Source organism: Piliocolobus tephrosceles, chromosome 14 (genome assembly GCF_002776525.5).
Source record: "Piliocolobus tephrosceles isolate RC106 chromosome 14, ASM277652v3, whole genome shotgun sequence".
NCBI classification, from domain to species: domain Eukaryota; kingdom Metazoa; phylum Chordata; class Mammalia; order Primates; family Cercopithecidae; genus Piliocolobus; species Piliocolobus tephrosceles.
In genome coordinates this window covers 77,511,436-77,655,614 of record NC_045447.1, presented here as the reverse complement: position 1 = coordinate 77,655,614, position 144,179 = coordinate 77,511,436, and the positions used below count along the sequence as shown (strand labels likewise).

Genomic DNA, 144,179 nt, shown 5'->3' with positions numbered 1-144,179 from the left:
GTAGCCAAGATGAGTGGATCACTTAAGGTCAGGAGTTTGAGACCAGCCTGGCCAACATGGTGAAACCCCCGACTCTACTAAAAATACAAAAATTAGCTGGGCGGGATGGCGTGTGCCTGTAGTCCCAGCTACTTGGGAGGCTGAGGCACGAGAATTGTTTGAACACTTGAACCCGGGAGGCAGAGGTTGCAGTGAACCAAGATCATGCCATTGCACTCCAGCCAGGGTGACAGAGTGAGACTCTGTCTCAAAAATAAATAAATACACAAACAAACAAACAAACAAAAATTAGCTGGTCGTGGTGGTGCGCACCTGTAATCCCAACTACTTAAGAGGCTGTGTCAGGAAAATCGCTTGAACCCGGGAAATGGAGGTTGCAGTGAGCCGAGATCGCACCATTGCACTCCAGCCTGGGCGACAGAGTGATATTCTGTCTCCAAAATAAAAAATAAAATAAATAAATATCTGGGGGAAGAATGTTCTAGAGAGAAAAGAACAAACGCAAAGGCCCTGAGGGAGGAGTGTGCTGGAGTTTCCAAAGAAGCCATTCTGCCTGGAACAGAGAGAGCAAGAAATGAAAGTTATTCAACAAGAAAGCTCAGGGAGGTAGTGAGGGTCCAGACCTTACACGGCCTAACAAACCACTGTGGCAAATGATATTGTCCGAAGACAGCCACGACGCCCACTCCCAGTCCATAAGCTTATCTTTGACACTTCTCCAATCAAGAGGTGAGGTCCCTGTCCCCTCCACCTTTAACCGAACAGAATTCTGTGACTGTTTTGACCAATTGAGTATGGTGGAAGTGATATTATGTGACTTCTAAGGCTAAGACATAAAAGACAAAGCAGCTTCTGATTTGTACATTAGGACACTCATTTTGGAAGCCTACAGCTGCCACATGGGGAATCTGACTGCCCCAAGGCCAAGAGGCTGTAAGGAAGTCCACATTAACCCACATGGAGAAACCACTTAGGGACTTCCTGAGATGACAAGGAGAGAGTAGTGCTTTATTCCCTGGGTGTCCCAACTCTAGCCATCTGACTGCACTTGCATGAGATACCTCAAGCCAAAACTATCCAGCTGAGCCCTTCCGAAGTTCCTGAGCCACAGAAGCCATGGGAGAAAATAAAGTGATCGTGGTGGTTTCAAGTAATAATGCAAGTGAGAGAGGATGATAACTTGGGCTTGCATGGTATAGGTGATGAGAGCTAGTTGGATTCTGAATACAAATATTCATAATCTCAAACTTATAGAAAAGTTGCAAATACAGTACAAAGATTCTTTTTTTCTGAGCCATTTGAGATGCCCCATCATTCTTGAATATTTTCATGTATGTTTCCTACAATGACATATTTGCATAACCACAATATAACTTTTAAAATAAGAAAAAAATCACATGACTAACATTTAATCAGATCTTATTCAATTTTCCCCAAATGTTCCACTAATGTTCTTTATAACAGAAGTTATGAAATCATACAGTAAATTTTAGTTATGTGATTTTCAAAATCACACATTGCATTCAGTTTCCATGTCTTTATTCTCTTTCAGTTCTCTTTCAAGCTGGAGTAATTCCTTAGTCTTTCCTTGACTTTTATAACCTTGACACTCTTTGTTCATTGCTTGTTTTTTATTTTTTTTAACTTCCCATATTATACCGATGTAATGACCTTCACACTCTTGAAGATTATGGGAAGGTTATGTTGTAGAACACCGTCTCTTTATCTGATGTTTTCTCATGATTATATTCAGCTTATTCATCTTTGGTAGAGAATATTACAGAAGTAGTGCTGTGATTTTGCTATGTTCCATCAGAAGGCGTATGATTTTAATGTGTTGTATTATTGATGATGCTAACTTTGATCACCTAGTTAAGGTGGTGTCTGCAGGATCTCTCCACTGTAAAGTTACTCTTCTTCCATTTGTAATTAACAAGAATTCTAGGCCCAGCACAGTGGCTCACGCCCATAATCCCAGCACTTTGGGGGACTGAGGAGGGAGGATTGCTTGAGCTCAGGAGCTTAAGACCAGCTGGGTAACAATTCAAAAAGATTAGCTGGGCATGGTGGCCCAGCCTATATTGTTAGCCTCACAGGGAGTGGGTTGAGCAGGGTGCTGAGGTGGGAAGATCGCTTGAGCCCAGGAGGTCGAGGCTGCAGTGAGCTGTGATCGTACCACTGCATTACAGCCTGGGCAATGGAGTAAGACCCTGTCTTTAAAAAAAAAAAAAAAAAAGTATTCTGTGAGAGGGTAGTTGAAGTTCAGACTTTGTAAATACCTCGTCTTTCATCAAACTTCTAATTTACTCACTATCTTACATTTATTTATATGGTTTCCTATTTTATTAAACAGGTTGTAAGCCCTTGTCATTATTACTTATTTTGATGTTCAAATCATTTAAGATTTGGCTAATGGAATCTCCTTCATGTCAGCTAGCATCTGTGTCCTTTTGGCATGTCCCCATTACTCTTCATGCACTTCTTTACTTTCTAGCATAAGAAGGTCCAGGTTCATCTTGTACTTCCTAGACCCAGCAACACATTGGAATGGCTGAGATCAACCATTTCTCCAAGAATCCCTGGTTCCCTTTAGTGGAATATGGAATTTAGAAACTCAGGCCTGTGCATTCAGTGTGCTCATTACTATTAATGTGTTGCTGCTTTAAGGTCCTCTCAGAGGACAGAGCTAAGGAATATGTAAATATGTTTGTATTCATTTACACACACGTTTACATCTACATTTATTTCTATGTTTTTCTATGTATTATTGAAGCCATGAGTTTACACTGATACCTTGAATTCTGATCTAATATTCTAGGATTTATTTTCATTTTTTCCCTTCCATCCTTCACTACAGTCCTAGTCTGGTCTTCTCCTCATACATTGAAGCCACCAATTTTTATTTTATTTTATTTTATTTTTTCTTTTTCTTTTTCTTTTTTTTTTTTTTTTTTTTTTTTTTTTTTTTTTTTTTTTTTTTTTTTGAGACGGAGTCTTGCTCTGTCGCCCAGGCTGGAGTGCAGTGGCCGGATCTCAGCTCACTGCAAGCTCCGCCTCCCGGGTTCACGCCATTCTCCTGCCTCAGCCTCCCGAGTAGCTGGGACTACAGGTGCCCGCCACCTCGCCTGGCTAGTTTTTTTGTATTTTTTAGTAGAGACGGGGTTTCACTGTGTTAGCCAGGATGGTCTCGATCTCCTGACCTCATGATCCAACCGTCTGGGCCTCCCAAAGTGCTGGGATTACAGGCTTGAGCCACCGCGCCCGGCCTTTATTTTATTTTTTGAGAGACAAGAGTCTTACTCTGTCAAGCAGGCTGGAGAGCAGTGGCGTGATTATACCTCACTGGAGCCTCGACCTCCTGGGCTCACCTGATCCTCCTGCTTCCGCCTCCCAAGTAGCTGGAACTACAGGCACATGACATCACTCCCAAATAATATTTATTTATTTATTTATTTATTTATTTATTTATTTATTTATTATTTTTAGTAGAGATAGGGTCTTGCTATGTTGCCCGAGTTGGTCTCAAATACCTGGGCTTGAGGGATCCTCCCACCTCAGCTTCTCAAATATTGGGATTACAGGTGTGAACCACTACATTCAGTTGTCTTTTATTCTTATCTACCTAACACACAGTCACACATTGCTTCTGGATTTTGAGTTAGTGTCTCTAACAGACTCTCATGTCCTTCATGTATCCACATTTATGATCAGTCACCCTGTGTATACCCAACCTTCCATCACCACTGCCTACCCTTTCTCCATGCAGATGTCCTCCTCACCCCACTTGGGTTACAGAATTCCCTGCCAACCACTTATCAGCCCGATATGTGGACACTCTTATCTGGCTGGGGCTCTGACACTCTGCTGGACCAGACTAACCCCTCCACAGACATCCTTCTCACCACTTCTGAGCTCTGATCACAGGCCAGGCTGCTTATCGCTATGAGCATTCTACTCACCCTGTGCAGACTCCAAAACCCTGAGCCACACTGTACTGCCCTCTACATGGAGACATCTTCCTCACTCCAGTCAGACTCTGGTACTTGTGCCGGGTGGCTCTCCTCTGCAGATGCCCTCTTCTTGCATATATTTTAAATGTAGACCATACAGGAGTCCCTGGTAGATTCGATGGATTAAAGTGAAGGAAAAAAAGAGATTTCTCCTGAGCTACTGGGAGAATAGAATTGTCATTAACTGAGATTGGGAAGACTATAAGAAAAACAGGTTTGGGTGAAAGTATTAGAGTTGTTTTGGAATAGGTCAACTTCGAGATGCCTGTTGGACATCCAGGCAGAGAAAATAAGGAAGCAGGCAGATGTATAAATTTTGACCACAGGGTAGAGGTCCAGACTGGAGATACAAATTTGAGAGTTGTCAATATGTTTAAATTTATGAGATGGTACAGTCTCACTAGGGAGCAACTTTAGATAGAGAGGCGAAGTCTGAAATCTGAGTTCTAAGGTTCTCCAATATTTTGAGGTTGGAAGATATGGAAGAAACATTGAAAAAGCTTGAAAGAGAGGGAGAGGCCAATTAAGAAGAAAATTGGGTGAGTATGATGTCATGGAAGTCAACTGAAGAAAGTGTTTCAAGAAGAATATGATTAAATGAGTCAAATTCTGCTGATAGGTAGGACTGAGAACTGATTGAAAATTACTTCTAGGCTGGGCACAGTGGCTCATGCCTGTAACCCCAGTACTTTGGGAGGCCGAGGTGGGCAGATCACGAGGTCAGGAGATTGAGACCAGCCTGGCCAGTATGGTGAAAACCCGTCTCCACTAAAAATACAAAAAATTAGCCAGGCTTGGTGGCGCCTGCCTGTAGTACCAGCTACTCGGGAGGCTGAGGCAGGAGAATCACTTGAACCCAGCAGATGGAGGTTGCAGTGAGCCGAGATCGTGCCACTGCACTCCAACCTGGGTGACAGAACGAGACTCCATCTCAAAAAAAAAAAGAAAATTACTTCTAGTTGTCAAAAAACCCCTTATGAAATAAATTACATTTCATTTACAATTTATAGATTTAAAAAATGAGGATAATTTTGCCGCAAATTCCATAACTATGCAGAAGCTAAATTAGTGATTTCAAAATGTACTGGATGCATACAGGAAATGCTTTCTCTGAGGAGAAACTTCTGGGAGTAGAATTCAAATTATCCAGACAAGGGTGTTAGAGAAAAAAGAAAGATAAGGTCTAGACAAAAGTCAAGGAACAGAACAGAGAAAGTCGAACTCAGATAGTACAATGTCATATCTGTTAACACTTTGTAAAAGAAACAGAAGAGGGAGCCTTAGAGCTAAGACAATTGTATTAGGACGTTCACTTGGAAGGATAAATAAGAATATCTGAGAAAGCCCTAAGAAAGACGGACAATGAGGAAGCCTGTACAATAAGAAGATAATATTGACACATATCTTAGTCTATTCTGTGCTAGTATAACAAAATATTGAGACTGGATACTTTATAATGAAAAAGAAACATATTGGCTCACAGTTCTGGAGGCTGAGAAGTCCAAGATCCAAGTGCTAGCATCTGGTGGGAGAGAAAGAGAAAAGGACCATGCCCGAAAGCCCCTTCATTAAGGCACTAAACCCACTCAGAAGGGTGGAGCCCCATGGCCCAAATACTTCCCAAAGATCCCACCTCCCAACACTGTCTCAATGGCATAAATTTCAACATAAGTTTTGATGGGGATAAATGTTCAAACCTATGGCAGCACATGAATAAAACAGAATAGAAAAGCCAAAAATTTTTAAAAAATAAGAAAACTGAAAAATAAACTTAATGGCATCTGGAAGTCTATTAAGTGGTAAAGATGCCATCTCAAATCAACAGAGAAAAAGACCTTCTTAATAAATAGTCCTATGATAAATGGGTAGCCAGTGGAAGAAGATACAACCTGTCTTAGTCTCTTTTCTGTTGCTGTAACAGAATACCTCAGACTGGGTAATTTATAAAGAAAATAAGTTTATTTAGCTCATGATTCTGGGGATGGGAAGTCTAAGAGCAGGGTGCCAGCATCTAGTAAGGGCCTTCCTACTACATCATAATATGACAGAGGGCATCACATGGGAAGAGAGGAACAGCATGTCAACCTCTCAGGTCTCTCTTTTTCTTATAAAGCCACCAGTCCCATTATGGAGGCCCTACCCTGATGACTTTATCTAATCCTAATTACCTCCCAAAAGCCCCACATGCAAATGCCACCAATCTATAAATTTGGGAGTTACATTTCCAACACATGAAATTAGAAGGGCGTGTTCAAACCGGAGCACCACCATATCTGTTTTTCCACTGTAAGATAAATTCCAATGGATCAGATATCTAATTTTTTGAAAGAAGTAAAGCTATATAAATGCTAGAAGAAAATATGATGAAATTTTTCTATAATCAAGAAATTGGGAAAACTTTTCTAACTCTTAATTCAATATCCAGATGCAATAAAGGAAAAGACCAAAATTTGAAGTATACAAAACAACATTTTCACATAGCAAAATACATCATTAGCAAAATGAAAAGATAAATGAGAAACCGGGATATGATTTCCAATGTATGTCATAGGCAATGGGTGAATGTCCAGTGATGTGTTCTTCCCAGCAGTGGAGGTCAGGAGGGTGTTATCGCATTTGCCAATTTCCATGGAGTAAATACTCCCACCATAGCCAATGATAACTTGCCAATGTAACATCAGCTGCATTAATGCTACATCAGCGGGATTGCAAAATTCCTAAAAATTTAGCGGTCAGCACTTGCAAGCTGGCACCAGCCACTGCTGCAAATATTCCTAATATATGATGAGCTTCTAAAGATGGAGAAGGGAAGGAAACCCATCCTATGGAAGATAGGCAAGAGATCCAAACACTTGGCAGTTCACACACACACACACAAAATGAAAATGAAGGACCTTTAAATATATGAAAAGATGTCAAATCTTACTACCTGTAAAATAAATGCAAATTAAAACTAAAATGAGATACCATTTTTCAACTATCAGATTGGGAAAAATCTCAAAGGTCAACAATATAATGTGTTTACAAGGCGGTGAGGAACAAGGCACTCATATTTTGCTGGTGGGAATGCAAAAAATGGTACCATCCATAAGGAGGGTGTCAGCCTTAAGAATGAAACCGAGGTAAAATTAGTATAAATGAAAAGTTTATTTGGGCCAAATTCGAGTACTTTAATCTGGGAAATATATGTTCAAGTTGCCCTGAAATATATGCTCCAATTAGCAGCAGTTACAAGTGGGTTTCCAAAGGCAAAAATGGGGTGGTTCCTAAATTGAACATGAACTATTGGTTGGCTATACATTGTTTTTTGTATCACTAATCCCAAGAACATGAATATAATGGGTGAGGGTCACATAGTGCAATTTATGATAGCATTTTAGGTAATTTATCAGCTAGTCTGGAAACTACAAGGAAGGAAAGGAAAAACTAAATGCCTTTAAGCAGGCCGGGTGCAGTGGCTCGTGCCTGTAATCCCAGTACTTGGGGAGGCTGAGGCAGATGGATCACTTGAAGGCAGGAGTTTGAGACTAGCCCGGCCCACAAGGTGAAACCCCATCTCTACTAAAAAATACAAAAATTAACCAGGTGTGGTGGTGTGCACCTGTAATTCCAGCTACTTGAGAGTCTGAGGCACAAGAATTGCTTAAACCCAGAAGGCAAAGGTTACAGTGAGCTGAGATAGTGTCACTGCACTCCAGTCTGGGTGACAGAGCAAGACTCCGTATCTAAAAAAAAAGAAAGAGAAAAAAAGAAAAAGAGAGAGAGAGAGAAAGAGAGAGAGAAAAAAAGAAAGAAAGAAAGAGAGAGAAAGAAAAAGGAGGGAGGGAGGGAGGGAGGAAGGAAGGAAGGAAGGGAGGGAGGGAAGGAGGGAGGGAGGGGGAAAAATTGCCTTTAAGCAGCTACCCTGGGAGAGGATGACACCTGGGAAGGGGGCAGGCCTGTGATTGAAGACTCGCTCTTTTTTTTTTTTTTTCTTTTCAAGTCAGAGTCTCACTGTGTCACCCAGGCTGGAGTGCACAGGTGCGATCTTGGCTCACTGTAACCTCCACCACCTGGGTTCAAGCGATTCTCCCACCTCAGCCTCCAGAGTAGCTGGGATTACAGGCACCTACCATCACACCCGGCTAATTTTTGTATTTTTAGCGAAGACAGGGGTTTCACCATGTTGGCCAGGCTAGTCTTGAACTCCTGACCTCAGGTGATCCACCTGCCTTGGCCTCCCAAAGTGCTGGGATTACAGGCATAAGCCACCATGCCCGGCCTGGTGCAATGGCACGATCTCGGCTCACTGCAACCTCCGCCTCCTGGCCTAATAAATTTTGCATACTTCACATTCTTCAGACTGCTCCGAGCTACTTTTCTTTCTCAAGGGAAATTTGGCAATATCTAGCAAAATTTTATATACCATTTGTCAATTGATCCATCTATCTCAAAAATACAAAAAGACATATATAGAAAGTTATTCAGTGAGCACTACTTTTAATAGTAAGAGACCAGAAACATCCCCAAAGTTCATTCAGCACAGAATGATTGAATAAACTAAGATTTACTAACATAGTAAAATATTATGCATTTGTAGAACCCATAAGAAGTATCTCTGTGGCATGATAGCCACTGAAAAAAGTAGGGTGGCAAAAAATGAAGGTAATATCCTACCATTTAACTAAAGGGAGAAGAGGATATGAATATATCCTTATATTCACATTTTTTAAAACAGAAGAACAAGCCAGGCAAGGTGTCTCATACCTATAATTCCAGCATTCTTGAAGGCTGAGGTAGGTGGATCACCTGAGCTCACGAGTTGGAGACCAGCCTGGGCAGCATGGTGAAACCCCATCTCTACCAAAAATACAAAAATTAGCTGGGCACGGTGGTGTGCAACTGTAGTCCCAGCTACTCAGGAGTGCGAAGTGGGAGGATGGTTTGAGCCCAGGAGGCAGAGAAATAGAAAAATAAAAGAAAATGAACAGCAAAAAACCTTGATTACCAGGCCGGGCGCAGTGGCTCACGCCTGTAATCCCAGCACTTTGGGAGGCTGAGGCAGGCGGATCACCTGAGGTTGAGAGTTTGAGACCAGCTTGACCAACATGGAGAAACCCCATCTCTACTAAAAATACAAAAGTAGCCGGGCGTGGTGGTGCATACCTGTAATCCCAGTTACTCAGGAGGCTGAGGCAGGAGAATCGCCTAAACCCAGGAGGCGGAGGTAGCAGTGAACCAAGATCGCACCATTGCTCTCCAACCTGGGCAACAAGAGCAAAACTCTATCTCAAAAAACCAAAAACAAACAAACAAACAAAAACCCTGATTACCTCTAGGAGGAGAAGGGAATAGAGCTGAGGCACAGGGATGGAGGCCATGTGTCTCTGAAGATTTCACTTTGTTAATTGTGCAACAAGGTTTCCTCCCTCCCTCCTCCTTCCTTCCTTCCTTCCTTTCTTCCTTCCTTCCTCTCTCTCTTGCTTGCTTGCTTTCATCTCTCTTTCTCTTTTTCTTTTTCTCTTTCTCTTTCTTTCCCTTCCTCTCTCCCTTCCTTTCTTTTTCTTTCTTTCTTTCTTTTTTTTTTTGAGACAGGGTCTCATTCTGTCACCCAGGCTGGAGTGCAGTAGTGCAATCTTGGCTCACTACAGCTTCCACTTCCTGGGCTCAAGTGATCCTCCCACCTCAGCCTCCTGAGTAGCTAGGATTATAGGCACGCACCACCATGCCTGGCTAATTTTTATATATTTTGTAGAGAGGGAGTCTCACTATGTTGCCTAGGCTAGTCCCAAACTCCTGAGGTCAAGCAATCCACCCCCTGTGGCCTCCCAAAGTGCTGGGATTACAGGTATGAGCCACCTCGTCCGGCCCATTTTCTAAAACATTTAAAAAAGCAACTCCTGAAAGTCAAAGACAAAATAAGACAAATGAACCTGGTTGTGTAATGACTGGTTCTATTTTTATAAATTGTGACTGCTCTCTGATTAGCTCATAGAAATCTAAGTACAGGTAGTGGCTTCCTTTGGAATGGAGGTAACTCATGTTCTGAAGTTTTTTCTCTGGGAATTTTCTACAAATCTCACATATCTATTTTTGCCTTTCCTGACAGATGTCAAATACCGTAACGTTGGCCATACAGCATACTTCCTTGGTTAGTTTCTCTTAGCCTGAGGCATTGCTTGTCCTCTGATATAAAACATCCCCCACCATAGCACTGACTTCCCTCCAGAAATGAGACATCACTTTATCCTAATAATGTCCCTTTAATTCTGAGGCTGTGGCCCATCCAGGGCATTTCTATCCCAGATCCCAGGTATAATGTGTTAACAGAAAAAAAAAAAAAAAGCTGTAAAATATTTTAAAGAGGTTTAATCTGAGCCAATATGTGTGACCATGGCCCCTGGAAACACAGTCTCAAAGCAGTCCTGAGGAACTGAGCCCAAGGTAGTCAGTTATAGTTTGGTTTTAGACATTTCAAGGAGACAGGGGTTACAGGCAAAGACAGACCAATACACGGAAGATACATATTGGTTTGGCTGGAAAAGGTGAGATATCTTGAAGCAGGAGCTTACAGGTCATAGGCGGACTCAGATATTCTTTAATTGGCAATTGGGCTGGGCACAGTGGCTCATGCCTATAATCCCAGCTCTTTGGAAGGCCAAAGCAGGAGGATGGCTTGAGCCCAGGAGTTCAAGACCAGTCTGGGCAATCTAGTGAGACTCCATCTCTACAAAAAATTTAAAAATTAGATTAGTGTGGTGACATGTGCCTGTAGTCCTAGCTACTTGGGAGGCTGAAATGGGAGGATCACTTGAGCCTAGGAGGTCAAGGCTGCAGTGATCACACCACTGCACTCTAGTCTAGGTAATGAAGTGACCCCTGTCTCAAAAAGAAAAAAAAGAAAGAAAGAAAGAAAGAAAAAGAAAAAGAAAAATCGGAATTGGTTAAAGGAGTAAAGGTTTGTCTAAAAATGTGAAGTCCACAGAAAGGAACATTTAAGTCAAGAAAGTCTGGGTCACAGTGACCTGCAGGGGTTTGTGACTTAACGTCAGGCATAGCCTCAGGTCCTGTTTATAATTTGGTATCTTATTCTCACAGAGTCCCTCTTGTTAAGTCTCATGATCTCTATTTTAAGACAAATGCTGAGCATTTGTTTTGTCTAAACTGCAAAAGCAAGGGAGTATAATGAGGTGTGCCTGACCTCCCATCCTGTCGTGGCCAGGAACTCAGTTTTTCAGATTTCTCTTGGCCAAGAAAGGGTCCAGTCCATCACTTGGGGAGCTTAGGATTTTATTTTCAGTTTACAAAGGTAATCATTTACTCCCATGAGGGTAATCATCCTCCTTGAAATTCAAGAGTTTCCTGGATCACAGGATCTACACTTACACACAGCTGAATTTGACTTTCACAGACTGAGTGACCTTGAGCAAAATAATTAACCTCTTTTAGCTTCACCGGCCTGTCTTTATGAAACAGGGGAAGGATAATACCTACTCTATGGGGTTGTTGCAAGATTTAAATAAGATTATATACGTGTCAAAGGACAAAATTACAGCAAATTTAAAGATCGCAGCTGGTTTTATTTGTGATTCTAAAGTTGGACAACACTTCATTCTATAAAATAGAATAAGTGTTCCCAGGATCTGAGAAGGGGCTGGCTTATAGACAGGGTAAGGTGAAGAAAGCAGAGGCAAAGAATGGTGTGTACCAGGCATTGCAAAGCTACTTTCCTGTGGGGTGGAGATAGAACAATAGAAAAAGAACTGATTAGTTAACATCAGGTTACTGCAGGCTACTTCTTTTAGGTAGGAATTAAAGCAGAAGGCACTTCATTATCCTGCTAATTGAAGACTGGCCTATTTGGAAAATCAGCTGTTATCACTTCGGATTTCTAGGAAAGTCAGATAACTTAGTTTGGGTTTGGTGACATGGATGTGGAACTTTAGCATTTGGTTTTTAGTCTGGTCTGCTGGGGCCTAGTGCAGAAACAGTCTAAAACAATGACCTCTTATATTTTTTATTTAGCATGTGTAAAATGCTAGGTACATATTGGTTGCTCCCTCTCTTTTTTTTGCTCTGCTTATCCTTTCTTCTCTCCTTTCTTCCCACCTTCTTTTCAATGTAGTAACAAGTGTTATTAAAAAAAAAAAAGCAAAGGATAATGTAAATCTGCAGACATTTTTTAAAAATTTGAGTATCTCTTTTCAGTCAATATTTGCAACTTCCACCTCATTAAATATTCTGTCACAGCAGAATAAGGTGGCAAAGAAATGAAGTGCAAATTAGCCTAAGGTAGCTGAGTCCTCATCCTGGTTTCATCACTAATTAGCTCTAAGGACCCAGGCAAGCACTTGACCTTTCTGATCCACGCTTTTCTCAACAGCACAATGAAGATCATGCCTGTCACAGAGGGCAGTGAGGTTCCTGTTGCTGGCATGCCTATCATTATGTCAGTAGAGGGCCTCGTCTACAAATAATCTCTTCAGGCAAATTGCGTAATTTGACATTGAAGTTATCCTTCTCTTTACCTCTCTCCCCCATCTTCGGCTCCAGGTTTTAAAGACTGCTATTAAAAGACAAATACGTTAGCACATTAAGATATTATCACCTAGCAATAACTTTTTTAAAGTTAATTAATCAAATTAGTCATAGCAGACAGCAGAGTCACTATGCTTTGGGCACAGGGAGGTTGGGATTTGGATGGGATTGTAAAGGAATCCGGAATACTCTGGCTCTCGGCTCATGATGCTCTCAAAGGAAACTCCTGTATAGAAAGTGGGGGTTTCATTGATTTTTTGGAGGGTTTTTTGTGTCTCTATCTCCTTCAGTTCCGCTCTGATCTTAGTTATTTCTTGCCTTCTGCTAGCTTTTGAATGTGTTTGCTCTTGCTTCTCTAGTTCTTTTAATTGTGATGTTAGGGTGTCAATTTTAGATCTTTCCAGCTTTCTCTTGTGGGCATTTAGTGCTATAAATTTCCCTCTACACACTGCTTTAAATGTGTCCGAGAGATTCTGGTATGTTGTATCTTTGTTCTCATTGGTTTCAAAGAACATCTTTATTTCTGCCTTCATTTCGTTATGTACCCAGTAGTCATTCAGGAGCAGGTTATTCAGTTTCCATGTAGTTGAGCGGTTTTGATCCAGTTTCTTAGTCCTGAGTTCTAGTTTGATTGCACTGTGGTCTGAGAGACAGTTTGTTATAATTTCTGTTCTTGTACATTTGCTGAGGAGTGCTTTACTTCCAATTATGTGGTCAATTTTGGAATAAGTTCGATGTGGTGCTGAGAAGAATGTATATTCTGTTGATTTGGGGTGGAGAGTTCTGTAGATGTCTATTAGGTCTGCTTGCTGCAGAGATGAGTTCAATTCCTGGATATCCTTGTTAACTTTCTGTCTCGTTGATCTGTCTAATGTTGACAGTGGGGTGTTGAAGTCTCCCATTATTATTGTATGTGAGTCTAAGTCTCTTTGTAAGTCTCTAAGGACTTGCTTTATGAATCTGGGTGCTCCTGTATTGGGTGCATATATATTTGGGATAGTTAGCTCTTCCTGTTGACTTGATCCCTTTACCATTATGTAATGGCCTCCTTTGTCTCTTTTGATCTTTGATGGTTTGCAACCCCTGCTTTTTTTTTGTTCTCCACTTGCTTGGTAGATCTTCCTCCATCCCTTTATTTTGAACCTATGTATGTCTCTGCATGTGAGATGGGTCTCCTGAATACAGCAGACTGATGGGTCTTGACTCTTTATCCAGTTTGCCAGTCTGTGTCTTTTAATTGGACCATTTAGTCCATTTACATTTAAGGTTAATATTGTTATGCGTGAACTTGATCCTGCCATTATGATATTAACTGGTTATTTTGCTCGTTAGTTGATGCAGTTTCTTCCTAGCCTCCATGGTCTTTACATTTTGGCATGTTTTTGCAATGGCTGGTACCGGTTGTTCCTTTCCATGTTTAGTGCTTCCTTCAGGGTCTCTTGTAAGGCAGGCCTGGTGGTGACAACATCTCTAAGCATTTGCTTATCTGTAAAGGATTTTATTTCTCCTTCACTTACGAGTCAGAAAAAAAAAAAAAAAAAGAAAGTGGAGGAAGGAGCCTCCAGACAAACCCTGCCCTCTTTGCAGTTTTGCTTCAGGCTTGTAATTCACCTTTCTTGAGAATGTCACAGAATTTGTGGATAAGCAGGTGAAAAACCATTCTTACCAAGTGTGGAGGGAAAAGAAAAGGTTTTGTTTGTTTGTTTGTTTTGAGACAGTCTTGCTCTGTCACCCAGGTCAGTGCAAACACAGGTCACTGTAGCCTCAACCCCCTGGGCTCAAGTGATTGATCCTCTCACCTCAGTCTCTCCAGTACCTGGGACCACAGGTCATGATACCACACCTAGCTAATTTCTCATTTTGTGGCAGTGGGGTCTTGACGTGTTGCCCAGGCTGGTCTCGAACTCCTGAGTTCAAACAATCTGCCTGCCTTGGGCTCCCAAAGCGTTGGGATTACAGGTGAGAGCCACTGAAAAAAGATACATTTTTTATCAGAGAAATCTGAACCCCTTTACATTATCAGGCCCAGAGAGGCACTGGGATGTAACTGTAGTCACATCTCACTCCTTCTCAAGCTAAATAATGATCTCTTGAAGTCTCTTGCTATGCAGACTCTAGACTAACTGATGCCAATTAGCCATAAAATGCCATACACCCTATAGTTCAACAAAGTCTAGCCAATCACAAACCACTGTCATTTCTGTAAACCAATGAGAATTCCTAATGATCAACTTTGTAATTGCCCCCTCTCCTGATTCGTCTTATATTCTTTTTTTTTTGAGACGGAGTCTTGCTCTGTCGCCCAGGCTGGAGTGCAGTGGCCGGATCTCAGCTCACTGCAAGCTCCGCCACCCGGGTTTACGCTGTTCTCCTGCCCCAGCCTCCGGAGTAGCTGGGACTACAGGCGCCCGCCACCTCGCCCGGCTAGTTTTTTGTACTTTTTTAGTAGAGACGGGGTTTCACCGTGTTAGCCAGGATGGTCTCAATCTCCTGACCTCGTGATCCACCCGTCTCAGCCTCCCAAAGTGCTGGGATTACAGGCTTGAGCCACCGCGCCCAGCCGTCTTATATTCTTTAAAAATTTGAGGCTCTCTTTTTGTTCTTGGGAATACTCCCCAAGGCAACTTGAAAGTGTGTCCCAGACTGCAGTTCTCAACCTTGACCCCAATAAACTCGCTATAGTAATTTTGCCTCAGCTTCTTCCTTTCAGGTCGACACAAGCATTAATTGGCAGGCAGGAAGGAAGGACGGAAAGAAGGAGGGAGGGAGGGAGGGGAGAAAGAGAGAGAGAGAAAGAGAGAGAAAGAAAAGTGACTCTGTTAGAAGCTAGGCTGGGTGCAGTGGTTCACGCCTCTAATCCCAGCACTTTGGGAGGCCGAGGCAGGTGGACCACCTGAGGTCAGGAGTTCGAGACCAGCCTGTCCAACATGGTAAAACCCCATCTCTACTAAAAACACAAAAATTAGCTGGGCATGGTGGTGGACACGTGTAATCCCAGCTACTTGGGAGGCTGAGGAAGGAGAATCACTTGAACTCAGGAGGTGGAGGTGGTAGTGAACCAAGATCACGCCATTGCACTCCAGCCTGGGCAACAAGAGTGAAACTGAAAAAAAAAAAAATAATAAAGGCTCATCTAGCCTAAATATCTCAGCTGGAGTCTCCTGCAGGAAAGACCCACTGTGACTAATGGAGCCCTGAAGTGGGGATAGAAGGTCGTAGGTGGTTGAGAATTCTAAGTTGCTGTGAAGATGCCAGGCCCAGTTGGAGATCAAATTGAGGGGAGGGTGGTACAAATAGAACCAGGAGGAAAGTCATAAAACGACGGAAAGGGAGGGGACCTGTAATAGGAGTTAAGCCTGGTGATGCCTGAGTCTTGGACCCCACCCTGGATGAAGGCTGCCTGCAGCGTGTGTTGCAGTTCCTGAGCTGCACAGAAGGGGGCGCCATTCCTGCATTATTTCTCCGGACCTAAATCCGGTAATGCAGCTCCTAGTTGTACCTATCTTACATTCTTTTTACAGTGTTTTGTTTTTTCTTTTTTCTTTTTTTTTTTTTTTTTTTGAGACAGAGTCTCACTCTGTCACCCAGGCGGGAGTGCAGTGGCACGATCTGGGCTCACTGCCTTAGCCTCCCAAGTAGATGGGATTACAGGTGCGTGCCACCACGCTCGGCTAATTTTTGCATTTTTAGTAGGGACAGGGTTTCAACATGTTGGCCAGGCTGGTCTTGAACTCCTGACCTCAGGTGATCCACTCGCCACCGCCTTCCAAAGTGCTGGGATTACAGGCGTGAGCCACCGCACCCGACACATTTTACAGTTTTGAGAGCACTATCTCATTTCATCCTTGGACCAACCAAGCAATGATTAGGGGCAGGCCCTATTATCCCTGTTCTACAGATAAAAAACTGAGAGACAGCCAGCTTAAGCGACAGTGTCAGACAATTCGGTAATTCGTTTGGTTCCTGACCAGTGCTTTTCCCACTCTGCTGTCCAGCATAAAACAGGGTTGTCAAGGACAACTGGGAAGTGAACATAGACCCCAGAACTCCCTGACAAAAGGAAAGAAGACACACTTCCTTATCCACTCCACACGATAGATGGCCTTGGGTACGCTGCTGCTCTCGGGAGGTTTGGAGATCAAATTGAGTCTGCTCCTAGATTCCAAACGCAATTAAATTTAGCTTTGTTGGGTCATTCTGTGGTCAGGCTGTAAGTTCAGCTTGGTCAAGGGGAAGGAAGGGAATAAGCAGAAGCTGTGGGTTGGGCACCTGTCCTTTTGCCTGCTCAGTGCCTCTGTTCTTGTGGACGTAAAGACACCCATGTAAGCCCTCATGGCTACAAGCTGGGAAAACTCTAAAATGATTGCCTTTTCAAAATTTTTTAATTGACAAATAAAAATTGTATATATTTATGGTGTCCCACATGATATTTGATATACGTCTACATTGTGGAATGGCTAAATCAATCTAATTAACACATACATTACCTCACATTTCTTTTTTTGTGTGGTGAGAACACCACTTAAAATCCACTCTTAGCAATGCTCTAGTATACAATACATTGTTACTAACTACAGTCTCCTCTCTTGAACTTCTTCCTCCTGTGACATGAGCCACTATGCCTGGCCTCCTCTTTCCCTTTGTGTCTCTTGTTTTTTTCTTTTTTTGAGACAGAGTCTCGCCGTGTTGCCCAGGCTGGAGTGCAGTGGTGTGATCTCAGCTCTCTGCAACCTCCACCTCCCAGGTTCAAGAGATTCTAATGCCTCAGCCTCCCAGGTAGCTGGGATTAGGGGTAAGCCACCACGCCCAGCCTCCCTTTTGTGTCTCTTTTACTTCTCCTTGACCCCCTGCCTCCAACCCTGTCCTTCCCTTAGAAAATGACATCTGATCACCCAAGCCGGATGTCCTGCACCCTCAGCATTGCTGCCAAGAGAGATCTTCCTAAAATGCAGATATGCTCAAGTCATTCTCCTGCTTAAAAGTTTCTGCATTCCCTGGATCTTTGGGGAGAAAGATAGCTTGGCATTCCAGGCCCTTTGTTTTCCCTTTTTTTTTTTTTTTTTTTTTTTGACGGAGTGTTTCTCTGTCTCCCAGGCTGGAGCACAGTGGTGCAATCTCCGCTCACTCAACCTCTGCCTCCTGGATTCAAGCGATTCTCCTGCCTCAGCCTCCTGAGTAGCTGGGATTACAGGTGCCCGCCACCACACCTGGCTAATTTTTGTATTTCTACTAGAGACAGGATTTCGCCATATGGGTCAGGCTGGTCTCGAAACTCCTGACCTCAAGGTAATCCTCCTGCCTTGGCCTCCCAAAGTGTTGGGATAACAGATGTGAGCCACTGTCCCCAGCCCCAGGCCCTTCATTTTCTGATGCTCTGCCACATTCTCCTTCCTTCCAGGCTCCCGCACTGCTCACAGGGCCCATGGAGTTTCATGCCCTCTTACCTTCCATAGTTTATGCCCTATGTCTGATTCTCCTGCTCCCCTTCTTCATCTCACCAACTTTTATTCATCTAGAGTCTCACCGTCTGGGAAGCTTGCTCTATTCTTTTCCTTAATCTGATTAGGCATCCCTTCTCTGTGTCCCTAGCGGACCCTGTTCGTACTTTGTGGCATTTGCCAAATTACATTGCAATAACAATTCCAGACTGCAAATTCCAGTCTGCTTCTCCATCTTTAGTTCCTTTCAACATGTGATTTGTGAACTCCTTGTTTCAGAATCACCTGGGGAGTTTAAACACAAGCTCCTGGGACATACCCCAGACCCACTAACTCCGAATCTTTGCAGGGCAGAGCCTAGGAGTCTGCATTTTAAAACTTTCTCAGTCAGGGCAATGGTTCATGCCTGCAATCCCAGCACTTTGGGAGGCCAATACGGGCAGATTGTTGAGCCCAGTGGTTCAACACCAATGTGGGCAACATGACGAAACCCTGTCTCTACAAAACAAAAATTAGGCGTGGTGGCTCCTACCTGTGGTCCCAGCTACCTGGGAGGCTGAGGCAGGAGGACTACCTGAGCCCACGAGGTCAAGGCTGCAGTGAACCAAGATTGCACCACTGCACTCCAGCCTAAGCAAGGTCAAGTTTAAGAACCACCACACTAGACATGAAGTGGCTATATTTTCTTAGACCTTTATAGCATCTACCATAAGCACACAGAGAATGGATTCTGAATGAAAGAGTCTAGAGCTTGAAAGGGAACTGAAATTTTAAAATAAAAAGTGTGAAGTGATGGCTGGGCACGGTGTCTTATGCTTGTAATCTCAGCACTTTGGGAGGCTGAGGCGGGCGGATCACGAGGTCAGGAAATCGAAACCACCCTGGCCAACACGGTGAAACTCCGCCTCTACTAAAAATACAAAAAATTAGCCGGGCGTGGTGGCACGCGCCTGTAATCCCAGATACTCAGGAGGCTGAGGCAAGAGAATCGCTTGAATCCGGGAGGCGGTGATTGCAGTGAGCCAAGATCGCGCCACTGCACTCCAGCCTGAGCGAGAGAGCAAAACTCCGTCCCAAAAAAAAAAAAAAAAAAAAAAAAAGCGTGAAATGAGCAGCATAACGTTGGAATGTAAGGTGACTATTTCCTGCTAAGATTCCAGTTGCCATCAGGCGGCGCTGTGTCAACACAAATGCTTTTACCTGAAGGGAGGAGGAAGAAGTTTGGTTGATTTACTGGAATTCAAGCCTCAAATACTGCATAATTGAATTTATTTTTTCTTACTCAGTTTGTCTGCAATTGTCCCACTTGTGTGAATACATTGATTTTTTTTTCCTTTTTCACCTAGCCCAGAACAAAGTTGAATAAATTGATTTATTAAGGTATGAAGCTTTAGACAAGAAAAGCCGTGGAAGGAGGCTGGTGGCAGCAGAGAGCTGGGCAGGTAATGAAGGAGAGGGGAAGGAAATTAGCAATGACCCTTATTTCCATCTTCAGTGAGGAAAAGCTGCTCCCTGCCAGCACTGCCTGTTGTGAAATTACCCAAGCATTCAAATTAATATGTCATTTCAGTGAGAGGGTGGAGCCATCCTGTAATTTCTGTTAGTCATCCAGTTTCCTTTACAGGTTGTTAAGTGCCTCATGAGTAACCTTTGAATGTCGTTTCTCTAACAAACCAGTCTGAAAGCCTGAATCTTTCTTCTGGGCTGAGTACTTTATTCTTCTGAGGTGTGGGAAATGAGGCACAGCAAAGGCCTGGGGCCCTGCAGACAACTCCTTCTCCTCCTCCTCCTCCCTCCCCCTCCCTACAGGGCATCCCTCTGCACAGAACTGATAGAGCTGGCCTGGCCACTGGGCAGACTATCAGGCCAGGCCAGAACTGGAGGCTGAGTTGGTTTCCTCCTGGCAGGACAGAGCTTTCAGCCAGAGACCTTCTAGGAGGGAGGCAGGGGGAGGGTTTGCAGCCTTCCCAACTCTGGGTAAACAGAGAAGTGTGGTGGACAGGAAAAAGGACCTGTACTCCCAGCATAGGCCCAATCTCACTGAAGAGGCGCTCTTTAAAGGCATCACACAATTTAAGAACAGTGCATAGTAGAAATAACTATTAATTTCTGAATGACCAAGTATAAGTGAAATGGAAGTGCTTAAAAGTAATGAGAGAGAAGTTATAGTTCCTCTTTTCCTTCCTTGAAAACTCAAGTGCAAAAGTCATCAGGGGCGGGGTCAAGCAAGATAGGCAGCTATGAGTGGGGTGGAGGTGAGCTGTGGTGGCCAGAACCTGACCAGGATCGGAAAGCATACATTCAGGGGCAAGTCCAGGCCAGGGTGTCAGAGCCCAAGTGCAGTGAGGGGTGCCCCAGCAGAGAGGCAGTCTGCCACGGGATGTTGGAGTCCCAGTGGGGAGAGAAAGGTATCTCCAAGGATGTGTATGTAAATATGTAATATTAAGGATGATGGGAGCAAAGTTTCTCGCTCTTGGAGAAGAGAGTTAACAAATCATTCCTGTAATCCCACCACATTAAGAGGCTGAGGTGGAAGGAATGTTTGAGACCAGGAATTTCAGACCAGCCTGGTCAACATAGTGAGATCCCATCTCTACAGAAACCAAAAAAAATTAGCCAGGTGTGGTGGCTTTCACCTGTATGCCATCTCAAGGAAACAGGCTGAGGTGTGAGGATCACTTGAGCCCAGGAGATTGAGGCTGCACTACAGCCTGGGCAACTGAGCAACAGCCCCTCTCAAAAAAGTAAACTATGGACAGAAAACTCAAATGAAATATGTGTTGGGTTGGAATGAGAAGTATTGGTATGAAGTCATGGTTTTCAATAAACAAACTAATAAGATCTATATTTTATTACATATGTAGAGAAATATAAGTGTAAATACATGTATGATTGTGTGTATGTGTATACATACATCCTTATATTCCCTACTTCTGTGCCCTGAGAGGGCCTGAGGTCAATGATGCCCAATACTGGTTTCTATTTATTTTATTTTTTTAAAATAGAGATTGAGTCAGGCTGGGCATGGTGGCTCACGTCTGTAATCCCAGCACTTTGGGAGGCCAAGGTGGGCAGATCATGAGGTTAGGAGTTTGAGACCAGCCTGGCTAACATGGTGAAACCCAGTCTCTACTAAAAATACAAAAAATTAGCTGGGAGTGCTGGCACGCGCTGTAATCCCAGCTACTTGGGAGGCTGAAGCAGGAGAATCACTTGAACCCAGGAGGCGGAGGTTGCAGTGAGTGAAGATCACGCCATTGCACTCCAGCCTGGGTGACAAAGCAAGACTCCGTCTCAAAAAAAAAAGAGATGGAGTCTTGCTATGTTGGCCAAGTTGGTCTTGAACTCCTGGCCTCAAGCGATCCTCCATCTCAGACTCCCAAAGTGCTGGGATTACAGGCATAAGCCACTGTGCCTGGTCCCAATTCTGGTTTCTGTTTCTATTTTGTTTGTATGTTTGTTTGCTTTTTGAGAAGGAGTCTCACTTTGTCGCCAGGCTGGAGTGCAGTGGCGCGATCTTGGCTCACTGCAAGCTCCACCTCCCAGATTCAAGCACGCACCACGAGGGCACGCACCACGACGCCCAGCTAATTTTTGTATTTGTAGTAAAGACGGGGTTTCACCCTGTTGGCCAGGATGGTCTTGATCCCTTGACCTCGTGATCTGCCTGCCTTGGCCTCCCAAAGTGCTGTGATTACAGGCATGAGCCACCGTGCCCAGCCAGGGTTTCTGCTTTTTGTGTGTGGGTTTTTTTGTTTTTTTTTTTTGCGACAGAGTCTCACTCTCCTGCCTCAGCCTCCCGAGTAGCTGGAATTACAAGTGTCCACCACCACGCCCAGCTAATTTTTGTATTTTTAGTAGAGACAGTGTTTCACCACGTTGGCCAGGCTGGTCTCGAACTCCTGACCTCAGGTGTTCCACCCACCTCCGCTTCCCGAAGTGCTGGGATTACAGGCATGAGCCACCATGCCTGGCCCCAATCCTGCTTTCTAAATATCATTCTTCACTTACAGGAACCAAGATCCCTTAACTGGTTGATTCTAGGAGTTAATAAATGAAAAGTAAAAGATGAGTCTGGGTTAGCTTCTGGTGTCAGAAAGTAAGAAAGTGCTCGAAGAAGGACACTGAAACCAGCCTGAAATTTCTTGCTGGCCAAATCTGAGACAATCTGAACATCAAACGTAATAATGATAGTAATATAACCCATTGATAGTAATATACCCATTGAATAATTTATAATTCATGAGTCCCTATTAATATAAAGTGATACAAAGATTAATTTTGAAGAGGAATGGAAAATTTACATATTCTCAAAGTTCTTCCTTACAAAACATCTATTTGTTACAAAGGAGAAAAGAGTAACTTTACAGCCAAGAAGCACAGTAGATGCCACCTTAATGAAATGATCAACGTTAACGTCATTAGTGATAGGACATATTGAAGTGTGAATCCAATGAGAAGAACACACAACTTCTTTTGTATTTCTGTCAAAGATACATAACCTAAATTTAATCATTAGAAAGCATGAGACAGACCCAAATTGAGAGATATTTTATAAAACAATTAGTCTGTAACTGCAAAAGAGTCAAGAAAGTCACAAGAGTCAAGAAAAAAACTGAGGAAATGTTCTCAGTTGAAGGAGACTAAAAGAGCTGCGACAAATAAATGTAATGCATGATTCTGAACTGCACTTATTTGCTATAAAGACACTACTGGGACAGTTAGTGAAACCTGAATGAGTTTGAGAATTATACTGTAACAGTGCATCAGTGTTAATTTCCTGATTTTGGTAGGAAGAATGTCCTTGTTTATAAGAGAATGCTAAAGTATTTAGGGGCCACGAACACCATGTTGGCAACTTATTCTCAAATAGATGAGGAGAAAAACGTCTTTTGTTCTATGGTTTCAAATTTTCTGTAAATTGGGTATTGTTTGGAATAAAAACACACTGTTAAGAAAATAAAGAGGAAGAAAGAGTAGGCCATTGGTTGGATGGGAATTGAAGAAGCATGGAGAGGTGAGACTTGAGTTTGTCAGAAAGGAGCAGAAGCATTTCCGGTGTCAGGGGAGCACCCTAGGAAGAAGCCCCAAAAGAGGAAGAAGAATGGCAGGAATTGGGAGGAAAGTTACCCCTGCTCACCTGGCACAAATGGCTTGTGTTAGAAAGAGGGTAACCATGTAATTTATCATGCAGACGAATGCACTTTTGATAATGAAAGAGAGCACTATTAATAATTACATTTGGCCTTCAGTGTGACCTCTTAAGAAAAAACAATATATAAAGAGAAAATAAAATAAATAAAACTACTTTTAAAAATTACATTTTGACATGAGCACATGACTATTTGGAGAACTGCCCTTAGTAAACTGGGATGTGTGACTCCAGCTAGAATTCAAAAAGAGATCAGGTCATTTAGGGGAAATGGAACCAAACTGTAGAAGTTTGAAAATGGTCTTGCCTTCTGATCAGTAGTGAATAAATACATAAATAAAATAAAATAAAAATGGTCAAACAGCATCAGCTTTTGTATGTTCTCCTCTTTACTTGACCTCATAGTGGTATTTGGTACAATCATTTTCAATGTACTCTTTTCTCATCTTCAGTGACCCCATATTCTCCTAGTTTTTCTCCCTTTACCCTGGCATTTCTCAGTTTTCTTCACCTATCTATATCCATCTTCCCCTATTCAATCTCAGATGGTTTAGTTCTCCAGGGATCCATTCTGGACCCTCTTCTCTCTCGTCTCTATAATCTTTACCTATTGGTTTAAAAAAATTATTTATTTATTTTTGTGTTATGTTTACTGGTTTTTTTTAATAGAGAACTAGCTCTAATGGTTTGCTCAATTAATTAATTAACTAATTAATTTATAGAGAACGGGCTTCACCATCTTGCTCAGGCTGGTCTTGAACTCCTGAGCTCAAGCAATCCCCCTGTCTTGGCCTCCCAAAGTGCTGGGATTACAGATGCGAGCCACCACACTTGGCCCTACTACCCTTTGATTTAATGTTCTAAGCTGATTCCCAAATATGTGTCTCAAACCTCTCTCTCATCTGATTGCCTAGCTCCAACATTTTACTGCCTACTTGACAGTGACATTTGGAGGACTCATAGGTTTCTCAAAGTTAGCATATCAAAACTAGAGCTAGTGAGTTATTGGGGTGATTGGGGTAGGGCATTGCCCACTATCTAATCCCTCTGCGGTTCTGCGGTGGGTCTAATGTATTTCACTTTAGACTCTTTCCTCTTGGGCCCTAATATACCCTCATCTCAGAGGGTGTTGAGGTAGTTAGTCTGCATCCTCAGGTATGATGGTTAATTTTATGTGTCAACTTGACTGGGCAACAGGGTGCCCATATAGTTGGTCAAATATTATCCTGAATGTTTTGGAGAGGGTGTTTTTGGATGAGGTTACTATTTACATTGGGTGTACTGAATAAAACAGATTGCTCATTCTAACATGGGTGGGTCTCATCCAATCAGTTGAAGGCATGAATAGAACCAAAGGCTGACCTTCTCCCAAGTAAGGGGATTCCTTTTTCTGACTACCTTCCAACTAGAACATTAGCTTTTTTCTGCCTTTGACTCAAACTGAAGCGTTTGTTCTTCCTGGTAAGTGAGTCTGCCAGCCTTTGAACAGGCACTACGCCATCACTTCTCCTGGTTCTCAGGCCTTAGGACTCACACTGGAATTAAACGATTTGCTCTTCTGGATCTCCAGCTTGTTGACTCAGCCTCCAGATATTGGGACTTGCCAGCCTCTAGATATTGGGAATTGCATGAGCCAATTTCTTATGATACATCATATATATATAATATATTTATTATAATTACACACACACACATCCTGTTGGTTCTTTTTCTGATGGACCCTGACTGATACACTCAGGTCTCTGGTCATAGCAGGGAGCATGGTCTTGTCGGAGTCTTGTTGGGGACACACAGGTCACTGATGAAGGCTGATTCGCTTTCTCAGTACAGGAGACCTACTCTGGAAGGTGCTGGTCAGGCAGTGGATAGTCAAGTCCCAGATCACCCCAGGAATCATTTTACACTTGGCAATAACTCTTTGATATCCACAGAATTGGCCCATGAGGTTGGGGTGACTCACAGGAGGTCAGGAAGTAAGCTGTCCTAGTGATGATTGAGGTAAGGAGTCCAAAGGCCAAAGTGTTCATCTTGGGTGGAGTTGGAAGTGTGGTTGCAACAAGAGTGGTGTTGGGTCTTGGTGACCTGCTCCCAGTCAGAGTAGCAGTCAAGAGCATTCTCCCAGGTACCTCCTGTGAGCAGCTTTGTTGCCCTCATGATGAAAGGTCAGACCATAGCTACCTCCGGATGGTGTCAATGACTAGGGTGGAAGGCACAAAGTAGGAGTGCCTCAGGTGGCAGATGTTCCTGTCTTTGTCCAACATCTCCTGTCCCAACCGAAGAGAAAGGGCTGCTCTGGACCTGAGGGAGCTGACTCTGTAAGCGGGGGAGCCAAGCTGTCTCTCCTAGCTCCAGATAGCTCTGATGTTCTCTGGCTGGACTGAGCACTTGGCCTCAGAGAATGAGTTTTGCCTGATCTGGGCAGCCCGAGTAATAATGGCAGCAGTGCAGGGAGTAATCTCTCTGTCCAGGAAGTTGAGGGCCTTGCCATGGTGCCTGAGGTGAGAGTAGCCAGCCTGGGACAGGTTCTAGGGGCCACACAACACGTCACAGTCAGGGAGGCAGATCTGCTTCAGCTTGTCCAGGGAGGGCCACCTAGGGGGGTGGGAGGAAAGTCATCTAGCCAGAAGCCCTATTCCCATGGGCAGGCCCTGGTAACAACACTAGACAGGACAGGGTGCTGGGACTCAGCCTCAATATGGCTGTGGACCAGGAGGGGCTGACTTTGCCTCTTTCTGCTCCTAGCAGGGAAAGCAACTCCTCCAGATGTGAGTCAGACCTACCTCTTCCTGTTCGACAGAGCACTGGATGGAGATGGAGATATGGCAATGCTTCCTTTTGGATGAAATTGCTTCCAAGGGACTTCTTAGATTCCCACCCTTAGAACCATGGAAGATGGGGGCTCCCCTCTTTCTATTCCACAGGCAGTCATAAGAGAGGGTGGCCCTGCTAAACTAGGGCATCTTCAGGAGAAATCCCCTTCTCCTGTCCCTCCTGCCCAATAATCTGGGGAGGTATTTTGGTCATACCTCTTTCTGCTCTGGAGGGTTGGAACCTCCTGTAAAGCAGTAGAAGACAAATTCAATAGGCCAAGGTCAAAGCTTCTCTAAACAGGGGCCCCAGCTGGGATAAGGATCAACCACTGGCTGCTCAGAGGGTTGGGTTCTCTCTGGGAGAGCTGGGCTTAAAGGGAGGGACCGCAGGAACACGCTTCCTTGTGGCCACTACTATCATTGTGATGCCAGAGCTGGTTCTGCTCCTTCTATAGTTGGTTATGTCCAAAAATGGAGCCCTTGATTTTATTTTGTTTTTTATTTTTTTGAGACGGAGTCTCACTCTGTCACCCATGCTGGAGTGCAGTGGCACAGTCTTGGCTCACTGCAACATCTGCCTCTAACCTCTGCCTCTGGCTGAGGCAGGAGAATCACTGAAGTCCAGATTCAAGTGATTCTCCTGCCTCAGCCTCCCAAGTAGCTGGGTCTACAGGCATGCACCACCACACCTGGCTAATTTTTGTATTTTTCGTAGAGACAGGGTTCACCATGTTGGCCAGGCTGGTCTCGAACTCCTAACCTCAGGGTGACCTACCTTGGCCTCCCAAAGTGCTGGGATTACAGGCATAAGCCACTGCACCCTGCGCGGCCCTTGATTATAATTCCCAAATCCCCTCTTCTATTATATTTCTCATCTCAGTAACTAGCACCACCATCTACCCAATTGTTCAAACCAGAAAGCAGGACATGGTCTTTGATTCAGCTTTTTTCTTTACTACCCTCTTGTATCAGATCCATGAGCCAGTTCTATCACTTCTACTTCTTAACTACATCTCTAACATGACCATGTCCCTTCCTCTCCATTACCATCACCATGATCCAGGCCATTGTCATCTGCTGCTCAGACACAGACTTGGTAGGGTTCTTTTTATTGTTCTTCCCATGTCCTCTTTCAACTCACTCCAATCTACACCTCACACAACAGCCAGAGTAGATAGACTGTCTCTGTGATTCTTGGGCACAGCGCTCTATTGATGTGCTTCAGAGCACTTGTCACAAGTTAAATATTTATTTTGCTGCTTTTGTTGTTGTTGTTCAATTTTTTTATCTGTCTCCCCCACTAGATTGTAGCACCATGACGCAGGGAATCTTGTCTGTTAAGGTCACTATTGTATCCTTCCTGCCCAGCACAGTGCCTGGCACAGAGTAGTTAAATCAACAGTTTTTGGGTGAATGGCATTAGGCCAAAGAGTTTTGATTTGAGTCACTAAGCAATTTGGAGCTAACACACATTGTAAAGAAAAAAAGGACTGAAAACATAAGGATACTTTAGAAAGAATAACGAAGGCAGCTGGATGAAGATTAATTCTGGTTCTCCTTTATTAATAGCTTCTCAGTTGATAGGGCCTAAGGTTGTGGCATGAAATTTCAAAGGGAGGGCTGGAATCCTATAGAGGGCTTAAAGGAAGAATCAACAGAATTGCTATCTTCTTTGGCCAAGTGCAGTGTCTCATGCCTATAATTCCAGCACTTTGGGAAGCTGAGGCGGGTGGATCACTTGCGGTCAGGAGTTTGAGACCATCCTGGCTAACATGGTGGAACCCCGTTCCTACTAAAAAGAAAATACAAAAAATTAGCCAGGCATGGTGGTGGGCGCCTATAGTCCCAGCTACTCAGGAGGCTGAGGCAGGAGAATAGCGTGAACCCAGGAGGCGGAGCTTGCAGTGAGCCGAGATCGCGCCACTACACTCCAGCCAGGGTGACAGAGCAAGACTCTGTCTCAAAAAAAAAAAAAACAAAAATTAGTTGGGCATGGTGTTGTATGCCTGTAGCCCCAGCTACTCAGGAGGCTGAGGCAAGAGAATCACTCGAACTAGGGAGACAGAAGTTGCAGTGAGCCGAGATCACACCATTGCACTCCAACCTGGGTGACAGAGCGAGACTCTGTCCGCCTCCCTCTCCAGAAAAAAAGAATTGCTATCTTCTTTAATATGACTTCTTTATTTATTTCAGAGACAAGGTCTTGCTGTGCCACCCAGGTTGGAGTGCAATGGCACGATCATAACTTACTACTACCTCCAACTACTGCACTCAAGTTATCCTCCTGTCTCAGTCTCTCAAGTTCCTGGGACTATAGGTGCACACTGCCATTTCCTGCTAATTTGTAATTTTTTTTTTTTTGTAGAGATGGGGGTCTTGCTATGTTGCCCAGGCTGGTCTCCACCTCCTGGTTTCAAGTGATCCTCCTGCCTTGGCCTCCCAAAGTGCTGGGATTACAGGTATAAGCCACCACACCAGGCCCTTGAATATGTTGATAAGAAGAGAGAGAGGCAGGCATTGATGTTGTGAGTCTAGTGGGCCAGAAAAATAGCATTACCTGTCTCTTCCAAAAAATGGCATGACTGGGAAGAACCTCAAATTTGAGTGGAAGATGAACTCAGTTTTTAAACATGTTGAGTTTGAAATGACCATAAATATTTTCTATGGGTTGCTGAAAAAAGCCTAGCTGGAAACCGTTTTTGACATTTTGGTCAGCGATGAAACAATCATGGAGTTTATTATTCTTGATTTCTTTGTTTGTAAGTTCAAGAAATTAACATAGATTCTATAATTCTAGCAGGAAGAAGAGAGTTAAATTTCTAAGAATTCTAAATTCTGTTCAACAGAATTTAAGAACACAACCAAAGTAATTTTCAACCTAGTTTAAAAATTTTTTTATTTTTAGAAATGGGGCCCCACAGTGTTGCCCAGGCTGGATTGTAGTGGCTACTCACAGGTATGACTACAGGGCATTACAGCATTGAATTCCTGGGCTCAAGCAACCCTACTGCTCCTGCCTCCTGAGTAGCTGGTACTACAGGTTTGTGCCACTGCACCTGGCTCCATTATTATTATTATTTTTACATCAAACATGACAATTAATAAGTATACCATTATCTATTGGATAATACAAAGAATTTATTGTAAGAGTATTTGCCCTGATTTAATTTCTACTTTTGTATATTTTTCTGTATTTTCTAAACTTTCTATGGTAATGTATTTTTATAAATCGGGAAAAAAATAGGACACTTTTTTTTTTTAAGAAAGAGAAAAGACTCACTGTGTCAATTTCTGAGTATTTTCGGGTTAAGCTTTTGCCTTACATACACTAAACATATGTAAGCACTGAAGCTACAAAATGCTCCCAGAAATCCCTGGAAATTTCCCTCTAAGAAGTACACACATGTTGATATTTCCTGGAATTCATTGCAGCTGGTTTCCCTTTTCTGGTTTCACACAGCTTTGGTCCCAAAACTAATTCAGCTGGAATTAATAAGTCCATTGTTCCAATACTTCTCCCTGAAGGGAAAATTCAGGGAATTGTCCTTTTTTTGATTATTACAGTTCCAGACCTAAATATTAGCCACTCTTCTTGATGCGGCTTTGATTTCTTAGACAACTGTCACATGAAAGGTGTTTTTTATGGGTTTGCTTTACTGTGCTAGGGCTTCCATTTTACCAGCAACCAGTTTGGGACGTGGTGGAGTTGGGGGCAGGACAAGGAAGGGGAATAGAGAACAGCGCATGGCAAATGCAGAGACCTTTTTTTTTTTTTTTTTTGAGATGGAGTCTCACTCTGTCGCCCAGGCTGGAGTGCAGTGGCACAATCTCGGGCTAGGTGCAACCTACACCTCCCCGGCCCAAGCGATTCTCCTGCCTCAGCCTCCCGAATAGCTGGGTTTACAGGAACCTGCCACCACGCCTGGCTAATTTTTTTGTATTTTTAGTAGAGACGGGGTTTCACCGTGTTAGCCAGGATGGTCTCGATCTCCTGACCTCATGATCCATCCACCTCAGACTCCCAAAGTGCTGAGATTACAGGCATGATCCAACACGCCCGGCCTCGCAGAGTTTTTTTTTTTTTTTTTTTTATTCGACTGAAGAATGGTCTACCAGACTTACAGGTGGACCCCAGGTCAATGACTGGGAAAGACAATGATCTGGAATGACATTGAGGAATAGCATACAAAACTGGGTATATTTCACTAGGATGAGAAGGTGGCATATTAGGGCTTTATAGCATGAGGGGTTAAGTTTGCTCCCATAATCAATGCATTGCAATATGAGGAAGAAAGAAGTCAACTTGCTATACAGAAAAGCATATTTAAACAGAGATATCAGGAAATGGAGCACACTGCCTCATGTGCCATAAGCTGTCAATCCATGGGGGTTTACAATAAGACCCTAGAAGACCACGCTCTGGGTATGGTGTATAGGGGAGCTGTGTGTTGGATAGAGTACTGGGCTTGGCCATCTCCAAGATCCTTCAAGCCCTGAAAACCTATAATTTCATGAATAATTAACAACTTATTGACCTGTAAGCTATTAATTCCATAGATCATACATGTTTTTCTCTCAGTTACAGAGTAATAGTTTGGTACCTCTGTGTTGTTTCAAAGATAATACTTTTCCAATGTCTTCAATTGCATCAAAATCTGGGGTGTCCATAATATAGAGCCAAATTAAAGACTCTTCACTTTATTAGTCAAGATAGGCTAGGTCATATTACACTAACAAACCACCACCAAATTTCAGTAGCTTGAAACAACCTTGGTTCGTTTCTCACTCTGGCCGCTTGTCCTTGGGGAGTTGGTTGTTGCAACATAGTGGTTCCTACTCCAAGACCCAGGCTGATGGAGCAGCTAACTGGAAAAATACTGGTTGCCATGACAAAGGAAAAGAGGAGCTTCAGCATGAAAGTGACACAAGTAACTTCTGCTCACATTTCATTGGTCAAAGCAAAACACATAGTCACACCTAAAATCGGACAGGCAACGTAGTGCATAGGCCTTATTTAAAAGGGCAAATAAAAATACTTATATTATAAATAGCATATAATTTATAATTTTTAAAAATTTAGATGTGAGCCTGGTGCAGAGACTGAGGTGGGTGGATCACTTGAGGTCAGGAGTTTGAAACCAGCCTGGTCAACATGATGACACCCCATCTCTACTAAAAATACAAAAATTAGCCAGACATGGTGGCAGGCGCCTGTAATCCCAGTTACTTGGGAGGCTGAGGCAGGAGAATTACTTAAACCCAGGAGGCAGAGGTTGCAGTGTGCCGAGATTGCGCCACTACACTCCAGCCTGGGAAACAGAGCGACACTCCGTCTCAAATGAAAAAAAAAAGAGAGAGAGAGAGAAAAAAACTTAGATGTGAGTAGAACTTTTGAAATGCTTCATGGGGCTTGAAAATGATTTGGTCTCTGTCCTCTTAACCTGTTTCAGTATTACTGCAGTTAGAGGACAAAAGTCCCCAGAGGAAGATGTAGTCCTAACTCAATGTAAGGAAAAGGCATACTTCTGAGATGGACACTAACAAGAATCCATGTATCACGGACTGGGTTGGGTTTCTAATACAGAGATTTGCAACAGGTATGGATTCCAGATGTGTGGAAATATTAAAGCTCTTCTTTTTGGGGTGGTGAGGCAGAGTCATGGGGTGGTCAGACTCTTGAGCCTGCTGTCTTTGGTCATGAGCATCCTCACTCTTCTACCCCAGAGTGCTTACAAATATTATTATATTATCTGTGTGGTTGAGAAGCACTGGCCAGAGCAATGGTTTCTATATTCTTCAGACTGATGATGCTGATCTGTGAACAAGTCTTCACCAGCCTAGAGAAAAATAATAAAAATGTGAACATGTAGTGAGGTTTGCATAAATCTAAATGTATTCTATTCAAAGGGCTGTATTGTACTTTGAAATTATGTCCTTTTTCTTGAGAGAAAAAGTTTTCGGTCAATGAAAAATACACAGAAATCTTGTTTATCACCTGTCAGATTGGCAAACATATGAATGTTAAACAATATACTTTTTTAGTGAGATTGTGGAAAAAGAGGTAATTTCCTATGTTGCAGGTGAGAATGCAAAATGATTGGACCTGTATTGTGATGGTTTATTTTATGTGTCAGCTTGACTGGGTTAACGGGTGCCCAGATAACATTATTGGCCAGGCACGGTGGCTCACGCCAGGCATAGTGGCCAGTACTTCAGGATGCTGAGGCAGGCGGAGTGCTTGAGCTCAGGAGTTTGAGACCAGCCTGGACAACATGTTGAAACCTCGTCTCTACAAAAAATACAAAAAAAAAAAAAAAAAAAAATTATTGATAGCTGGGCATAGTGACACATGCCTGTAGACCCAGGAGGTCGAGGCAGCAGTGAGCTGAGATTGTGCCACTGCACTCCAGCATGGGCAACACAGCAAGACCCTGTCTCGACAACAGCAGCATTATTTATGTGTGTCTGTGAGAATGTTGCCAGAAGAGACTAACGTTTGAGTTAGTAGACTAAGTAAAGAACATCTCCCTCACCAATGTGGGTGGGCCTGATCCAATGTGCTGAGGACCCAAATAGAACAAAAGGTGACAGGAAAGACACATTTGATCTTTCACTCCTTGAGCTAGGATAACCATCTTCTCCTGCCCTCGGACCTTGGAGCCTACGGCTGTCAAACCTTCAGACTCGGACTAAATTACACCATTGGCTTTTCTGGGACTCTAGCCTGCAGATGGCTTATGGTGGAGGAAGCCATCTAACAAGGAAAGGAATGACCGACCTGAATTCAAAGCTCCCAGGCATGCCATGCCAAGCACATGTGTAAAGTTTTAAAAAATCTAAGAAGACATCCTTCTTGTCTCTCACCCACAGTGCAGTTGTTGAGTCCTCTGAACAGACATTTAATGTACCATGAGGTGGGGTACAGTGGCTCATGCCTGTAATCTCGGCTACTCGGGAGGCTGAGGCAGGAGGACTGCTTGAGGCCAGGACTTTGAGACCAGCCTGGGCAATATAACAAGATCCATCTCCAAAAAAATATAACAAGAATTAGCTATGCATGATGGCGTGTGCCTATAGTACAAGCTACTTGGGATCGCTTGAGCCCAGGAGTTTGAGGCTGCAGTGAGTTATCATTATGCCACTGCACTCCAGCCTGGGTGACAGAGCGAGACCCCAGCTCTAAATAAATAAATAAATAAAATTTAGCACAAGCTCAGAGAAGCAGTGGTCTTACTATATCTAGTCTCCCTAGGCAGCACGGAACAGAAAGGCACTAATAAAATACGCTCAGGACAAAATCTAATCTTATATACTTTATATAAGATTACTGACTTTTATCATCAGTATAACTAATTATCAATATGATACTCTTATTTTGAACATAGCTTTCTTTTGAACATTATTTTGAACTTTATTTTGAACATTCCGTCTTTATTTTCAACTTTCTTTTGAACTTTCTTTTTTTTTTGAACTTTACTTTCTTTTGATCTTTCTTTCTTTGAACACTTTTTCTTTCTTTATTTTGAACTTTCTTTCCTTCTCTATTTGCCTCAGACTCCCAGGTAGATTACAGGCACCTCCCACCACGCCCGGATAATTTTTGTATTTTTTGTAAGAGACGCGGTTTCGCTATGTTGGCCAGGCAGGTCTCGAACTCCTGACCTCAGGTATCTCCCAAAGTGTTGGGAATACAGCTGTGAGCCACCACACCTGGCCTAGCTTTCTTTAAATAGAGAAATATGTCTAAGCCCAGAGGATACTCAGAAGGGTCTTGAAATCCGAAACAAGAAAAGAAAAACACAACTTTCAGCCAGGCATGGTGGCTCACTCCTGTAATCCCAGCACTTTGGGAGGCCGAGGCAGGCAGATCACTTGAGGTCAGGAGTTCGAGACCAGCCTTGCCAACATGGTGAAACTCTGTCTCTACTAAAACAAAAACAAAAACAAAAATTAGCCAGGCATGGTGGCACTTCGCTATAAGCCCAACTACTCTGGAGACTGAGGCAGAAGAACTGCTTGAACCCGGGAAAGCAGAGGTTGCAGTGAGCTGAGATTGCACTGCTACACTCCAGCCTCAGTGATGGAGTGAGACTCTGCCTCAAAAAAAAAAAAAAAAAAAAAAAAAGGAAAGAAAAAGACATATCTGGCAAATCATCATGAGCATATGTGACAATGACGGTAGGACTTTTATTTTTTTATTTTTTATTTATTTATTTTTATTTTTTTCTTTTTTTTTTTTGAGACGGAGTCTGGCTCTGTCTCCCAGGCTGGAGTGCAGTGGCCGGATCTCAGCTCACTGCAAGCTCCGCCCCGCCAGTTTACGCCATTCTCCTGCCTCAGCCTCCGGAGTAGCTGGGACTACAGGCGCCCGCCACGTCGCCCGGCTAGATTTTTGTATTTTTAGTAGAGACGGGGTTTCACTGTGTTAGCCAGGATGGTCTCGATCTCCTGACCTCGTGATCCGCCCGTCTCGGCCTCCCAAAGTGCTGGGATTACAGGCTTGAGCCACCGCGCCCGGCTATTTTTTATTTTTTTTAGAGATGGAGTCTCCCTCTGTCGCCCAGGCTGCAGTGCAGTGGCAGGATCTTGGCTCACTGCAAGCTCCGCCTCCTGGGTTCACGCCCAGCTAATTTTTTCTATTTTTAAGTAGAGACGGGGTTTCACTGCGTTAGCCAGGATGGTCTCAATCTCCTGACCTCATGATCCGCCCGCCTCGGCCTCCCAAAGTGCTGGGATTACAGGCGTGAGCCACTGGGCCCGGCCAGGACTTTTATTTCTAAGGTTGCCAGCTGTGTGGAGGAACAAAAACAATTTCAAACATGTCAATGTTAAACAATATACTTTTTTCGTGAGATTGTGGAAAAAGAGGTAATTTCCTATGTTGTAGGTGAGAATGCAAAATGATTTGACCCGTATTGCGATGGTTTATTTTTTGTGTCAGCTTGACTGGGTTAATGGATGCCCAGATAACATTATTGGCCAGGCATGGTGGCTCATGCCTGTAATCCCAGCACTTTGGGACGCTGAGGCAGGCAGATTGCTTGAGCTCAGGAGTTTGAGACCAGCCTAGACAACATGGTGAAACCTCCTCTCTATAAAAAATAAAAAAAAAAAAATTATTAATAGCTGGGCATAGTGACACATGCCTGTAGTCCCAGGTACTCGGGAGGTTGAGGTGGGAGAATTGCTTGATCCTTGCTTGAAAAGGTAATCCTTTCTCTTTTCTTGAAAATAGGAACTTCTTGACGTAAAGTATATCTAGCATTTGTTCTTTCTTTTTTCCATTCTAGTCATGATAAAATATGTAATTTAATACCACATATGTATAAGTCAAATCCAGGATTTCTGTGGCAGTATCAAATGCAGCAAATTTTAAATATGGAAAGCAACCCCATAGTAATGATTTATATCATTAAAGTTTCATTTACTTATTCAATAAATATTTATGCAGCATTTCTTATGTTCCAGTATTAGGCTAGGTATTGTTTTTCTGATTTTATTTTTTAACCTTCAAATCACATTTTTTTTTAAATTGAGATAAAATTCACACAACAGGCTAAGTGCAGTGGCTCACACCTGTAATCCCAGCACTTTGGGAGGGCAAGATGGGCAGATTGCTTGAGGTCAGGAGTTTGACACCAGCCTAGCCAACATGGCAAGAAGCACATCTCTACTAAAAAAAATGTAAAACTTAGCCAGGCATGGTGGTGCATGCCTACAGTCCCACTACTCAGCAGGGTGAGACAGGAGAATCACTTGAACCAGGGAGGTGGAGGTTGCAGTGAGCCAAGATCCCCCTGCTGCGCTCCAGCTTGGGTGACCAAAAAAAAATTAAAAAAAAAAAAAAAAATTCACACAACATATAATTCACAATTTTAAACATTTCAAAGTATACAATGGAGTGGAGTTTGTTTTGTTTTTTTCCTAATCCTCAGATGCTGGGATTTTTTTTGTTTTTGTTTTTGTATAGTCACAATGTTGTGCAACAAGGATTACTTTCTTAATTCCAGAACATTTTTGTTACTCCAAAATGAAACTTTGTTGCTCCAATTTCCTCCACACCTACCCCCTGGAATCTTTATAGATATGCCTATTCTGTATTGTTCATATAAATACAATCATTTAATATGTGGCCTTTTGTGTCTGGCTTCTTTCAATTGGTATAATGTTTTCAAGGTCCATCTGTATTGTAGGTATATTAATACTTCATTGTTTTCATGACTGATCTCATTATATGTATATATTACATTTTATTTATCCATTCCTTAGTTTATGGGTATTTGGGTTGTTTCTGCTTTTTGAATGTTATAAATAAGGTTGCTATGAACATTATTGTGTAAGATTTTTTGAGAACGTATGTTTTTTCAAGCTTCTTGGTATACACCTTAGGAGCAGACTTGCTGGGTCATTTGAAAATTCTATTTTTTACCTTTTAAGAACTGCCATATTTTTTCCATGGGGCTACACCATTTTACATTTCCTCCAACGATGTATGAAGGTTCCAATTTCTCCATATCATCACCAATGCTGCTTGTTGTTGTTGTTTTTTCTTTTTTTGAGATGGAGTCTCTCTCTGTCATACAGGCTAGAGTGCAGTGGCACAATCTCAGCTCACTGCAATCTCCACCTCTCAGGTTCAAGCAATTCTCCTGTCTCAGCTCCCCAAGTAGCTGGGTCTACGTGGGTGTGCACTACCACACCTAGCTAATTTTTGTATTTTTAGTGGAGACAGGGTTTCTCCATGTTGACCAGGCTTGTCTCAAACTCCTGACCTCAGGGGATCCAGCCTCCTAAAGTGCTGGGTTTACAATGTGAGCCACCACCCCTGGCCTCGTTGTTTCTTAAGGTGGGTGGGAGGAGGTGGACCAAGATGGCTGAATAGAAGGCTCTACCAATCTTTTCCCTCCCCAACAAGGACACCAATTTAACAACTATCTACACAAAAGAAGCACCCTAGTAAGAACCAAAAATCAGGTGAGCACTCCCTGGATATGGTTTTAACTTTATATTGCTGAAAGAGGCACTCAGGAGGGTAGGAGAGAGAGCCTTGAATTGCTGATGTCACCTCTCCCCTATCCCCTGGCAGCAGCTGCCTGGTGCAGAGAATCTGTGCATTTGGGAGAGGGAGAGCACAGCACTGCAAGACATTAAATTGAATTTAGTGGTGTCCTGTCATCGCAGAAAGTCAAACTAGGCTGAACTCAGCTGACCTCTGCTCATGGTGGGAGCAAGAGGGGAATTGTCCTTCTGAGTGGTTGGAATGCAAGTTCCAGCAAGCCTCTCACCATGGGCTAAAGTGCTCTGGGGTCCTATGTAAACGTGATAGGCAGTCTAGACCACAAGGACTGCAACTCTTAGGCAATGCCTAGGGCTGAACTGGGCTCAAAGCCAGTGAACTGGAGGTGCTTGCAACCTGAGACACCAGCCAGGATGGGTAAGGGAGTGACTGTGCCACCCCTCCCCCAACCCCAGGGTGCACAGCTCACAGCTCCAAGACGCCCCTTCCTTCTACTTAAGGAGAAGAGACAGAAGAGTAAAGAGGACTTTGTCTTGCACCTTGGATACCAGCCCAGCCATAGAAGAGTAGGGCAACAGTCAAAGAGTTTTGAGTCCCCTTGGAATATGATATTTCTAGACATATTCTGGGTCAGAAGAGAACCTACTGCCTTGAAGGGTAGGACCCAGTTTTGGCAGGACCCATCGCATGCTAACTAAAGAGCCCTTGGGCCCTGATAACCAGCGGCAATACTTAGGTAGTACACCATGGGCCTTGGGTGAAACTTTGAGACTTGGTTTCAGGTGAGACTCAGCACATTCCCAGCTGTAGTGGCTATGGGAAGAAACTTCTTCTGCTTGAGAAAAGTAAAGGGGATTTTTTAAAATGTCCATATTCTTCTTCTTTTCCTTCTTCTTCATATATATATTTTTTTGTTCTGGTGGGGCCACCCCAAAGGGCAGACAGGTTTATTGGGAAGCAGCTTGAAATCAGTGGTTGCACTTGGCCACATGCTCTAGCTCATCCTTCTTGATGACATAGGAGTTGGAGGAGCCCTTGGTGGCATTGATGAGCTCATCTTCCAGGCACTCAGCAATGGTCTTGATGTTCTGGAAGGAAGCCTCATAAGTGCCTCTGCACAGCAGCCAGATGGCCTGATTCATGCCATGCAGTGGGGACATGTCCACAGCCTGTCATCTCATGGTCTTGGCTCACCCAATGCATGTGGGGTCCTCCCAGGGACCACTGTTGATGATGGCATTCACCAGGACTTGAAGAGTGCTCTCATGAGCAGGAGGATGATCTCAAAGGCATGCTTGACAATGTGCACGGTCATGGGTTTCTTGCCATTATTGTGGCCATGCATCATCATGGAGTTAGTGAGGTGCTCCAAGATGGGGCACTGTGTTTTGTGGAAATGCTTGGCGGCATACCGCCCTGCACTGTGAAGCAGGTACTTAGCATACTTCTCCTTCACTGCAATGGAATCCTGCAGGGAAATGTCATTGATCTGCACATCATCGGTGTTCCACTTCCCAAAGAGCTAGATGTTGGGGGTCTCTTCCATCTCTAGTGCTGCTGTCTCCCACTTGGTCATCTTAAGGGCATAGCCTGAGTATCTCTGTTGCATGGCATGGACCACATGCCACCCTGGCACAGACCACATGCCACCCTGGCACAGACAGGAAGAGCTTTTTAATATACTTCCAATTCACCAAGCACAAAAGGGAACTTTTTCTTACACCTTAGGTACCAGCTCAGCCACAAGGGGGTTACAGCACCAAACTGGCTCTTGAGATCCCTGATTCCATGACTGGTCTCTTGGATGACATTTCTGGGTCTGTCCTGAGCCATAGGGGAGCCCACTGCCCTGAAGGATGAGTCCCAGGCCAGGCAGGATTCACAACAAGCTGATTGAAGAGCCCTTGGGCCCTAAGGGAACATGGGTGGTAGCCTAGCAGTACTCCCATGGGCTTGTGGTAGCCACAGGGTGAGGTTACTCTGCCTGTGGAAAGTAGAGGGAAGAGTGGGAAGCAGTGCATCTTGAGGTTTGAGTGCCAGCTCAGCCACAGTATAATAGAAACCAGGTAGACTGCTAAGGTATTTAATTCTAGTCCCTGGTCCTGGGATGACACCAATGGACCCACCTGGGGCCTGGGGGAACTTACCACCTTGAAGTGAAGGACATACCCTGGTTGGCTTCACCACCTGCTGACTGTAGAAGCCCAGGCCCTTGAATGAACATAGGTGGTAAACAGGTAGTGGTTACAGTATGTCTTGGGTAAGACCCAGTGCTGTGCTGTCTTCAGGTCTGAACCAGCACAGTACCCATGGTGGGAGAAAGTAAGGGAAGAGAACAAGATTCTCAGCCTGGTAATCCAAAGAATTCTTCCAGATCTTATCCAAAATCATCAGGGTGGTACTTCACAAGTCTGCAAGAACCATAGCATTACTGGGCTTGGGGTGCCTTCTAATTCGGACATGGCTTAGATCACAACACCCAAGTCCTTTTGATTTTTTTTTTTTTTTTTTTTTTGAGATGGAGTCTTGCTCTGTCGCCCAGGCTGGAGTACAGTGGCATGATCTCAGCTCACTGCAACCTCTGCCTCCTGGGTTCAAGCAATTGAACTCAGCCTCTGGAGTAGCTGGGATTACAAGCATGTGCCACTGTGCCCAGCTAATTTTTGTAGTTTTAGTAGAGACAGAGTTTTGCCATGTTGGCCAGGCTGGTCTCAAACTCCTGACCTCAGGTTATCCACCCGCCTCGGCCTCCCAAAGTGTTGGGATTACAGGTGTGAGCCACCGCACCCAGCCCCAAGTCCTCTTGAATACCTGGAAAACCTTCCAAAGAAAGACAAGTACAGCCAGGCACAGTGGCTCATGCCTGTAATCCCAGCACTTTGGGAGGCTGAGGCGGGTGGATCACCTGAGGTCGGGAGTTCGAGACCAACCTGACCAACATGGAGAAACCCTGTCTTTACTAAAAATACAAAATTGGCTGGGCGTGGTGGCACATGCCTATAATCCCAGCTACTAGGGAGGCTGAGGCAGGATAATTGCTTGAACCTGGGAGGTGGAGGTTGCTGTGAGCCGAGATTGGGCCATTGCACTCCAGTCTGGGCAACAAGAGTGAAACTTCGTCTCAAACAAACAAACAAATAAAACAAGTACAAACAAGCCCAGACAATGAAGACTACAATAAACACTTAACTCCTCCATGCCCAGACACAGACGAGCATCCACTAGCAACAAGACCATCCAATAAAACATGACTTCACTAAGTGAGCTAAATAAGGTACCAGGGGCCAATCCTGGAGATACGGGATTCCTTTTCACACAGAGACTTCAAAATACCTATTTTGAGGAAACACAAAGAAATTCAAAATAACACAGAGAAGGAATTCAGAATTCTATCAGATGAATTTTAAAAAGAGATTGAAAATAATTAAAAAGTATCAAGCAGAAATTCTGGAGTTAAAAAAATGCACTTGACACACCATAAAATGCATCACTCTTTTTTCTCTTTTTTTTTTTTTTGGAGACAGAGCTTTACTCTGCTGCCCAGGCTGGAGTGCAGCGGCTGTGATCTCAGCTCATTGCAACCTCCACCTACTGGGTTCAAATGATTCTCCTGCCTCAGCCTCCTGAGTAGCTGGGATTATAGGCATGTGCCACTACCCCTGGCTAATTTTTGTATTTTTGGTAGAGATGGAGTTTCACTATGTTGGCCAGGGTGGTCTCCAACTCCTGACCTCAGGTGATCTACCTGCCTTTGCCTCCTAAAGTCCTGGGATTACAGGTGTGAGTCACTGTGCCCAGCCACATCAGACTTTTAATAGCAGAATAGATCAAGCAGAAAAAAGAATTAGTGAGCTTGAAGGCAGGCTATTCGAAAATACATAGAGAAGACAAAAGAAAAAAGAATAAAAAACAATGAGGCACGTCTACAGGATTAGAAAATAGCCTCAACAGGACAAATCTAAGAGTTATTGGCCTTAAAGAGGAGACAGAGAAAGAGATAGGGGTAGAAAGTTTATTCAAAAGGATAATAACAGAGAACTTCCCAAACCTACAGAAAGATATCGGTATCAAAGTACAAGAAGGTTATAGAACACCCAGCAGACTTAACTCAAAGAAGACTACCTCAAGTCATTTGATCACACTCTCAAAGGTCAAAGATAAAGAAAGGATCCTAAAAGCAGCAAGAGAAAATAAACAAATAACAAAGAATGGAGCTCCAATACATCTGGCAACAGACTTTTCAGTGGAAACTTTACAGGCCGGGAGACAATGGTATGACATATTTAAAGTGCTGAAGGAAAGAAACTTTCACCCTAGAAGAGTATATATCCAGTGAAAATATCCTTCAAACATGAAACAGAAATAAAGACTTTCCAGGAAAAACAAAAGCTGAGGATTACATCAACACCAGACCTGTCCTACAGAAGTGCTAAAGGGAGTTCTTCAATCTGAAAGAAAGAATGTTAATGACCAAGAAGAAATTATCTGAAGGTACAAAACTCACTAGTAATAGTAAGCACACAGAAAACCACAGAATATTATAGTGCTGTAATTGTGGTGTGCAAACTACTCTTAAGTAGAAAGAATGATTAACGAATCAAAAATTATAACTACAGCAACTTTTCAAGACATAGACAGCACGATAAGATATAAATAGAAACAACAAAAAGGTGAAAACTACAGAGATGAGGTTAAAGTATAGAATTCTTATTAGGTTTTTTTGCTTGTTTATGCAAAGTGTTAAGTTGTAATCAGCTTAAAATAATGGGTTATAAGACAGTATTTGAAAGCCTCATAGTAACCTCAAATCAAAAAACATACAACAAATATGCAAAAAATAAAAAGCAAGAAATTACATAATACCACCAGAGAAAATCACCTTCACTAAAATGAAGACAGGAAAGAAGGAAAGAAGGAGGAGAAGACCACAAAACAATCAGAAAATAACAAAATGGCAGGAGTAAGTCTACTTAATAATAATAACATTGAATGTAAATGGACTAAACTCTCCAATCAAAAGACATAGATTGGTTGAATGTATTTAAAAAAAAAAAAAGACCCAAGAATGTATTACCTATAAGAAACACACTTCTAGTCATAAAAAAGAATGTGTTCATGTCCTTTACAGGGACATGGATGAAGCTGGAAACCATCATTCTCAGCAAATTAACATAGGAACAGAAAACCAAATACCGCATGTTCTCACTCCTAAGGGGGAGTTGAACAATAAGAACACATGGACAAAGGGAGGGGAACATCACACATCGGGGCCTGTCATGGGGTGGGGGGCAAGGGAAGGGAGAGCATTAGGACAAATACCTAATGCATGTGGGGCTTAAAACCCAAATGATGGGTTGATGGATGCAGCAAACCACCACGCACATGTATACCTATGTAACAAACCTGCATGTTCTGCACATGTATCCCAGAACTTAAAGTTAAAAAAAAAAAAAAAAGAATCACACTTCACCTATAAAGACATACATGGACTGAAAATAAAGAGATGGAAAAAAAGATATTCCAAGCTAATGGAAACTGAAAAAAGAGCAGGAATACCTATACTTGTATCAGACATAATAGACTTCAAAACAAAAACTGTAAAAGAGACACAGAAGGTCACTATATAATGATAAAGGGGTAAATTCAGAAAAAGCATATAACAATTGTAAATATATATGCACCCAACACTGGTACACCCATATATATATATATATACCTAATAACATATATCTAATAATATATATATCTTTAATGTATATAATAATATATAACATATAATTCTATATATCTTTATAATAAGAACTAGAAAAGCAAGAGCAAACCAAACCCAAAATTAGTAGACAAAAAGAAACAATAAAGATCAGAGCAGAAGTAAATGAAATTGAAATGAAGAAGACAAAAAAAATACAAAAAAACAAAAAGTTGATGTTTTGAAAAGATAAACAAAATTGACAAACCTTCATCTAGACTAACTAAAAATGAGAGAAGACACAAATAAATAAAATTAGAGATTTAAAAAAGAGACATTACCACTGACACTGCAGAAATTCAAAGCATCATTACGGGCTGTGATGAGTAACGATATACCAACAAATTGAAAAATCTAAAAGAAATGGATAAATTCCTGGACACATACACTCTACCAAGACTGAACCATGAAGAAATGCATAACCTGAACAAATCAATAACAAGTAATGATATAGAAGTAATAAAAAGTCTCCCAGCAAAGTAAAGCCCAGGACCTGATGGTTTCACTGCTGAACAAATCAATAACGAGTAATAATATAGAAGTAATAAAAAGTCTAGCAGCAAAGTAAAGCCCAGGACCTGATGGTTTCACTGCTGAATTCTACATTTAAAGAAGAACTAATGCTAACTCTACTCACACTATTCCAAGAAATAGAGAAGCAGGGAATACTTCCAAACTCATTCTATGAGGTCAGTATTCCCCTGATACCAAAACCAGACAAAGACACATCAAATAAAGCAAACTTCAGGCCAATGTTTCTGATGAATACCGATGCAAAAATTCTCAATGAAACTGAATTCAACAATACATTAAAAACATCATTCATCATGACCAAGTGTGATTCATCCCAGGGATGCAAGGGTTGTTCAACATATGCAAATTAATTAATGTAATACATCATATCAAGAGAATGAAGGACAAAAATGATCAAATGATCATTTCAATTGATGCTGAAAAAGCATTTGATAAAATCCAATATCCCTTCCTCATAAAAGCCCTAACAAAATTGAGTATAGAAAGACATCCTTCAATATAATAAAAGCCATATATGACATACCCACAGCTAATATACTGAATGGGGAAAAACTGAAAGCCTTTCCTCTTTTTTTTTTTTTTCTTGATATAGAGTCTTGCTCTGTCACCTAGGCTGGAGTACAGTCGCGCGATCTCAGCTTGCTGCAACCTCTGCCTCCCAGATTCAAATGATTCTCATGTCTCAGCCTCACCAGTAGCTGGGATTACAGGTGCATGCTACCACACCCAAGTGAAGTTCCACCATGTTGGCCAGGCTGGTCTCAAACTCCTAGCCTTAGGTGATCTGCCCGCCTTGGTCTCCCAAATGCTAGGATTATAAGTGTTAGCCACCACACCGGCCGCTTTTCCCCTTAGATTAGAACATGACAAGGATTCCCACTTTCACCACTCTTACTCAACACAGTATTGGAAGTTTGTAGCTAGAGCAATCAGACAAGTGAAAGAAATAAAGGGGATTCAAATAGGAAATGAAGAAATCAAATTACCCTTGGGTGTGGGTGGCTCATGCCTATAATCTCAGAACTTTGGGAGGCCGAGGCAGGCAGACTGCTTTGAGACAAGCATGGGCAACATAGTGAAATCTCATCTCTACAAAAAATTAAACAATTAGCTGGGTGTGGTGGAGCATGCCTGGACATGCCTGTAGTCCCAGCTACTAAGGAGGCTGAAGTGGGAGGATCACTTGAGCCTGGGAGGTTGAGGCTTCAGTGAGCCATGATCATGCCACTGCACTCCAGCCTGGGTGACAGAGTAAAACTCTGTCTCAAAAAAAAAAAAAAAAAAAAAAAAAGGCAAGGGGAAAGAAGAAAAAGAAAGAAAGAAAGAAAAAGAGAAAGAAAGAAAGAACAAAAAATTGTCTTTGTTTTTAGATGATACAATTTTATATTTGGAAAAACCCAAAGTCCACCAAATAATTATTAGAACTAATAAATTCAGTAAATTTGCAGGATACGAAATAACATACAAAAATCAGTAGCATTTCTCTATGCCAACAATGAATAATCTGAAAAAGAAATCAGGAAAGTGATCCCATTTACAACAGCTAAAAAGAAAATAAAATACCTAGAAATGAACTTAACTAAAGAAGCTAAAGATCTCTACAATGATTAACTATAAAATATTGATGTAAGATTTTGAAGAGGTCACAAAAAAAAGTAAGATATTTTATGTTTATGGGTTGGAAGAATCAATATTAGTAAAATATCCATACTACCCAAAGCAATCTGTATTAAAATACCAATAATATTCTTCCCAGATATAGGAAAAAAATTCTAAAATTTATATAAAACCACAAAAGACCCAGAATAGCCAAAGCTGTCCTAAGCAAAAAACAAAACTGGAGGAATCATATTACCTGATTTCAAATTATACTATAGTAAGCTGGATGTGTTGGTGCATGCCTGTAATCTCAGCTACTCAGAAGGCTGAAACATGAGAATCACTTGAACCCAGGAGGTGGAGGATGCAGTGAGCTGAGATCATGTCCCCCTGGCCCCTCCAAAAAAGAAAAAATTTAAAAAAAATTATACTACAGAGCTATAGTAATCAAAATGGCATGGTATTTGCATAAAAACAGACAGATGGACCAATGGAACAGAATAGAGAACCCAGAAAAAAATCTATAACCCTACAGTGAACTCCTTTTCAATAAAGGTGCCAAGAACATACGTGGGGGAAAAGACAATCTCTTCAATAAATGGTGCTGGGAAACCTGGATATCCATATGCAGAAGAATAAAACTAGACCACTTTCTCTTGCCATATACAAAAACCAAATCAAAATGGATTAAAGACTTAAATCTAAGACCTCAAACTATGAAATGGCTACAGAAAATATTGGGGAAAATCTCCAGGACATTGGTTGGGCAAACTTTTTCTTGGTTAATAAACCACAAGCACAGGCAACCAAAGCAAAAATGGGATCACATCAAGTTAAAAAGCTTCTGCACAGCAAAGGAAACAATCAACAAAGTGAACAGACAACCCCAAAGAGTGAGAGAAAATACTTGCAAACTACCCATTTTGAGATATCATCTCACCCCAGTTAAAATAGCTTATTTCCAAAAGACAGGCAATAACAAATGCTGGTGAGGATGTGGAGAAAACTGAACCCTTGTACACTGTTGGAAGGAATGTAAATTAGTGAAACCACTATGGAGAACAGTTTGGAGGTGCCTCAAAAAACTAAAAACAGAGCTACCATATGATCCAGCAATCCCACTGCTGCATGTATACCCAAAAGAAAGGAAATCAGCATATCAAAGAAATATCTACACTCCCGTGTTTGTTGCAGCACTCTTCATAATAGCTAAAATTTGAAAACAATAGAAGTGTCTATCAACAGATCAATGGATAAAGAAAATGTGATACATATACACAATATAGTATTATTCAGCCATAAAAAAGAATGAAATCCTGTCATTTGCAACAACATGGATGAAACTGGAGATCATTATGTTAAGGGAAATAAGCTAGGCACAGAAAGACAAACATCACATGTTCTCACCTATTTGTGGGATCTAATAATGAAAACAATTTAATTCATGGAGGTAGAGAGTAGAAGGATGGTTACCAGAGACTGGAAAACATACAGGGGGTGGGGATGATGGGGGGCAGGTGGGGATAATAAATGTGTACAAAAAAATAGAAAGAATACGATCTACTATTTGATAGCACAACAAGGTGACTGTAGTCAATAATAATTTAATTTTACATTTTAAAATAACTAAAACAGTATAATTGTTTTGTTTATATAATAACACAAAAAATAAAATGCATGAGGGGATGACCCTATCCTTCATGATGTGATTATTACACATTGTATGCCTGTAGCAAAACTTCTTGTGTACCTCATATATACATGTACTCTCTACCTACAAAAATTAAAAATTAAAAAAATTATATGGAACCACAAAAGACCCAGAATAGCTAAACCTGTCCTAAGCAAAAAGAACAAAACTGGAGGAATCACATTACCTGACTTCAAATTATACTACAGAGCTATAGTAAACAAAATGGCATGGTACTGGCATAAAAGCAGACATATAGATCAGTAGAACAGAGCAGAGAACCCAAAGATAAATCCACACATCTACGGTAAACTCATTTTCGACAAAGTTGCCAAGAAGATACATCGGGGAAAGGACAGTATCTTCAATAAATGGTGCTGAGAAAATTGGATATTCATATGCAAAAGAATGAAACTAGATCTCTATCGCTTGCCATTTACAAAAATCAAAGAAAAATGGATTAAAGGCTGGGAGTGCTGGCTCATGCCTGTGAGGCTAAGGTGGGCCAATTGCTTGAACTCAAGAGTTTGAGACCAGCCTGAGTAACATGGCAAAAACTCATCTCTATAAAAAATACAAAAATTAGCTGAGCATGGTGGTGCACACTTGTAGTTCCAGCTAATGGGGAGGTTGAGGTTGGAGGATTGCTAGAACTCAGGAAGTTGAGGCTGCAGTGAGTCATGAGCATGCCATTACACTCCACTTCATAACACACAGTTTTCTACATAAGGCTAGCCACATTCTTAATCTTATTTAAGCTCCCACCTCTTTCAGACACTATCATACCCAGCCCCCCTTCCCACCCCCATGCATTCTGGAACTCATGGTCTGGTGAGTGTTGTCCAAGAATGGCTACAAACCCACATTACTATGATATTGGACACCTACTTTTGTAGTCATTTGTTAGTTAACTGTAAATTTTGGAAGGTTTTTGAGTAGAGAAGTGAAATAATCCAACGTTTGGGAAGATTTTCTTGTGCAGGACTGGAGGAGGACGGGAAGGAAAAAGCATTGCATGTGTGTGCGTGGGAAGTTATTACAACTATCTATCTCGAGGCATGCGAAGTAGGAGGGCCTGAATTGCCATGAAACGCAGTGACGATAAACGAAGGGACCCGTGAGAAAGGGGCAAAGAGGTGTCTCTTAATAAAATAAGCAACGGCCTGCTGTGAGAGGATTCGGGTCTCAGCACAGGCTGCTACTGTCAGCTTTGCAATATTCCTCGAACCTTTCTTCGTAAGACAGGATGACTCTACCTTGCAGGGTTACAGCATGGAGCTGGGGGACTGCGCCGGCAGTGCGCTGAGCAGCATCGTTGCGATAGGGTGAGTGAGCCAATCCTTGTTTTCTCTCTTAGAAAGGGGAGGGGTAGATAATAGCATCTTCACCCCAGTAGTTGCCGTAAGTAGTGATGCTAAGAATCCGGCACGTCGTAGGCATCAATCTCAGTCCGCCATCTCCCCTTGCTACCACGCCAGAAGGTACCCAAAGGAGACTGCCCTGACTGGCAACCCCCGCGCCGGGATTCCCGGGCCACCCTCACGCGTTCCCTCCAGCCGCGCGCTGTTGCCAAGGCCCGGGCACCGCCCAGCTCCACTACGGACCAATGGCAGCACGGCTTGGGCACCGCCCAGCTTCAGCGCGAGCCAATGGAGGCGCGGCGCGGGCACCGCCCTGATCCGGCGCGGGCCAATACCGGCGTGGCCCGGCGCGGTGGCCGCCCCGGTCGGGCGGGGAGGCGGGGAGGTGGCCACTGGCTCCGCCCCACTCCCCTCTGACCCGGTGTCTAGTCTCTCCGTCTTCCTGTTCCAAACCACGTGGACGCGTCGGGGCTGCGGGAGGCAGCCCCAGCCGCCGCCGTCGGTGTCGCCGCCACCACCACCGCCGGGGTCACGGGTCCTGCGTCTGTCGCCGCACTCGGGCTGCTCACATCTCTGCGGAGGGCGCGCACATGGCGACTCAGGCGAACTCCCTCAGCTACGCGGGGTGCAACTTCTTGCGCCAACGTCTGGTCCTGTCTACCCTGAGCGGGCGCCCCGTCAAAATCCGAAAGATTCGGGCCAGAGACGACAACCCGGGCCTCCGAGGTAACTTGGTGTGAGCGGCTCGCGGCGTGGGCGCGGGGGCTGAGGGGAGACCGCGCTGATGCCCTGGGGGCCCGCGCGGCGTTGGATGGGGGCTCGGCGTCCTGCGAGCGCGTCGGGGAGGGCAGGTGGCGCGTCGCCTCTAAAGCTGAAGGCGCACGAACGGTGGGGGAGGCGGGGTCGGCGCCCGAGGGGAGCGCTCAGCTGCACGCTGCGCTCCGCGTCTACGGGGCGCTGGTAGTAAACAGCTGCACGTTTTCCAGCTTTACGTGTAGCAACAAATCCGTGGCGTCGCCCCCTCGCTTCCCTTCAGTCCCTCTTGCCCTCGCCGTAAACCTCTCAAAGGAGAAAAACAGTTTGTTGGACCAAAATATGGTGAATGAGCCGAGGGAGAGACATTGGGAGAGAAAAGTACCTCGGGTTGGTTCTCTGCCCTGTCTCAAAGCAGGTCTCAGAAGCAGCTGCCCCCTTGGACACCGGCTGTTCCTGTCGCCATGATTTCTCGGCTGCCCTCACACTTGTCCTTGGGTGTGGATAAAGAAATTTTTAAAATGCTGTTTGTTTTCAGCCGTGACTGTGATTGATGTGCGCAGGACAAGAGCTTTGAGATAGATTTTTAACAGTCATGGGCCTAATTGCCTTGACTTTAGAAAAAAGGTTGGTGACAAGCGCTAAACTACAGGCTTCCAGACTCACTTCTTGCTCTACAATGGTAGGTTAAAAAAAAATAGGCCCATTTAAACCCACATCTCATTAAATGGCGCCGGTTTTCACCTGGCTTTGGTTTACACCCGGCCCCCTGGAATGAGATACATGCATTTAAAAGCTTCTGACTGGTGGTTATCCCAAGTTGGGCGAGTCAGTAGTCAGGTGAAAAAGGAAAAACCTGTCTGTAAATTGAAAGAGAGTGTTTGTGGTTGGTCCTGGAAGCTTCCTGGGTGGTGCTGATGTGTTTCATTTTGCACTGGCTCTTGTTTTATCTGTCTAAATGCATTTTTTGGATAGTTAGATCTCTGCCTCTATTGGGTGGTGATTGGTTGCACATGAAGGGCGAAGATGCCATGCTGTTGATGGAGATAGAAGGTTAGGAAGGAAAGAACCAGAATATCCCAGGTACAGTGGTAAAAAACAGTGGTGGTAGGAAAAACTTGTGTTGGTGGTTCCTGTCCTCTCTCTACTGCTCAAAAACACTGAGAAAGTTAAGGAGAGACCACAAATGGTTTATGGCACGACTTTTCCGTCAACAGCTGTTCCACTTAGTTTGGCCCTTGGGCAAAGTGTTTGCTTGATTGCTCTGTGGCATTCTCAGCCAGCTCTCCATCCACTTTACCTTCAGGTTAGCTCAGAGAACTTCCACTAGCTGGATATGGTAAGAAGATGGGCTTCTACTTTGTATAAATACTAGGCATAACTTTTTTTTTTTAAGAGAAATGGAAGTATAGCCTGGAAATCTGGGCTCTCTAAAATAAATCTAATTCTATTTAGAGTTTTTCTCTTGACAGGTGGCCTCCAATTTAATATTTAATGTTCCAAAGTATGCTTCTCCTTCTCCTCCTCCATTGTATGTGAGCATCTCTTCAAAGCATCTCACACATATGAGCTCCCATTTCTTCCAGGAACAGGGCTTGGCCACTTGGTACTTTCTTGAAAGGGTGTCAGACGCTGATACCTGAGGGTGGTAGAACTGGTTGGCAGGTGTGCTGGTATTTTACGGGGACTGTTACTGTAGAACATTATTTGCCTTACCTCCTTCATATACCAGGGGAAGAAAGAGACTCCTAATTATTTGTACATCCTTGTGCTGGCTTCAGGGCCTCAGAAACTTTGTAGATGTTTGTCTGCTTAATTTCTTTCTTTCTTTTGAGACAGAGTCTTACTCCGTCTCCTAGGTTGGAGTGCAGTGGTGCGATCTCAGCTCACTGGAACCTCCACCTCCTGGGTTCAAGCAATTCTCCTGTCTCAGCCTCCTGTGTAGCTGGGATTACAGGTGCCTGCCACCATGCCCAGCTAATTTTTAGTAGAGTATTTTTAGTAGAGATGAGGTTTCACCATGTTGGCCAGGCTGGTATCAAACTGCTGACCTCAGGTGATCCACCTGCCTTGGCCTCCCAAAGTGCTAGGATTACAGGTGTAAGCCACTGCACCTGGCCTGTCTGCTTAATTTCTTACAGAGGGAACTGATAGATATGCATTTGCAGATATACATGTATATGTGTATATGTATATGTGTACATGTAAGTGTATATACATATACGTACACACATAAATAGATGTAGTCCCTGACACATGATTTCTGGTCATAGTCAAGGGAGTCCTTGGTAGCTTGATTGAAGATATAGCCGAAAGGCTGTGTTGCCTCTCATCTGTCCCTTTCTGCCTTTTCCTGACTCAGATTCTCAGAGTTGGAAAAAACTCAGAGCATATCCAATAAAATCTTTAGCTCTAATGCAAGAATCACATCTCTTAAAGGTGCTTGCTTAAGCATCCCTCATGGTGTGGGCTTTGGAGGGTAGGGGTGGTATGGGAGGCTTTCGGCCTCAGGGACATTTATTTAGAAAGTGTTTATTGAGCCCCAGTATGTGCAAGGCTTTGTATGGGAGCGTGTAATATATGTGAGAAGCTGCTTGCCCCTGCTCTCATGAAGCTTGTCATCTAAGTAGGATGTTACTAAGTTTGAGTAACTTGAAATAGGAAGGATTGAGTATTGTATAGGGGCTCAGTGGAGTGTAGAGCAGAGACTTCCCTGAAAGTTACAAAGGAAGGCAGGTTTTCTGGATCTGATCTGGACAGGTAGGATTGAGATGGTGGCTGCGGAAATAATTAGTTGCAAAATAAACAGTTTTTTTTTTTTTTAAAGAAATTTTATTTTGGAATCGGGGGTACATGTGCATGTTTGTTACATGGATATATTGCCAGCTGGTGGGGATTGGGCTTCTAGTGTACCCATTATCCAAATAGTGAACATTGTACCCAATAGGTAATTTTTCAACCTCCCTCAATCTTCCTCCTTTTTGAGTCCCCACTGTTTGTTATTTCCATGTTTATGTCCATGTGTATCCATCGTTCACCTCCCATTTATAAGTAAGAACATGCAGTATTTGATTTTCTGTTTCTGAATTAGTTCTCTTGGGATAATGACCTCTAACTCCATGTTGCTGCAAAAGACATTATTTCATTCTTTTTTCTTTTTTTTTTGAGAAAGGGTCTCACTCTGTTATGAGTGCAGTGGTGTGATCATGGCTCACTGTAGCCTCAACCTCTTGGGCTCAGGTGATCCTCTGACCTTAGCTTCCTGAGTAGCTGGGACTACAGATGTGTACCATAGCATCTGGTTGATTTTTAAAATGTTTTTCGTAGGGATGGGGTCTTGTTTATGTTGCCCAGGCTGGTCTTCTTGAACTCCTGGACTCAAGCAGTCCACCTGCCTCAGCCTCCCAAAGTGCTGGGATTACAGGCATGAATCACCATGCCCAGCCTGATTTCATTCTTTTTTTATGGCTGTGTAGTATTCTGTAGTGTATATATACCACATTTTCTTTATCCAGTCAACCAATGGTGGACACTTAGGTTAGTTCCATCACTTTGGTATTGTGAATAGTGCTGCAATAAACATACAAGTACAGGTGTCTTCTTTGTATAATGATGTCTTTTCCTCTGGGTAGATACCCAGTAGTGGAATTGCTGAGTCATATGGTAGTTCTATTTTTAGTTCTTTAAGAAATCTCCATATGAAAGAAACAGTTTTTAAGTCAAAAAGTTCTTTATTTTCTTTATTTTACTGAGGTAAAATCCTTAATTTGTCATGGTCATAATACTTGGCAATTAAGAGCTTGGGCTCAGTATTGGACCTTGGTTTGAGTATGAGTTCTGCCTTTTGCTATTAGCTCTTGGTCCTTGGGCAAATTCTTTTAACTATTCTCTTCTGAGCCTCAGCTTTTTCACCTGTAAAGTGGGGCCAGTACTATTGACCTTACAAGGTTATTGTGAGGACTAAATGAATTAATACTTCAAAGTGTACTGAACAGTGCCTGGCACATAGGAAGAATAAATGTTAGCTGGTTTTATTATTAACTTCAACCCACTTGAACCCACTGGGTATAGGTCTGCTCCCTTGCGTGCCAAATCCATTCCTGCTTCTATATGGAAATTTTTCAGATACTTGAAGAGAATTATGCCTTCTGTAAAGTTCTCTTCTTAGGTGCTTGTTTCCATGTATTTGTATGTTATATGTAAAGCACAGTAGTTTTCAACCAGGGGCACTTTTGTTCAGTAGGGGACATCTGGGAGCATTTGGAGACATTTTTGGTTGTCACAGCTTGGCAGAGGGGAATGCGACTGGCCTCTAGTGGTCAGAATCCAAGGATGCTGCTAAATATCCTACAGGACAGCCCCCTACAACAAAGAATTATTGCATTCAAAATGTCAGTAGCGCTGATGTAGGAAAACCCTGGCCTACTTGACATTAGTTATTAAGCCTTTTCTTTTCCATGTATCCCTAGTGATTAGGAATAGCAGCATGTGACACGAAGAAGACTGCACAAGGATTTAGAAACAAATGAGACACAGGTCAAACTCTGACTTCAGGCAAATCAGTGAATCTCTTAAAACTGTGCCCCTCCATTGCAAAGGGGTTGTAAATACTGAAAAGAATCTGAACCCCAAAGAAGGATGGTCCCGGGATGGTGGTTATAATTGTCCAGCCACATGTATAATTTATGCTTCAGTTTTGAGGAACATGAACAATTACGTTTATCTCATTGTACTCTTCCTTTCATTGAAGAGGAAGTAAATATTTTTTTCTTGTTGCGCTGTTTTACTCAAGGTAAAAAAGCCAACACGTAGTTAGGTAAGATAGTTTGTGAGGGCGAATGTGTACTGAGGGACAGAGCTGGAAAGAGAATGTGGCCAGCTCCTGCCTGAAGGGCCTGTTCTCTCTCATTTCACAGCGTGATGGACCTGGGTGTTCCTCATCAATATTATAAAGCAGCTGTCCAAAGTGTCTCTATCTCTGGATTTCATGAGGGCTGTGTCTTGCAGGGTTCAGTTTAACAGTCTCTGTAAAGTGTGAGGTCTAAATGGAAGAGAATCCCACCAGAATAATTGTTTAAAGTTGAAATAGCAGAAATAATGGACTTGAACAAGAGCAGTGGTATAGGAGTTAGGAGACAGCACTGCTACTACCCAGGATCCTGAGCAGGTCACGAAACTGAGCCTTAATGCCTTCCCCTGTGAGGAGTTACTTGGTCCCATGGGGGAGTGCTCCATATGGCTTAAGCAGATAAGATTCTGAAAAAGAAGAGCTAAGTGGAGTTTTAATCAAAAGGGTCCTTTAAAATGTGTTAAGGAAGCATGCCACAAAGAGGTCCTTTGAAAGGTCAAACATGTTTTGGTAAACCAATGCATTGTTCTGGGGATAAATCTGTCCCCAAATTGGATCTTTTAAAAGGAGGATGTGCCTGTATTTTATTTCAGCCTAGTTTGGGACCCAGAATTCTTGATGGACAACTGGTTTTGGGGCGTGGCAGATAACTGTGCTACTAACTGTAGATTGAATATGTCCTGTTAATAAGGAACGTACCCTTTTGTGCCTCTTATGACAAAGTGTGCTTCCAGGAGATGATTTTTGGCTGCCCAAAATAAGACTTCTTTTTTTTTTTTTTGAAAGACAAATGCCAAGAATCCTAATGACCAATTTTCAGATGCAGTGTTGTTTGGAAGCTGTTATGTAAGTGCCTTTTCTTTTCTTTCTCTCTCCCCCCCTTCCCCCTTCCCCCACTCCCCCTCTCTCTCCCTTTCCCCATCTGCCCCTCCCTCCCTCCCCTTCCTCTCCTTCCTCTTTTTCTCCCTTCCTCCCTCTCTTTCTCTTTCTCTTTTTTTCTTTTTCTTTTTCTTAGAGATGGGGGTCTCACTATGTTGATCAGACTGATCTCAAACTATTGGCGTCCAGTGATCCTTCTGCCTCCCTGTCCCAAAGTGCTGAGATTACAGGCATGAGGCACAGTGCCTGGCCATAAGAGCTACTTCAGATGGAACTATCTACCATCTTTTTAAAAAAACCAAACTTTTTATTTTGAGATAATTGTAGATTCACATGCTGTTATAATAAATAATGCAGAAAGATCCTGACTGTACTTTATCCGGTTTCCCCCAATGGTGATATATGGAAAAATTACAGTACAATGTTAGAACTAGGATATTGACATTGATACAGTGAGATACAGAATATTTCTATCACTCCAGGGATTCTTCATGTTTGTTGCTCTTTTGTAGCCACACCCAGTTTCCTCCTTCCGCCACTTCTTCCTTAACCCTTGTCAGTCTCTAATCTGTTCTTTAATTTCCGTAATTTTGTCATTTGAAGACTGCTCCATAAATGGAATCTTATAGTATGTAACCTTTGGATTGGTTTTTTCTTTTTTCTTAAATTTTATATTATAAATTTAAAAATTTTTTTAAAAAGAAAAAAAAAACTTGAAGGGCCTTGAATGAATCCTGTATTTTTATTTTTTGTCACTATCTCCCTGGGTTGGGAGTGGGCAGTTTGCATGCTTGCTGCCTTCCTTGGATGTGGTAGCCATTTCTCAGGCTCTCACTCCGGAATCAAACTCTGATTCCCTGTCACCCATGGTCACCATGGTAGGCATGGTGACTATCATCAAAAGTTGATATGGCAGACGTTCAAATGGGTTGTTGCTGCCACGTGGGGGTGTGTGATTAGCCTGAGGTTATCTAGAGTCACTATAAGGATTGACTTTTTTACAGTCAGCATGATTTTCTGGAGATTATCTAAGATGTTTTTATCAAGTTTGTTCCCTTTTGTTGCTGAGTAGTATTTCATGGTATGAAAATATAGCAAGTCTTTTTACTTACCTGTTGAAAAACATCTGGGTCGTTTCCAGTTTTTGGCTATGTTGAATAAGACTGCTATAAAAATTCGTGCAAAGGGTTTTTTTTTCTTTTTATTATTATTATTATTATTATTGTTTAATGGTGTCTAGCTCTGTTGCCCAGGCTGGAGTGCAGGGGTGCGATCTTGGTTCACTGCACCCTCCCCCTCCCGGGTTCAGGCGATTCTCCTGCCTCAGCCTCCCGAGTAGCTAGGATTACAAGCACCCACCACCATGTCCAGCTAATTTTTGTATTTTTAGTAGAGATGGGGTTTTGGCATGTTGGTCAGACTGATCTTGAACTTCTGACCTCAGGTGATCCACCCATCTCAGCCTCCCAAAGTGCTGGGATTATAGGTGTGCACCACCATGCCTTGCCAGGTTTTTAAATTTTTTTATGTGAACATAGTCTTCTTCCTTTCTCTGGAATAAATGCCCGGGAGTGCTCTTGCAGGGTTGTATCCTAGTTGCATGTATAGTTTTTTAAGATATTGCTGCCCTGTTTTCCAGTGTGAATGTACTTTTTTTTTTTTTTTTTGAGATGGACTCTTACTGTCTTCCAGGCTGGAATGCAGTGACATGATCTTGGCTCACTGCAACCTCTGCCTCCCGGGTTCAAGCGATTCTTCTGCCTCAGCCTCCTGAGCAACTGGGATTACAAGTGTGCACCAACACACCCGGCTAATTTTTTATATTTTTGGTAGAGACCGGGTTTCACTATGTTGGCCAGGCTGGTCTCAAACTCCTGACCTCAAGTGATCCTCCTGGCTCGGCCTCCTGAAGTGCTGGGATTACAGGTGTGAGCCACCACACTGGCCTGGGTGTACCATTTTATATTCGTATCTGTAGTGTATGAGGGATTCAGTTTCTCTGTATCCTTACTTGCATTTGGTATTGTCACTACTTTTATTCATTCTGATAGGTATGTAGTGATGCCCCAGGGTGGTCTTAATTTGCGTATTACAAATGACTAATGATGTCTTCATTGAAACATCTTTCCGAGTCTTTTGTCCATTCCTAATAGGATTCTTTGTACTAACTGTTTTGTTTTGTTTTGTTTTTTGAGATAGGGTCTTGCTTTCTCATCCAGGCTTGAGTACAGTGACACATGATCATGGCTCACTTCTGCCTGAGCTTCCTGGGCGTAAGCAATTCTCGCTATATTGTCCAGGCTGGTTGGTCTTGAACTTGTGACCTCAAGCCATCTTTCTGCCTCACCTTCCCAAGGTGTAATTCCTAAGGTATTACAGGTGTGAACCACTGTGCCTGGCCTCTACTGTTGCTTTTGAGAGCACTTTATATATGCTGGTCCTTTGGCAGATTTGTGGTTTGTTTATATTTTCTCCCACTGTGTAGCTTGTCTTTTTATTATCTTATGGTTTGCAGAGGAAAATATTTTAATTTTAATGATGTAAAATTTATCATTTTTTTCTTTTGTGGCAGTGCTTTTGGTGTTAAGTCTAAGAACTCTTTGCCTAGCTTTAGGTACGAGACTTGGGTTGAGATTCTTTTTTTTTTTTTTTTTTTGCCTATGGGGAGCCAATTGCCCAAGCATCATTTGTTGAAATGGCCATCTTTTTTTCATTTAATTGCTTTTGTGCCTTTGTACAAAATCAGTTTAGCATTTTTGTGTGGATCTCTTTCTGGGTTCTCCATTTTGTTCCATTGATTTATATGTCTGTCTCTTGCCAATACCACACAGTCTTTTTTTTGAGATGGAGTCTTGCTCTGTTGCCGCTGGAGTGCAGTGGTGTGATTTTGGCTCACTGCAGCCTCTGCCTCCCAGGTTCAAGTGATTCTCCTGTCTCAGCCTCCCGAGCAGCTGGGATTATAGGCGTGCGCCACCACACCTGGCTTTTTTTTTTTTTTTTTTTTTCTCTATTTACGTAGGGACGGGGTTTCACTGTGTTGGCCAGGCTGGTCTTGAACTTCTGAGCTCAAGTAATCCACTCGCCTTGGGCTGTCAAAGTGCTGGGATTACAGGTGTGAGCCACCGCTCCTGGCCAGTATATCATACAGTCTTGATTACTTACTGTAGCCATATAATGAGTCTTGAAGTTGGTTAGACTGATTCCTCCCAGTTTATTTTTCAAAATCATTTTAGTTATTCCAGTTCCTTTGCCTTTCAATATAAATTTTAGAATAATCTTATCTAATATACAAAAAAGTTTTCCAATATTTTGACAAGAACTATATTATACCTGTATGTCCATTTGGGGATAATTGTCGTCTTTATTATGTTGAGGTGTTAATCCATGAACGTGATCTGTCTCTCTACTTACTTAAATCTGTTTCTTTTCCCTAGATGAAATATTGTGGGTTTATTTAAAACATAATTCTCATCTTGCGATGAAAAATGTTCATTTGTTCACAAAATGTTCATTTTTCAATGTTTACAAAATGTTCATTTTTTTTTTTACTATGTAATTTACAAATATACAGAAGTAGTTTACTTAAATTTATATTATGTATTTATTAAGGCAGGTAACTACATAGAAAAAAAAAATTTTTCTGTCTTTTTTTTTTTTTTTTTTTTTTTTGGAGACGGAGTCTCACTCTGTAGCCCAGGCTGGAGTGCAGTGGCTGGATCTCAGCTCACTGCAAGCTCTGCCTCCTGGGTTTACGCCATTCTCCTGCCTCAGTCTCCCGAGTAGCTGGGACTACAGGCGCCCGCCACCTCGCCCAGTTAGTTTTTTGTATTTCTTTTTTTAGTAGAGACGGGGTTTCACCGTATTAGCCAGGGTGGTCTCGATCTCCTGACCTCATGATCCGCCCGTCCTGGCCTCCCAAAGTGCTGGGATTACAGGCTTGAGCCACCGCGCCCGGCCAATTTTTTCTGTCTTAAGCATACTTGGGAATAAACCATTTGACAAATTGTTGCACATCTGAAACCACAGTGCATAACAAACTTCAAAAAATGGTAAGTTTTTTTTTTTTTTTTTTTTTTTTAAGACGGAGTCTTGCTCTGTTGCACAGACTGGAGTGCAGTGGTGCGATCTTGGCTCACTGCCACCTCCGCCTCCTGGGTTCACGCCATTCTCCTGCCTCAGCCTCCAGAGTAGCTGGGACTACAGGCGCCGGCCACCACGCCCAGCTAATTTTTTGTATTTGTAGTAGAGACGGGGTTTCACTGTGTTAGCCAGGATGGTCTCAATCTCCTGACCTCGTGATCCACCTGCCTCAGCCTCCCAAAGTGCTGGGATTACAGGCGTGAGCCACCATGCCTGGCTGTTTTGTTTTTTTAAGACAGGGTCTTGCTCTTTTGCACAGGCTGGGGTGCAGAGGTGTGACCTTAGCCGACTGCAACCTTGAATTCCTGGGCTCAAGCAATCCTCCTGCCTCAGCTTCCTGAGTAGCCAGGACTATAGTTGTGTACCACCACACTTGGGTATTTTTCTTTCTTTCTTTCTTTTTTTTTTTTTTCAGAGGCAGGGTTCACTGTTTTGTCCAGGCTGATCTAGGAACTCCTGGGCTCAAGCAGTCCCCATGTGTTGAGGGGGGACTTTAGTCCCCCAAAGTGTTAGGATTACAGGTGTTGAGCCACTACATCTGACCAAAATGTTGAAGACATAAACAAGGCTTATTTACCTTACTTAGGTCATAAATGTAGATCAGAAGACAAAAGTAGATTTTCCTTGTCAAAGTATGCAGCGTTTCAGAACTTTGGCTTCCTTGTTTAGTGCTTTTAGAACCAAGACTCACCAAGCACCATTATTTAGGATATTAACACACATTTTCTGTACCTGAATTTCTTCTTCTAACATCATAATAATGATTTTTAGAAGGCAAAGAGAATACAAGGTGATCTTCATGCTTACATTGTATTAAAACACATTTGAGGGAATTCTAGTCTTCCCTTCCCTCAACTTGGGGATCTCATTTATACCCTTATATCCACAATTTCCAGTGACCTGCTTGGTGTTTTCTAAGTCCAGGAATATTCAAGTTGGATTTAGAGTTGGAGTGATAATAGATCCAATCACAGATCCCACCTGTTCTTTGATTTTTATCTTTTGGATTCCTAAATTTTCTTGATTATTCACTCACAAGTTGACTCAGTTCAGCACTTGACCATGATTGTAGTGCTTCCCAGGTCGACTCTTTGTCTCACTGGGGAGACAGTGTGAAAGGTTACCAAAAAAAAAGCTACTGAATTCTCTTCTGGTGGTGTGGGTCATATCCACTGTTTGTGATTTAAAAGTGCTTCATGTGGAAGGCCAGGCGGTCTGACCTGGAAAGTGCAGGGTTGCACTTCTGGCACTCGAACGGGCTGTTCTCTGTGTGTTGGCGATAGTGACTGGTCAGTTCATCTGAGAGGACAGATTTCCACTCATGGCCATCTCAGGCCCAGTGGTAAGGTTTCTCATCTGTGTAGGTTTGCAGGTGTTTCTTGAGGCGAGAGCTCAAGTTCTGGGGAACTCAGAGTCTTTATTTCTTTTGTTGCTGTTATATAGTTTTCAGCATACAAGTCCAGTACATGTTTTGTTAGAGTTGTTTGTAAATATGTTGTGTTTTTTTTGGAGCAATTGTAAATGGTGTATCATATTTTAAATTTTAGTTTCTGTGTTCATTATTAGTATATAGAAATACCATTCGGGTTTGTGTATGTGTGTGTGTGTATGTTTATCTGGTATCTTCCAGCATTGCTGAATTTATTTAGGAGGTTTTTTTCCCCTTGTCATTTCCTTGGAATTTATTTTCTATGTAGCTGGTCATGTTTTCTACAAATAGTAACAGTTTGATTTCTTCATTTTTGATATGTATGCCTTTTATTTTCTTCTGCCTTATTGTACTGGCTAGAATTTCTAGCACCATGTTAAGTAAAATGGGTGGGAGGGAACATCCTTGCCTTGTTCCCTATCTTAGGGGGAAAGCATCCCCTTAAGTATGTTAGCTATATATTTTATGTAGATTTTTAAAAGTCAAGTTGAGAAAGTCATCTTTTATTACAAATTTTCTAAGTGTTTTTTTTAAAACAATGAATGAATGTTGTATTTTGTCCAATGCTTTTTCTGCACCAATTGATGTGAGCATGTGATTTTTCTTCTTCAGCCTATAGATATGGTGTATTGTCTTGATTGATAAGGAAATATTGAACCAGCCCTGCATTCCTGGAATAGATTCTACTTGAGATATATATATATATATGGAAGAAATGCGCTAGTAAAATAGGGATAGAGAGGGATTACTTTCTTTCAATGTGTTCATGAGGACTAGTTTTGAAGAGTTCAGATATAAAGTATATATTCTTTTCTTGTTAGGTGGAGTGCTCTATAAATGTTGGTTAGATCCTATTGGTTCATAGTGGTGCTGAGTTCTTCTTTGTCCTTGCTGATTTTTCTGTCTAGTTCTATTGATTATTGAGAAAGGGGTCTCTGATAGTAATTGTGGATTTGTCTCTCTTGTTCATTTCTATCAATTTTTCTTTGCATATTTTACAGCTTTGTTTGATACATTTAGGATTGCTACATCCTCTTAGTGCTACATTGACTCTTTTCTTATATAATGTGTCACTCTGTGTCTAGTATTTTTTAATTTATTATTATTATTTTTTAAGACAGGGTCTCTCTTTCATAAACCAGGCAGGGTCTCTCTTTCATAAACCAGGCTGGTGCGATCTCACCTCATTGCCACCTCCACCTCCTGGGCTCAAGTGATCCTCCTGTTTCAGCTCCCCAAGTAGCTGGGACTACAGGCCACTACGCCTGGCTAATTTTTGTATTTTTTATAGGGACAGGTTTTCGCCATGTTACCCAGGCTGGTCTCTGAACTCCTGAGCTCAAGTGATCCACCTGCCTTTGCCTCCCAGTGTGCTGGGATTATAGGCGTGAGCCACTGTCTACTGGTTTTTTAGGGTGGAAGAAATGCTGTAGTAAAATAGGGATAGAGAGGGATTACTTTCTTCCAATGTGTTCATGAGGACTAGTTTTGAAGAGCTCAGATGTAAATAAGAAACTTGAAAGGCAGTAAAAACAGCGTAAGTCAGAGAATTAGGTTGCCCTTGATTGTGAAAATTATCACAATCAAGGGCAACCTAGATTTTCATATAAGCAAAGCATGATGTCTAGAAAAATTTGAAGATGCAGGAGAAAGAAGTTTTTGGTTTCATTTTTTATATCATAAAAGTAATACGTTTGTTTGGGGGAACAACTCTTAATGATTCAAAATTGAAAGTAACCTGTGCAGGTTACATCCTTTATTGCCTCTGGCTACTTAACTCTTGCTATGTCGCTCACCAGTCATATTCCTAAGAAGCAGTCTTCCAGACCTTTTTCTGTATGTGCACTTTTTTTTTTTTTTAAAGCACAAGAATATTATCATTATTCCATTGCAGTACATGAACGTCCTAAGGTGTTTTTTTTTTTTTTAATGGCTACAGACTGTTCCATGATACAGATATACCAATTTATTTAGCCATTCCCTTAGCTATAGATACTCAGTAATCTTCAGTGTTTGTCATTAAATAAAGCAGCAGTAAAGTTTTCTTAAGTATATCCTACCATTCTTCTATTTCCATAGGATAGGGTTGTAGATATGAAATTGCTTGTCTAGAGACTATGCTTTTTTTTTTTTTTTTTTTTTTTTTTCTCTGATGGAGTCTCGCTTTGTCACCAGGCTGGAGTGCAGTGGCGAGATCTTGGCTCACTGCAACCTCCACCTCCTGGATTCAAGTGATTCGCCTGCCTAAGCCTTCTGAGTAGCTGGGACTACAGGCATGTGCCTCCACGCCTGGCTAATTTTTTGTATTTTAATGGAGACGGGGTTTCAACATGTTGGCCAGGTTAGTCTCGATCTCCTGACCTTGTGATCCACCTGCCTCAGCCTCCCAGAGTGCTGGGATTACAGGTGTTGTGAGCTACTGCGCCCGTCCGAGACTATGCTTTTTAAAAAAGAAAAAGAAAAAATAGAAATGCGAGATGGAATCAAAATATATGAAATTCTCTTCATTAACTGGCAAAATAGCCTTGCCCTTAATTGATATTTCTTCCCTGTATTGATATCTTCTCTTACTTTTTTTGAGACACCTTTAATGGCATTTCTGTATCATGAAGTTAGAGATGTGATTGGGATTTTTCCTTTGCTTTTCATTTTTTTTTTTTTGTTTTCGAGATGCTGTCTCACTCTGTCACCCAGGCTGGAGTGCAGTGGCACGATCTTGGCTCACTGCAACGTCTGCCTCCTGGGTTCAAGCGATTCTCGTGCCTCAACCTCCCAAGTACCTGGGATTACAGATGTGCACCACTACGCCCGGCTAATTTTTGTATTTTTGGTAAAGACGGGGTTTCACCATGTTGGCCAAGCTAGTCTCGAACTCCTGGCCTCAAATGATCCTCAAGTGATCTGCCTACCTTGGCCTCCCCTCCCAAGGTACTAGGGTTAACAGGCCTGAGCCACTGCATCCTGCCGCTTTTCATATTTTTAAAAGTATTTTTTCTTTCAACTTTGTTTTTCATTTTTTAAAATAAATCTTTACTAAACCATACTGTATACTGAGAAAGTGTGTAACCAATAAATGTACAGTTTGATGAATTATTACTGTGGACATATCCATGTAGCTATTACCCATGAAAAGAAACAGAGTATGCCAGCCTCCTCCCATGCTTGTGCCCAGCCACACCATTCCCCTCCACTGCCAAGGTAAGCATTAAATTTTTAACCCCATGGATTGACCGGGCGCGGTGGCTCATGCCTGAAATCCCAGCACTTTGGGAGGCCAAGGCAGGTGGATCACCTGAGGTAGGGAGTTCAAGACCAGCCTGACCAACATGGGGAAACCCCGGCTGTACCAAAAATACAAAATAGCCAGGCGTGGTGGTGCATGCCTGTAATCCCAGCTACTAGGGAGGCTGAGGCAGGAGAATCACTTGAACCCTGGAGGTGGAGGTTGTAGTGAGCCGAGATCGTGCCACTGCACTCCAGCCTGGGCAACAAGAGCGAAATTCTGTCTTAAAAACAAAAAAACCCACCATGGATTAGGTTTCTAAAAGATTAACTATAATTTTCGTAAATGGAATCATATAGTATGTAATTGTTTGTGTGCCTGGCCTCTTTAGCTCTATGTGTTTGTGACAGAGCTCCGTGTTGGAGCAGCAGTAGTTTGTTGACTTTCCTTACTATGTCATGTTATTCTGTTTTTTTTTAATGTGCCACAGTTTAGTTTTGATGAAAATTTGGCTTGTTTCCATTTTTAACTATTAAGAACAGTGAGGTCAAGAATATTCTTGTACAGTCTTTTGGTGTACATATATATGTATTTCTCTTGCATGAATGCTGGGTCATAGGGTGTGCCTATGTTTAGTTTTCCCAAGTGGTTGTACAAAGTGGCTGTGAGTATATCTGAGGTCTTAGTTACTCTACATCCTATTCAGTGCTTGGTATTGCCAGTCTGTTTAATTTTAACCAATTTTGTAGGTGTGTTGTAGTCGTTCATTGTGGTTTTAATTTATATTCCCCTATGACTGAGATTAAGCACCCTTTCTTTTGCTTTCTTTGTTTTTAATTATCACAAATAATTGTAGGTATTTAGTATTTATTGGGCACAGTGTGATATTTTGATACATGTCTACAATATATAATGATAAAATCAGGGTAATTAGCATATCCATCACCTCAAACATTTCTTTGTGCTGAAAACATTCAAAATCTGTTCTAGCTATTTAAAAATATACACCAGCCTGGGCAACATAGCAGACCCCATCTCCGCAAAAATAAAAATAAAAAATCAGCCAGGTGTGGTGGTGTACACCTATAATCCCAGCTACTCAGGAGGCTGAGGTGGGAGGATCACTCGAGCCCAGGAGTTGGAGGTTTTCAGTGAATCATGATCACACCATTGCACTGGGCGATAGAGCAAAACCATGTTTCTTAAAAAATAAAGGAAAAAAAGAAAATATGCAATAAATTATTGTTAATTACAGTCACTCTATAGTGCTATAGAACATTAGAACTTATTTCTTGTATCTACCTGTACTTTTGTATTTGTTAACCAGCCTTTGGCTATCCTTCCTTCCTTCTCCCCTCCCTTTCCCTGCCTCTAGTAACCACTATTCTATCCTCTACTTTCTATGGGATCAACTTTTTTAGCTTCCACGAGATATGTAGTGTTTATCTTTCTGTGTCTGGCTTATCTTACTTAACATAATGTCCTCCAAAAGCCTCTTCATGTTGCTGCCAGTGACAGAATTTTTTTTTTTTATGGCTAAATAATATTCCATTGTGTGTGTGTTTGTGAATAGCGCTTCAATAAACCTAAGAGTGCAGATATCTCATTGGGAAAGACACTGATTTCTTTCCCTGGTAATGGGATTGCTGGATCATATGGTGGTTCTATTTTTAGTTTTTGAGGAATATTCATACTGTTTCCCATAATGACTATACTAATTTACATTTCCACCAACAGTGTATGTAAGTTCCTGTTTTTGTATCCTTGCCATCATTTGTTATTTTTTGTCTTTTTAATAATTGCCATTCTAACTGGGGTGAGATGATATCTCATTGTGGTTTTGATTTACATTTCCCTGATAATTAGTGATGCTGAGCACTTTTTCATATACTTGTTGGCCATTTGTATGTCTTTTGAGGGATGTCTATTTGGCTTTTTTGCTGACTTTTAAAATCGGATTTGTATTTTTGTGTGTGTGCTGTTGAATTCCTTGTATATTCTGGTTATTAATCCCTTGTTGGATGGATAGTTTGTATTTTTCTTTCATAGCTTCACTCCAATGGTTTCCTTTGCTCTGCAGAAGCTTTTTAGTTTGTTGTAATCCCTTTTGCTTTTGCCTAGTTTTTCTTTTGTTGCCTATGATTTTGAGGTCTTCTCCAGAAAATATGTGCCCAGAACAAACATCCTATAATGTTTCCCTAATGTTTTCTTCTAGTAGTTTCATAGTATTGGATCTTACCTTTACGTCTTTAAGTTCATTTTTTAAAATATGATAAGTGTAGGCATCTAGTTCCTTTCTTCTACATATGGCTGTAGTTTTCCCAGCACTATTATGTATATTTTTAAATTTTAGAAATAGAGACAAGGTTTCACTATATTGTGCAGGCTGGTCTCAATCTCCTGGGCTCAAATGATCCTCCTGCCTCAGCCTCCTAAAAGGCTGGGATTTCAGGCCTTGTAGTATATTTCAGAGGCACATAGTGTAATGCCTCTTGCTTTGTTCTTTTTTCTCAGAATTGCTTTGGCTGTTAAAGGTCTTTTGTGGCTCCATTTGCATATTAGGATTTTTTTTCTGTTTCCGTAAATAATGTCATTGGTATTTTGATAGGGATTGCATTGAATCTGTAGATAAAGATGGAATGTGTTTCCATTTTTTGTGTGTCCTCAATTTTTTTTTGACCAGGGGTTTATAGTTTTCCTTTTAGAGAACTTTCACCTCCTTGGTTAAATTTATTTCTAGGTATTTTATTTTATTTTTTTGGTTCTTGTAAGTGCAATTGCTTATTGATTTCTTTTTTTCTGCGAATTCATTGTTAGTGTATAAAAATGTTACTGATTTTTGTGTATTGATTTTGTATCCTACAACTTTACTGAATTTGTTTATCAGTTCTAGGAGTTTATGGCAGTATTTTAAGAGTTTTCTATGTATAAGGTCATGTTGTCTGCAAACGGGAACAGTTTAACTTCCTCCTTCCCAATTTGGATGCTCTTTATTTCTTTGTCTTGCCTAATTGTTTTGGCTAGGATAGGACTTCCAGTACTATGTTCAGTAGGAGTGGTATAGTAGGCATCTTTGACTTGTTCTGTATCTTAGAGGAAAAGCTTTAAAATTTCCCCCATTCAGTATGTTAGATGTGAGTTTGTCATATACGGCCTTTTTTGTGTTGAGGTGTGTTCTTTCTGTACCTAACTTGTTAAGAGTTTTTGTCATGAGGGGGTTTTGAAATTAAAAATAAATTTTTTTAGAGGTAGAGTCTGACTTTGTTGCCCAGGCTGGCGTGCAGCGATACAATCATGGTTTACTGCAACCTTGAACTCCTGGGCTCAAGCAGTCTTTCCGGCCTGGTCTCCCTACAGGTGTGTGCCACCATGCCCGGCTTTTGTATTTTTTGTAGAGATGGGGGTCTCGCTTTGTTCCCCAAGCTGGTCTCCAACTCCTGGGCATGAGCAGTCCTCCTCCTTTGGCTTCCCAAAGTGTTGGGATTCTAGGCATGAGCCACAGTGCTTAGCCTCCTGTCCTTTTAAAAATTGTTTTCTGGTTGATTTGTATATCCTTTTTTTCTTCCTCTCTTATCATTGTAGTTCGATGGTTTTCTATAGTGATAAGGTTTGTTTTTTTTTCTCTTTGTCCTTTGTGTATTTGTTCTACCAGTGAGTTTTATACTTTTGTGTATTTTCATGATAGTGGTTATCGTTTTTTCATTTCTAGATGTAGGACCTTCTTGAGCATTTCTTGTAAGACCTGGCTAATGGTAATGAATTTCTTCAGTTTTTGCTTGTCTGGGAAAGACCTCATTTCTGAATGATAGCTCTTTTGGGTATAGTGTTCTTGGTTGACTTTTTTTTTTTCCTTTCAGCATTTTGAATATATCATCTTATTCTCTCATGGTCTGTAAGGTTTCTCCGGAGAAATCTGTTTTTAGTGTAATGGGGATTTCTTTGTATGAAGTTGATGCTTTTTTCTCTTGCTGTTTTTAGAATTCTCTTTTTATCTTTCACTTTTGGCAGTTTAACTATAATATGCCTTGGGAAGACCCTTTTGGGTTGAATCTATTTCGGAACCTTTGAGCTTCCTGGATCTGTGTGTTCATACCTCTTATCAGACTTGGGAGGTTTTCAGCTATTTCATTTGGCAGGCTTTCTGTGCTTCCTTTTTTCTCTTCCTTCTGGAACTTTCATAACATGAACATTTGTTTGCTTAATGATTTCCTGTAAGTCTTGTAGGTGTTCTCATTTTGTTTTCATTCTCATTTCTTATTTCTTTGAGTAGGTAATTTCAAAAGACTTATCTTCAAGTTAGAGATTTGTGTCTTATGCTTGATCATGTCTGCTATTTTAGTCCTATTTATTTCATTCATTGAAGTCTTAAGCTGCAGGATTTCTGTGTATTTTTAAAAAATGATTTGTATCCCTTTGTTGATTTTTTTTAACACATTGTAAATTTTAAAATTAACCCAGGAAGCATCAAATATGGCCCAGTGGGGTGGGGTAGGGATACGTGGCTCCATCTTCATTTGGCACCATGCTGAAAGATACAGTAGCCACTTGAAACTCGGTTTGAGGATGTCGGGCCACTGGTCTAGGGTGTCTGAGTGGTGACTTATCCTCAGGGGAAAAGTGGAGTTTTTGCTACTTGCTGCTGGAGCAAGACACACTCCAGCCATAGTTCTAATTCCAAGATGGTGTAGCACAGGCCACAGGGAGCTGGGCACAGGGTTGACTCCTTCTTTGTGGGGAGCACAACTATGCATACTCCAGGCAGCTTAGGCCTGTGAGGACTGCAGGGTTCCTCGGTGGTGAGGTCTGTAAGTGTCCAAGGTGTTGATACAGATCACTAGGATCCTCTTTCTTACCTCCTTGCAGAAAGGAGTAGTCCTTTTGGTTCCCAGCTGATCCTGGTTGGGGATTGGGGTGATAGAAGCTTGGCATTTCCTTCTGAAGACATTCTCCGTGAACTTTAAAGCCTTCTGTTTTAAGATATAAACTCTGTTACTTTTAACAAACTCATTTGCCATTCTTTTTAAAATAGAATTTTACTGAGAAATAGATACCAAATTTTATCAGGTGCTTTTCCTGGAATAATTAAGCCAGTTAGTTGAATTGTTTCCCCTGTTTATATAATATTATATTTAATTAATGTTGTAGTTTTCTTTGTGCTTTATCTGTAGCCCCTTTTTGGGATGCACCTTTCTTAATCACAGTAGTAATTTTTAAGAATAACATCATTTCTGAGATGTTATTTAAGATTTTTCATCTGTTCTCATTAAATGAGATTAGCTTGTAATTCAGATGGTTTTTAGTGATGTTCTTAACTATGCTACAATAGCCATCTTTACACACTCTTTTTTGTACTTTGGGTAAAATAATAATATTATTATTTTTTTTATTTTGAGACGGAGTCTTGCTCTGTCGCCCAGGATAGAGTGCAGTGGTGCAATCTCAGCTCACTGTAAGCTCTGCCTCGCGGTTTCACGCCATTCTCCTGCCTCAGCCTCCCGAGTAGCTGGGACTACAGGTGCTCACCACCACGCCTGGCCAATTTTTTTGTATTTTTAGTAGAGACAGGGTTTCACCGTGTTAACCAGGATGGTCTTGATCTCCTGACCTCATAATCTGTCTGCCTTGGCCTCCCAAAGTGCTGGGATTACAGGCATGAGCCACTGTGCTCGGCCAGTAATTTTTTTTTTTCTTTGAATGTTAGGGGAAAAAACTTCCAGTGACTTCATCAGTGCCCTTTTCTGTTTATTATTTGAAAAAATTTCTTCTTGTCTTCTTTTTAGGTCCTTTTGTATCTTTTTCATTTATTTGGTTTGTCATTTTTTACATAGCTTCCTGTCTTAATTCCAAATATATTGGTAACTAATGGAGAATCGTTTACCATAAAGCTCTTAATCTTTTTTATTAATTATATATTTTTTATTTTATTGAGTCACATCTTATTTCCTTTTACAAATAAGTAAAGTGGTTGATTTGTGTTGTATGTTCTCAATTAATTAGCTTGGTTTGTTTTTTCACCTTTGTTTTTTGTATTGTTTTTTTTTTTTTTTTGAGACAGGGTCTCGCTCTGTCATTGGGCTGCAGTGCAGTGGCTCCGTTATGACTCACTTCAGCCTCAACCTCTTGGGATCAAGGGATCCTCCTGCCTCAACTCTCCCCTGACCATGCCCCCCTGAGTAGCTGGGACTGGGACTATAGGTGTGTGCCACCATGCCTGGCTAATTTTTGTATTTTTTGTAGAGACAAGGTTTTGTCATGTTGCCCATGCTGGTCTCAAACATCTAGGCTCAAGTGATCTGCCCACCTCAGCGTTCCAAAGTGCTGAGATTACAGGTGTGTGCCACCACATCCAACTTTATATTTTTATTTTCTTTTTCTCTTCTTTTGAGATTATCACTTTACTGTTTGGCTTGTAATTTTGTTTCATTTCTAAACTCTCAGTTCATTTTGCTCTTGCTTTTCATATATATATATATATATATATATATATATATATTTTTTTTTTTTTTTTTGAGACAGAATTTGGCTTTTGTTGCCCAGGCTGGAGTATAGTGGCACGATCTTGGCTCACTGTAACCTCCGTCTCCTGGGTTCAAGCTATTCTTCTGACTCAGCCTCCCAAGTAGCTGAGATTAGTTGCCTACCACCATGCCCAGCTAACTTTTGTATTTTTAGTAGAGACCGGGTTTCACCATGTTGACCAGGCTGGTCTTGAACTCCTGACCTCAGGTGATCCACCTGCCTCAGCCTCCCATAGTGCTGGGATTACAGGCGTGAGCCACCGCACCCAGGCCCAATGTCTAAGATTTTTAAAGTGATAAATTTTTCTTTGGTAGAGTCTCATATATTCTGATGAAATTTTTATTTCTATGTAAGATTTTTTTTATGTTCTGCAATTTTTTTTTCGTGACCTCAGTATAATTTAGGAAAGATATTTGGTTCTTTACATTAAAATTTTTTTATTACATTGTATATAATAATGCACACATAGAAATAAACATACATATTTCCAAGTGAGGAGATGTCTTAATTTACTCCGAGAATTGAGTATTTGTTTGTAATGTCTACCTCTTTGGATTTAATGAGGAAAGTAGTGACTCCTAATTTTGCATGTTAACAGTTCACTGTCTTGTCTTCTGGTTATTCCCTAAAAAAGTTGAAATCGGGCCAGGCGTAGTGGCTCACGCCTGTAATCCCAGCACTTTGGGAGGCCGAGGTGGGCGGATCACGAGATCAGGAGATCAAGACCATCCTGGCTAACACAGTGAAACCCTGTCTCTACTGAAAATACAAACAAAACATTAGCTGGGCGTGTTGGCCGGCATCTGTAGTCCCAGCTACTTGGAAGGCTGAGGCAGGAGAATGGCGTGAACCCGGGAGGTAGAGGTTGCAGTGAGTCAAGATCATGCCACTGCACTCCAGCCTGGGCAACAGAGCAAGATTCCGTCTCAAAAAAAAAAAAAAAAAATGCTTTCTTAGGGGTACATAGTATTATAAAGACCTGTCATAGGCCATTCAATGAAAACAGTTTTGTTGGCTATTTAAATCGTGTTGCAGTACCTTTGTTTTTTTTTAATTTAAATTTTATGTATGTTAAGAAATATGCACATGGCACAAAATTCAAAGGGAATGAAAGGGTTTGTAGAGCAGGGTTCCTCAACCCCAGACAGGGCAGGGTTGGTGGAATGGTTGAAGAATGAAACTGTTCCACCTCAGATCATCAGGCATTAGAGTTTCATAAGGAGCCAGCAGCCTCGATCCCTCGCATGTGCATTTCACAATACGGTTCACAGTCCTATGAGGATCCAGTGCCATCACTGATCTGATCTACGAAACTGGTTCCTGGTGCCAAAAGGTTGGAGACTGCTGGTTTAGAGAATCTTTGAAGCAAACAGTGTTACTAGTTTGTTGTTGTTTTTTTTCCCAGGCTTTTTCTTTTTCATAAATAAGCAAATATATATACATGTATGTACACTTGTTCTTTTTCCACAGAAATGGTCACTGTCAGTGTACACTATCTGGCGGTGGCACATTAAAAACACAGACTTTGCTCACACCTGTATTCCCAGCGCTTTAGGAGGTCGAGGTTGGGGGGATCATGAGGGGATCGAGACCAGCCTGGCCAACACAGTGAAACCCCGTCTCTACTAAATACAAAAATTAGCTGGGCGTAGTGTCGCACGCCTGTAGTCCCAGCTACTGGGGAGGCTGAGGCAGGATAATCACTTGAACCCGGGAGGCAGAGGTTGCAGTGAGCCAGGATTGCGCCACTGCACTCCAGCTTGGACAACAGAGCGAGACTCCATCTCAAAAAAACAAAACAAAACACAGACTTTACCAACTTTACCACTACTCAATAGAACCATGTAATACAACTGCACTTGTGCCCACTAAATTTGTACAAATAAAAAAATGCATAAGACATAAAAGTAGTGCATAAGAGATTGTAAAATGAACATCTGTGTGACCCCCATCCACAAAAAGAAATATAAGTTTGCCAACATCCATACATCTTTTAGCCATTCACAGCTCCTTGCCATGCCTTTTGTGGTAGCCACTATCCTCACCATTATAGCGTTGACTTTGATTCTCTTTATAGTTTTATAACCTCATTATGTATTCATAAACAGTGTAGTAAAATTGTGCTTGTTTTTGGAGCTTTTCCCTGAACGTTTTTAGATACCTGAAATCTTGTAGCCCCAGGAGCAGTCTTGAAGAAGAGGAGTCAGCAGCATCTGTGGGAGGTGAATGGGCAAGGAATTCTACACAGGTTGGCCTAGTGAAGTTTGGGGACTTTGATCTTACCATTATTAGGTGGACTTCAGATCTTTTCTTGTACCAGGTGATGGAGCCATATCTCCACAGTTGCCAGGGCTCCGGAACTAGCTCTGAGTCTACTTCTTTGAAGTGCTGCTTCTGCAGCACCTGTTTGCCATGGTCAAGGATGGTCCTGCCTGGAGTTCTCTTTATGCCCATTCTCTTTCTACTTTGGTTCTGGGGGGCATTTCTGGTTTTGTGTGTGTGTAAGAGTCCCTGTGGATTGCAAAAAACAAAATCTAAAAAGTAAAGTCATGGTTTCTTCCTTTTTTCTTTTCTAATTTGTAAAATCTATGGGGTTTAATCTTAGCCTGTATTTGTAGATGCTTGTTCCTCTATCCCATTTAGGCACTTAGAAAGTTTGAACAAATCAAGGGCTTTCCTGTTTTCTGCAGAGCACCTTAGATTTTCTATAAACCTAAATAGAAAGTGGCATTGTGGTAGAGATTGTGCCTGATTTGTAAAGAATGTTAAAAAGATCGTAGAAATAATTTCTAATTGAATTTCATCATTCAGATACTTTCAAACTCCTGTGATGCTACTTACATCACAACCTATTACACATACACATATGTGTAAAACAGACTAAAGTTTCATGAACAGCATCCTTAGTATGTACAGTTATTCCAATGTAGTTTATTCTGTTGTAATTTTATTTTTTAAAAAATGTTGATTAGGGATCCATTAAATTAACTATAAGGTCCTTCAAGAGATCAGTGCCTATAGTTGAAAGTGCCATGATTTTCTAGAGGAAGAGATTGGCTCCAAGGAATTAAACTGAACAGAGGCAAACTAGTGTCATGGTGTGGCTGAGTGTGGAACCTTTAGGTTCTGTGCAGTGGCTTACACCTGTAATCCCAGCGTTTGTGAGGCCAAAGCAGGAGAATCACTTGAGGCCAGGAGTTTGAAACCAACCTGGGCAACATAGTGAGATCCTATTTCTTTAAAAAAAAAAAGAGAGAGCATGGACTTTGGCGAAGGACAGACTCGGGCTCAAATCCTGGTTTTGCCACTTGCTGGTCATATGATCAGGGCATTCTGTTTGGCATTCTTGGGTCTCAGTGTCATTTGACTAGGGCAATCTAGTTGGCATTCTTGGATCCTAGCCTTCTGTAAAATTAAAATGGCATCTTAATTCATTTTGTGTTGCTATAACAATGTCACAGGCACAGACTGGGTAATTTATAAAAGAAAACAAATTTATCACAGTTCTGGAAGCCAGGAAATCCAATATCAAGGTGCTAGTATCTGGCAAGGGCCTTCTTGCCATAGCTTCCCATGGCAGAAAGTGGAAGAGCAAGAGAGGGAGAGCGAGCGTGACTGAGAGAGCTAGACTCATTTCCCGCCCCCTCCCCCGAGATGGGCATCTCACTATGTCGTCCAGGCTGGCTTTCAACTCCTGGTCACAAGCAATCCTCCCACCTCAGCCTCCTGAGTGGACTCAGGCTGGACTCCTGAGTAAACACCCCTGGCTGGACTCATTTTTATAACAGCCCACTCTTGTGATATAATAATAAGTCCACTTCTGTGATAATGGCATTCATCTATTCATGAGGCCAGAGCCCTTGTGGCTTAATCACCCTTTAATGGTCCCATCTCTTAATATAGTCATAATGACAGTTCAGTTTCAACATGAATTTTGGAGGGAATATTCAAACCATAGCAAATAGGAATGACACTCCGTGCCTCAGGGATGTGAGGCTTAAATGAAAGAATATCTAGTGTAAAGTAAACATGCAACACACAGCAACTTTATTAACCATTGTTATTTGTTTCAGGATTTAATGGAGTTTCTCTGATTTCTAGCCCAATGCCCTTTGTACAAATTGCAGAATCCATTATGACAAGAGTTATGGGACAGTGTTAAGTAACAGACTAGGTGGATGGGAATTGCTTGGTCGATCCACTCACCCTTTGGAATCAGTTTAGGTGACTACTGGACTGTGTGTCCATAAACTCTGCTGGTTTATTACAGGAGTGAGAATTGTCTAAAAGTGTCAGGCAGTCACAGTGCCTTCAGTGGCAGAAGAGTTGGTCTTTCTGTCCTTGTTAAAACGAAGGAAGTTAAAACTAAGGGGTGTGTTTGTGTGTAAGATTAACTCAGGGGAAGGGAAGCTAGAGGAGTCTTCACTTCTCCTCCCATAATCTTACATTTAAAATCTATTCTCTTCCTTTCCCTTTCTTTTTTCCTCTCCCCCTCTCTTTCTCTTTTAAAGAATGACCAGCTTTTGCCCAGGCTTGGTGGCTCATGACTGTAATCTCAGCACTTTGGGAGGCTGAGGTGGGAGAATTGTTTGAGGCCAGGAGTTCAAGACCAGCCCGGTCAATATAATGAGACCCCATCTCTACAAATATAAGAAATTAGCCAGGAGTGGTGGTGCACACCTGTGGTCCCAGCTACTTGGGAGGCTGCGGCAGGAGGATCCTTTGAGGCCAGGAGTTCCAGGTTACAGTGAGCCGTGATCATGCCACTACACTCCAGTTTGGGCAACAAACCCTGTCTCTTAAAAATAAACTTTTAATATAAAATTAAATTTATATAAAATCCAATCATTAAGATAAAGACATTTACTAACATTTCACCTTTTTTCTTCCAGTCTTTTCTCATGCATTAAAAAAAAAGATGGCAGTAATACTGTACATTCAAACACCCTTTTAATAAAATAAAAAACTGAACTGGTTAGATAGTTCTAAATCAGTAAGATGGTAGAGGAAGGGAAAAGGGAGGGACACTTTGCTGAAAGGCAGAGATGGTGATCTCTTACTGTCTCTGAGACTGAAGGGTGCTCCTCAATTTAATCTTTCCTTCCAGGCATTCTGGAGCAGGGAAGAATCTGACTTTAAAATTGTTCTCTACCTTCTACTGTTACCTCGTTATTTGACATGCCCTCCTGAGTTCAGAAGAATAGGTCTCAAGGTTTTATGCTGCCGATATTAATATCCCATTAGATTGCTGGTAGAGCTGCTATTTTGTGTGTGTGTGTGTGTGTGTGTGTGTGTGTGTGTGTGTGCGCGCGCGCGCGCGCGCGCGCAGTGCGAAAGCTGAATTGTTTCTAAGTTCTACTAAACATATATGTACCAGTCAGTGCTTTTCAGCTGCCTGAGGTTTCTCAACCCGTGAACCTACCCAGTCCTTTAGAAAAGCCCAGGTGTGATGCAGGAAGTAACCTGCCATCTGCCATAGTACCTGAATCAGGCGTATGCTCTGGAAATGTTGACCTGACATGAGGCCAGTCTGTCTTCTCTTTTCTTCACAGATTTTTTTCTCTTCACAGATTTTGAAGCCAGCTTCATAAGGCTGTTGGATAAAATAACGAATGGTTCTCGAATTGAAATAAACCAAACAGGTAAGCTCCTTTTAGATTCCTAAAAGCACCTCCGTGCACTAAAGCATTCCTGTTTCTCCCTCTTTTTTTCTTTTCTTTTTTTTTTTCCAGTCAGTCTCTGCTTATCTATCTCACTCTTTTTAATGGTATAAATATTATGTTTAAAACTTCACTAATCACTTTGTATTATATAAATCACTATTAAATTAGAATTTTGGGGGGACTTATATGAGGAACTCACCATATAACTTTGGAGTTATATGAGGAAGCTGTGAATGTAGATCATAATAAAAGCATATCATTCTAGATCATTTAAAAAAATACCATGTTCCTGTGGAAAGACCCCGTTACCTCTCTGTGATATGATTTTCCAAAGATGTACATGAAGTCTCCCAATTTGAAGGGCATACATTTGATTTAAGGAAGTTAGAAGATAGAAAATTTGAGATCCATAAGCAAGTCCCTCCTCTTTTTTTTAGCAATAAATATTTTATACATAATGTTTACATGAAACTTTCCGAAGTCCATTTATTATATTATCACATTAAATTATTTTAGCCAACTCTATGAGGTAGTTTGTGGGCTGAATTCTATTTATTTTAAAATTTTGTTTGTTAAAATAAGTTTACATGAGTATATACAAAAGATGTGAACATACCTTCACTTCTTTCCTCTTCCATTCCCCTCTCCAGGGGTAGCCACTGTCACAGCATTTGCTTACATGGACATTTGCATAATGCAACAGCATCATTGTCTTCATATTGTTCTTCAGCCAGCATTTTTTTTTTTTGCTAGTGCAAATGTCTCAGAGAACTTGCCCTGCCAGCACATGCAGTTTTTCCTCAATATTTCTGTATAGTATTCCATTGTATGGATGCATGATAATTTATTTAACTACTCCCCACTGATAAACATTTAGGTTGTTTCTAGCTTTTAGTTTTTCTATTAGAAACTTGTGTCTACATTGTATGGAAAACCGTGGTAAACATCCTTTGGCTGACTCCATTAACTCTGTACCTTTCCACACACATTCCACAAATAAATCTCTGATCTTTTCCCTATCTTGGCTCTCTTAAGGCAAGCTCGGGTTCATATTTGGTCCTGGACCACATGAGATATTCTGATCTATAGCTGCATTCAGCCGTATCTTATAGAGAACAGGTTTTGGGAATGAGATGCTCACATGTCTTTTGCCAGCTATGAGTCCCTTAATTTCCTTTAGCTTGTTTGCTTTGAAATTGCTGGAAGTTTTTTCAGTAACTTTTTTGGTGATCTGGAAGACAGATACTTCTATTCTTTTTGTGTGTGTGTGTGAGGTGGAGTCTTGCTCTGTCACCTAGGCTGGAGTGCAGTGGTGCGATCTTGGCACCTGGGTTCAAGCGATTCTCCTGCCTCAGCCTCCCAAGTAGCTGGAATTACAGGTGCCTGCCACCATGCCTGGCTAATTTTTTTTTTTTTGTATTTTTTGGTAGAGACAGGGTTTCACCGCTTTAGTCAGGCTGGTCTCAAACCCCTGATGTCAGGTGATCCATCCACCTCAGCCTTCCAAAGTGTTGGGATTACAGGCATGAGCCACAGCGCCCGGCCCGATTCTCTTCTTTTCTAGTCATATCTGCAATGTAGATTGAGGAGTAAGACATTTATGTGATTCTGCTCCCACTACATGTCCTTTTAATTTTCCCCATCAGAGTAGTAAAAGCCTTCATTTTGATAATCTGGCCAGTTTCTCATTTGGTTAATTTGTATAAATAAACATACAGATTTGAAGGATTTAGTGAATATATAGTCTTTTTTTGTTTTTTTGATCTAAAGAATGGTTTTGTGGCCCTTACAACTATTTCAAATAACTGACCCACAATCCATTTGAGAAGTGTTCGTTACTTTGATAAGAATATGGTCCTGATTGTGATTGTTTGGATTCTAGTGTTTAATATAGTAAAGCCTAAACTTATTTTATGGAAGTCCCAAGAACTTTTTCCCATTTGAGTGACTGAACATGCGTCCTTCCTCTAATGTTAAATATATTTTTGGTAAATTGTGCCAGAGGGCATTGCAAAATATTTTGTGCAGCAGAAATACCCTGTTCCACCATTTATGTCTTCCTAGATCATTAACAGTTTTTTACATTGATATGTAAATCTAGTAAGAAGCTTTTTGGATAGCCAGGCATGGTGGTTCATGCCTGTAATCCCAGCACTTTGGGAAGCTGAGATGGGCGTAAGAAGCTTTTTGGATAGCCAGGCACGGTGGTTCATGTGTGTAATCTCAGCACTTTGGGAAGCTGAGCCTAGGAGTTCAACACTAGCCTGGGCAACATAGTGAGACCCTTTCTCAAAAAAAAAAAAAAAAAGATTAGCTGAACATGGTGGCATGTGCCTAGGGTCCCAGCACTTTGGGAGGCTGAGGTGGGAGGATCACTTGAGCCCAAGAGTTCAAGACTATCCTGGGCAACTTAGCGAGACCCTTTCTCTTAAAAAAAAAAAAAAGAAAGAAAAGAAAAAGAAAAAAGAATTAGCTGGGCATGGTCCCAGCTACTCTGGAGGCTGAGGTGGGAGGATTGCTTGGGCTCTGGAAGTCGAGCTGCAGCAAGCTGTGATCATGCCACTGTACTCTAGCTTAGGGGATAGAGCAAGACCCTGTCTCAAAACAAAACAAAGCTTTCTGAATGATATGATTTTGTGAAAAGTGAATAAAGATAGTAGTTTCCACTAAAGCCATAACATATTAGGCTTTTCCATGTATCAATATTAAATTAAATGAGCTACTATTAATGGCATTGAATGCCATAAAGTACTTGCCTTTTCTTGGCATCATTTTTGGTGAATGAGGTATATGAGAAATCTCATTTCAGCAGCCCTGGAGGATGCTGGTTGCTGGTGTGATGATTTAAGCACATCATTTGTAATTCCCCTCTGTGGTCAGCCTAGTCTGAGAGTGTGCTGTTGGGAGACTAGGGTGCTTATTAGGATCTCTCTTTGCCCTGCCATGACTTTGGCAACTCAGATGGCTTAGGGAGGGGCTTAATTTATTACTGATTATTAAATTACATTCACAGTTTATTATTGTTACAGGGGCTTGACAGTAGTGAGTCAGCTTTTGGAGTGAAGTGTGGGCTCTTAGTGATGGCATTTCAGGCACTCTTGGATGCCCTTGTCAGACTTTCCCCTTGGAACTCACTGCCTTCATTACCTTTGTGACATTTTAGTTTTTTTCCTGCTGAATGTGGCTCTTTTTCTTCTGGTTTAAGGAACAACCTTATATTATCAGCCTGGCCTCCTGTATGGTGGATCTGTGGAACATGACTGTAGCGTCCTTCGTGGCATTGGCTATTACCTGGAGAGTCTTCTTTGCTTGGCTCCATTTATGAAGCACCCGTTAAAAATAGTTCTACGAGGAGTGACCAATGATCAGGTTGACCCTTCAGTGAGTATTGAGAACAAACCGTGGTGTGGTTTTGGTTTTGTCTCTTGTCACAACCCGACTTGTGAGAAAAAAGTTCCTTATAAAGCAGTTTTATTTCAAATGTATATTCCTTTTGTTATTTACCTTGAGATTTAGAGGTTAATCACTCTAGGACACAGATGAACCAAAACTTAGGGTCATTAAATTCAGGACTATTGTTAACAGTTACCAAGGCGCCTTTTGTCGTTACCTAAGAACCTTCAAAACAGTTGCTCGCAGTCATAGTTGACATGAACTATAGTTCTGTTGGCTGTAGTATGTCAGAGTGGAGTTTTTGTAAGGTCCTGTGATAGCTGAGGCTAGAGGGCAGGCTATCAAATTTTGGGCAGGAGATCATAGTTCCTTGGCATTGCCACAGCATAATCTTGACTTACCCAGGCTTCAATCATAAACTCATGGGCTTTTGTTTTCTGAGAAGAGTTTGCAGATAGAAAAAGGGCATAAAGGAAAGGAATGTGTGAGCTTTGATAGTTTGTGGGTGTCAGCAAGCTTTTCATTTTTATTTTATTTTTTTCACCAAGGGCCATGCCAGAGCAAGCTTTTTATTAAACATGCTAATTTTTCTGCAGATATGGAGAGAATGGTTTAATATCAAGCAAAACTTTTTATTATGATCACAACTGTCTTCGTGCCATTCTAGGATGAAGTGTGTGTGTGTGTGTCAGAGAGAGACAGAGAGATTAGAGAAGTCTAGAGAAGTCCTGTCCAGGCCTTCCTCCCTTATAGGGAGGGGTGGATTCCCTGCTTTTGGATGCTCTGCTGTCAGAGAAGATACCTTAAAACTGATGGCCATGATGCAAAGTCCAGACAGAGGTAGTATGCTTGTCTTTACCATTACAGGCCAAAACCAATGAACGGGTAGCTTCTGAGGCAAAATGTGAATTATGTAGCTTTTCTACTCAGGGAGGACCAATGAGATAATGCTGTGAGCCCCAAAGTAGAGACTGCTGGTATTCACCAAGATACCTACTAGGGTATAAACATACGTTGTTAGTATGTTCTTAGGCAATAAAAACTTATTCTTCATTTCTTGGAAATTTAGCTGCATAAACTCTTTTTCCTGGGATACTGAGTATAGTACAAGATCTGGAATTCTTAAGCTGTAAAGGAATGTTGCGTAAACTGTTTAGACTATTTAATTAAGTGATTTTTTTTCTTGCATTTTCTAGAAGACTATAGAAAAATGAGTTCTTTGCATAAAAGAATGAGAAGAGGTATAAATACCTTTAGGTTGGAAGAGAGGAAGGTGCCTCAAACAGTGGGAAAAGGCCCTGAAGTATACAGCAGTGTGTGTATCGGTTTTGTACTTTTTTTCTATACTTGCTAATTATCTTAAAAGCTTTTCTCACTGGCAATATTTCAAAAATTTTATATGTTAACATTGACAAAAGATCAGTTGATGAATTTCTCAGAAGTGGTACCCAAAAATCTGTTTTCTTATGCTGTAGGATTATCTGCTTTTGCCAGCTGCATGACTAAAATGACCTTGGTTGGTATCTGACTCCAGGCCAGAGTAAAATAAATACACCTAATCCTGAATAAAGAGTGACTTCTTCAGCTCATTCCATGGCTCCTTCATTTCTAGCTTCTTCTTTTCTGTGTGATTTCCTCATTAGTTCATGTCTGCCTCGACTCTCTGCATACAAGGATGAAATGAGTGATTCAGTCCTTAACAAACTCCTAGTCTCATGGGGTGGACAGCTGGGAACTCATTTAGGGAGATTATCAGGATGAATACCCTTGGGCTGTGATAGAGGTAGAAGCAAAGTGCTTAGTGTCAGAAAGGGTTTCTTGAGGAGGGAAAATCAGAGTCAGCCTGGGTTTTAGGAAGATAATTCTGGAGGTTGAGTGAAAGATGAATGGAGAGGTGATAGACTAGCTTGGGCATTATGGAGATGGAAGGAGAAAGGAAGGGACAGATAGGACAACTAATTGGAGGCGGAGTGAGAGAAAGGGGCCATAGATGACTTCACAATTTCTGTCCTGGTTGCCATAAAGGATCATGATCGTAAAGATCATTCCCATTTGACAAAGGGAAGAGGAAAATTGCAGTAGGATAATGGGTGATGCTTTTTATTTTGGTCCTGTTCCCTGGAATGTTGGCAGCCTAACCATGTAAGGATTTCCAGTTGGCAGTTAGAAATTATTGTCTGGAGCCTCGGAGACAGGTCATCAGAATCTTACCTGCTGATACTTTAAGCCTCTAGGAATATGAGATTGATTAGGCTGAGGCTGAACACTGGTGGGTTTGGCTGAATTCATCTTTCACGTGTTTTTCCTTTGACATATACAATGTGGCAGTGGTGGCAGTGGTGGTGGTGGTTGTTGGTGGTGTGTATATGTATCTGAATTGGTTGTTCATGTTTGAAACTCCAGATTTTACATTATAATAGGGCAGTGTGACAATACTGAATGGTGGTTCCTCCATGACAGCCATCAGTTGGAGGTGAGTAGCAGCTGCCTTTTTTGGATAAAGTGTGAGCCTTCAGCTGGACACAGGTCACAGCCGACCTCATCATTCATTTAAGCTTCCTCTCTGCCCTCTATGGGCATTAGAGTTTCTGCCCCGTGGTCCAAGGGACTGAGAATGGAAGAAGGAGAAATGAGTGTTTAAGGTGTGAGTGGGAGAAGAGGAGCTAGAGATGGAGTGACTGTGAAGATAGAAGTATTTGGAGAAGCCAAGCAGGAATCAAGTTCTAAGAAGTCAGGGATAATCCACAGAATCACTGTTTGCCGGAGTTGAGTCAGTTTCATCAGTGAGACATTTTTATTGACCTTTGAGAGAACAATATCATTGGAGTATAAGGACAGGAACAGACTGAGGAACGAGTAGGAACTAGAGCTATTGGAAAGTTAGGAGATTCTTCCAGAAGTTCTTAAGAGCTGAGGTTGGGAATTTTTTTTAGGCTAGGAGAAGTTTGAACTTGCTTGTAGGCTGAGGAGAAGCTGTAATGGAAAAGAAAAGAATTAAAAGAGCGGAGAGTCCTTGCCGAAGTCCAGAGGGGATAAGGATTGAAAACAGAGGTGATGGAATGAGTCTTATGAAGAGGAAGAAGACATTTTTTCCTTAGAGGCAAGAGAATAGAAAATGGGGAGAAATTTTAAAGAGAAGAAAAGTTTTAGGAGGTCTCCTGACTCTTAGTGGTATGGCACCAGTAATTATTTATTGGTGCCAACAAGCTGCTCCAATGGTGGGTGAAGATTCCATTCTTTTCCAATTCCCTCTTAGAGAAGAAAAAGAAGTACAATAATGTCTACCGTGTACTGGGCATTATTCTAGGTGCACATATGTATGTATGTGTATATCCATATTTCTTTAATTCTTCTACCAACTCAGGCGGGTGTTTCAGACAAGGTAACTGGAGAGCAGTTTTCTCCCCCCCCCCCCCCCTTTTTTTTAAGCATAGATTGATTACATTTTTACCTTTTGATTGATTGACTGCACTGTAATGTTAATGCCTTTGCCCTGAGCTGCCACTTAGGTGAGATCTTTGCCTTTTCTCTCTGACCTCAGAGTGGACCGATCAGTTTCCCTTAAGCAGAACTTGCAGGCCACTATCACTCTGCTAAAACTAGAGTGTGCAAAGCTGCAGGAGACTGTAGAGTGTTCAGCCCCGCCTCTCATTTTACACAGGAGGAAACTGAGGCCCAGGAGACAGGGAAGTATCTAGGGTCTCACAGCCAGTGAGAGGCAGAGTCGGTCCCAAGCCCTTATCTGCTTTTCCTGCTCTTGTCCCACTGCACCAAGTTGCTTGTCCTCCATGTCAGATGGAGAGTGATAAGGGGACAGGACTACACCTGGAATTACCCTTGGGCTTCTGGCTGAACTAAGTAAATTTGGCTTCACCTTTTGTGACTCAAGGTATAGGAAGGATGAGCCAGAAGGAAGGGTGTGTTTTTTCACCTTTTTTTTTCCCTCAGGAGAGCCGGTGGCTGGCCAGAGTAACTGCAGCATTGCATCCCCTGCTTTTTCAGAATCTGACTTGGCCTTCTCCCCTGCTGCCCTTAAGCCTCAGCTGTATTCTTCTTTATCTGGCAATGCTAAATGCAAGGAAATTCCGTTAGTTGTGATTTTCTTGTCTGAGGAAACATAGCTAATTAGAAGCAGAGCTGGGACCAGGACTAGGGCTTTTCCTATGCCTTCTGTGTGGTGCCCACACTCGCAGGTCCAGCTGACATGTCCAAGAAGGGAACAAGTAATGGAGTAATTTTCTTTCCCAGGTAGCAATTGAGGCAACATTTGCCGACTCGTTAGATAACAGTACATGATTTGAATGTCATCTTTCTACCCTTATCAGGAATCCGCAAATGGATCAGAAAGACCCCAGACTTCCTAGGAGCTCGGAATGCAGGAGGAGATAACAGTAGCATGCGGCCAAGTCTTGCCATTAACTGTGGATGTTGTAATTGTAGTTTTGAGTTTGTGCTGCTTCCTGTAGTTTGAGGCTATCATCACCCCCACTCCCCACTCCCATGTAAAACCATCACCTTCCCTTTAGCTGCCTGTGTGGTGCTCATCATTGGCATTCTTAGGTGAGCTGCTGAATAGTTCATTTGGTTTGCTTTGACTCAGAATGCTACCAGCTCTAAACATTAAATAACCATACTGGACAAATGTTAATGAAAATATTTTCTTCTGTAGCGTTTATATCTATAAGAATGAGTAGGGTTCTCCAGGCTGGGCGTGGTGGCTCACACCTGTAATCCCAGCACTTTGGGAGGTTGAGGTGGGCAGATCAACAAGGTCAAGAGATTGAGACCATCCTGGCCAACATGGTGAAACCCCATCTCTACTAAAAATACAAAAATTAGCTGGGTGTGGTGGTGTGCACCTGTAGTCCCAGCTACGCGGGAGGCTGGGCAGGAGAATTGCTTGAACCCGGGAAGCAGAGGTTGCAGTTAGCCGAGATCACACCGCTGCATTCCAGCCTGGTGACAGAGCAAGACTCCATCTCAAAAAAAAAAAAAAAAAAAAAAAGTGAGTAGGGTTCTCCATCCATTTGTTTTCTACAACAATCCAGTCTCTCCATGCTTTTTGTATTATGCCTCCGATGCTTATGATGACTGTAAGGTAGGTCTCCATGTCATAAATGAGGAAAGTGTGGCTCAGGGAAGCCCAGTGACCTGTGAAATCAGTGTTCCTCAGGCAGAGCCAGACCACTCGCTCAGTTATATGCCAGCATCCTTTCTGTTTACCACACTGCATCATCTACCTGGTTGCTAAGCCTCACTTGTTTTTTTGACTCTTCTATTCTGCCGAGGGTTTAATTAAACTTTTCTTTTCTGAAATAATTTCATAGGTTGATGTTCTTAAGGCAACAGCACTCCCTTTGTTGAAACAATTTGGGATTGATGGTGAATCATTTGAACTGAAGGTAAGAATGTTTGAACTGTTTCCCACTGACTCATTGGAAGAGCTGTGTGACTCAGTGTATGTGTGTCACATTTGAGGTCACCAGTTATCAGAAGACTCACAGGGCTCATGAAGTAAACGCTACAGACTTGGAACTGCAAGGGACCCTTTAGTAATAACAATCGTAGCTGACAGTTCTGTTGCACTTACTTTGCGGTAGGGGCTGCTCTAAGCAGTTTACAAAGACTAACTCCTTTTCTCCTTGCAACAGCTCCGCCCATGTCCCTCAGCTAGCAAGCAGTGGAGAATAGATTTGGGCCATATTGGCTTTCTGATCTAAATGATCTGGATATAATTTATATTCAGGGGCTCCCAGCCTGGATGTCCCTGAGAATTTTCAGTATTTCCAAAATCTAGTAGAAGTAGTTTAAGCATCTGTATATTGTTGAATTATATCAGTCCAATGAGGTAAACCATTTAGCATCTCTGCCTTTTACATTCATGTTTTAAACAGGGGAAATGACTTCATTTTTATTTAATAATGTTTTGGTAGATCAGTTATTTGCATGGGAGGAGAAAAAGTGGTTTCTGATTATTAAGAAATGGGCTCAGATGATGGACTAGGTCAGCTCCATATTTTAAGGATAAAAAAGTGACCTTTTCAGGGTTAAAGAGGTGAGTGGCACAGCCACTTGGGTAATAGACTTGGACTTTGACACACGCTGAGCGTGTACTCTCTAGGAGCCAACATAAGGTGCTGTTGGTCTTGAAGGGAATGACAGATTTAATATGGAAGAGCTATGCCTTGTAAAGAAGCATCTGTTGGTGTAAACCTTGCTGGGCAGGGTGTCAGGGTAATCCATTGCTTTGCTGCATCCTCACCTCATCTTTCTCACTCTCTGTGTAGATTGTGCGACGGGGAATGCCTCCTGGAGGAGGAGGCGAAGTGGTTTTCTCATGTCCTGTAAGGAAGGTCTTGAAGCCCATTCAACTCACAGATCCAGGAAAAATCAAACGTGTTAGAGGAATGGCGTATCCTTTCCATTTATTTGGATTTCTTTTCTTTTTTCTTGCCTCACTAAGATAAGAATGACTAACAGCTTTACTTCTTCCCGAGGTTATTTACATTTTAGACTAAAACTTTGAAAAGTCTTAACAGTGAAATCATAATTGCTGGCTGAGTTAGGATGTTCTGTTATCTGCCTCACCATGACTACATTGATTGAGTCATTCTTTTTATTTTTTAATTTTCCAGTTAGCATTTAGGCTCTGATGTATGTGATCCTCTCTCAAGTGCTTTGGTTTGGGGGCCATGAATATACTGCAGTTCCTCCCTCAGAAGAGGTCATCATTCAGTGAAGGAGCCAAATATGAAAACACACTGTTCTGATATAACATGCAAAATGATGTGTGCAGTGGGGTGGGGGCCTGGAGTACACAGTGGTCAATTTTGTCTGGAGGACCTGGAGAGGCGGGAGTAATCATAATGAACAATATCTACTATTAAGTACTTACTCTGCCTCTACTTCAGTAGTCCCTTTACATGCTTTTAAGCCTCAGATTGACTCTTGAGTTCACTTACATCCTTTTTTGCAGATGGGGAAACTGAGACGTCAAAAGCTTAAGGAATTTGTTAATAATGTCACACTGCAGAGCTAGGATTTGAACCTTGTCTGTGTGACTCTGAAGTACAGGCATGTAATTTTTACTTTTTCCCATAGAAAGGAGCCTTGAAGAACAGAGGGTTGCAAAGTAGAGTGAGAAAGGAGGAGTGCTTCAGGTAGAAAAATGGGCCTGAGAAGAGGTGGCAGCGCACAGTGGTTCTAGCGAATGGCAAGTAATGAAGTGTGACCGGATTTCAGGTTGGTCTATGGCATTTGATGGTAGAATGGGGCATGAAGACAGGCAGGAGCCAGTGAAAAGCTGAAGGTGGCTGGAATCAGATACTATGCAGAATGCAAAGAGAGGATGGTGGAACCCTGAGAGGCCACCAAAACTTGAAAGCAAGAGTTAAGTAAGGAGGGAAGTAAGAGTGGGGAAGAGGATAAACAAAACATAGCTTCCTGGAAGCTCAGGGCAGCACCTTAAAAGGCCCTGAGGAGTTAGCACTGGGGTGGGGGAAAAGCTGAGGGACTCAGCAGCAGGCTGCCACTGATACTCTAGGGAAGAGTGCTGGATCTCGATCCTGAGGGACTAATTCTGGGTTGTGGAGTGAAGGGGAGGGAAACGGCGGCTTGTGGGGACCACTGTTTACAGAATCTTGACAGGAAAGAGAAGGAGAAGGAAGGATGAGGTGGTAACTTGATGAAGCGAGAGCGGGGGAGACTCCCTCCCTTTTACAAAAAGATTGGTAAGGATTCGAGTGTTTTTGTAGGTTGTTAATGCCGATGAAGCAAATTAATGAGCTGATTAAAAGCCCAGGTGCTGGAGTCAGAAAGACGTGGGTGCTGATGCTGACTGTGCCACTCACCAATGGAAGCATTTTGGCCCTAAGCGTTGGTTGCCTATATATCTTGGTCCTGTTATAACTGCTGTGTGGGACTGTCATGAAGGTAAAGTGAGATTGTAGTTGCACAGTAGCAGGCACTGGTGTGTAAGTAGCTTTGGGTAAATGGTTGCTACTCTTCTTTTTATTCTTACTTGAGAGGGGATGGATTCAACGCCACAGGCATACAGTAAGGGTGGCTCCAGGTAGAGCTGTGTGGAGGTGAGTGGAAGGGGGTTGGGGTGAGTTTTTCAGTTGTTACCGAGTTAGGATGAGATTGAGGATAAGGGGATGGGCAGGGTAGGATAAGAGAGTGACAAGGATGGTAAAGATGTGCCTTCACAGTGGGGCATCATAACTGAAGATAAGAAAAAGGCTGTGGAATAGCACGAAGGTCCTGGCCGAAGGTGAAATGTTAACACAGTGCCAGCTGCATGGCCATGTGGCTATGCCCAGTGGCAATTGGCAGCCTAGAGGGAGGAGTAGAGAACGTGGGAGGACCAATTTCATCCAAGGATGGATGCAGGTTGGCAAGGTGGGTGGGTCCTACAGGGAGACAGTTGGAGCGTGGGTGCTGGAGCATCGGGAAGTACATTCTTCACTGAGGATGGTCACAGGGGCTCACCAGCCTGGAGAAAGTAGGTCAAGGGACAAGAAACTTTTAACAGATTTAAAGATCAGGTCTAGTGGAAATAGATACATGTACTGTGTAGGACAAGAGATTGTGTTTAGGGAGTTTTGTTTTGGGATTTCAGATATTAAAAGTGGTAAAATTCTAGGTGCTGACAGGATCTGGGTGGGGACAGGTGTTGGAGGCCATAGAGCAAGATGGGCTATGGGATGACTTTCCTGGCGGGAGTGTGACAAGGAGGGGTAGACCAGAAGGCCTGCTTCTCAGGGCTGGAGTGGATGCTTAAGGTCAGGTTTTGTATTTCTCAGGAGGTTTGGGGATGGTCTTACTTGGAGGAAGAGAGGTGTAGCGTGGACTTTGTTTTCAGAGGCCTCAAATAGCTTGAACAGTAAGTGGTGAAGGGCAGGGAGTCGGGTGGGCTGCAGAGTCATGGGCAGAGAGAGTGCTAGTTAAGATAGAAGCTCAAACTTGGGTTGCTGCCTGACGTTCTTTTTAAGGATTATCAAAAGCACAGGAATACAAAATAACAAAGCCTTCCTGGATTATGGTCTGTTCTCTGCATGGCCGTCCCCTAGCCCATGTAAGTGTCAAGCCTTGTGTGTACCAGGAGAGAATGGGCAAAAGGAGAAATGTTCCTTTCCTAGGAGCCCTGAGGTTGATGTATAGTTAAATTGCCCAGGCAACTTTCTAAGGTGATGTTCAACTCTAATATCCAAATCAGAGGAGCTGGAATAAGGTTAATGAGGTTACAAAGAAATGGAAATGCAGTGTAACTAGGTGTATGTTTTTAAAGTCAATGTGCCTTTCCTACTTGAATTCATTCTTATTAACAGATGCATTGTATCCCACCATTGATGCCCCACTGTGAAGGCACATCTTTACCATCCTTGTCACCCAAAATCAAACCCTGTTGATGGCCATTGAGTTGTTTTTTGCTTTTCACCATTGCCAAGTACACTGCGGTTAATGGCTTTAACCGCAACATTTTTGGCAATGGTGAAAAAAAGTGTAGTAAGTTTACAGGAATACACTTTCCAATACATTCCAATAAGTGTACAGGAATACACTTTCAGTACTATTTTGGGTTTGTCTGGGGGGTAGTTTTTTTTTTTCCTCCTTATTTGAGATGTGTTTCCTTTATGCTGTATTGGCGGCAGTGAACTTTGTTTGGAATCCAGTCTCTGTAGTCTGGAAATGTGATTTCTGGCAGTGTGCTCTGTTTTGACAAAATCTTGTCATAACAACATGGTTTTCATCACAGTGGGATCCCCCTTGTTCTCTCTGGGTGTGCAGATGGCTCGTGTCCTTTGATGATGGTGCTGGGAAATGGGGAAGGGTTTTCCAGGGGAGAATATAAAAGTTAAAAGAGCTGCGGTGCCGGGCACCTTGGGTGTAACTTTGTTCCTCCCTGACTTCTCCCTCTAATGTTCTTGGAACCTTCCCTGTGTAGAACCTGAGCCAGGAAGAGACTTGTGAGGTCCCAAGTTCTTCCCTCCCTGGAGGCAGGGGATAGGACACAGAAATCATCCCCAATATATCGCTGACTGGTAGAGGTTTCATCCCAGCTCCCCAGGACAGTTGACACAGTGCCCTTGCTCAGATCCCTGTCTGTAAACCCAATGTTTCAGCCACTGCTCTGCAGAGCTGCCCATTTCACAAACACCTCAAAGGAATGTTGATTTGAATGGAGATCACCCTCTTCTCCAGTTTTGGAGCCTGGGGAAAAAAAAAGCTGCCTTTGGAAAAAGCTTGAGTTGGTTTTGTGGTTTTTTTCCTTGCAAGGCTTATTGACTACTGGACTAAGCTTGGAGGTTGTATTTCCCGTAGGAGGGCTCAAATTGGGAGAATGAGGCTCACTCTCTTGTGTGCATTTGTGGTCTTAACTGAATTACTTCCAAAGTGTATCTTTTCCCTCTTGCATTCTACAAGATGACCTACCAGCCAGGGCCCAGAGGGAGCCGGTGTTGGTTCCTGCCAGCAGCTGTGACTAGACAGTAGTTACCTTTTATTTAATGCCACCCACTCTGTTTCTCACCCTTGCCTTATGTGGGGCGTAAGAGAAAGGAGCATTCTGTTTCAGTTTTGCAGTGCTATCCTAGGAGCTCATGATTTGGTACATGAGAATTAAGTGAAAAAGCTGGCAGTAAAGGGGGTTAAGTTGGAATTTGTGGGATAATCTAGTTTCTTTTCCTTGACTATAGGGAAGGTACTTTGAGAATCAAGCTATCTTTCTTTATCTCTACCTACTGTAACACACACACGTATCCCTCTTAGCTTTCTCTGACATGGAACATTGGGGAAGGGTAAGAGTGGGAGTCCTATATGGACTGTAGCTATGGATTTATACATTGGTATTGGTTCTTAATATGGTTTTCATAAATGGGCTTTAGGAGGTTCATAAACCTGAAAATTTTTCTGCAAAATTGTGAATATATATGTTTCTCAGGAGAGGGTCCATAGCTTTCATCAGTTTCTCAGAGAGTTCTCTGATTCCTGAAAGAATAAGAACTTCTGCTTGGAATTTGAATCTTGGATGAGTAATAAGAAAAGCAATAGCTGACATTTGCTGGGCTCCTCCTACACACTAGGCATTAAGAGCTTTACATGCATTTTATTTCATTTGCGCCTCCAAACTCTGTAAGGAATGTGTTATGATTATCTCTCTTTTACTGATTAGGAAATGACGGCACAGAGAAGTTAGCACAATTAACCTGGAATGATGCAGCTTGCTGGAGCTGGGACTTGAACAGAGATAATCTCATTCTAGAACTTGGGGGCTCTTAGCCAGTCCTTAGTAGGACATGCATACCAAGCCAGATGGTTCTAAGCAACTCGATGTATCTGGCTTTAAAGTTCCTTTGCCTTCTTCATTTCACTGCCTGAGTTCTAATACAGGGTTCTGTTGGCCCTGAATTTGTACTGTGCGTTACCTTTCATGTTTCCATACTGGGATGGGTGAGAGGAGGAAGATGCTTTTTGGGAGTCAGATCTGTTTTAATTTTGAGCAAGTGTCTTAGTTTTTTGTCTTAGTTGTCTTTAATGTTAAGTCCTAGAACTCAGAACCGTGGCTCTCAACACACAGTTACTGTGAGCATAAAGTAAGGTGATAATATATGTGAAAGAACTTTGGGAGCCATGAGCTCTGTGGGATTATGTGTTAGGATGGTGACATCTCTTGTGCTTTCCTGGGGAGAGTAGGTAGCCTCAGACCTCAGAAGGACAGCACCCACTTGGTCCAAAGGGTATGAGACCTAGGACTGTTTGTCTAAGCTGTCTGTGGTCAAAAGTACATTCTGGACTGAAGAGATGGTGATGTAACTGGGCTGTGTGTGTATTGAAAAGTCCCTCTTTGCTCTTTCCTCATTTCAGGTTTGTCCTTTGAGTCAAGTTAAATATTTATTGAGCATTTCTGAGTACAAAAGTAGTGTATTAGAGAGTTGGGAAGGATTACAGAAGTAAAGCCCTTATAGAGTGTGTGGTCTTGTTGAAGATCAAGAACAAAATGTGTGTATGTGAAGAGAGATGTATGGTAAGTTCAAGTGGAGCCCACACTTGGGTGCTGGCTGGGGGGTTTCAGGAGAGAGTTTGGGACCTCAGAGCTGGGAGAATGGGGCAGAGCAGCTCAGGTTGAGGAATTTGGGCAATATGGATGGGTTGATGGTGCAGAGCTGAAGATGGACACACTGAGCAGGCTGGGGGTTCTAACAACAAGATATGGGAGGATGAGGAGCCACCGAGAGACTGTCGCCAGCATGACGAAGATTGGTCTTTTAGTATGATGTTCAGGATGGGTCAAAAAGGAAGCTAGATGCCAGATCAGATCATGTATCATCTCTGAGCACTTTGTTTCTGCAGTTCAAATGAAAATTAAATGTGTTATTGACAGCAGTTCTTGAACACTCACTGGGCTGGAATGGGCAGATCACACACCTCGTTTTACCTGTTGGACTTGTCACGTAGGTTTGTATCAGGATAGTGGGAAGGTCACATGTTATTTCTCCATTTTTTTAGTTCCAAATATATAGCCATCTCTTGACCATATTGCACATTGAAGTGTTCAATACACACTTATTTTTTCTTTGACATGTGTGGTTGGGGAAAGCCAGCTTCTGTTATAAGTCTAGTTTTAGGCAATAATTTCCGTTTCCTCAAGCACTAGTCTTTTCACTTGAGTTACTAATATCTTCCTCCTTTCTTTTCTGGGGTGCCCTGTTGTAGGAGTGCTAATTATTAATATTTTAACTATAAGGTAGCAGGTGTGAGGAGGCTATGTTATCCACAAGTGGAGTAATTAATTCTTAAATAGTAGAAAATAGGCCCTGTAAGTTAGAAAAACCTTTTTATATATTTATAAATAGCAGCAACCATGTTCTTTCACTGAACTTTTTCTGCTTCTCCCGTCAGCATACCAGGAGGTGGATTGGAATCACCCGGGTCCTGTGTGGTGTCTGTTCTGGGCTTAGGTTTCTTAAGAGAGAGACTCATTGGCTACAGCAGGGGGAATGGACAGAGAATAGAAAGTGTTCTTAGGTTTTGTACTTCAAAGGGAGCTGGATCATGACCCGCAGAGAGGCAGGTGTCTTTATGCCTTCCAAAATTGACTTGAACCATTTCTAGGGGAAGCATGTCTGTAGGAAGTCAGGGGTGGGGTTGAGGACCTCCAGCTTTATACTTTCCACTCTCTTTACTGTTTAGATGTTTTCGCCATGACCTTTTATAATAATGAAAAAATACAGTAAATACAGTTGGAAAACAATAGATTTGGAAGTCCTAGTTTGTTACTACAGTTCCACAAATATTTGCCAGCTTTATAACTGATTTTTTCTGTCCTGGAGTTCAAGCAGAATGACATCCTTAACTCCAGGCTGCAGGTACTCTGTACGTGTGTCACCTCAGATGGCAAACCGGATTGTGGATTCTGCAAGGAGCATCCTCAACAAGTTCATACCTGATATCTATATTTACACAGATCACATGAAAGGAGTCAACTCTGGGAAGTAAGTATCTGTGTTTTTGAAGTCTGTTTCTGCAGCTTTTTCACATGCCTGTTCTAGTTGAAGTTAAAACTGCCAGCTCTGAGGTTGCGCAGCCAGAGGAAGAACAATTTCAGAATTAATTTCCTTCTGACTTCTTGCTGTTGTCACCAACAGGCATTTCTTGAGTGCCTGTCACATGGAAAGCATCCCAGTGACTAGAGCTGGAAGCTGAGGGTCTCGTTCCTAGCCTTGGGGAGTTAAAACCTTTTTATATTAATACGCAATGCTTTAAGCTTTAAATTCCATCTTCACTCTGTTTCAACAAAAAATTAAAGCGAACAGGTTCTTCCACCCTGAGTAAGTAACAGTATAGGGTTAAAATCTTTTGTTATCTAAGTGTAAGTCGACATCTCTCTTCATCAGTGGAAATGACATATTTACATCCAGAGAAAGTTGCTATTGCAGATTTGAATTTGGTTTAGTGAAAACCTTTGCTTTGCTAAAAAATAAAAATTTTAAAAATTAGAGAAACATCCTAAATACGGAAAATAAGTTCTTAAAAAATGATGCTCTATGTAATGAAGATGGCTGTTTTAGGCTTTGCTTTAACTAGGAAGTTAGAGAAGCAATTAAAGCCACTTTCTTGAATTAGGAAAATGTTAAACCTACAGAAAAGATCAAAGAATAGTACAGTGAATACTGAGATATACTCCTGCTGCCTATAGTTAACAGTAAATATTTTGCCAAATTTGCTTTACTTGTTTGTGGGTTTTGTTTGTTTTTGTTTTTTACTGAATCATTTCAGTGTGAATGATGGCATAATTTCACTTCAAATCTGAGGCTTACAGGTTGTGTCTCCTAAAAATAAGAATATTAGAGTCTGGGGTTAACTGTTGTAGGTTAAGAAGTCAACTTCTTCTTAAGTGATACCACAGCTGATCCTTTTCCACAGCTGTTTCACCTGTGGTTTCTTTTAATTTCAGCAAAAAGAGGAAAAGAGAGTAAAGGAGGGGGGTGAGCGTTTTATACAATCTTTGACCTTTATAAGGCCTAATGGAAAGATGAAAGTGGTTTTAGAAATACAGTGGAGGCTCATAGTCCAAAGCAACAAAGCTGGTGGCGTCAGACGCTGGGATTGGGAAAGGATTTGTGGGCAAAGCTGGCCTTTCCGGCTTGGAAAAGTCAATGATGTTCCTAAACCTTTGGTTTATGTTCTAGTAACAACAGTATTTTCCTCATTTATACATTGAAGATGATGCCTATGTTTTGAGATTATTGTAAAGATCACATATATAAGCCATTACTACCTTCCTTGCCACATAGTAGGTCCTACAGAAATGGTAGCTCCTGATGCTGTTCTTTCCTTTACTCTCCCTTGTTGGCCACAGGTCTGGATTTATGTGTCAGCTATTTTCTGGAGAAAGGGGGTTTTCTCGGGATGGGGGAGGACAGATAGCAGCAGAAGCTGTCTTAAGTGGCTTCATCTCAATAGTCCCTTCTCTGCTTTGCCTCTCGCTTTATCAGAAAGTGTCCTGGAATGAAGCAGAGCAGGCCTGACGGCCATCCTGCCACCAGCTTATAGTGTGGCTTTTTGTAATACCACTGACTCAGCTGACCCTAGAGTGTGCTCAAGTCCATACTTACTAATGATGAGTAGAAGCCTTACATGTAGATCAAGACACGGACATGATGTAGACTGTGGGTCATCAACTCCAAGCCCCATTTTAAAAATTACATGTAAAACCAATGTGGGATTTAAATTTGTGTTTGTTTTTTTTTTAAATCTCCAGTTACAGATGACTAATAGTGCTCTTCCTTCTCTGTTATTAAAATAATAAAGTCATGGATGGGTATTTCTCTCTTCTGATTCAGTGAAGTATCCAGTAAGTCAGGCTTGTTCAGATGTACTGAGTTTCTGTTGTGGCCATGGCCTAGAACCTTAGCGGACATCAGTTCTTGGTGGCCTGTGTCAGCGCTTTGGCCAGAATGCACATCAGTCCAGTGTGGTCCCATTTTAACTCTCACAGTAATTATTTTTTTTCTTAATTGGGTCCTTTACTAAGGAAAGCTGTGGAGGCTGGCCTTTGCAAACTATACCAGTGCAGATCTCTCATGAGGTCACCTGATGACCAGCAGCTTGGTCAGCCTAACTTGAAACAGGCCTGATAACACGTATTTCCCACAAGTTGGGAAGAAAAGTTAGAGTAATTTACGTAGAACCTAGTATATGTTCTTTGTCTTTTCTGAAGTTACTCAAATTGTGTTAAATGGAATAATCCTGATTAAATATAAAGTTTATTGTAATGACAAATGCACCTCAGAAAACTCACACAGATGGAAGTTCTTGGGAAATGCAGGTAAATGGGGTAAAGCAGCAGTGGCAGCTTGTCTTCTTGCTTTCTCTCCCCTTCATCTTCTCCTCTTCACTTTTGCCTGCCACTGCCTGCAGCCACTGCCGGACACCCTCTCGCTCCTGCTGGTCAAGTGACTCAAAGGCAGCTTGGGATTATGCTAAAATTTTCTAGGTGTTCCATGATGATAGGTGGATAGCACTGTGTTAGATTGTTAAGCATAACTCAGAGTGCCTCCCAGAACCTTTGATGAAATGGATAACTCACTGCACCCCCTTCCCTTGGCAGGTGTTGTTAACCTTCACCTGCATAGACAAGCAATTTTTTTTTTAAGAATCTAAGGACTGACTAATATAGTTCTTCCATATGTAGTGAGCTCATATAGTGCATTTGAAGCATCATTAATTTTATACATAGTTTTACTGAAACAAGTATTTTGACTAGTCTCCTGCCGGACACATAGGAAGTATTGTGTGAACGTGTGTTGAGTTGTGTTAAAGGGGGCAGGTCTGTGTTGTGTTTGCATATGGATTGTACTGCTGGGAAGGCCGCCACACCTTTCCTGGTGATGTGTCTGCTTAACAGGCATTGGGAAAGTAGAATTGAGCTGTCAAATCTTAAAAGTTTGTGGAGAGATGCTTGTTTTTGGACTGATTTTCTTTTCTTGTCAGCTAGTAAACTAGTAGCAACTCTATGAGGTTAATGCAGCCAGAAAGAAGCCTTTGAACACAGTGCCATCCAAAAAAAATGTTTGTCTTCTCTTTCTGTTTGCCAGTGAGTGGAAACCTTACTTGGTTAACCCTACTCAGTGTTTGTGCCTTTGTATCTCCAGGTCTCCGGGCTTTGGGTTGTCACTGGTTGCTGAGACCACCAGTGGCACCTTCCTCAGTGCCGAACTGGCCTCCAACCCCCAGGGCCAGGGAGAAGCAGTACTTCCAGAGGACCTTGGCAGGAACTGTGCCCGGCTGCTGCTGGAGGAAATCTATAGGGTATGTCCACAGCTTCCTCTGATAGAGGAGTGACCAGGAAGCAGTTTGTTTTCTCATTCTCATCCCTTGGCAGATTTCATCCTCTTCCAAGGGCTCAAGCCAAGGAGGTAACTTGTTCCTATGCATTAAGCAGTTCAGCATTAACTAGTTTAATTGATTGGTTGAACTAGTCAGTGAGTAGAGATCTAGCCCCACTGGGTTGAGACATAGGGCAGGTAAGTTTTAACAGTGAGCCAAGGAAAGAACTGGAACAGTCATAAAGGAAAGGAAAGGTTAAAAAAATGAAGCAGGTAAGGTAAGGTGGTGGCTGACACACTGCCCTAACCAAAGAGAGTACCATCCCAGCACCCCCCGATTGCTGCCATGTAGGAAGGTGGACTCATTCTTTTTAGATCTTTCAAGAGAAGCTAGAAATCTGGATTTGTATGTGACAGTTGATTCATATATAAAACAATGGCAACAGGCTAAATTTTGCAGTGCATTGTAGAGCACAGAATCTCAGTTAACAGGTAAGTATCAAAAAAAAAAAGAAAAAAGAAAAAAATTTTTTTAAAAAAAGCACAGAATAACTAGGGAAGGCAGGCCTGTGGCTCAGCATGGCAGACGCTTTGGAAAACCTGAGAACATGGAACAGAGAAGGGGTGAACTGATGCTGAAGACAGATTCAACCGGTTGTCATTTTGCTTCTGCAACTCTGCTGGTGGGACACAGCTCAGACCAATCTGCCCTCTCAGTTGCCACAGTCTTTCTCTGTTGATCCTTTCACGCAGTGGGCACATATGCATGCACACACTTTTACCGTTTCCTCAAAATAGGTGAGGTGACGTAAAGTAAGAGAGAAATTAGGAGGAAAGATGATGGCAGAAAGAGTGAGATACAGTTGCCTAAAAAATATATTCCCCGAGATCCCCTATACTTGGTTAGAAGAGGGTCACAAATCTGGGTCCAAGATTTCTGTTAGTCTGCGCTGTCTTTTGCCTTGTTCCCATATCAGGAAGGTGAAACCTTTTCTCTGACACACAGAGTCCAGGAAAAGAGACCCTGGACTGTCAGAAAGGCTCTGAGGGGTGGTCATTTCTTTGCTCTATGTGTTACGTCCCAGATTCTTGAACTGAGCATCAGCAGGAACTGTACTCTAGGTGATTTGCTGTTGTATGGTATATAATGTTTGTAAATCATCTTCTTCCCCTAAGGAGCTGAAGAGACTTCTGTCTTTGTATTGTTCTGTGTATTTCTTCTCAGTTGTCAGGCATCTCTCTGGTCTCCAAGTAAGTTTTCCCATTTAAGGTAGCAAAAATCACATCTGAGCCAAGTGAAATAAAATCAGTAAAACAGGTAAAATGTCAGTTTAGTTTTTCTTTTAACTCTTACTTTTGCCACTGGTTCAGATGATTAATCAGGGTGGTAGGGTAAAGCCTGAATATCCATAGGTATTGATCCTCAGACCGGCCTCACGGTGGAAAACAGCTTATATTTATAGTCTACTCCCTTGATCCAAGTCAGTGGTCTTGAAAATGTCTCGTTGGTCCAAGATGGAACATGTGAGAATGAGCTGTTTCAGAATTAATTAAAATTTCCAGGTCCTAAATGGCTCTATTTAATGACCATCTAATTAAAAATGGAAGACAGTGGGCCTATAGTTGTATTTTCAGGAAAGTAGCTCTAGCCCCTCTACTCGGCATTCACCTGGGAAATAGTGGAAGAAGGAGATGAAATCTTCCTGAAGGAGGAGGTATTATTTGACCAGTCTTGCGCAGTCACAATCTGGCCTCAGATTTTTTCATGCTAAATCAGTTTAATTTTTTTATACCAAAATTTAATAATTTTGTGAAAGATGGGTAGTAACTAAAAGTTTGGGGTAGATGATCAAGAGGTTGCCCTGCCAGTTACTTAATTGACGAGGTTTGTGGTCTACTTATTTGTAGAGGGGGCGGGAAACAGTGCGTGTGATGTGTCTCCCTGGGTCCCTTGTTGTGCAGGATTTCTTTTCCTGGTCCTGTAGTGTCTGGCAGTGGCTGGTCCTGTAGTGGCCCTCTCTCTAACTGTGGGGACACTTCCATCTCTTTCTAATAGACCTTAGGAGAATTAGAAGCATCACGTTATACAATAGTCCAGTGGGAGCCATGGGCATAGCTAGAGTGTTGGGTTTCTATCCTTATAAATAGCAGGTTATAAGCCTCAGGGTGAAAGCACAGCCTACTAGTTGACAAGAGGAAAAACATACAGTTTAAATTAGGTTCTTTAATATTTTTCTTTTTCTTCTTCTTTGCTTTTTTTTTTTTTTTTTGAGATAGAGTCTCACTCTGTTTCCCAGGCTGGAGTGCAGTGACGCAATCTTTGCTCACTGCAGCCTCTGCCTCCCAGGTTCAAGTGATCCTCCTGCCTCAGCCTCCCATGTAGCTGGAGGCATACGCCACCATGCCTGGCTTATTTTGTATATTTAGTAGAGACAGGGTTTCTCCATGTTGGTCAGGCTGGTCTTGAACTCCTGACCTCAGGTGTTCCACCCGCTTCGGCCTCCCAAAGTGCTGGGATTACAGACGTGAGCCACCGTGCCTGGCAATTTTTTTTTCTTTAGTTGAGATCTACTTTCAGTCTTCCATTGTGCCTGGACCAAGTTTCATTTTCTTTTAGTTATTCAGAAAACTTCCTTTGTGTGTCTATGATCTTTAATTATTAAAAGGATGGAAATACTTCGTGTTTTTCTGATTAATTTTCTGTAGAGTTGTGATGTGACATGGATTGAATGAGTGGTAAAAAATCCATACCTTTTGAAGGCGCAGTTTATCAAGTTTTAAGCCTCTGATCTAACCCTCCTATTCCATTTATGCCTCATCGGTTACCAAGCCTTCTTGATTCTGTCCCAGGCTTTCTGGAAGTGCCTTTTTGTTCCTCTGCTCTAATCACTGCCTGCCTCCCTGCTCCACCCCACAACTGGACTATGGCTACTGGCTCTCTGCACTTCCAGCGGAGAAGTTCTTTCCAAATCCTAACATCCTTTTCAGTCTAAATCTTCCCCTAAAATCCTGATCTGATCTCTTCGCTCATGTGCACAGAGACCTTCACTGGCTTCTCACTTTCCTTGAACAAAGTCGGAATTCTCGACCCATTTCAGAAAGCACTGCCTTAGTTGGGCTACCCACCTTTTCTATGCTGTATGTGCTTCTCCGCAGGCAGCAGTGGTGCCATCTAGACTGGTCACCTGGCCGTTCCTTGCTGGCCCTGGCCTTTTGTTTTTCCCCATCATTCTGTTCTTCCTTCCTCCCCAAACCCTGCTCATCCCTCCAGGGCTGTCTCAAGTAGTCCTGACTCCTAAAGCCCCCCCTCTGGCATCTGGCAGGTGACACCTGCCCACCCCACCCTGGCATAGGTAGGGTGATAGCTCCTACCACTTCCTCCATGATGTCCTGTACAGGGACCTTAGCGTATCTCTTGCATTAAAATATTGGTCCAGTGAATGGTGAAATAACAACAGTGATAGGAAGCAGAGACTGAAGAGAACACTTTAATTTTAGGCTGTCTTATGAAAGGGAGCAAGATCTGTAAAACAGTTTCATTGGTTGTCGTATTTTCCATGGGTCAGGTTTTTCTTTTTGGGTAGAAAAGGAAAATGAACTGTCCTTGTCCTGGAATTTGCTGTGTGATATAAATGTTGTTCCCTGTCCTTTATTAACTTAGGTAGTTTAGGGACGTGCAATAGATTTTCATAAAGGCTAGCAGTTAGATCAATCCTTATTTCCTTCACCATTATTAGGGCTACTAAATGATTTCAGACAGCCAGAGATGCACCTGAAAATGGATTTATTTCCTACCCTACATGCCTTAAAAAGGAGGCAGGGGCAGTTGTACCCACATGAACAGCACTGCTGGCCACCTATCCTGTTCAGTCTAGCCTTGGATAGTAACGTGCCTTGGTCAGAGACTGGATTTCTAATTGTGACCTGTGCAAAATATGTAGAAATTCAAGGTCATCCTTCTTTCACTATGTACAATATGTTTTAAATAAAGTTATTCCTGAAAGAATGATCAGAACACATGTTTGTATACTTACGTATGCATCTAGTGGAAGCAAAACAGCTAAAATGACTGAGAAAAAAACAAAATTAGAAAGGCAACCTAAGCAGTTGTAACTCAGGAGAAAGTGTTTGAAGAGAAGTCTGTTCTGCTTGTTAATCTGGGAGAAAGGGAAGGAAAAGGGGGTGGAAGGCATAATTTTATACATAAGTAATAAGAATGAAGGGATCTGACCTTAATGATTCTTCAGTTTTAAGGAACTCAGGAAGAGATAAAGGAGAGAAGTTAATAGAGCATGGCAAGCAGTTTCCTGAGTGTATTTGAATAAGTGTAAAAGTAAGGCCGTGAAAAGGCCATTTCATGTCAGATAGACTGTTATTCTGTGACAGATTAAATACATATGAGCGTCATCCACCTAACCCTTGGAATTAACTCTACATCTTCTAGAACTGATTAAGCTTTTTTTTTGCATATACTCAATAAAGATGATGTCTTCCTGCTGCTGCTTTAATTACAAAAGGAAAGTTTCATTTTTTTTTTTTACTAGATTCACTTAAGAAGATTTGAATCTGATAGTCTCATTCTGATAGTCTCAACTATTACAGTTGCTCTAATTGTTAGTTTAACCCTCTACAGTCAGTTGATGTAAGGATTACTCTTATAAGACCTGTATTCTGTTTTATTGTTGCTTGAACTTTGGCTTTTGATATTATGAGTGTATGTTTCTATATTTTTTTCTCCTCTCTTTTGTTGGCTTTCCATTTTCTGGTTTGTACAATTATTAATTTGTGTTTACAGGGTGGATGTGTAGATTCAACCAACCAAAGTCTGGCGCTACTACTCATGACCCTTGGACAGCAGGATGTTTCCAAAGTCCTGCTAGGCCCTCTGTCTCCCTACACGTAAGTTATTCTTTTTCAACCTCGTTATTCTTTCCAGTTTAATTTTCTCATTGCCCGAAATGACAAAGGTGTTGTGCTGCACAGAGCCTGCACTATGAACACCTGCTTGTATTTATCCTCAAATCAGCCAGCAGTTGTCACTCTTAATCTGGTGTTTATTTTTACATACAAGGATTTTTGCCTTTCTTTCCTTCCTCAGTGCCATGGAACTAAAGTTGCATGATCTCTATTGGGCAGTTACTTTGTTCGTGCTTTAGGTTTTGTTTCCAGGTTAGAGGTAAACTCCTGGTTTGGTGTAGCTTGGATTTTATTACTGGTTTTTTAAAAAATCATTATTTTCCTTAGCTGTCTAACTTACTGTGGGAAAACAGGCTTTTTGTCTAAGATGATGGGGTATGAGCTCACTGGAAAAGATGACGAAAGACAGAGTTTGTATTAATGCTACTGGACTAGTAGGGAATTGTAGAAGTGAGTTTGGACCATTGAATGTTAGCAGAAGTTGACTGCTGTGGTATGAAAGCAAGCACTCTGCAAAAAGAATAGGGTGTCAGAAGACTTGAATTATAAATGACACCGTGAAAGAAGCATTTCCTTTTGATAGTAAATGAGGTTGCGAAAAACAGCCTATTTGAATACTGACATTTTGTGTGTGTGTGTGTTTTCACGTGCTTGCATACTTAGAGATCATCATATGGGCCATCTGAGGGTGGTGAGCTGGGTGGCGGGTAATATTCAGGTAGATATGAGACTGAACTGTCCTTTTTCGGTTATCATGGTACCGATGCTGTATATCTGAAAGGTACAGTACTGTGATAACTGAAGAATGGTGGTGCCATCACATTGAGAAAGGGGTGAGGACTGCGGTGGAGCTATGCAGCCTTGGGCTGTGGCTTTGGGGACATGAAAACCAGGAGCTTGAAATAAATTCTTTTGGAGGCTTTTTTTTTTTTTTCCAGAATTGGTGGTAGGAGGGTTTTTTTGAAACAGAAAAATGGAAGAGAATACATTCTGTTAGCAGAGAGGGAAGACTGGTAAGCAGGAAACTCGTGAGGACCACATTATCTCCTGATAGCTTGTGTAAAAGTATTTTGCAGGACAGGATACCTAAAATTGAGTAATCCTAAATGGCATGGTAACATCAGTAGTAAACATTGCTAAAATAGACTTGGTAGTTAAGTACTTGGAGAGGAGATGAGGACTGGGAGAACGGCACCCTAGGTACAGAGACTTGCTTCCTGTAGAGAGCTCACTGGAGGCGGCTGCCAACTGTGTTACCACCATGGCCCCGCCAGCTTTATAGCTGGGCTCATAGCTGCCATTTCCCAGCCCTTGCTTCAGGCCTGGAGAAGTCCTGCTTGCACACACGGTATGGGGTGTGGGGTGTTGTCTTGAGTGTGTGTGGTCCTGGAGCATGGGGTTTGGCAGAACATTCTGTGAAAATGGAATATATATATATATATTTTTTTTTCTTGGCACTTTTTTTCTTTTGCTTTTGGAGATTTTTCAATTTGACCCCAGGACCTGTATAATCTTTTCAAGCTTTGCAGAGATGCTCGAGATGTGACTGGACATTTTTAAAAGTTCCTGTGTCCTCTTCAACACATCTTCTCACCAAACATTAATTGTAGTGTCTTTTCTTCAGAAAACTTGCCTAAAATGACTTCCTCTCGTGGGAAGACAAAGTGTCCTGCTCTGAATGGAGCTTTAAAGGAGTAGCACAAATTGTAAGATGATGTATCTTGAGGCTGGGGCTTGGAGACATTCTGCTGCCTCCCAGAGCTTTGTGCAGAGGGATCTGCCGGGGTGGGAAAGGGAAGCCTCCTTTCTTTTTGATACACTAGCATAAGGACGGGTAAGAGAGTCATTTTCAAGAAAGCTGGATCTGTTTAGTACTCTTTCTGCCCCTAATCACTGTGGACAGCTCCAGCAGCACAGAGAGATGAAGGGCAAAAGCAGGCAAAGTTAACATTGTATTTTTGAGTACAGTTGAGGATAAAAAAGGGATGAAATCCATGGTGAGGACCATCATAGTGGGGGAACAGTTTATTCTAGATGGATTCAAGAGCTTTGGAGACCAAACTAACACATTTATTTTTATGTGCAGTTAAAGTCATAGAAACCTGTTTTGTGAAACCTCAGATTTCTAAAGAAAACCAGAAGCAAGACCTTCCTTGGTTAAAAAAAAAAAAGCAATTCTTCAAGCAGTTTGGACCTGTTTTCATTTGTATAAAATAGATTTTTAAATGGCTATTTAAAGAGCATTGGGATTGCTGTTGGTGGTTTTCTGTGCTACTTGAGAAAGTAAGTCTGTATGTGTGAAACTCTTTTTTTGAAGCAGAGCTTTGCTCTGTTGCCCAGGCTGGAGTGCAGTGGCACGGTCTCCACTTACTGCAAGCTCTGCCTCCTGGGTTCACACCATTCTCCTGCCTCAGCCTCCTGAGTAGCTGGGACTACAGGCGCCCGCCACCACGCCTGGCTAATTTTTTGTATTTTTAGTAGAGATGGAGTTTCACCATGTTAGCCAGGATAGTCTAGATCTCCTGACCTCGTGACCCACCCGCCTCGGCCTCTCAAAGTGCTGGGATTACAGGCGTGAGCCACTGCGTCCAGCCAATGTGAAACTCTTTTAGAAAGGCCTAAGAGATTTTTTTTTCAGTAGAATAAAATATTATTTTATAATCTCTGATATATGAAGATTCTATTTCTGTTAAATTTGAGTTTTAGGTGGCTTACAGTTAGTGACAGTAGTTGCACCCTCCATTCAGCAAGCTTAATTTTACAGTTTAGGGAGGGAGGATTTATACTTTTGGATTAATAGCAAGAAAAATAGCAAAAATTAAGATGCATCTTAATTAGCACCTTCAGAAATTGTTTGTGGATTGAGACTGCAGTTACAGAGCTCTCTGCATTCTTCCAGTGCACAGGCCTTGGAGTCCAGCCTATTTGGACTTAAGGCTCTGCCACTTGCCACCAGGAGACCATGGAAATGGTATTTAGCATCTTGGAGCCTTGGTGTCATTTGTAGATAAGGTGCATGGTCCTGAAGTCCTGGACATGTGGAAATGGAATGAAGCTTAGATGAAGTCAGATGCTTATGCTCCTGGCAATGTGCCTGAGGAGCTGTCAGCGCTGGGTGCTGTGGTTTCTGCCTGGACACCCCCTCACCCTGCTGCAGTCCAGTCCCTTGGTCAGGTCACTTTTTTTTTATTTTTTAAACTGCTCCTTGAGGAGCAGGACTACCCCATAGGCAGTGTGGCCAGAGTAGCCCAGTCAGGTCACTTTGAACCCCAGGAAGCCTGGTAAACTTGCTTTGGGTGATTTTAGGGTTTAAGTCATCTGTGAGTGGCCTGCCCAGCTACCTATAAATCTATATCCATTAATTTTAAATTATGGATTAAAAATTTTTAATTTCTAGTTATTATTTTTATGACTGACTTTCCCTAGTCACATTACTGAGCAAACTACACACATCTTATTGATCCTAAGAATTCTCTAAGGTAGATGTTTATTTAAAAAACACCATGTTTACTGTGTGCAAGATGTTGTTTTAAGTGCTCACACATACTAGCTTATTTGGTTTTCATCATAACTTTATAAGGGCAAAAAAGGCAAGTACTATCATGTGTGCCATCTTACAGGTGATGGGATTGAGACACAGAGAGGTCAAGTTACATGCCCAAGTTACATGCCCACAGAGAGGTCAAGTTACATGCCAAGTTACATCACACAGACAGTAAGTGGGGTTCAGACCTGGACAGTCTCTTCCAGTCACTGCTTCCCTTACCCACTGTGCTTTTATGTAAGAGCTGGGATTCCATCCATATCGCTGGACTCAAAGCACCTTGCCTGAGGCAGGATGCCATGCTACATCTTTTCAGCAAAGTCCTCGTTTCAAATTCTGCTGTAAAATGATCTCTTTCTATCTTTAGTTGGAAATCTAAAATAAACCATGACTTTTTTTTTTCTGACTTTAATTAATGACCTTTTTCCATGACTGTGGAAGTGCTAAGGAACTAGAAGACACTGTCCTTGTTAAACACAAACTGACTGGGGCTTCCTGGCCCACTCAGTCTAAAGCACAGCCCTCTGAAGAACCAATGAGGAAACCAATGGGGAAACTGGGAACTGCCAGCCAAGCCTGCCACTCCTTGGGATCAGTGGCCTCACTGCATTCCGTGAGCTTGCACAGTACCACTGTGTCTTAGGTTTGTGAAGCGTTTAAATACTGTAAAACCCCGTCACCTGATGTTTGAGCCCCAGAACATATTTGGTGTATGGTAAAAGCAAGTGATAGGCTTCCTTCTCAGATAAAAAAGAGGTCAGTGGCCTGCTCATGGTGAGATCCTGTCTGAACTGGGCCTGGGACCCCATCTCCTGACAGTACAGCTAGCCTGGTTCTCTGTTTCCTGCTGCCCTAGTAACAATGTAGTAACTTCATTTTTGGAGCAGAGGTCAGCTGGTCTTTGGAAAAGCCACTATTTCGCAGAACAAGCATCAGTAGTATATTTAAAAGCTGCCGTATAATAACTATAGGGACTCCATCCAGCAGATCCTTTTCTTATCTCCAGATCTTTCCCCTCAACTTCCAGAGCATCTCCTTACACCTGAGATATAGGTACCCCCAGCTCTGTCTCATATCCAGTGGCATAGAAACCAGGTGGTTTGATGGAGCAGGACGCAGGACCCTCTGTTGTGGTTTGTGCCTGTGGGAGCTGCCAGAGAGAGGGCTTACCCCATGATTGCTCTCACCCCATTCTCTCACATGCTTCAAAAGAGGGGTCTGGTGGGAGGGGCTGTGTTTAAGGGTGGGATCTGGCAGCCTGTCAAATCCTGGTCACTTGGGATTCAATGGACCCATGACCATGAGCCTCATGGCCTTTCCTGTTGACCAGCAGTGGCAGTGGAAACAACTCACCTTTTGAAAATATATAGGAAGCCCGGGCACAGTGGCTCACACCTGTAATCCCAGCACTTTGGGAGGCCAAGGCGGGTAGATCATGAGGTTAGGAGTTCAAGACCAGCCTGGCCAACATGGTGAAACCCTGTCTCTACTGAAAATATAAAATTAGCTGGGCGTGGTGGTGCATGCCTGTAATCCCAGCTACTTGGGAGGCTGAGGCAGGAGAATCACTTGAACCTGGGAGGCAGAGGTTGCAGTGAGCTGAGATCGCACCATTGCAACCCAGCCTGGGCGACAGAGCAAGACTCCGTCTCAAAACAAAATAAAAAATAAAAATAAAATAAAATACATAGGAAAAGTTATCTCTGTGTTCCAGAATTCTCTGAAACCTAATTGTCAGATAGACTAGAGGCTTTCGTAGAAAAGTCGGTTGCTTTTTGTTTTCTGAAAATCATTTTGTCCTGGGGGGAAAAGAAAAGCCTCACTGCAGATAATCACATGTCAGGTGTTAAAATCCTGTACACAGGAGTTGCATAGAGCCCCTACTGCCCAGAATGGTTCTTCTGAAAAGCTACTATTTGCGCTGTGTGGGTGGTTGCTCATTGAGGGGCAGAGCTGCTCTCGGTGAGCGGTGGGTCTCTCTTTGCCCTGGCTGTGTGGCTCTGTGGTTCTGTCTAGGAAGTGTGAATCTCCAGGATACTGCTGTGGAAGAGAGGGGCAGGGAATTGTGAACTCCAGAGGCGGTGCCTCAGTGCAGCTGCAGCTGTGGAGAGCTGTTGGTCTGTGGAGAAGGATGTGGATCAGCACTGGATGAGACTTTGTTAGTGCATTTAGATACAGGGCGAGCTTACTCTTCATTTGCTTTTCATTTTCTTAAGGAGGCTGTTTGCTGGGATTTAATATTGTCTGTGGTGATTTTTCAGGTTCTGAGCATTTTTGCTCTTCAATATCCCAGCTACCAGAGACATAGGGAGAATGGGGCTAGAGGTAGGGGAAAGATTCTGAAATGTACCTTAATCCAGTCTCTTACACAGTCTTCCTTGGACAGGCTGAGGGTTGGCAGAACATTATGTAAAAAGTGGAACTAACTTTGCTTTTTCTAACTGTTCCAAAGGCTACAAATACCCCAAACTTGCAAATACACAAGCCTGCACACTTGAGCCTGTGTTCCTCCCATCCTTCTCCAAGAGATCAGAAGCAAGCTGAGGCCCTGTAGAAATTCTGCCAGCTGGGGAGGGTGTCTGGTTTTTCAAGCACAGTTGAGTGATTCAGAGTGAAGTAGGCTGGGTGACATCCTGGGAGCACAGCATGCCCCAGGCCTGTATTAGTTTGAGGCAGCAGCAAAGGAGAGACCAATTTGTTTTCTCCTTCAGCTGCAGATGAGTGGGTGAGATGGCTGGCTTTTTCCGGGTTGCTGCCAGCTGGAAGCTTCGCCCACAGATGTGGACTGTTTATCTATGGTTTGATGTGTTTTCTTTTTTCCGTAGGACAGGATGGGGGAGATGGTGGGATGGATAGAAAGCAACAACGACAACAAAAGTTTAATTGGTTAGTAAGACAGGAAAGCCAGCAGGGAAAGCTGACTTCCCTTAATTGCCAAGAATGTTGAAAGCTGTTTCCCAAAATTACCCCAACTCCTAAATTCTATCCTGGGCCTCTTTACTGAGAACCTTATACATTGCCTTGTTTGAATAACAGGTTCAGTGATGGAGAAGAGTGTTGCCCTTGAGGTGCTTAAATAATTTAATGAGGGGGAAGGAGACAGTTATACATAAGCATTTAATTAGACACCATGAGCAGAGAATGCTATGGAAACCTGGAGGGGTGGGAAGATCATTTGGGGTGGGCTTTATGGGCTAGCAAAGGCTTCATAGAAAAGTTAACAAATGTGATGTTATTTTAAAGGTCGAGATAAACTTGCACATTCCTAGGTGGAAGGAAAGCAAGGAATCGGGAGATTTTTTCTGCGAGCATCCAGCACTGACCAGAACTCCTGCTCTCTGGGGTTGTTAATGTTTCATCTCTTAGCCCCTGACGCACTGGTCACTTCAGTCACAGGGTCAGGAATTGTTCAGGCCCCCTTTTCTCCATATAGCTGTTTCCTTCCTTTGACTAGATCAGTGCTCTTAGCACAGAGGGATGGAGATGGGAGGGAAATTCATCAATTCAGGCTTTATATGTAGTTTGGTATACACCGAGTAGGGAGTAGGGGTGAGAACCAGGATCAGTTGTTTTATAACATGGCAAATATGTATTGATTTCTTTACTTTAAAAAGCTTTATTGGGATACAATTCACATACGACACAATTTACTCATTTTAAGTACACAGTTTAAAGACTTGTGTAACCACAGCCACAATCTAATTTTAGAACATTTTTACTACCTCCAGAAAGAAACCCTGTGCCGACTCACAGTCTCTCCCATTCTTCCCCCTCTCCCCAGCCCCAGGCAACCACAAATCTCCTTTCTGCCTCTGATAGATTTGCCTGTTGTGGCTTTTTCATATTCTGTACATAGAATCATACACTATGTGGTCCTTTTTCATATTCTGTACATAGAATCATACACTATGTGGTCCTTTGTGACTGGGTTCTTTCACTTAGCATGATGTTTTCAGGGTTCATCAATGTAGCATGGATCAGTACTTCATTCCTTTTTTATGACAGAAAAAAAAAATCTTCCATTGAATGAATATACCACGCTTCATGCATTCATCAGCTGATAGACATTTGGGTTGCTTCTGCATTTTGACTGTTGTGAATAATGCCATTATGAACATTTGTATGCAAGTTTTTGTGTGGGTGTATGTTTTCATTTCTCTTGTATATATTCCTAAGAGTAGAATTACCGTATCCTATGGTAACTCCCTGGTTAACATTTTGAGGAACTGCCAGATTGTTTTCCACAGTGGCTGTACCATTTTACATTCCTGCCAGGAGTGTATGAGGGTGCTGGTGGTTCTGCCTTCTCACCCACACTTTTGTTATTGTATGTCTTTTTTATTATGACCATCCTATTGGATATGAAGTGATATTTCATAGTGGTTTTGATTTTCATTTCCCTAATAACCAATGATGTTGAGCATCTTTTCATGTGCTTATTGGATATTTGTGAGGAAATGTCCATTTAGCTCTCTCATGTTTTTCTTTTTTTTCTTTTTATTTTTTTAGTGAGTCTCACTCTGTTGCCCAGGCAGGAGTGCAGTGGTGCAGTCATAGCTCAAGTAGCTAGGACTACAGGCTCCTGCCATCATGCCTGGCTAATTTTAAAACAATTTCTTGTAGAGATGGGGGTCGTAATAGACTGGTCTTGAATTCCAGGCCCCAAGCGATTTGCATGCCTTGGCCTCCCAAAGTGTTGGGATTACAGGTATGAGGTGCCACGCCTGTACTCTTCCATCGTTTAATTAGGTTATTTGTCTTTTTATTATTGAGTTGTAAGAGTTGTTTATATAGTCGAGATGCCTGACTTTTATCAGAAATATGACTTGCAGATCTTTTCTCCAATCCTGTAGGTTGTCTTTTTATTTTCTTGATGGTGCGTTTGATGCACAAAATATTTTAATTTTGATGAAGTCCAATTTATTTATTTTGTCTCTTATTGCCATCCTTTTGGTGTTGTATTTAAGAAATGTTTAAGAAACTGTTGCCTAGCCCAAGGTAATGAATACTCCTGTATTTTTTTTTGCGAACTTTATAGTTTTAGCTCTTACAGCTACGACTTTGATCTCTTTTGGGTTAAGTTTTCTGTGTGATGTGAGGAAGGGGCCCAACTTCATTCTTTCACCTGTGGATATCCCGTTGTTCCAGCATCTTTGTTGAAATGAGTATGCTTTCCTCATTGAGGAAATTAACCATAACTGTGTGATTTATTTCTTGACTCTCTTTTCCATTGTTCTATGTGTTTAGCATCAGTGTTTTTAAAACTCCTTAGATGATTCCACGTGCAGTTGAGATTGAGAACCATCTGGCCAGAGTGGGGAGTTTGGCTGGTTTGACTGGGAGACAGTACAGTGCAAGGTTTTTGTAATACTTCCCTATAGGTGTGCAAACCATCGTTCTTCACTAAGCCAGTGTTCCCTAACCTTGCCCAGTGAGAATTGCCAGGGATTCTTGTTAACAAGAATTGGTCTCTATGAACCGGGGAGCACGGGGTCTGGTGGAGGGTAGGAAGGAATCAGCTTTGTGTGTGGCCTATGATTCTGGGTTCTTCCATATGGATATGGACACTTCATACCAGTTGGAAATTCACCAGAACCTTCAGGAACCTGTGTATTTAATGAACCAGGTGTGTCTTATGATCAGGCTAGCTAAGGTGATGCTAGGTCTGCCAGGCAAGACCATTAGAAGCCTGTGTACCTGCACCGCGGTTCATCCACAGAATTGCTCTTCCCAAGGTACTCTTGGAGTGATGCCGTCACCCTGTGATGATGCCATTGTCCTTGTCGTGTTTACTGTGCACACTTCCCCGGCCACCTTATTTAATATTGCCTTCTGCCAAATTTGTACAAATACTGTTGTACCCATAGTTCTTCCCCATCTGTGTTGTTTGTTTACATTACATAGCACTTTTTTTGTTGTTGTTGAGCGGAGTCTCGCTCTGTCGCCCAGGCTGGAGTGCATTGGCCGGATCTCAGCTCACTGCAAGCTCCGCCTCCCAGGTTTACGCCATTCTCCTGCCTTAGCCTCCCAAGTAGCTGGGACTACAGGCACCTGCCACCTCGCCCGGCTAGTTTTTTGCACTTTTTTAGTAGAGACGGGGTTTCACTGTGTTAGCCAGGATGGTCTCGATCTCCTGACCTCGTGATCCGCCCGTCTCGGCCTCCCAAAGTGCTGGGATTACAGGCTTGAGCCACCGCGCCCAGCCTTACATAGCACTTTTCAGGAATAATTAATTTATTTATCTTGTCTCTACACCACTAGATTGAAATCCTCATGAGGGAAGGATTTTTATTTTTAATTTTTTTCATTTGAGTGCAATATTCCAAGCACCAAGAACAGTGCCTAGCATACAGTACGCACTTGATAAATATTAAGTAAATGCAAAGGTATTATTAGAGAATGAAGGGAGAGACTTGTCTATTTCAGCATCAGTAGTCATTGTGCTTGTTTTGTATGTCATGGTGCTGTGAATCATGGAAATAGGTGTTTCTGTCTTTGTACAGGCCACTCAAAAATCATTGCTTGAGTCCAGGAGTTTTATGCCAGCTTGGGCACATCGTGAGACCTCGTCTCTTTAAAAAAAAAAAAGTCTTCACCGTATTTATGTCCATTTTCTGCTAGGTCTGAACTAAATGACTTATGTGTCATGTGCTAACTTCTAACCTTTCCCCCCTCCCCGGTTTAATTTATCTTGCTGTATTGTGTGTGTCTCTGCAGACTATCTCAATCTTCTTTGGAAACTGGCTGGCTGAAAAGAAGTACTATTTAATCAGATTTGATGAGAAGTTCTTAACTTCAGCTCTCTAGGTCTGGCAAATTAAAACGTTGGATTCTAGATGGTAGAGGATAATTTTTTTTAATGAATTGCTTTTTATTTATTTATTTATTTATTTATTTCCTTTTTAGGATAGAATTTTTGCGGCATTTGAAGAGCTTTTTCCAGATTATGTTTAAAATTGAAACCAAGCCATGTGGTGAAGAACTCAAGGGCGGAGATAAAGTGCTGATGACCTGTGTTGGCATTGGTTTCTCCAACCTTAGCAAGACCCTCAAGTGATAACCATCACAAGATAAGGCCCCAATGCCTCCAGACAAAGCAGACGCTGCCACGGACACCAATGGGACCAAGTCCAAATGGATTAATCCAGGACAGGATAGCCACGTGCTTAATTTTCTGTGAAGAAATATCAATATACAAATAAAAGACATCTCTGTAGCATGTGGTTTTCAGCTGTTTCTCCAGTGGCGTTGCCATTGCCCAGGAGACCCAGTCACCATGAGAGCTCCCTTGCCTTGCCTGGAGGAAGAATGTGCCTTCAGGCCACAGTCATGCTGCTAGAACAGTCTCATAGCTGCAGTTCTGCTGTGCTTCCTCAGCCTACTGTCGTAGGCTTCCTTGGCCCTCTGTCATATGGCTGTTTTCCAAACCTGTGGAGTCTGTTACTGTTCTTTCTGCAAGGACTTACCTCCTTGAGCCTCGGTTTTTGTTGTAGGGATTAAATGAAATAATATGGGTGGCAGCTCTTCATGAGCCCTGCAGTGCTATGCAAATGTCAGAAACTGGTATATTAGACTATTTATCTTTTGTCTTCTGAATGGATTGCTGTCATGGACATAAACACTGATCTTCATCTGGTTCATTGGATGTGTATATGAGGGATGGGTGACTGCAGGGGTCCAAGTAAAGTTATTGGGATGTTTTTTATATTCCAGGTGTGCTATACATTCCTGTTTTATTTTCACAATAGCTCTGTGATGTAAATGCTATCTCCATGAGAAAATTCTTAAAGGGTGTTTCGTTCCTTTGAAATGTATAATGTAAAGACATTAAATCTCCTCATTTAAGGATCTAAGTGTAATAGAGTCAGGGATTTTACCCTTGCAAGCTAATAAGTTAGATTATTACTTTTTCGTTGATGCTTCCAGAAGACATGAGGATCCTGGGTCAGAGATAAAGAACTTGATTACTTCTTATTACTCAGCATAGTATGAGCTTCATATTTACAGTGGTTTCCCCTGCTCCCCAGGTCTCACAGTGGACATGGAGGGGCCCAGGTAGATGCTATGCATGTTACAAGTTTGCATCATAGCCAAAGAACTTGTATGCTTGGGGACTCCACCTCTTCATGGCAAGTCTGTTGTTTCACATGCAGACATTACTTCATCCCTTAAGACTACCTCCTGCAAACCTGCAAACACAGTTTTGAGAAAGAACCCAGGTAAAAGCCTGACCAACAAGAATATGCAGGAATACCCAGGATCCATGGCAGATTTCCCCTGCCAACTAATAGAGTCTACATTTCATACGTGCATAGGCTTGAAGTTTGTAGAAGGGGAAATATGTACTTCTTTCTACTAGAATTCCAAATGGTGTCCTCCCCTGGGGGCGAACTTTGCCTCATCACTCCCTCACAGTACCTTTTTCTTTTTAAGTGAAAAGGGGCCTCATCACTCCCTCACAGTACCTTTTTCTTTTTAAGTGAAAAGGGGCTAGAGAAAGACTGTGCTTTGATGTCTAGGGGTGTGGGAGGATGTGGAGGTAGAGAGTTAACCTTAAGGAAGGACATTCTGGACTATGACATTGTACTGAGAGCTTTACATACTGTATTGGTTATGTGCTCTTGGTATATAACAAGTGCTCACAAACTTAGTAGCTTAAAACAATACCTCTTTATCATTTCACAGTTCTGAAGGTCAGATATCCAGGCAGGCTTGGTTGGATTCTCTGCTTAGTCTCATAAGGCTGATATCAGGGTGTCTGTCACCTGGGCTGGGCTCAGCTCTCATCTGAAGGCTCTGGGAAAGAATGTGCTTCCATTCAGGTTGTTGGCAGAATTCAGGGTTGTAGGACTGAAGTCACCTGTTTTCTTCCGATTTTTCTTGCTGGCTGTGAGCTGTGGACAACTCTTAGCATATAGACAGGCACTGCGTGTATTTCTGTTCACTTGGTCTCCCCTACCTTCAAGCTGGCAATGGTGCATGGAATCCTGGTACTTTGAATTCACCTTCCTTTTGTGATACCACCTAGAGAAAACATTGCTTAAAAATGACTCATAGCACAATAGTCCTACCTGGATTATCTCCCTATCTTAAGGTCAACTGACAACAGCAATACTAGATTTGTGTTTAAAAAAACCAGGGGCTGGGAATAGTGGATTACCATCCCAGAATTTTGCCTACCACACATACTGCAGTCCTACCTAGTGCCGCTGACGTTTGAACTCACATCTGCCCATATAGAGCTCAAATCCTGAACTAAGGGGCCACATTGCTTTTGGAATACCATATACCTGCTGTTCCTTGTACAAGCTCTGGAAATGGTGCTGTTGGTCAATGTAGGGTGGCACACAGAGGCCAGGCAAATTACTATAAACAGTAGAGGGGATGTGTGCTACTGTCTGCTGCAAACCTGGAAATGTCTGGTGTGGTTCCAGCCCTGCATCTGGCAAAGCTGCTTCTGGAGTTGGAACATCTAGCAGGAGAGGTGATGGTATTGCCAAAAAGAGGACCAATTTAGTATTTATTTAAACAGCTCACTCCCAGTCCCTTCTCAAATTCCCAAGAAAAGCAATATACTATTCCTTCAGGCAGAAGTCATCCTTTGCTATTTGCTGGGACATCTTAGATCAAATCTTTAGTCTCTGACAAATCTTTTAGTCTCTGCCTTTTTTCTAGCTTGGCTCCTGGTCGGTCCACTTACTTGCTGGGGTAGCTTGAAGAGGGAGATTCCAGCGTTTTGGGACTTGGTTTTCTATCTTGGTCTGTTTGTTCCTTTCTGCTGATAGAGATAGACCATTCTGAGTTAACGGCAGCAGTTATTCAATGGGACTGTGAGTTTTTTAGGCAGATAAACCAGTGAACTTGTTGGGGGTCATGGCAGAATCATTCTTTGCCTTGTCATCTACAAGGCCCTGCTTCTGTCTTTCAACACCCTTTAACTACATTTCATGCAAACTCCAGCCAGCCTCCATCATGATGATTTTACCATAGTGGTCAAAACAGTTGCTAAGGGGTGTCAGGAAGCCAGTGTATTGCAACATGACATATTGATTGGGAAAGAGCAACAGGAGGACCTGCTGAATTCCACATTGGCCTCACTGGGCAGCTAAGCCTCAGGGGTTTTGTTCTTTTTTAAAATAATTTCTTTTTTGAGTCGGAGTCTCACCCAGGCTAGAGTGCAGTGGTGCAGTCCTAGCTCACTGTAACCTCAAACTCCTGTGCTCAAGTGATCCTCCTGCCTCAGCCTCCCAAGTAGCTGGGACTGTAGGCATGAGCCACTGTACCCAGCTAATCAAAAATATTTTTTTAGAGATGGGGTCTCACTTTGTTGTCCAGGCTGGAGTTTTTGTGTGTTTTTTTTCCAATTTAAAGTTCTGGGATACCTGTGCGGGACGTGCAGGTTTGTTACATAGGTAAACGTATGCCATGGTGGTTTGCTGCACCTATCAACCCATCACCTAGGTATTAAGCCCACGGTGCATCAGCTATTTATCCTGATGCTCTCCCTTCTGGGTTTTCTTTATTTTAAAAAATCATTTCCAAAAAATGGTAAAGGATAGCTAATCACAGACCCAAATTACAAAAACAAAAATTCAGGTTGTACCATGGTGCCTGTCCTCACACCAAACAGCAGAAGACCATGAGGTGGCCATTTCCTGTTAGGTCTTTGTGTTGGGAGGCTGCTAGGTGAGATCAATGCTGGCACTTAGTTTTAAGGCCACTGAGTAGAAGAGTTGAAGGTGCTAGAGGGAGGCAAAGGAAGTAGGCAGGATGGCATACAAGAGGCTGGAAGCAGTTGATGAAATCAAAGGTAGATGGGGAAACTGGAGCACCAGGGAAACAGAATTTCCAAAGTTTTGGCAGTGCCTGAGGTGAGGGTGGAGGTCAGCTGGGGGAGGGGGAATCAGAGTGATAAGTGGATTTACTGGGCCTTTGTTCCAGGGTATGAGGATTAGAATGTGGGGTTCCGTTGACCTTCCCAGTTGGTAGTGTAGACCTGGGGTGTACAGGTGGCAACTTTAATCTGCAATGAGTGGCAATGCAGCACTGCAGGGCCTGTGCCCACCCAGGATCTCCATTGTCCCTTACCCGGCTCCAGAGTAGACAAGAAATAGCTTGCACTTGGGTTTCTATGTTCAGATGGTGCTGGCCTGTTCTTTAGAAGTGACTGAAAGTTAATGGGATTGTCAATAGGCAAGCTGGGCCTTTTTGTACTTTTCTTGGCCACATCTAAGGGGCCATTTGAGTGGAACACTTTATCAGTGTTTGGCATCTAATGAAGGCTGACACATGTCATTCCTTTACTCCAGCAAATGAAAGCTGTCCGGTTGTCACAGGCCTGGGCTGAGCACAGGCCTGGGGTCAGCACCTGTTTTAAAACATCCTAGATATTTCAGATATTCAAGTGCCTCTGAGGGTTCAGGACATTCTTTATTCTGTTTCCTCCTCATTCTCAGCCCTCTGAAGAGCCTTGTGTCCAAAAATCCTCAGATTGCAGAAATAAATTATTTCTGCCACAATTTGGGACATTACATATTTCAAAGGATAGAGAAATCAGAGGCCAACTTAAAGACAACAGATAATGAACAAGCCTGGCTAAAATATATGTGCCTCCATGTGTCTGTCCCCGAATACCCTGTTACCACGGCTGCGATAGAGTGCTGGGGCTGCTGCCGGACTCCCTGGGAGCCGTCTGGGCAACTGGTCTCCATCTTGGGAAAAAATGATGCCCCAAAGGTAAGGCCAGCTGCTGCTTCCTGCTACATCTGGGGATGTTGAACCATCCTGAAGTTCTTTGTAATCTTCAAGGAAGTATGTTAGTGTTTGACATGGTACCTGGCTTCAGTTGTGGCAACCCAACCTCAGGCTGTTGTCGGTGCTGTGTGCAAGCACTTGGTTCCTGGGCCCTCCCACATGCTCCCCTCTTGGCCCTAAGCTCTCTTTTGACCACCCTGCTATTTACCCATTAGACAATGAAAGGCATCGTGCCTAAGATCTATAAGCTTTGAAAGACCTATGAAATGCTTGCAAGAAACCAGGAAAAATAATGCTGGCTATAAATTATGCAAAGAAAAGAGCAAGAAAAATATCTACAAAATGAAACACTATCTTCATTTTTTTCAGCATAATTGTTAAAATATTGAGAATAATATAAATGAGAATTTCTTTATTCACAAGAATTTATAGTTTTAGTATATGTTCTGCCAAAATGAGCATGTCACAAGAATTTCTAAGTGCACGCAGTGGTTGCCAAGGAATCATAGCTAAGCACGTTAAATTAGTTGCTGATCACCAAGCCATTTAAAAGGCAAAATTATAAATAGTCTAGAGATTTGGGATAGGGCTACGTTTTATTTTCTTTCTTTCCTTTCTTAAGTTTTTAAAAAATAGAGAGAGGGTTTTGCTGTGTTCTCAAATTCCTGGGCTCAAATAATCTGCCCACCTCAGCTGCCCAAAGTGTTAGAATTACCAGCATGAGCTACCACACCCAGCTGAGCTACGTTTTAATATGTGTGGTTCGATAACGCTCTCATAAGGCACCTAGAAAGTAAAACCCTCTAAGCCTGCCCCTCTCTTGGAGCCACCTCCTCAGTCTTAAAGCCTCAGCTGTTCCTGAGGAAACCCTCTATCCCCACAATACACCCGCTGCTACATGTTCTCATAGATGCCTCTCCCCGTCCTTACCTTAGTACTCACTGCACCCCGTCATTGCTTAATTTTGCACTCTCTTCACCTATGGTGGTAGGGGCCATCTTTTAAGATTTGGTGTGTCCATGATCTTAAATTTTTTAAGTCTCTATTAAAAATCAATTACATTATTCGTGAGAGAAGTTTTTGGTTTCTTTTTTAAATAAGTAAAAGAAAGCTGGCTGGCTTCTTGAATTTCAGTAGTGCGTTGTGGAAATAACACAGGCTTAGGAATTACACCTATGTTTGAATCCCAACTGTGTTAGTAGCATTGTGCTGGCCCTCTGTCCTTCTGACCCTTAGTTTGCTCATCTGAAAATGGGAATTACCTTGTGCCCACTCTGGGATTGAGAAGATTTATTAAACATGTGTTTGTGATTAGGATTCTTTTTAGTTGTTTCATCCTTGGTAAAGATTCAAAGCAGATTTCTGCATAACAGGTTAATGGCAGAATGAGTCACAATGTTTATCTTTAACATCTAGTACTTGGATGTACTCGGCTAGAAGACCAGAGACAAGCAATGGCACCTACATGTGGGTTGAGGTCAAACTGTCCCGTGACATACGTTACAAGAGTTAAAGAGAGGGCCTACAGGCATCTCAGTGAGTTCACCGTGTTCCAGTGTGGAGTGCCAGGATCCATCTAGTTGGCACAGAGGAGAAAGCCTAGCTGACCTGGCAGATCCTGAAGCCACTGTGTACACCAAACCAAACTGAGTCGTAAGGAACTCCATCCTTTCCTCTCCCACCAAGAAAGGAAAAGAATCGTAATCTCTAGTTGCCAATTCTGGAATTTTATGTGTCAGCCTACATTTCCTGTAGCCAGCCTGGGGCTGCACGAAACATTACGTATTAGAAAAAGTCAAACAAGCCTAAGGCTCTGGTCTTGGGTCTTCTGCCTAAGGCACACCTTTGAGCAAATCATTCAGGTTTTTGAACCTCAGTTTCTTCATTAGGATATGAATAAAACCTACTGCAAAAGACTATGAAGACTAAGCATGTGTACTGTACAGGCCCTGGCAATACTAGGCATTGAAAAACTGAGTTGCCTCCTTGACTGATGGTAGAGCGAAAGATTAGATTTCATGAGTTCAGAGATACAACAGGAATGTGGAGGTCAGTTTAACTTGGGTGAGTCCTGAGGCTTTGAATTTAATAGAATATAGTTGAAAATAAGAAATTGACTCAAACAGCAGAATTTATAGGCTTTTAAACTAAGTTCAGTAGCACATTTAGCTTCAGGTAAAGCTGGATCCAGGGGTTCAAACAATGTCATCAGAATTCAACTCTCAGGCCAAGGCAGGAGGTTCACTTCAGGCCAGTAGGTCAATAATTCAGCTCTCTCCCATCTCTGCTTTCTGTTGTGTTGTCTTCCTTCTCCAGCAGGTATTATTTTTCATATGCTGTTTTTTTGGCAACCCTTAAGTACTGGATAGAGATTCTCTACCCAATACTGAATCCTAGCTGTGTCAGTAGCATTGAGCTGGGCCTCCATCCTTCTCACCCTTAGTACTCTCATCTGAAAATGGGAAATATCTTACCCACCCTGGGGTTTATTGGGTAGTGATTCTATTCAATACTTTAAAAAAAAAAAATTTTAAAAAAGCTGTCAGAATTGTGTCTCCTTCTGTTGAACACAGAGTACCCCAGTTGACCAGATCTGGGTCCTGTTCTCGTCCCTGGAGTGGTAATGATGTCAGCCTCACCTAAATTGTATGGACCAAGAGGAAAGGAAGTGTTGATTCTCAAAGGGAAGTCTGAATGCTTTTATAGAAGAGACAGTTGGTACTGGATAGGCAGAAGGAGCAGTTGTCCACTGTAGACTACATTGCCTAATTCCTTGAATATTCTCAGAAAGATGCTCCAAAATACTGACTGCCCACCACCATCTTTTACCATCCAGAGTCTTCCAGCATTATGGTGTAGAACTGAGTGAACAAGGATGAATTCACCTTAACAAATGATGCCCAACAAAGGCAAGATCATTGGACTCAGAAGGCCAAAGTTATCATGGATGCTTGGCAAAGATTTGTTATATTAGCCAGTGGCATTCTTGGGCTAGAAGGGGGAACAGTACTCTGGATGGTAACCCAGAGGAAGGAGAAGTGGCAATGACCAATTCCAGGTGTGGGAGAATCATGGGTGTTGTGGGCCAAGAGAAGGGGTCAGGGCACCACGTAAAGAAAAATGTCAGTTGATGCTCTTGCTCTCTATCATGGTCCTGCCTTTTCTTTTTTCCTCTTTTTTTTTTTTCCTAAGACAGAGTTTCATCAGAGACAAGCTATGGCACCTGCATATGGGTTGAGGTCAAACTATCCCATGACATATGTTACAAGACTTAAAGAGAGGGCCTACAGGCATCTCGGTGAGTTCACCGTGTAGACATGTTGCCCAGGCTGGAGTGCAGTGGTGCGATCTTGGCTCACTGCAACCTCTGCCTCCCGGGTTCAAGTGATTCTCCTGCCTCAGCCTCCCAAGTAGCTGGGATTATAGGCTCCCACCACGACACCTAGCTAATTTTTGTATTTTTAGTAGAGATGGGGTTTCACCATGTTGGCCAGGCTGGTCTTGAACTCCTAACCTCAGGTGATCTGCCTGCCTTTCAGCCTCCCAAAGTGCTGGGATTACAGGTGTGAGCCACTGCACCCGGCCATGGTTCTGCTTTTTCTAACCTCTGGAAAACAGATTCAGGATTTGGGGAGGAAGATCAGGATTTTTTGCCCATTGCCAAGAACATGAATTGATGGCAACAATGTCAAGAGCTACCTGTGGAAGAGCAATGAAGACATATTAAACCTGTGACTCCTCCAGTGGGCGGGAGTGTGAAAGGTGCTTCTCATTTTCAAATAATTTGCACTTTTTTTTTTTTTTTTTTGGAGGCGGAGTCTCACTCTGTCACTCAGGCTGGAGTGCAGTGGCGCGATCTCGGCTAACTGCAACCTCTGCCTCCTGGGTTCCAGCAATTCTCTGCCTCAGCCTCCTGAGTAGCTGGGATTACAGGTGCCCTCCACCATGCCTGGCTAATTTTTTTGTATTTTTAGTAGAGTCGGGGTTTCACCATTTTGGCCAGGCTGGTCTTGAACTCCTGACCTCAGGTGATCCACTTGCCTTGGCCTCCCAAAGTGCTGAGATTACAGGCGTGAGCCACTGCGCCTGGCCCGCACTACTTTTTACAGTTATATGTGCACACATATATATTTGTATATGTATACATGTTAGTTTATATTAAGAATCCCAGGTAGAACTCCCAGGTAGTTTATATTAAGAATCCCAGGTAGAGGTAATTTTCCATCAGCCTCAAAGCAAATACAGATTAGGAATCCTGGCCGGGCATGGTGGCTCATGCCTGTAATCCCAGCACTTTGGGAGGCCAAGGCAAGTGGATCACTTGAGGTCAGGAGTTCAAGACCAGCCTGGCCAACATGGCGAAACCCTGTCTCTCCTAAAAAGACAAAAGTCAGCCAGGCGTGGTGGCGGGTGCCTGTAATCCCAGCTACTTAGGAGACTGAAGCAGGAGAACCACTTGAACCTGGGAGGTGAAGAGGTTACAGTGAGCTGAGATCAAGCCACTGTACTCCAGCCTGGGCAACAGTGAGACTCCTTCTCAAAAAAAAAAGATTAGGAATCCTCTTTGTCTCATTCCTCTGTACCCTCAAAAATCAACAACAACCAAAAACTACATATGCAACTTACCTGTGGCAGAGGCCTCAGAGGAGGCCACAAAAGATGCCTCAGGAGACTTGCTGCAATGCTGGACAAGTGGCTTAGGCCCCTGCACATTATTACCCTTTTTCCAGGGCTGGCTCCAGGATTCTGGGTGAGAGCACTGTGCTCCGCCTCCAAATTAGGGTCTCATTAGGTCCAGTGTAGTGCTTCCCAGAGGAGGTTCCATGATACACTAGCATCATGGGGTGCCTTCCCTGAAAAGGGCTTAATAGAGGTTTTGAAAATGCAACAGTCTCCATCACGGTGTACATTAAAAAAGCAAACACTACAAGAAGCCTTGCAACTGAAGCTTTGTTTTACCTAGTACTGTTCAACCTCACGTAACCATGGAACTCTCCCTACCCTGGAAAAAAGAGAGAGAGAAAGAGACTATTCGCATTATGTAGTGCTCTTATTCGGCTGATCACACTTTGGGTGTTCCTGGTCTGATAGGATTTATTGGTGAGTACAGAAAGTTTAAGCTCTTGCATTCTTTTTTTTTTTTTTTTAAGACAGTCTTGCTGTATCAGGCTGGAGAGCAGTGGCAAGACCATAGCTCACTGCAGCCTCAACCTCTCCCAGGCTTAAGTGATCCTCTCACTTCAGCTTCCTGACTAGTAGCTGGGACCACAGGTGTGTACCACCACACCTGGCTAGTTTTTAAAAATCTTTTGTAGAGATGAGGTCTTGCTTTGTTGCCCAGGCTGGTCTCAAACTCCTTAGCTCAAGTGATCCTCCTGCCTTGGCCTCCCAAAGTGCTGAAATTACAGGTATAAGCCACTGCACCCGGCCAACTCTTGCATTCTTGATTGGGGTATTTGTGAAAAGCCAAGTAGTTGTCAGGAATCTAGGTGGAAAATCTAGACTCATGTCTAACCCTGGCCCCAGCCCTACAGCATTGAACACCCCCACACATGAGTTTCGGATCAGTGGCCATCAGCCCAACTGACTCTGTGCCATCTTCCCTTATCATCTGGGCTTCTAGAAATTAGAGGGGCCAGGTATGTGGATAAGGTTGGATTCTGTGGTATTTCTATGATTATTACAGTGTCCCCGTTTTCTTGAGAGTTACACAGACTGTTGTTCTTTTCCTCTTAGCTCAGAGGCTCAATATGGCAGGAAAGCTCACTTTAGGTTCTCAGCAAAAAGTTGGAAGAGGTCAGGGAGAAATCCTTGGCGAGGAGGAACCAAGGAGATATGAAAGGTTTCTTGAAGTCCTGTGGTTAGGCCAAGCCTGAACCCTGAAACACCTAGATTTTTAGAGGATTCAGACCAGGACACCACCTGCTATCACTGAGATGCAAAGACATGGTTCTTGAAGCAATGGACCTGGTTGCTCGGAATAGGGAGAGAGCTTGAGCTTTTAAAATTGGCTTTTGAAAAGATACTCTTGTACTTAAGCCCCTGCTTGACCTGCTTCTCTGTTAATGGGCTCTCCAGAAAAGAGCTTGGCTAATACTCTCTGAGTGTCTTCTTCAAGACGTAGAGTTAATGTCAGTGCTTTTAAAATCTGTTGAACCTGTGTGCCCAGGATAAACTTTTGCAGCTCTTGACAATCTGAGTGAGTTCTATTAGTAGTCCTGAGTTTTGTCTTTGGGAGCATGGAAGGTGAGAGAGACCTTGAATCACCTGGACACCCACCTGAGAAGAAGAGTGAGAAAGGAAGTGGAAAACAACCTCAGTTGGAAGTAGTGTGTTCTGAGTACCTTTGTTAACAATGCTAAGAAAACAGCTTTGGCAAAGTAAGGGGTCCTGTAGGGAGAACAGGAGTGGGTTAGCTGCTCCAGTCCCTCGGGAACTGTCCTACTTGTCTGATCTGTTTGCCAGGGATCTGCGTGCCCCAAGAGGACTGTTTGAACACTTAACACATAATATGCTTTGTACATCTTATGAGACTATCTTCCCAAATTTTAAGAACCATTGTTATGAATAATATACAAATGCATTTTAAAGCATTATTGAATTCATACTTATTTCATTGTGTACTCTTTGTTTGTTTGAGACAGGGTTGCACTCTGTTGCCCAGGCTGGAATGCAGTGGCATGATCGCTGCTCACTGCATACTTGAATTCCTGGGCTCCAGCGATCCTCCTGCCTCAGCCTCCCAAGTAGCTAGGACTATAGGCATGTGCCACCACACTTGGCTAATTTTTTAATTTTTTGTAGAGACGGGGTCTCACTATGCTTCCCAGGCTGGTCTTGAATGCCTTACCTCAAGCAGTCCTCTCTCTTCTGCTTCCCAAGGTGCTAGGATTACAGGAATGAGCTACCATACCTGGCCTATATTTTCTCAGTCAACAGATTCTCTTCTTCTTCTTCTTCTCTTCTCTTCTCTTCTCTTCTCTTCTCTTCTCTTCTCTTCTCTTCTCTTCTGAAACAAGTCTGTGAAAATTTTAGATGCTTAAAAGAGGTCCTTGTGCTTTCTTGAAAAGGCTATAATAAGTGTTATATTGTAAAATTGCTTGCCCCCTGGTAGTCATCTCTGGTTGGTTACCTATCTTGGTTATGTAATTATTCTGAAAGGTTCTGGAAAGTTTGAACTTCTTGCCACAAACCTTGACTGTTTGCCAGCATGGAGGGGAGGGTTAGAAAAGAGAAGAAGGGGTAAGATTGAGGACAGCTCACTCATCACTCAGAGGGCTGAAGTTCCATTTAGCATCACCGATCTCCTGATACTAAAACGTCCAAGCCGAGCCTCCCTGCTTTGATATAAAGTGCTGCCCCCTTCCCTCAGGATGTTTCCTCCACAAAGCAGCTGACTTCCAATGTGGCAAGAGCTCCTATTTTTCTTGACTGACAATGGCCACTGCCTTATGGATTTCAGAACACTTCCATGAACATTGTCCCATTTCATCCTCACAGACACTTCTCAGTTTAGGTTTAAAGAAACTACCAGACTTACTTAAGATCACACAATTAGTGGAGAAATTGCAGCAAGAACGCAAAACTTTGGGTTTCAATAGCTCTGAACCATGACATATGGGTGTCTTTAGTAGGTCATACCTTAGTGCCCTTTCAAATGGGCATTATTTAAATGTTTGCTCAGTATCTGTTTACAGATGAGAGGATGAACACCTGTGAAAGAAGGGTAGAAAAGGAAGATGTGGAGGCAGCACCCAGTTTTTCATGTTTTCTTCAGAAAGACCGAAGCCCAGCATTAACCATGGATGAATTATCTTTTATTATCCCTTAGAAATCATATTAGGAATTTTTTTTTTCTTGAGTGTAAGTGACTAAAAACAACTCAAACAGGCTTAAGCAAATGTATTGACTCATTTAAGGGAAAAGTCCAGGGAGGTACCTCACTTCAGGCCTAAACTGGGTCCAGGGGTTTGAATTATGTCACCAAGACTCATCACTTTTGATCTATCCTCTAGTAGGGTCACCCCACTGATGGTAGCAAGAAGTCATCAGAAGTTCTTGGCTTGTATTCTATCCTCTCAGCAGTCCCAATAAAAAGAATCTTTCTGACAGTTCCCAAAAATGTCCCCAAAGGGTTGAATATCATGGGATTGACTTAGTGACTTGCCCAACTTTAAATTAATCACTATAACCAGTAGTGGTTGGTCAGATTGGCCACATCTGGGTGCATGCCAGCTCCAAGAGCCCAGCACACTTGGACCTTCTGTACCGCATGAGCTAAGAATAGGAGAGGCGGTCCCCAAGGAAAGTATGGCTTCTAGTGCCAAAAGACAAAGAAATGTATGCTGGGCAGGCCAAAGCAATGAATTTGTACTGAAGAAATGTTCCTCTAGCCCCAAACACCCAGCAGCTTACCAAAATACTGCTTTAAACAACATTCCAGACACTCCCTCAGAATTCCAGTCAACACAATTTTCTCTATTCCACTGCATTATAGTTTGGTACCCTGGGCAGCTTCTCAGCTAGATCCCCTTTATTCCAACTCTGTCTTTGCCAGGTGAGGAAGTTGCAGTAGAGGAACTTGGCCCAAGTCACACCACCAGGATGAGGAGTTCAGACCAGATCCTGTTCCCAGACCATTGGCTACTGAAACCAGGAAGCACTGCTGACCCTGCCACTTGGGCCAGCCCAGCAGCACAGCCTTGCTTGTCCCATGACCCAGCCAAGTTCTGTTAGGACCCAAGATTGGTATAGATTATAGCACCAAAAGATCTCCAGGTTCTGGAATTGGTCCATTTTGGCCATTGCTATGGTCTGAATATTCATATCCTCCTCAGATTCATATGGTGAAATCCTAACCCCCAAGGTGATAGAATTAAGAGGTGGGGCTTTTGAGAGGTGATTAAGTCTGAAGAGCAGAATCTTCATGAATCAGATTAGTGTCCTTATAAGAGACACTTCCCCACTTTCTTTTCCACCTTGAGGACACAGCAAGAAAGCACTGCCTGCAAACCAGGAAATGAGTCCTCACTAGATACTAAATCTGCTAGCACCTTGATCTTGAACTTCCCATCCTCTAGAACTATGAGAAATAGGTTTCTGTTGTTTAGAAACCAGCCAGTCTATGGTCTTTTGTATAGCAGCCGGAATAGACTAAAGCCTTCTGAGATAATCATACCCTATTTTAGGATCTGCAGAGGATGCAGATTTAGGTAAAAGGATGTTCTTAAGAGTCCCCGAAGAGTGATCATCTGGAAGGATACACACTGCGTCATTAATAGAAGTAGCATAGGCCTGTGAGATTGGGAAGCATACTTTCACTTTTTGCTTTATCTATTCTCTGTTGTTGGCATTATTTAGAGGCAGGTACTGAGCCACAGTGGGATATCTGGAAGAATCACACTTGTACCTGAACACAGAGTTTGAGATAGATGGGCAAAGTGTCTCTGATGAGGAGCTCAGGGGCAGGGTCATTAGGGAGAAGACTCCGGACCCAAGCATAAGGCTACCACACACCCAGAAAAATTAAGATCTTTATTTTCATTTTTTTGAGAAAAGGTCTCACTCTGTCACCCAGGCTGGAGTGTAGTGGTGTGATCTCAGCTGACTGCAGCCTTGACTTCCTGGGCTCAAGTGATCCTCCCACCTCAGCCTCCTGAGTAGCTGGGACCACAGGCATGAGCCACTACACTCGGCTATTGTTTTTTGTTGTTGTTGTTGAGACAGAGTCTCAGTATCTCACCCAAGCTGGAGTGCAGTGGCATGATCTCGGTTCACTGCAACCGTGGCTAATTTTTTTAAAATTATTGTGCTCAGGCTGGTCTTGTACTCCTGGGCTCAAGCAATCCTCCTGACTCAGCCTCCCAAAGTGCTGGGATTACAGGCATGAACCACTGTGCCCAGCCAAAAGTTAAGGTGTTTAAAGGATGAGGACCTTTTCTTTCAGTGGCACTAACCCTAGTAGGGACTGTCACTTGTTACACTGATCCTAACACCATCAAGACTGTTGACTGGTAGACAAGATGGTTACTGGCCTGGCCACTTCCCTTCTGGGCAGTCTTACAAGGCATAGGAGAAAAACAGTCACTCAACTGGCCACACTTAGATTTTTTTTTTTTTTTTTTTTTTTTGTCTACACCTCCTCAAAGGAACATACCTATATTTTGACCTAAAAGGGAAATGACCGGCTTATTGTCTAGGCTTCACTCCAAATGACTTTAGATTTAATCATCAAATCTGTCCTGAAATGATAGATTTGCCATTTTGAGGACATCTAGAAGAGTAAAGTTATATCCTAAAGTCAACAGAGGGTTTCCTAAATTTTTATTAAAAAGGTTTCCTTTGTTAAAATGAGGATTTTGGCAGGGCGCAGTGACTCACGCCTGTAATCCCAGGACTTTTAGAGGCTGAGGCAGGTGGATCACTTGAGGTCAGGAGTTCAAGACCAGCCTGGCCAACATGGTGAAACCCCATCTCTACTAAAAATGCAAAAATCAGCCAGGTGTGGTGGCGGGTGCCTGTAATCCTAGCTACTTGGGAGGCTGAGACAGGAGAATTGCTTCAGCCCGGGAGGCAGAGGTTGCAGTGAGATGAGATTGTGCTACTGCACTCCAGCCTGGGTGACAGAGCAAGACTCTGTTTAAAAACAATAAAATAATAAAATAAAATAAATAAAAATGGATTTCACTTTTCCAGTTGGTTACTTTGAGGATGATGTTGTTCCTTTGCATGAGACTCCCTTTACGCCATTGACCTGAGAATACCTGGTGGCTCCAACTGTGCTTGGAACTCACCTTCTTGCTCAACTCTCCCCCTGCTGATTCCTTCCCAGAAAGGACCTGATCCATCCCCACCTTGACTTCATCCCTTCTTCTCTTACACTAAGTGAAATCTCCAGTGACTGGCCTAGTAGTAGCCATGGATGTGTCTTTTTAATCATTAGTAAATCTAAGGACCCTGATAGTTCTGGGCCACTGAGTTTTTTCTTATAGAGTCTACAAGAAAGAAAGAGTTGGTGATGGGAGATAAAATAGACTCATCTTTTCCTTCCTATTTCCCCTTATCCACATAAGCAAAACCTTTTAGAAAACTGAAAATGACATGTACCTGGAATAAGATGGAACTCTAAACCTTCAAGGGATGGGCACTGGAAGGAGATGCCCAGAGAAGTAGGAGTGGGGCACAGGAGTGTGAAGGCATGCTGCGGATGGGACAATGCAGCTGGCTAGGAATATACTGCGTGTCCCCTTGGGGGCCTTTTGATTGCATTTCTATTACTTCCTCCCTCTGGCTCTCCAGTTCCCTCCTTACTCTCCTTTAAAGCTCTGCCCCAGCCTGGTTTCAAGATGAAAGACTGGGAACATGATGACCTTTTTCTCTTCTGCATTAAATTGATAGAAATGATAGCAAATATATTTTGTAAATTAATTAATGAATTGTAAACATGAAAACACAACAGGGAACTGTCTTGCTGGACCAGAAATAGCAAAGCATTCCTAAGAGAAGGATGCAGACAGGAAACTCAAAGTAAATCAGACTTGAAACCATAAGCCAGGCTGCTCCTGTATCAAGAAACTGCCTAAGCCCAAGACTTACTCAGAAGAGCACCAAACAAGAATTACCAAACATCTGAGACAATAATACCATGGAAGAAAGACAAACAACTCAGCAAATGAAAGTCCTTCCTAAGGAGACAGTGTGGGTGGGGAGGTGAGGGCTGAGCCATACTCTCCCTTAAAGAATCCTGTGCGACCTGGGCATGCCTACTTCCCAGTAGACTGGCTCTTCCCAGCATGGTAACCAGTGGTGGTTGTGCTGAGCAAATGCTTCTGTGATGGGGGAGGTGCTGGCAGGGATGTATGCACACAAAGATGCTGTGGATAGTCTGGATTTCTTGCTAATGTGGGCTGCGGTGTTGGAGCCATGGGTCCAGGATGCTCCTGGAAGAAGGGTCAGTCTTTGCAGCCCAAACGGTGGAGCTGAACTCCCAAGTTAACACTTGCAAATTCATTCATTGCCTACTAAGCAGTGGGCAGGTTGGCTATCCACTCTTTCTCATCTCTGTGTCTTTAAAGCCATGATTCTTGAGGGAGGGGAGGGAGGGGGAAGCATGCCTTCCAGAGTAAGAGTATCAGGGTCATTAATTCTCTCCCTCTGATCCCAGCAGCTATAAACTCCATCCTGCCCCCTCCTCAATTCTGATATGCTTTCTCTAGGGTATATGTGGTGTCCACCCCCACTGAAAAGACATGTTTTGATATTCAGCTGGGCTGAGGTAGTTAAAAATTTAGAGAGCCACTATTTTTAGGTAAATATGATTCTTTCCAATTTGTATAAATCACCTGTCTGGTACAAACTATCTTCCTTATTCTGATGACCCAAATGCATCTCTCTCACCAGAGCTCTTCAACTGTTTCAGAATTACAGCCCAGCTTTCTCCCCCTTGAAGACCCCACAGGAATGCGAAGCCTAAATGTCCAAAGCAGAGCTCATTTCATCTTGCTTCCAGAGCTGATCCTCAGCCTACATTTGTTTTCTTGGTGGATGATAGCTCAATCCAGAAATCTTGGACTATTTATTTTATCTATTTATATAGAAGATGCAAGGTGAGATCTTGGAGTCCTCTTTTGCCCTACCCTCTCTTATTTCCCAAATTCTACAACCCCTTCCCCCACCACCCCGCCCCCACCACACACACACCCTTTTTTTCAGAGATAGGGTCTTGCTTGGTTGCCCAGGCTGGAGTGCAGTGATGCAATCATGGCTTCTTGCAACCTCAACCTCCAGGCCTCAAGCAATTCTCCCGCCTCAGCCCCCTGAGTAACTGGGACTATAGGTGTGAGCCACCAGGTCTAATTTTTAAATTTTTAAAGAAATGGGGTCTCACTGTATTGTTTAGATTGGTCTCAAACTCCTGGCCCCAAGCAGTCTTCCCACTTCAGCCTCCCAAAATGCTGGGTTTACAGATGTGAGCCACCATGCCTGGCTCCTGCACCCTTTTCATCAGCCTCCAGTCATATTAATTCTAACTCGTTAGTAGTTCTCAGTATTATCCCTTTTCTCCACATCCATGGACACTTAACCATTTCATTAATTTAGGCATCCACGGTCTCCTAATTGGTTTCTCTGACTCTAGTCTTGCTCCCTCCAATTCATTTTCCTGTCTGCTCTCCAGATCTATCTCAGTAAAGCAAATCTTACCAGGCCACTTCCCTGTTAAAGTCTTCACTGTAAAGGGGAGTAGGGAATTTGTATCAGAAGTTCTAAAAATCTTCATAGCCTTTGATGGGTATAAATTTCCTTGCTAGAAGTTTATCCTAAGGAAATAATCAGATGTTTGGACAAAGGTTTGAGTACAAAGATGGTCACAGGAAAAATCTAACCATTTGATATTAGGAAATTTGTCAAACCAGACATTTATAAGATGAAATCTTATATAGCCATTCTATGTTGTGAGCTACAGAGAATTTAAAAATATGTTGGGGACAGCTTGGACCAGGTGGTGTCTTTGCTGGTCCCCATGGTACCCTTGGCATATCTCCCTCAGGGCATCAGAGGACTTATCCCACTGTGTCTGCCTGTTCTTGGTTCTTCCCCGCTGGGTTATAAGGTTCTGGAAGGGACTGTGTTGTATTTGTCTCTTTACCCCCACGTCCTGTAGCAATGCTGGCATACATATGGTGTGGGAGTGGGATGTCCTTAAGGATAATTCTGCTTCAATATCTGACACACCCTTAAGTGGTATGTCCAAAACTGAAATCAATGCTCCTCCCAACCTCCACCCCCCAAAAATCTCAGACCCAGAATTTTATTCCTCCCCTCCATGGCCATCTCCATGAAAGAATCATTTCTGGTGGCCTTGGAGGTACCAACCTTTCTCAGACTGGTGAAGAACATGGTGTGGTGTGATCCTATCCCATAGCTCCTTAATCTTCCCTATACCCCAGCACCCAGATTTTAAAAAATAGGGCTCAGCCTGGGCTCTGAGGTGAGGGAAGAGGAAAGTGGGGACGGGCCCTGAGGCATGGGTGGGGTGTGGCATGACGTGGCAAGGGGTGGGAGTGGGCAGGAGAGACTGCCTGGGTGAGGCTCGCCTCAGATGGAGAAGCCTGACCTGGATCCACTTGCTGCCTGTCGGACCTCAGTTGCCAAAACCTGTCTGGCCTAAGGACAGGCACAGTTTCATTTAATACTTGGTACTGACCTCACTTGAACATTAAATCAATAAATGCCAACTTAATGGAGCTGTTGCTGGGAAACTAAGGAGTATCAAGTATCCAATATCTGCACGGAGGAGATTGTTTTGATCCGTTTTGTTTTTCTAAAGCTGTAACTTACTCCTTGGTGCCCTTTAGGTTATTCCTTTTTGGTAGGAAAGTGGCTCCCACACTCGCCTCTCCACCCACCCTTTGGAGAAGCTTGGAAATGCACTCAGCAGCTGCCCCCATGGTAAGCTGAAGGGCCTGTCCTGTCCAGGTTGGCAGGTCCTCCCAACAGGCAGAGTGAGGAGTTCGTGAATGAGGGACGAGACTATGGTGTCTCAGAAGGAAAACTCTAGAGGCAAAACACTGGAGTAACAATGACCAGTTCAACCTCTGGATCTCTCTTGCAGCTCGCTGAGACTCTATTTCCAGCTGAACTGTGTAGCTCTCAGTGTGGGTGCCTTTTATCCATCACTGGTGTCATGCCAGGTCATCTTCATCTTTTCTTAGCTAGCTAAGGACAGTCATCCAAGCTGGGGTCTCCTCTCCTGTGTGTCTCTCCTAGGGATGGTGTTGCCAGGTTTGTGCTTGTTTTTACTTCTTGTCCAGCCTTTCCTTCCCCTCCCTTTCACGTTCCCTGGGTCGACCATAGCAAAGGTTGTGTTGGAGGAGGGTACTGGCTTTTGGGAAAAAGAGGACAACACGGCTGCCACAAAGACTACCCAGACACAGGCTGGGAATGGGGCCTTGGATGCCAGCTGTTGGGTGCCTGCCTTGCAGCCAGCTCAGCCAAAGCATGTGGTTCTGATTGTCTCCTTTCTTCTGCTTCACAGCCAGTCATAAATGCCATCTTCCTTGGATGTCTGAGTCCCTTGGAAACTGGGCTCTGAACTCGATTCCACTGGGGTTGACCATGGGCTATGCTATCAGAATTTCCACCTAGGCCTCCAGTTTCCTTAGAGCAAAAGGAAAACAAATTGTGAAAGGGGAGTAGCAGAGTGGAAAGGTGGTCTAAGGACAGCTGTTCTGACCTGAGTAAAATTACATCCCTGATGGGAGGCAGGAAGTGCAGCACCTTCCACACCTGAAACCATCACTTAAATAGCGCTTCATGGTTTGGGGACTGTGACAGTTTCCTAGGTGCTATAACAGTGTAGTATAAACTGGGCAGCTTAAAACAACAGAAATTTATCATCTCACAGTTCTGGAAGCCAGAAGTCCAAAATCAACTTGCTGGCAGTTGATTCCTTCTGAGAGTTCTGAGGGAGAATCTTTTCCTTGCCTCTCTCTTAGCTTCTGGTAATCCCAGACATTCCTTGGCTTATAGATGCTTATAGATGTTCTTTGAATAGTAGATGCAATCCTCCATTTTCGTATGGTGTTCTCCTTGGGTCTCTGTCTTCATGTCTGTTTTCTGTTAAAGATACCAATCATATTGAATTAGAAGTCCACCTACTCCAGTACGACCTCATCTTATCTAATTAAATCTTCAACAACCCTATTTCCAAATCATGTTACATTCTGAGGTTCTGGGGTTAGGACTCCAACATACCTTTTCTTTAGGGGATATGTAGTTCAACCCATAATGGAGATCAAAGGCTGAAGGATTTGTAGCAAGCAAATCCGGGTGTTATGTGGGTACCTTGGAAGCCCTGCCAAAACAGTGGTCTTGTTAATTCTGCAGAGAAAGCCATCTGAACTCCAAGATTTCATAAAACTGTATTTGTATGTATTGTATTGGTGAAGACTTCAGTGGCAAGTCATAGAAATTAACTTAAATCAGTTTAGGTTGCAAATGATGGAAACTCAATTCCAGCTGGTTTATACAAAGCATTAAAAAAAGAAATTTGGCTGGGCGCAGTAGCTCACACCTATAATCCCAGCACTTTGGGAAGGTGAGGCGGGTGGGTCACTTGAGGTCAGGAGTTTGAGAACAGCCTGGCCAATGTGGTGAAACTCCGTTTCTACTAAAACTACAAAAATTAGTCGAATGTGGTGGTGGACACCTGTAATCCCAGCTACTCAGGAGGCTGAGGTAAGAGAATTGCTTGAACCCTGGAGGTGGAGGTTGCAGTGAGCTGAGATCACACCACTGCACTCCAGTGTGGGCAAAAGAGTAAGACTCCATCTCAAAAAAAAAAAAAAAAAAAGAAAAGAAAAAAAGAAAGAGAGAGAGAGAGAGAGAAAGAAAGAAAGAAAGAAAGAAATTCATTGTAATGAATTGTAATTCAAGTAATGACAAAAAACCACAATTATTTTTGTGCCAGCCTAATATAACCAGAAAAATCTGGGAATGGACCTAGTTTTAGGTAGAGTAGAATCTAAGGCTCAAATTATGTGTTCAGAAGTGTCTCTTCTCCCTCCTCCCTTCTTCCCTTCTTCTCTCTCTCTCTCCCTCCCTTCCTCCCTCCATTTTTTCTTCTCTCTGCACTCTCTTTACCTGTCCTTCTCTTAGATTGGCTTGTTTCTGCTTGGTTTCATTCTGCAGGTAGGGTCTCTTCACAAAGAGGGCTTTAAAATGGTGCCTGAACATTCTGAAAACATCACCTCAGTTTACCCCAGCAGAATGAGAACTTCTCTTCCCAACTCCCTAGATCAATCCTGGGGAAGACATTGATTGGCCTTGCTTGAGTCATGTGCCCGTACACAAACCAATCATTGTGGCCAGGGGCATAGGGTGCCTGATTGGCCAGTCTGGATCATGTACTCACCCTCTGGGAGCTATCCATGACGATTTGTCCTGCTAGATAGGACCTTATGAAAATAGCGGAAAACCAAAGAAGGGGGAAACAAGTTACTAGACCAACACTATAGCTGCTACAGTCCACTATACATTCCAACTAGCTTAAAGAAAAGGGGGAATTTATCTTAAGGATACAGGGGTATCTTGTGGAATACAAGGGAAGGCATACAGTTGGGTCTTTGGAGAGAACTTGGAAGCTATCAGGACCCTGGCAGCTTCTTTCAGTCTAGATGCTTCATTCTCTCTCTCTGAAATCTTCATTTTTCTGCTTCTTAGAGTACCCAGTGGGAAGAAAGTGGTGTCTCTATAACCTCCCAGTTTTTATCTTCTTCATTCAAGCGACCAGCCTAATTTACATGTCCACGGAAAGAAAACTGATTGACCCAGCTTGAGTCACATTTCCACCCCCTAATCAATTGTGTTTGGTGTGCCTGGGGGAGGGGGCCATACACCAGAAACATAACATACCCAGAGGAGAAGGATCCAATATGTGTCAGTTTTAATCTCCTGCAAGTGTAAAAGGTCCCTAGAATCATGCTAAGGATCATTTTATCCTAAGATCTTCATTTTGCAGATAAATGGAAGTCTAAAAAAGTTAAAGACTTTGAGATCTCACCCGTACACACAGAGGCAAGACAATGACTTAGCTGTAACTAGTGCCCGGGTCCCAGGATTTCCTTTCCAGCTCCTTCTACAACTCCATGTTTAGGCTTAATAATTTCCACAGCCCTTGTCTATAGAGAAAAGTAAACAACAAGTATAATCACACACAACACACCTATGCACACACATGCACACACACACACACACGCACACACACCCCTCATCGGTGAACAGAAAACCTGTCTTGCTCCTTCATAGCCTTTGCTTCTGCTATCCCTCTGTCTGAGTGGTCCTTCCACCTCTGACATCCAACCCTTGGCTTGGTTAATTCCTATACATCTTTTAAAGCTCAGCTCAGTTATGACTTGCTAAAAGAAGCTCTTCTGAAATCCCAAACTAGGTCAGCCCCTACCCTGTTTTGTGTTTTTCTAGTGTTTCTGGATTTTCCTTCTTTGGTCATTAAGTTATTGAGAATGAAAATTTATGTAATTTATTCAGTAGGTGCCTCCTCCTGGGTTGCAGGAGCTACAGGGCCAAGACTGTGTAATATCCCGGTGTTGGGCACCATTCTTGCACATGGTAGGTGCTTGGTGAATATTTGTCAGGAAAACCAAAAAGAATGAAACATAAGAGAACAACAAGAAAAAGAGCCTTTACCTTTACACTTTTTCTTGGAGGAATATTTTCCTTCTTATTCTTGTGAATTCTGGGAGATTAGGAAAAAAAATTCTGAAATGAAGCTTATTTCAGAAGTAATTTTTATGGGAGAGCTTCCAGAATTCTTAGCTTCAGTAATGATAATGGCTAACATTTTGGAGCAGCTACCATCTGCCAGGCTTGGCAGTGCTAAGTGCCTTGCCCCTTTTAATCTTCACATGAACTCTTTGGAATAGGTGCTATAGGTACTGAGCCTGGCTCTTCAGAACAATAAGCATCCTGACAAATGACTGGTCCCTTGAAGACAGTACCAGGTCTCATTCTTTGCACCTGCCCAGAGACTAGCCAGGGGCTGAGGTGTGCTTAGTAAATGGGGATCATGGCTCAGAGGCCCTTGCAGGAACCTAGAACCTCACTCACTTCCTCTGGTTCCAGAGCAGGGGTTTATAGAATCTGCAGGGAGACACTGGTGGGTGTTTTCACAGAAGACTGTAGTGGCCAAGCAGCTTTAAAAGGGCTAAGGGAATTTTCTGGGATGCTCTAAGCTTAGATGAGAGCTGGCTTTGTTTTGGGCCAAAAATCTGTGGGTGGTGTTCAGATCTGCTTCTATGTCCTTGTAAATAAAAAACCTTTGAAATGCACAACCACACAAAAAGCACCATTTATTTGAACTTTTTGAATCTGTTCTTACTAAGTGGGTAGTTATGCTTGCCACCAGAAACTGATTGATTTCTTTCTAAACCCCTTGGTCTTAGTCTTTTATATATCTGTAACCATATGCAATACCATAAATTGAGTGGCTTATAAGCAATGGAAATTTCTCTTTCACAGTTCTGCAGGTCCAAGATCAAGGCACTGGCAGATTTGGTGTCTGGTGAGGGCTCACTTCCTGGTTTTATAGATGGAGCCTTCTTGCTGTGTCCTCCTTACATGGTAGAAGGGGTCAGGGGTTCTCTGAGCACCCCCCAGTTTTTTCTTTTAATAAGGATATTCACTAATCTTTTTCTGATGACTCTGCCCCATGACATAATTATCTCCCAAAGGCCCCTCCTAAATACCACCACCTTGGGGATCAGGTTTCCATATCGGAATTTTGAGGGGATGCAAACATTGAGGCCATTGGATATCAGAGGTGGAAGGACCACTCAGACAGAGGGACAGCAGAAGCAAATATTTCTGCTGTATCTAATGTCTCACATGATCCTTGCAGGAGCAGCCTCCTGAAGTGAGGGTGGCAAGTATCTGACAGGGCGCCCACAAAGGCAGACAAGGACTCTGAGAACCAACAGGACTTTTCTGGTCATATTCTGAGGCTAAGACAAAAACTGCACCTGAGCCAGATCTCTCAGCCTGGCAGCTCCAGGACCCCTGGGCCCTGCCACTGGCCCATCTCACCTGCCAGGACCTAGAGCATCATCAAGCTGCAGATTAAACAGGTTGGTTGGTTCTGACTTGACTGGACCTCTACAAGGACCTATGGTTGCACTTGTTGATACTTTCCCAAGAGCCACAATGCTGAGCAATGAGGGGAGGAACAGGTGTTAGTTCACTCATTAAGTCTTAAATGTTAACTGAGTACCTACTACATGCCAGGTGCTAAGCCAGGCACCTGAGATACAATGATGAACAAGACACATAAATCTTACCCTCATTGAGCTTACGCCATGTGAAAGAGAAGTACGAAATAATTACCAATATTTTTTTTTAGTTTTTGAGATGGAGTTTCACTTTTGTCCCCCAGGCTGGAGTGCGGTGGTGTGACCTCAGGTCGCTGCAACCTCCACCTCTCAGGTTCAAGAGATTCTCCTGCCTCAGCCTCCCAAGTAGCTGGGATTACAGGCACCTGCCACCACACCTGGCTAATTTTTGTATTTTTAGTAGAGACGGGCTTTCACCCTGTTGGTCAGGCTGATGTTGAACTCTTGACCTCAAATGATCCACCCGCCTTGGCCTCCCAAAGTGTTGGGATGACAGGCGTGAGCCACGGCGCCTGGCAAATTACACATTATTCAAGTGTAATTGTGAAAGTGATTCTAAGGAAAAAGTACAGAGAGCTGTGGGAAAACATAATAGGAAATCTTTGTCATTCTGTCACTATTGTCTATTAGGCTGTCACTGTTGTCATTGTCACCCCTACCCTCCTGCAGAGAGCGGTTCCCATTTGCCAGAGCTCATTTATTGTCCTGAACGTCTGTGAAAAGATGACAAAGTAGTGTTGCCTTCTTTCCACTTCCCCAAGTCTCACATGAGCATCCCTAACTGGCAGAACCAATTCACACCCACAAGCCTAGCTGCAAGGGGAACTGGGAAATGTATTCCCAGCTTTCCAGCCTCTCCACCTGGGATATGAAATAGCCAATTTAGGCCAGGTGCAATGGCTCGTGCTTATAAAACCAGCACTATGGGAGGCTGAGGAGGGAGGATTACTCAAGCCCGGGAGTTTGAGACCAGCCTGGACAACAGGGCGAGACCATCATCCCTACAAAGAGTACAAAAAAATTAGCTAGGCATGGTGTCCTGTGCCTGTGGTCCCAGCTCCTCAGGAGACTGAGGTGGGAGGATTGCTTGAGATCAAGGCTGCAGTGAGCCATGATTGCACCACTGCACTCCAATCTGGGTGACAGCAAGACCCTATCTCAAAAAAGGAAGGGAGGGGGGAAGAAAAAGAAAGAGAAGGAAGGAAGGAAGGAAGGAAGGAAGGAAGGAAGGAAGGAAGGAAGGAAGGAAAAAAGAAATAAATAAAAGAAAGAGATAGCCAATTTAAGCATCCAGCGCACACAGGGCAAGCCCAAATCTGTATGTTTTCTGCAATCTGTTTTTTAAATGGGGGTATAATTTTCATATAAAAATTCACGGATTTTAAGCGTACGGTTTGACAAGTTTTGCAAATGCTCACGTAACTATATCCCAGTCAAGACACAGAACATTTCCATCATGCTAACAAGTTCTTTCCTGCCTCTTTCTAGTTAGTCTTTCCTGTTAGTCTCACCTGCTCAAAAGTGATGTTCTGATTCTAGCAATTTGTTTTGTCTGATAATCACAAGTCAGTATTGCCTCTTCTAGGACTTTAAATAAATAAAACCATACAATATGTTCTCTTTTGTGTCTGACTCTTTTTGCTCAGACTACTAAGTCAGTCATGCTGTTACATGTATCAATAGTTCAGTCCTTAGCCGGGCATGGTGGTGCGCACCTGTGGTCCCAGCTACTTGGGAGGCTGAGGCAGGAGAATTGCTGGAACCCGGGAGGCGGAGGCTGCAGTGAGCTGAGATGGGGCCACTGCACTCCAGCCTGGGTAATGGAGCGAGACTCAGTCTCAAGAAAAAAAAACAAAATCAGTCCTTTTTTTAATGCTGAGTTGTATTCCATTGTATGAATATATCAAATCCTCTCACCAGCTGATGAATGTCCATATCATTTCTAGTTTGGGGCTATTATAAAAATAACTGCTTAAGTCTGTATTTTTTAAACAAACATCCAGCTAATTCTGATGTAGTTGGACCACATGTTGAGAAACACCGCTCTAACACAGAGCATTGAAGCATATTGCCCAAAGCCACATAACCAAGAAGGCTTTGATGCCAGACTTATCATTGGCAGTGGATTCAAGAGCCCATGCTCTTCCTACTTGGACAGTAGATGTCAGAAGGAGGGCCTTGAAGATAAGGCATATGTTTCAGTTGTCAATTGCTGCATAACAAAATTACCAAACTTTGGTTTCAACAACAATGATGTCTTATGATTCTGTCATCCTGGCTGGGTGGTTCTGTGGCAGGCCAGGTCTCACTAACAACTCTTTCAGTGCTGACTGAGTGGTTAAGTTAAATAGTAAAAGCCACTGGCCTTATACAAAGGCTGGGATGTAACAAAAGCCCATCAAGAGATTTTCCTAGGCCTTTTCTGGGCCTTAAGGCATGACAAAATAACAAAGGAATTCTTAACAGGACCCATTTGGGATTAAACAAGTTTAATTGTGGGTCTGAAGAAACTCCCCAGATCTCCACAACCAAGTTTACTGGGGGTCTGAAGGAACTCCTCTAACCTCCGTGATTTAGCACGAGACAAGATAAGGGTAATCACCCCAGTATCTGGACCCATTTAGATTAGGTAGATTTACTGAGGCTCCAGAGGAAGGTCTTCAGGACTCAGATCATAGTTGTAGATTAAAAGAAGTTAATCACTTATATTGTTATGCCCAGACCGTTTATTCCCCAAAGAAGACCACCAGAGTACAGAGTCAAAGCCAAGCGGCAAAGATCTTTACTGCAAGTTCGAACTTGGTCCCTCCGTTCCACAGCATACAAGAGGGCCCCGAACAATGCGTGTGCTCGCTTTTTATAGCCCGATGTAAACAGGACTTGTAAAGTTACAGAGGAACAAGGGAATTCTTTTGGTTACAGCATTACAATTGGTTAACATTTTAAGTTATACATTTAGCAGTTTTCTATTGGTTCCCACGCTTTCAGTAAAACCACAAACGGCTGTGTCCTTATCGGGGAATTTCCAGGTGGTGTTTTTCTAAAGTTGAGATATATGGTAGTCTCTGAGTTGAAAAATGTGTTTGTACTGGGCTCAGGAAGTTGAGAGATATATGGTGGGATGTCTTTGTACTGGGCTTAGGAAGTTGAGAGATATATGGTGGGATGTGTTTGTACTGGGCCTGTTTGTGTTGAGCCCAGGAAGTTGAGATACATGGAGGAATGTGTTTGCACTGGGCCTGTTTGTGTTGGGCCTGGGGCTGAGGAATGTGCCTGATTTCTTTCAATATCTTTAGATGAATGCACACTTACAGGTAGACATATAGCTTAGAAGGTATATAAGCTCTGGAAAACTTTGTAATTTTGAGTTGGTCTGGAAATAATTTCCAGGCCTTCTCTCTGTAACTGGTTACAGAAGTAAAAGCTCTCTTCTTCCCCAGTTCATCTGCGTCTCATTATTGGGCCGCGACAAATAGCAGCCCAACCCTCAGATTGGTCCAGGAACTGTTCTTTTGTTAGTCTTACCTGGACTGTCTCATGCCACTACATTCAGCAGCCAGGTCCACTGGATGCTGGGTAGAGCGGGGATGGCTGGAGCAGCAGGACCTTTCTTTCCATGATCTTTCATTCTTAAGGAGTCTAGAGCAGCCTTCCCTTCATGGCAGTGGCAGTATTCCAAGAAAAAGCTGTAATGCACAAGTGCCTTTCAAGCCTTCACTTGTGTCATGTTTGCTAATGCCTCCCTGACCAAAACAAGTCACATGGCCAAGCTCAGTTTCAATGTGGGAAGCAACTATTTTAGGGAATGGCATGATTCATTTGGTGCAGGATTCATTTGGAGCCATTAATGTAACAATCTACCATTGCTAGTAAGTTTACGTTTCAGAGGCAGTTGGTAACTGGAGGAGGCAGAGCTAGAGAGAGCCAGGGAATTAAGAGGATTAGAGAAAATTTTGGTGGAGCCAGAAAAGGTCAAAATGATCTATGTTTCCCCTAGTCATCTTTGAAGGAAGGACGTATTCCCTCTAGTCATCTTTGTGGCCCCCCACAGCACCAGAGGGGTTTTACATATGGTAGGAGCTCAGGAATATTTGCGAAGTTGAATCAAAGTGTCAATGATAAGTTGGGGAAGTTTAGGGCCTAGAGGAAGGATGGCTAAATGATAACACACTGAAAGGAGCAAGACCCCTTAAAGCATAGAAGGATAAGTGCTAACAGAAGAAAAAATTAAAACTGAAATGAAGAGAGACAGACGGGATATAAAATGTAAACAAATGTTTGCTTCACAATTAAACTGTGTGTTCACTCTTTCGCCAGTTTGTTTGCTAGATGCTATGCAAGGGACTAGAGCTGTGTTTCTCAAAATGTAAGTCATCTGAACAATGTGAAATACTTAGGTAGAGGGTCAGAAATGCCTGGTGGAGGTGTCTAGTGGATGGCCCTGAGACAGTGCCCCTGGTTCCATTGTCTTCTTATAACCTGTAGAGAGATCCCAGAAGTCATTGCCTGCCCCAGTCAGGGGCAACAGATATGGTCAGTGCTCTAATCATCTCATCTTGCCCTTAGCACTTCAGTGCAGGACAGAATTTCTGACTGCCAACCCCTGAATGTTCTCCCTAGGGGCTTCCCCTGGCTACGTCTGCTATAGAGGGAGCAGTCCTCAACCAAAGACTGACAGGAGTTGGTGGAGATTTTAAAACCAAGCCAATTATCCATTACAAATCTGGAAGCAAAGAGTGTTCATTATCCTGCTTGGTCAAATACCAGTTCTGTTGAAAAATGCAAAAGGCTAGAGTCTTGCTCATTAAGGACTAAGTCTTTCCTTGTATTTCTGTAGCTGCCTGACAGATGGGCTCCTGGTTTCAATTTTGTTTCCCTTCAACTTATTTTACTGCACTTCTGAGTGACCTTAGAAATGCAAATACATTCTTTAAGCTTTGAGGATGGAGATGTTTCATATTCTCCATTGTATCTTCAGTACCTAGTAAACACTCAGTAAACATTTATTCACTGGACATTATAGGAGACTCCCAACTCATGAACAGGTTATATCCTAAAATTTCTCATGTAAGGAGGTGATTCTGAATTTAGAATATATTTGGCCATCAAAATGATAGGTGGTTTTTAGCTTGTCAGGCTAGCTTACAAAAACCAAGTTCAAGCCAGTTACAGTGGCTCATGCCTGTAATGCCAGCACTTTGGGAGGCCGAGGTGGGAGGATCACCTGAGGTTGGGAGTTAGAGACCAGCCTGGTCAACATGGTGAAACCCTGTCTCTACTAAAAATGAAAAAATTTGCCGGGCGTGGTAACGCATGCCTGTAATCCCAGCTACTACTCAGGAGACTGAGGTGGGAGAATCACTTGAATTTGGGTGGCAGAGGTTGCAGTCAGCCGAGATGGTGCCACAGCACTCCAGCCTGTGCAACACAGAGAGACTCTGTCTCAAAAAACAAAACCAAGTTCACCCATGATGTAGCCTAATCTAATCCCAGCTTTCCTGGTAGTCGTGAGCAGGAGACCATAAGGGGAGGGAGGGATGAAGAAGAAAAGGAAAAACAAAGCCATTGGGAATTGGATAATTTGTTAAATGTTTCTGTTTTACACTTGTATTTTTGCACTTCTATGTGCTCTATGAGTACCTTCTCTGTTCCTGTTCCCTACCATGCCTCATCTCCCACTGGAGCAAGCCTCCACCCCGACTCCAGGCTCCTCTTACCTTCCCCCCTCTGCCAATCACAACTCCTATTCTGACTACAAATAAATTCAAGGATTAAGAGGAAGGTGGCCTGATTGAGCAAATTTACACTCCAGATGGATGTTTAATGGCTATTTAATCTTCCTAGAGATATTTCCAATTTTCCAGATTAGTTTAGATTAAATGAATCTCTAGTTAGTGGAATTTACCGTAACAAGATAAAATGGAAAAAAATGTGATGAGAGATATTTTAGGGCAAGTACTCCCTGATTCTGACTTTTTTTCAGATTCCACTCCCCCCAGGATTAATAATCTAGATTATTCTGGATTTTTATAACTTTTGGGGTTCTTTAAAGATCCCTCCCTGCTTCTTTTTTTCCCCACAATTACCCCCATAAGCCTGGTTGAGAAGGGGCTATCTGAGTGAGCACAGCCATAGCGCAGGCCTACAGAGTGTGCCCTTCATTGACTTTCCTGAATTGCCTTAGCAAGTGTGCACCTTTAACCTGACCCTGCCTTTGGCGACACTTGAACCAAGCCCAACACCAAAATGTGATCAGCACTCAAAAAACAAGAACCAGGAAAATTCAAGGGATTTTCTCACTGGACAGTCTGGGGATTTCCAATCTAACATTTGTGTTCTCTTTAATTATATGTTATTCAAGTGCACTTCAATTCATCTACCACAAAGAACTCTAGCCAGGGGATTTCTGCTTTTGCAGCTGTAAGAAAGAAATTGATTAGAAAAGATTAAAGTGATCCTTGCCCAAGGTCACACAGCTAGTTAGAAGAGAGCTCATCTCCTGGTTCCAAATCCTATGTACTTTTGATAAAAACTTTATGCTTCATATTATTTAAAATATAAGGTTTGGTCAAATAAGCTTGAAAATTAGCTTTTCCCTCTTGAGTCAGAGGAAAATAATAAATCTATTTCTGCAATATTCTTCTATTGGCCTGAGCTAGCATTTCTGAAAGTATGTTGTTCTACTGAATACTATTTTTAAAATCAGCCAGACACAGCGGCTCATTCCTGTAATCCTAGCACTTTGGGAAGCCAGGGTGGGAGGATCAGTTGAGAACAGGAGTCTGAGACCAGCCTGGTCAACATAAGGTGACCCCTGTTGCTAAAAAAAAAAAAAAAAATTAGCCAAGTGTGGAGCCTTGTGCCTATAGTCTCAACTACTCGGGAGGTTGAGGCGGTGGAGGCTGCAGTGAGCCATAACCACATCCTGCACTCCAGCCTGGGCCACAGAGTTAGACCTTGTCTTTTAAAGAAAATGAAGAAAAACAGTTTCAAACACAAAAGTCTACTCTCTGCCATCTTGGGGACTTACAGTGCACATTAACATAGTACAGTTTCCAGGAAGTCCTGCAACAATAATTTCATAAAGTTTGTTGAACTCGGCAATCTCCAAACTTACTTGGTCAAGAGTTATCTCCCTTCCTCCTTCCCTCCCTCCCTCTCTTCCTTCCCTCTCTCCTTCTCATGAAACATCATTACCAAGTAATACACTTTGGGAAATATTGCATTAAGGTAAACCAAATTGAACATCAATCTATAGTAGGCCCACAATTTTCTTACAAGATTAAGAACTTTCTTATTGTTTTAGCTGTGTTCTCTACTTTGGATATTATTACTAAATGTTAATATTAAGGTATATTTAGTTAATTTGTATCTTTGGGAAGGCTTTGATTTAATTTAGATCACCCATATGACATCCTTTCATGGGTGATCTAAGTTAAATCAAAGCAGTGAAGGCATCATTATGCTTTGGTGTGTGGGGAGCAGGTATACAGATCTCAGTTGCACACAAGGGAAACCAGCAGGTGGGATATGTTTACATTGCTTTATAGTAAATCCAAAAATTCAGTATTTGAAGTCCTCCAACTTTAAATCAACACTCTTTAGAAGAATAGAATCAAGGGACAATACAATGTATTATTCACAATGTTTGCAAAGAATTCTAAATTTCTAGGCATACAAATAAATGGAAAAATGTGATTTCATACTCAAGAAAATAGAGAATCAATGCAGACCAACCTCAGATGCTGGATTTAACAGAAAATGATTGTAAAGATAAAGGTTTCAGCAAATAAAGATTTTATAAGTATTATAACAATTCATGGAGGTAAATAAATAAATATATATGCGCATCACAAAAGAACAAACAGGAAATCTCAGCAGAAAAGCAGAGATTATAAAATAGAACAAGATGGAGATTTAAGAACTAAAACATATAATATCTTAAAGAAAAATTTACTGGAGATCATAACAGCAGAATAGGTATGGCAGAACGTGACTGGGTATGGTAGTTCATGCGTAATCTCAGTACTTTCAGAGGCTGAGACAGATGGATTGTCTGAACCCAGGAGATCAAGGTGGCAGTGAGCTATGATTATATCACTGAACTCTAGCCTGGTGACAGAGCAAGACCCTGTCTCTTAAAAACAATAAATAAATAAAATAAAATAAAATAAAATAAAATAAAATAAAATAAAATAAAATAAAATAAAATAAAATGAACACAGTCACAGGAACCAGTGCAGCAATATCAAAAGGTCTAACATATGTGTAATTGGAGTTCCAGGACAGTAAAGAGAAAATGGGGCATAAAATTTATTTAAAGAAATAAGTGGCCAAAGTGTTTCCCAATTTGCTAAAATACATATGTTTACATATTCAAGAAGAACCTTAATCAGGGGAAATGCAAAGAAAACCATGTCTAGATACATCATAGTCAAACTTCTGAAAATGAAAAATAAAGAAAAAATATTGAAAGCATCTGGAGGAAAATAACACATCACATATAAGCAAAAAATGATTCAAATGACTGTAAACATCTCGTCAGAAACTGGTGGCCAATGATATTTTCAGGGTGTTGAAAGAAAAAACAACTGTCACCCGAGATGAAGATTTAATACATATGACAATGATATTATTAAGGATAAGGGGGAGGTGCGTAGACATATCAACCTACGAGAGTCATACATTTTATATAAAGTAAAGTAGTGTGATGTTAACTCTAAATAGT

General features: G+C 42.5%; 1 protein-coding gene and 1 pseudogene across 2 annotated transcripts; one reads left to right on the top strand and one right to left on the bottom strand.

Moving 5' to 3' along the window:
• Window positions 1–37,912: 37,912 nt before the first annotated feature.
• Window positions 37,913–38,520, bottom strand: LOC111543247 (annotated as a pseudogene).
• A 9,696-nt stretch (window positions 38,521–48,216) lies between these two features.
• On the top strand, window positions 48,217–111,874 carry RCL1 (RNA terminal phosphate cyclase like 1). 2 transcript variants are annotated; one of them, XM_023213179.1, is made up of 9 exons: window positions 48,223–48,603; window positions 75,240–75,311; window positions 78,538–78,713; window positions 84,053–84,127; window positions 85,013–85,137; window positions 92,093–92,218; window positions 95,381–95,537; window positions 100,350–100,453; window positions 110,922–111,863. In XM_023213179.1, the coding sequence occupies exons 1-9, from the start codon at window positions 48,468–48,470 to the stop codon at window positions 111,070–111,072; spliced, it is 1,122 nt and encodes a 373-aa protein (XP_023068947.1). In that variant the 5' UTR covers window positions 48,223–48,467; the 3' UTR covers window positions 111,073–111,863. The 2 variants fall into 2 exon arrangements, with proteins under 2 accessions (XP_023068948.1, XP_023068947.1); XM_023213180.1 differs by lacking the exon at window positions 78,538–78,713 and having other exon boundaries at window positions 48,217–48,603; window positions 110,922–111,874.
• The last annotated feature ends 32,305 nt before the right edge of the window (window positions 111,875–144,179 follow it).

Coding starts and splice junctions, on each gene's coding strand:
- RCL1 (XM_023213179.1), top strand. CDS start 48,468: ATGGCGACTCAGGCGAACTCCCTCAGCTACGCGGGGTGCAACTTCTTG. Junction 48,604..75,239: donor CGACAACCCGGGCCTCCGAG/GTAACTTGGTGT, acceptor TTCTCTTCACAG/ATTTTGAAGCCAGCTTCATA. Junction 75,312..78,537: donor AATTGAAATAAACCAAACAG/GTAAGCTCCTTT, acceptor TTCTGGTTTAAG/GAACAACCTTATATTATCAG.